At 41.3% G+C, this 144,179-nt stretch overlaps 1 protein-coding gene across 1 annotated transcript; it reads left to right on the top strand.

Annotated features, from left to right (window-relative positions):
- Positions 1-33,927: 33,927 nt before the first annotated feature.
- LOC136877695 (homeobox protein aristaless-like) lies at positions 33,928-123,192 on the top strand. Its single transcript, XM_067151907.2, has 4 exons — positions 33,928-34,051; positions 41,893-42,175; positions 61,424-61,469; positions 122,611-123,192. Exons 1-4 carry the CDS (start codon positions 33,928-33,930, stop codon positions 123,190-123,192), a joined length of 1,035 nt encoding a protein of 344 aa, XP_067008008.2.
- Positions 123,193-144,179: the final 20,987 nt, after the last annotated feature.

The following is a 144,179-nucleotide window of genomic DNA, read 5'->3' as shown; positions in this document are numbered from 1 at the left end:
TTATACTGAATACATTATTTTTAACAGTACGCCCTACTTAAAAATATACAAACTATTTTTTACGGCATCACTTTAATTATGAAGGGGCTGCCTGGCCGAGGCGGTAAATGCGTGCTCGGTTCGCCCGGAAGGACGTGGGTTCGAATCCCCGTCAGGAAGTCGTAATATTTAAGAAACGAGATTTCCACTTCCGGAGGTGCACATGGCCCTGAGGTTCACTCAGCCTACACCAAGAATGAGTACCAGGTTAATTCCTGGGGGCAAAGGCGGCCGGGCGTAGAGCTAACCACTCTACCCCATCACGTGCCGAGGTTACCAATGGTGGAAGCCTTTACCTTCCACTCCTCCAAGGGCCTTCATGGTCTGTACGGAGGTGACTTTGCTTTGCTTTACTTTAATTATAACCTTAATTATAGTAACTTTTTAGAAGACAGGATACAGTACATACAGTAGTGAAACATGAAACAAACCTCCGTTAACAACTTTAGAAAAAAATCCGTTTCCTCCCTTCTCGTCAATACCCCGAAGCCGAGATTCGTAAATGGAGCTTGTCACCCGCGACTTTGGAGGTTGCTTTCGTACGTGACCGGTAAATACTTCACACCTGAGAAACAGCGAGGCTTCGTCGATTTTCCGATATCTAGAAGTTTTCGTTTTTCGGTTCCTGTCATATAAGTTCCCCGCATCACTGTAACCCTTTCTTTACTTGTTAACTGTTCCTCACAAACCACAAATGCTGTATTGTATACTTAATGTTGCATAAAATTCGAGTTACAGAGTATTTTGTTGCTTCACGGGAGGAAACGTTTACTTCAAGAAATCGAGAAATTCATAGCTGAATGTCGAGTAATAGAGAAATAAATACACGTGAAGAAAAGGAGAAATGGACGGGAAATTTAACTTACTTCGAGATACTGAAAATTCGAGTAATGAAGGTTCGAGATATCGATGTTTGACTGTACACTTCCTAACATGTTGTAGTTTTTCATATTATTCAGTCGACTGTTAAAAAAAATCGAGTCTCTCTTACAAAATATGATACTACAAGGAAGTGAATGAACAGGAGATGAGTACATTAAAATGGCTGGGGACCTGTATTAACAAAATTACTTTAGACATTTGTTCGTCACTTTTTCACCTTCTTTTCGTGGAACTGCCTGTGAAGACAACACAGAATGCTGAAGGTGCCCAACTTTACTTTTAATATACCGTATAATAATTAATTTGCGTTGCCAACATGTAATCACTGGTTACAACTACAGGTAGCTCCTCTTTCCGGAAACTCGCACATAATTATGTAAATTATTTAACAGACATATCCATAATTCAGTGAGGCAAGTGTGAAGTTTCAACAGTCAGGAGCTTCATCGCTTCTATAAGCACCTACAACCGGCGTTCTTGAGATGACTAAAGAAATTCCTCCCATTCTCTCTCCTATCTTCCAACTTTTTCTGCTTGCAAAAAGTTATGGATACTAAAAAAGAAAAACTGCGACTTTTATTAAAAAAGAGTTATGCAAGGTGAATCTAAAATCTACCGATAAGCAACTTGGATAAAATTATCTTGAGCGTGACGTTAAGGGGTAAAAACTTCCAGTTTGCCGTCCCTGGAATTATACATAATAATATAGCTTCAAGTCCGCCTCTGTGGTGTAGTGGTTAGTGTGATTAGCTGCCACCCCCGGAGGCCCGGGTTCGATTCCCGGCACTGCCACGAAATTTGAAAAGTGGTATGAGGGCTGGAACGGGGTCCACTCAGCCTCGGGAGGTCAACTGAGTAGAGGTGGGTTCGATTCCCACCTCAGCCATCCTGGAAGTGGTTTTCCGTGGTTTCCCACTTCTCCTCCAGGCGAATGCCGGGATGGTACCTAACTTAAGGCCACGGCCGCTTCCTTCCCTCTTCCTTGCCTATCCCTTCCAATCTTCCCATCCCCCCACAAGGCCCCTGTTCAGCATAGCAGGTGAGGCCGCCTGGGCGAGGTACTGGTCATACTCCCCAGTTGTATCCCCCGACCAAGAGTCTGAAGCTCCAGGACACTGCCCTTGAGGCGGTAGAGGTGGGATCCCTCGCCGAGTCCGAGGGAAAAGCCGAACCTGGAGGGTAAACAGATGATGATGATGATGAATATAGCTTCAGAGAAACTCCTCAGTTGAGTGGCCAGCGTTGAGACATTAGGTTCAGAGGGTCCCGAGTTCGATTCCCCGCCGCATCGGGGAATTTAATCGTGTCTGATTTATTCTTCTGACTCGAGGACTGGGTATCTGTGTTTGTTCCGACGCCCTCCTCTTCATATTCAGACAACACACCATGCTACTCACTACCACAGAAACACGCAATAGTGATTACATCCCTCCACATAGGATTGGCGTCAAGAAGGATATCCGGCCGTAAAACAGGGCCAAATCCACATATGAGACACAGCGGAAGAAGTACCTACATACCTTCGGAGGAAATGTTAATACTCTCGTAAGCGGCAAGGTTCCAGGTAATCTACGTTCACATTTGCATGTGAACAATGCGAGTTGGCCGTACGGTTAGGGTTACGCGGCTGTGAGCTTGCATTCGGGAAATGGTGGGCTCGAATCCCACCTTCGGCAGCCCTGCAGGTGGTTTCCCATGTTCACTCCAAGCATCCGCTAACTTCCCAGTTCTACTTCTTTCCCAACCTTGCGTCGCCAAAAACCTTCAGTGTGTTAGTGGGGTGTTAACATTTGGCTAAATACACAACCCTTTTGTATTCAGATAGGAATCGATTTCAGGACTGAAATATTTGAAAGTTTCTTGTACAAGTCAGAAGTACTAGTAAAAATGAAATGTCGTATGGCTTCTCGTGCCGGGATATCCCAGGACGGGTTCGGCTCGCCAGGTGCAGGTCTTTCTATTTGACACCCATAGGTGACCTGCGCGTCGTGATGAGGATGAAATGATGATGAAGACAGCACATACACCCAGCCCCCGTGCCATTGGAATTAACCAATTAAGGTTAAAACCCCCGACCCGGCCGGGAATCGAACCCGGGACCCTCTGAACCGAAGGCCAGTACGCTGACCGTTCAGCCAACGAGTCGGACAGAAGTACTAGTGAAGTACGTATACTTGATACTTCTTTGTTTTTTGCTTACAAGCAGTCAGGTTTTAACACTTCTTAAATGCATTCTCAATATTAGGTTTACCTCAACATCAATCGATTGTTCTACCCTCTGAAAATGTAAGGTCTGCAGATATAATTGAAGCAAGCCGTTCATATCGTGAATCCAACTTTTCATTCAACTCCTTTAACAAAAAACGAAGGTTTGTTTGTTTCTTAAGAAGGAAAGCCAAACCTTCCAATGTGAACTCAGTTAAGTGTAACTTAAGGGTTTTCAGTCCGTCGAACGCACAAGTTCAATATAATATTGCATTATAATATACCTATTAAACAAAGCAAAGCAAAGTCACCTTCGTACAGGCCATGAAGGTAAAGGCTTCCACCATTGTTAACCCTGGCACGTGATGGGGTAGAGTGGTTAACTCTACGCCCGGCCGCCTTTGCCCCCAGGAATTAACCTGGTACTCATTTTTGGTGTAGGCTGAGTGAACCTCAGGGCCATATGCACCTCTGCAAGTGGAAATCTCGTTTCTTAAATTTTAAGACTCTCTGACGGGTATTCGAACCCACGTCCTTCCGGGCGAACCGAGCACGCCTTTACCGCCTCGGCCAGGCAGCCCCTACACTATTAAACATCATTTTCAATTTGCTTTACGTCGCAACGACGCTGATAGGTCTTATTGCGACGATGGGATAGGAAAGGACTAGGAGTGGGAAGAAAGTGGCCGTGGCCTTAAGGCACAGCGCTAGCATTTACCTGGTGTGAAAATGGGAAACTACGGAAAAAATAATATTCAGGGCTGCCAACAGTGGGGTTCGAACCCACTATCTCCCGAGTGCAAGGTCACAGCTGCGTGACCCTAACCGCACGGACACTTGCTCGGTCTAAGACAAAGAATGACTAATTTCGTTCCTAAAACAACATCATGAGATTCTATCAAGCCACACTCAATAGTTGAAAATACGTTTATTTTTTTCCAGACACCTAGGAACTTGAAATTTGGAACTTATATTAATGAAGTCCTGCTTTGTCTCCACTCGAGCATACAGCGTCCCGTATATCGCGATGGCTTTTTTTTTTTTTTTTTACGTCGCACCGGGACAAATAGGTCTTTTCACGACGATGCGATCGAAATAATCTGAGAGTGGAATGGAAGCGGCCAAGGCCTTAATTAAAGTACAGCCCCGGTGTTTGTGTAAAAATGAGAAACGACGGAAAACCATCTTCAGGGTGGCCGACAGTGGGCTTCGAACCCGCTATCTCCCGGATGCAAGCTCACAGCTGCGCGCCTCTAACCGCACGGCCAACTCGCCCGGTACAACGAAAGTTATTCTCATGGACTGCATATAAATATGTGACTGGGAGGTATGACCATTCTTAAGGAATATAACGGGTAGGAAGATCATTGGGTCGTACGATGTTTTAAAAGAAAGCCAACGGGGCACTTTAGAGATATAAGGGACAATTCCGTAAAGTAAGGTACGGCTGGTCACCCTAGCCTTTGACATGTGTTCACGTGATGTCCATGGTCTGAAACCGGCCTCTACAACATAGCTGATAATGTAAATGGCAAGGCGCTGTGAGCAGCATTCTACAAATTTATTGCTCATAATGTGAGGAACGTAACTAATATCCTGTTGACCCGAGCTTCATTCTATCTGGTATAGGAACATTAACAGTCATGAAGAAACGTACCATAACGGATATGATCTCTGTCCTGGAACCAGGTTATTACAGGTTATTTCCTGTCGCGAATATAAAACTCCATTAATTTGCCGGTAAATTACCTTCTTTATTCTCGCAAATTAATTATGTATACATGCACTCGTTGTGAGTTTTCTTTGTGCTAAATTTGTGTCGCAAATTAATTGCACCAATTTAGCTTTATTTACATAATTTATGTTGATTGGCTTCTCGAGCCAGAATAATTACAAAATATCTCAGCTGGACGTAGAGTTAACACAATCCTGCCGAATATTTTCCTCGTCTCGATACACGACAAGCCTAGGGTAAACATTGGCTACGATTTCACTGATTTAGTTGTTTGATGATGGCTTTGCTGAGCTGCCGAGTTAACGACAGGCTACAAACCTCAGTTCCTGCCTCACCTGTCAGCGCCATGCGCAAAGTGCCTAACAATTCCTTTGAGTTACAATCTTTTCATTAGGTATTCTTCTGTCAGCATTTCAATGTCATAATATAATTTGTAATATTTTGAACATCATACGATATAAAACGAGCATGTGTGTTTTACATACGGATAGGTTATCAATCATTCAATCAATCAATCAATCAATCAATCAATCAATCAATCAATCAATCAATCAATCAATCAATCAATCAATCAATCAATCAATCAATCAATCAATCAATCAATCAATCAATCTGCATTTAGGACTGTTGGCCAGGTGGCAGATTTCCTATCAATTGTTTATCTAGCCTTTTTTAAATATTTTCTAGCAACTTGGAAATTTAACGAGCATTCCATTGAAAAAAATATTCGAACCCCTTATTCCTCCACCTATGATTGAATATTTGCCCCAATTTCTTCTCTTGAATTCCAGATGTATCTTCACATTATGAACTTTCTTACTTTTAAAAATCCCCTCAAGCTTCTCCACTGACAGCTTGGAACATATCGCTTAGTCGAGTATCTCGTCTTCTTACTCTAAGTCCTCACAGCCGAAATTTTGAAACATTTTCGTAACTACTCTTTTGTGCACAATCACCAAGAACAAATCAGGCTGCTTTCCTATAGATCATTTCTATTTCTCATATCAAGTAACCCTGGTGTGGGTCCCATACACTAGAACCATACTCTAAATGGAGTCTTACCATAGACATATACGCCCTCTCATTTACATCCTTCGTACAACCCCTAAATACCCTCATAACCATGTGCAGAGATCTGTACACTTTATTTACAAGCTCGTTAATGTGATTACCCCATTGATGATCTTTTCTTATGTTAACACCTAGCTAGTAATCCCATTGACTTACTATCACCCCCATCAACACAGTAATTAAGTAGGTATCTAGAGACTAATTTCCTTTCGTTCCTATATTGTATGACTTTTATATTTGAACATTTAGTCAATCTATCTGTACGGAAGAAGCCGAAATATGTTACAGTAGATACATGTTTTCAAAATAATAAGAAATATTTAAAATATTTCAATAAAGAACGAGCCTACGTAGAGTTGAGAAGCATACGAGTATCTTTTTCCTGCATTCATATACGAGTTTTAATACCATTTATATTTCTCTAATTATCATACAGACATTGTTACGTAAACACGGAATGAGTTAGCTGTATGCTATGTGCGGCATAACTGCCAGATGCATTTTAGAGATAGGGGTTACAACACCATCGACAGACTTGAAAACGCTTTTCATTGTTTTCCATTTTCACACAAATCAACTAAGGTCGCTTTCTTACGAAATGCACGTGACGTGTGTTAGTGCGACGTTAGAAATCACTAGCAAAAATAGTTACATAAACAAATAATCTAGTTTCATAACGTCATGAGCGCCCTCTTCCATAAGATATGTTCTGTTTTCTAAGTACGTTGTACTTATTTTTATTGTGTTTCTGACAGGTATAAGCCCACATACATATACATGTGGTGTAAAGTGCTTAATTAATATGCTAATGATACTTAAGCTTCATAATTACATGCATTGTACTTACAGCTATACGGGTAATTTACATTATTGGTAGTGAAATCAAATATAGTTTAATATACACAGTTCTAAAGACTTCACAGTAACGTGCATGCTAGTGCTGTAGATGAATAGCGGAACACATAAAACTTACATATACACGTTGAAGCGAAGTATTATTTGTACAGCTATCATACGGGATAACAGATGATGATATTTACAAGGCATACGAGAAAAATATTTTTATTTTTCGGACATACTATACAGTGTACAGCACGGTGTAAAACACAACACTTTTATGTAAAATAATACAATAGGCATGAGTCTCCGTCATCTTTCATGCCAGCAACACTCTCCAATATCACTTCATTTCATCTGTGAGTCACTAATCATTGCCCCAGGTGAGTGCGACAGGCACAATTCCCATCCTCGCCGCTACATTGGCCTTCATTCATTCCATTCCTGACCCGGTCAAATGGTTGGAAACAGGCTGTGGATTTTTATTTTTAATACAATACGCGTAGATAATCGAGTAGGCCGTACAGCCAGCGTCTCAACGCCGAATTTTGAGCGGCGGGAAATAACCCACCCCGCTGAGGGGACCAACGACTTCGAGCAGAGGAGTCTTCTAAGTAGGGGGATGAAATGCCACCGCACGCGTCTTAACCACAGTGAGCCGCTTGTAGGCAGCGTCTGCTCTCCAGGTTAGGGGCGGCTCTTAACCTAATGTGCAGAAGGCAACGGGAAACCACTGCACAAGCAATTTCCCAAGAGGAGCAGTCATGGATAGCAGCTTGAAATGGTCACATTCTGCAGAATGATGAGTTCCTTTCTAACATCACTAAAGGAAGAGTTGCCGTGAAAATTGGAAGAGGATGACCCAGAGTGTCTCATTCCAACAACCTGCTTCTGAGGATGAATTGCAAGACCTAGTTGAAAAGACTGGCTAAGATAGATATCTATGGCTGCGGCGACAAGGCTTAGCCTTTAGAGTATGATGATGATTATGATGATGACGATAATGGTGCCTAGTTAAGAATACCAGCCGCAGTACAGTGGTTTGCTTCTGTATGCTGTGACTCACACCGCGCGCAAGGGCAAGCGACCTGTTGTGACAAACAACTCACATGGACGAAGATCTGAGTTGTATGTAACTTGATGCTTACAAATACTCTCTACTGTATAAGTCGTGGACAGACACCAGCGCGATGTTATCTGTCTATGGTCACCCATATGCCGACAGTACATACGTGTTTGCAAACAGTCACACCGAGCGAGTTGGCTTTGAGGTTAGAGCCGCATTCGGGAGACAGTGGTGTCGAATCCCACCGTGGGCAAATCTGAATATTATTTTCCGTGGTTTCGCATTTTCACACTAGGCAAATGCTGAGGATGCACCTTAATTAAGGCCACGGCCGCTACCTTCCCAGTCGTAGCCCTTTCTCATCCTTCCGTCGCCAAATTTGTTCGATGCGTTTGTGCGATGTCAAACAAGTAACAAACAGTCGCTACACATGCGACGTAAAGCAAAATAGAAAACATCGATTTCGGTTCGTCTAGACAAGGACAGGAAGTACACAACTGCATCATATTGTAGCAAATACACTTGCTGTTCACACCTCACGTTACGGTATAACTTCCCCTTACACTCTGTACAGTTATGTAAACAGTTTTATTACATCTATATACAATACTTAGGCCTAATTTACAAGCTTTCAAGACAATTTAATGTATAGGAATATGTCGATATCATAGGCAATGCAATAGTCATTATGTATTTTAATATATTTAATATACATACCGATTATTCGTTTCAGCGTTCAGTTCTCAAGCCTCCTTGAATTAATCATACACCTCCACAATTCTCTATTTCCAACTATCTCATTCGCCTCGTACAGTTCCACATTTCTTATCATTAAATATATAACATTCGAGACTAACCATCGCCGCCTTGGTCTCCCGCCACTTCTCCTACCCTCCACGAGCAAGACCATTATTCTCCCAGGTAACCTACCTTCCTCCATTCTCTTCACATGACCCTACCACCGAAGCCGGTTTATATATACAGCTTTTATTTTTACACATTTTAAAGAATTTTACAAAGGTGGGATTTTATTTTGTTGTCCGCCTCCGTAGCGTAACGGTTAGCACTATTACGAGTAGATGCCTTCCTCGGGGGCCCGGGTTCGATTCCCCATACTGCCAGAAATTTAAAAATGTCAGGAAGGCCGGTGTGTAGTTGAAATGGTACATGCAGCTCACCTCCATTGGGGGTGTGCCTGAAAACAGCTGCACCACCCCGGGATGAGGACACGAGTTTACTTTTGTTATAGTTGGTTTCGAATCACACCAAGCGAAATCATTTTAATTTCGGTCTCGGAGAAGAGTGAGAATCTTGTAAATGACAGTATGAGCTGGCCTGAGTGGCTCAGACGGTAAAGCTCTGTCCTTCTGAGCCCCACTTGGCAGGTTCGATCCTGGCTCAGTCCGGTGGTATTTGAAGGTGGTCAATTACGTCAGCCTCGTGTTGGTAGATTTACTGGCAAGTTAAAGAACTCCCACCGAACAAAATTCCGGTAACTCGGCGTCTCCGAAAACCATAAAAATATTAAAATCAATAACATTATTATTAAATTAGATTTTGAACTTAAATATGAACCATCAACAAGGTCGTTAAACAAGTTATATATTATCAGAAAGTTGTAACCTACAGCCTACTGGGTAGAGTCTGCCAGCATATTGAATTAGTTGCATATTTCGCCTAAATTCCTATTTTTTTTTTACTATCATTTGATATGCTTAAATATACAGATTATCATGGTTGCTGACTCATCGATCAGGTGTTGAAATAAAATAATTGTAAGCACGGATTTGATTGAGAATATAGTTAGTTACTTCAGAATTAGTGGAGTTATTGATGAACCTAGGTGCAGTTCTTACCTATTTAGTCGTTTTCAGAAGGCTAGGTAAGGCCTGAAGCAGACGTACCAGTACGCAGCTTTTATGTACACGCCCCGTGAGAGAAATAATTATTATCATGCTCTATCAAAATTCGAGAGATCCATTCTGCTGAACTCTTGCGCCCATACTACGGGCATTTCGATTTTTATTAATTTAATTTATTTCAAGTGTTTTATTACGTTTTTGAGTAATTTTATTTAGTCAGTTATTTATGATTATTAATACTAACAGTAAAGTTATATAACGTTTCTCTCAAATACTTACAGCTCTTAACTCGTCGCTGTTCGGGCAAAAGGTCATATCTCACAATGCTTTTCCTATCCATTTTTTCCCTTTAGATTGGTCAAGCCTCCCAGCCACATAGGCATATTTAGTCCATCAGAACAATATTCGTTGTGTTCATTTTCCTATGGTTATGTGTAAGGAAAATGAACCTTACCGTACCGCACTCTAGGAATGTATGTTTGCACGACTTATTTACGCACTGCAACAGTATAATGTACTTAAGGTTTATTCTCCTTTACACGTTACCATACTAAAATGAACATAACGAACATTGTTCTGATGGACTGTATATCCATATGTGGCTGGGAGGCGTGAGAAGTCTTAAGGGTAATAATGGCTAGGAGGAGCATTGGGAGATATAACATTTCGCCCGAACAGCGACGAACTCTCCTTATTTTTTCGTCTCCTAACTTCAACAGCTGAGGAGCTTCTTTGATGTAGGTCATGAGCGCAGTCTTCTCAAAAAATAATTAAAGCCCGGTCTTCTTTGCTGTCTTCTGGAGTTCTTCAATCCTTTTCTTAGCTGTATCTATTATTATTATTATTATTATTATTATTATTATTATTATTATTATTATTATTATTATTATTATTATTCAACTTCGCTAATCGACCAACTAGGGACCACGATAAGCCTCACTTTACATTCTGGCATTTGTTCATTTTTCGCTTCATCCACATCGTATTCATTAGCTCATTGTGTTTAGCACGACGGTCTACAGTACTGTCCATTTCTCACCAGTTGCCCGTTTTTCGTCCCGGAAAGTCCCAAAAGTCTTGATGGCTGCTCTGAAAAGATTTCGGTCTTGTGCATCTTCTGCCTGTATACCCAGTTCTTTAAGATCTTTCTTGACATTAACGTACCAAGGCATTGCTGTTTTTGGTTTTGAGTCAAACATACTGAAGATACGTTTCGTCCATCGAGAATCGATCATCCGTCGTACATGACCATAGAAGCGAACTCTGCCTTTACTCATTGTGTCTGTGATCTTCTCTATCCTAGAGTATACTTCTTGCCTGGATTTTCTAATGTAGACGCCATTTTTGTAGTTGGGACAAGTATGGTGTGTAGGATCTTTCTGGTTTGATGACGGTGTTGTAGTGACGAATTTTTGTGTTCAGAGAAAAGCACTTGTTGTTTATGTTGCGGGTGGTTTGGAAAGTGACTTCCTTTTTCTTGATTCTTGCTGCTATGGCCTCTTTGTCAAGCCCATTTTTCTGGATCCATTACCCAAGGTATTATTATTATTATTATTATTATTATTATTATTCTCTTCTTCTTTCGAATGGGCCACCAGAGGACCACGTGCCAGTTTCAATTCCTTCTTCTTTGTTCTTTCCTTTTCTTCCAGTACGCTTTCATCTGTTCACTATGTTTCTTCTTTCTGTCTTCAGACCACTTTGAACCAGTCTTTTTTACTTTCCTACCTTGGAATCCTTCTATTTTCAATACTTTTTCCCGAAAGCCTTCTCTATTATTTATTTCTTCTGTTGTTATATTGTTTTTTTCTAAATCCTTTCTTACTTCATTGACCCAGCTTGTCGTTGATTTCTTACTCCACAAATATCTGAAAATCTTACTGGTTAATCTACTATCTTGCATTCGATATAAATGTCCAAAAAACATAAGTCTCCTTTTCCTCATTACATCTGATATATTTTCTATTTTTTGATATATTTCAGCATTACTTCGTAATTTCCAACCTTCTGCTGTGTTTTGTGGGCCTAATATTATTATTATTATTATTATTATTATTATTATTATTATTATTATTATTATTATTATTATTATTAATTATGACATCATCATAGAGAGAGGTCTGATAAAACATATTAAATTGAGGAATCTGGCACAAGGAAGTGGAAACTCTGCCAAAATCAGCTAGGGGACCAGTGGACGCACCCTCAAGTTACGAGGCCCCTCAGTTTACACACTTTAGTCACCTCTTACGACAGGCAGGGGCTCCACCTTCATTCGCAGGGTAGATCATGATGGTGATAATAATATAGCTCTAGCCGAGTTGTTAACGACTCGACCCCCATCGCAGCTCTGTTCAGTGAAGCACATCAGCCGGTCGGTTCACTCACTCTTATTGACAGGTTTTTCAGTTATAAGTTGAGCAGAGCATGACAAATCGAAAATAAGCTGAATGGAAAAGTCCACGGTTTTTACTCTTGAGCTGTTATAAGTGTGGTAAAACCTTTCCCTCCTCAAGACTATAAATTCCGTTATAGAACAATGGGATGATCGATAATTACATGTAGGTAAAAACACCTGTGGAAGTCTGCCCATTGACTAGGCAGGCCAACTCGTGCGTTCAGGCTGCGGCCAAGTCCGGAAACGAACGGCGACCGGAGAAGCGGAACGAGTAGAGTTAAGGTTGGTAAACATGGTCAAGTGCTGTAAGAAGCGTTTCTTTCAGATGAACAACAGCCCTGTCTGTAGATTGACGCTGTACGGTAGGAATGTGGGGAAAAACTTAATGAATTTCTATAATAATAATAATAATAATAATAATAATAATAATAATAATAATAATAATAAGGAAAATCTACAGCCTGTTTGTAGTCATTCGACCGGGTCAGGAATGGAATGAATGAAGCCTCCATCTAGCGGCGAGGAAGCCTGTCGCACTCCTCTGGGGCAATGATTAATGACTGACAGATGAAATTAAATGATATTGGAGAATGTTTCTGAAATGAAAGCTAACAGGAAAAACCTGTCCCGCGTCCGCCTTTGCTTTCTCCAGCACAAATCTCACATGGGGTGACCGGGATTTGAAATACGGAACCCTGCGGTAAGAGGCCGTCGCACTATCCCCTGAGCCATGGAGGCCTATAGCAATAATAATAATAATAATAATAATAATAATAATAATAATAATAATAATAATAATAATAATCATTAGCTGAAACTCGTCAAGACATGAAAGTCAATGAGGTTAGAATTTATTGTAGGATATCTTGTACATTTTTTTTTCAATTTTCTCTACGTCGCTTCGTCATAGATAGGTCTTATGGCGACGATGGGATAGAAAAGGGCTAAGAGTTGGCAGGAAGTGATAGTGGTCTTAATTAAGGTACAGCCCCGGCACTTGGTTGATGTGAAAATGGGAAACCAAGGAAAACCATCTTCAGGGCTGCCAACTGAGGGGTTCGTACCCGCTTCTCCCGAATGCAAGCTGACTCAAACCGCATACACACTTGCTCAGTCCAGTAGAGCGGTAAAGAAATGTTTGGTGCAGCCAGAAGGAATTCAAGAAATTTACAAACGAGATTATTATTACTGGATGTCACGTGGCTCAGGGATTCACAGTCCCCCTCCAGAGGAAATGAGGGGAAAAGAAATAATAATATTTGAAGACAGAGGTGGCAGAGCAGTATACTTACCGTGGTTATAAATTATTGGACATCTCCAGGGATTTTCCTGGCCAGTACTGGGAGGATGTTGTTTTGTTGTACTACGCATTCATAGATAATTGCGCTGTGGCAAGGACGCAACACCTGGAGGCGATTCCGGCCTGAGACATTCTTCCACTTAAGGAGGTATTAGCTGACCTACACATCAGATTACTCTTGTTCCGATATTATGCCCCTACCAACACAACCACTGATTCAGTCGCATTGACAATTTTACACGAAGCTAATTGAGCTCATGTTACGAGATACAATGGTTAAAGTTGCTTGTTGTTTACAGGGCCTAACATCTACGTCATCGGGCCTTGGTTAAAGTACTGAAAGAAAATTTTTCTTTTTACTCGAAGGTATTCGGTGATATAAGGACGGGAAGGACAAGTATTGATGGTCTAAATTAACTTGAAGCCCCAGCATTTGTCTTATGTGAAAATGGGAAATCACCGAAAGCCATCTTCAGGGCTGCAGACGATGGGATTCGAACCCAACATCTCCTGAATGCAATCTCAGAGGTACTTGACCCAAATCGCGCGGCGAACTCGCTCGGTTTAGAAAAAATCTCTGACTGTTAACAAAGTTATAAATGAACGAGTTCCTAACCCTCAAACATTTAACACAATGTTCATTTACGAGCTGACTGTTAAAGTGGGATATTGCAAACAACAGTACTGTAGGTAAACTCAGAAAAGAACTCACCGGCTAAACCTCGTATCCCACTATGTCCCTCCTATATATCATTTTCCTTAAGACTGGTCACGCCTCTCAGCCACATATGTATGTGCAGTCCATCAGAACCATTTTTGTTGGGTTCTTTTCCCTATGCTGATGCGTAAAGGAAAACGCACACATTATAACCCGGCAAAATATTCTGGGTTGATTCAAGTTTTGAAATCTCTCTTCTAAAAGTGCAATATAAAGAAAAAATTTATCAATTTTCTCAAACCAATGAAACTATCATTATTCATCAGATTAATATACAAAAGGCTTAGAAATATTAATTTAATAAGTTGATTGATGCAGTATCTTATGAGTTGCTCTTCATCCTGGCCTTATTCCAAATTTTGAATTCCTCATTATGTGTGGAATAGGCCTAGTTTCACCGTCGTATGCTCTTCCTGATGCCAACCCTATTCACTATTGCTTGTTCTTGTGAGGATTGATATATTGCATGTGAAGGCTGATGTGTAAGTGAACAACCATCGAGCTTGAGGAAGTGTAACCAAACGGAGCTAAAATCCCCGGCCCAGAATAGTGCTCGGAACCCTCAGTTCCAGACTCAGTAGTGTTTGAAATAATTTACTTTATTCTTATAAAAGAAATAAACCATTTTTCCTTTGCGAAAATCAAATGATCTTAATTATGTCTCCTGGCCATTGACATCCATCAACGGCTGCTAATTTCAGATGGCAACCAGCCTTAAGACATAGCCTGCACTGTTGCTAGGTAACATTGTCCATACCTTACATCACTGTCTGCACGGTTGCTATGGTTACATTTCCGTCACACATTTTGTCCCGTCACGTTACACGAATTTTCGCATGAAACACCCCCCGCACCCAGCCATAAGACATATTTATTTGAAATATCTCTTCTAAAACTGTAAGATAAAGAAAAATGTAAGTGATTAATTTTCTAAAATATTATCACCAATGAAACTATTATTACTCATCATATCAATATACAAAAGTTTTAAAAATATTAACTTAATAAGTTGATTGATGCAGTATTTTATGAGTTGCTCTTCTTCCTGGCCTTGTTCCAAATTTTTATTTCCTCATTATGTGTGGAATAGGCCTACTTTCACAGTGAAAAATGACCATCGAAAATTGTATGCAAAATTTTAACAAAGAGTTATATATTTTTGATGGTTTTCTAGGATTTTTTTTTTAAAAACTGAGTTAACCCTTGGTGTGAATTCATGGCATGCAGTGAATTGTGATATTTTTCATCCAAAGTTAAGTTAATACCACCTAAGGCTTGTATCTGTCTGCTCCCTTGGAGAGAGTCGTAATGAAATTTTACTGTAATTACGAGGGTTGATTCAGAAGTCGCGGCAACTGTATTTTTTCCCTCGAAAAATCTCCAACATGGGAAATTCAATAAGTACATTTCAAAGTGTGTGACAATATCTTTTAAAGGTGACACCACGTGGGGCAGGGATGCAGGAATCTCTGGTGAAGTAACGGACAAATATGGCATTTTGAGATCATTGTTTTATTTGTTTAATTCTCGTTCAACCTGTATACAATTATATGTTCGTATCGCATAACCTGTTTAAAAACCTTCAAAGTAGTCTCCTAGGTCGTCTATGGTTCGTTTCCATCGATGAAGAATACGGAATAACCGTCGACTGCACGAGATTCGTCGGTGTGCATTACCTCACGTCGAAATGCTCGCCGTCATGTTCATTTCATCTTCATCATCATCATCATCATATGCAGTTTCCAGCTGTTGGACAGGTCTACTTGGAATAGAAGCCTCTCCATCTCCTCTTGTCCTCCCAACTCTTCTCCCTCTTCACACTTGCCCAGTCCTCTCCTCTTCTCTGTACACACTCTTCCACGTGCCCATACCATCTATGTTAGATGCCTCTATCCTGTTCTCTGGTGGCTCTTCTTTTACTATATCGTCACTACACCGACAAAACCTTGTACCCCACAATGCTCTACCTATCCATTATATTCCTTAAGACTGGTCACGCCTCCCAGCCACAAATGATTATGCAGTTCATCAGAACAATTTTCGTTGTGTTCGTTTTTCTATGCATGCAGTGAATTGTGATATTTTTCATCCAAAGTTAAGTTAGTACCACCTAAGGCTTGTTTCTGTCTGCTCCCTTGGAGAGAGTCGTAATGAAATTTTACTGTAATTACGAGGGTTGATTCAGAAGTCGCGGCAACTGTATTTTTTCCCTCGAAAAATCTCCAACATAATACTGAAGAAGTGCATAAATACGTCATGCAAACATACCTTCCTACAGCGCGGCACAGTGGGGTTCAATTTCCTTAAATCATTGGCATACGAAAATGAACACAACGAAAATTGTTCTGATTGACTGCGTATCCATTTGTGGCTGAGAGACGTGAGCAGTTTTAAGAAAAATGATGGATAGGAACGACATTATGGGATACGAGTTTTGCCGGTGCAGCTGCAGCGTCGATATCTCTAACCTTCTCAGTTCACATCATATACATTCTTGTCGCTCCTATCCTGCTTGTCGGAAATTTCATTTCACTTGCCTGTGTCCTACTCACAGTTCTCTGCCTCATTACCCAAGTTTATGCTGCATACATCAAAGTAGGTACATAGTGCGTCCTGTATATTACTCGTTTGCTTCTCTGAGGGACATCCTTGCTCCAAACCAGGCTTATGACACTTTTCAGGAACGCCCGTGCTTGTCTTCTACGCTCGATTATTTCCTTGTCATATCTTCCACTTTCCTTCATGATACTTGTAGGGCCTACTTGAAACTTTCTGCCTTCCTATGCTGTTCCTCTCGAAGCATTATCGCCGGGCTGAGTGGCTCAGACGGTTAAGGCGCTGGCCTTCTGACCCCAACTTGGCAGGTTCGATCCTGGCTCAGTCCGGTGGTATTTGAAGGTGCTCAAATACGTCAGCCTCGTGTCGGTAGATTTACTGGCACGTAAAAGAACTCCTGTGGGACTAAATTCCGGCACCTCGGCGTCTCCGAAAACCGTAAAAGAGTAGTTAGTGGGACGTAAAACAAATAACATTATTATTATTATTATTATTATTCGAAGCATTATCCCTCGTCCTCTTTCTAGTTGTGATTACGATCTCGCTCTTTCTGGCATTAAATTTCATTCCATGCTCGTACGATTTTTATTTGTTTGTAAAGCGTTTCCCACATAATGGCTACTTTACCTTGGGAATAAGATTGAAGTCACACGGGCTAAGATGTACGAAACGCTGCTCGACTTTGTTACTTCCATTACGTACCGTTGTCATCTGTCAAATGACATAGGGAGCGTGGTCATGCCTAGAATGATGTGCCCATATCCCCACCTGCCAGCAACATTACGAAGTTCAAGTAACGTACTTTCAAATGTTCGAGTATATATTACCCTATATGTTTGATATTGAACATTTTCGTGAAATCAAAAATCGTTGCCGTGATTTCTGAAACATCCCTCGTAAAAACAGACATACCGGCCGCATTAGACTTTGCGGTTTGGGTTACGTGGCTTTGAGCTTGCATCCGTACGTTATCCCGTCGATTAGATTAGCAGTTTGTGATTTTCTACCACTACGAGCGCTAATGTGAGTCAATACATTGTTTCACTTAAGCACCACTACGAGCGCTAATGTGAGTCAATACATTGTTGAGCACCACTACGAGCGCTAATGTGAGTCAATACATTGTTTCACTTAAGCACCACTACGAGCGCTAATGTGAGTCAATACATTGTTGAGCACCACTACGAGCGCTAATGTGAGTCAATACATTGTTTCACTTGAGCACCACTACGAGCGCTAATGTGAGTCAATACATTGTTGAGCACCACTACGAGCGCTAATGTGAGTCAATACATTGTTTCACTTAAGCACCACTACGAGCGCTAATGTGAGTCAATACATTGTTGAGCACCACTACGAGCGTTAATGTGAGTCAATACATTGTTTCACTTGAGCACCACTACGAGCGCTAATGTGAGTAAGTGTATAGTTTCACTTAGCCGTTATAACAACATTCGGTGTGGACATTTAAAGAAAAAACGCCTCAGGGTATTGAGCCAAGGAGCACACTACAGAAAGAATTATGTAAATAAGTTAATTTGGCTAGGAAATTAATAAAAAATGAAACGACTAAAGAAACAAGCAATTTTAGGCCGTTTTTCCGGAAGTGCATTTAGGCCTGAAGTAATTTTCGAAATTTGTATTTTTAGTTTGATAGAATCAAAATTTGAATCCTTTAAACTTTGTCTGCTAAGAATATTTCCAACATTAACATTAGACCTAAGACGTACTTGGTATATGAGACTATTAATCACGGAAGCTTAGGTCTTACAGTGTTGTTAGACCCTGGATTTAGACAAGGGCAATTCCTATCCTCAATCGCACGTCAGAAAGCAGAAGGGAGTTCCGAGAAGAGATTTCCTCTCTCGCTTGCAGTGTGTCGGTACCGGAACCAGGGGGCCACAGGAAACACTAATTTCCTGTCTGTTGATTGGCGTCTGCTGCGCGGGAATCCGCCCGCTAATTGCTGTACAATAAATTACATTTTAACGATTTTTTTAGAATGGAGCAGAGTGAACAATTCAACGAATGAGCCTATAAATCATAATATTTAATCATCCTAAAATACATTTCCGACTTTCTCCCAGATGTAAACAAAATGATTATACCTTGAGATATGCCATAAAGCATTCCTTGTAAATGTGATATGTCATTAACTTCCACTGAAATTTGATGATCTACAAGAATTATACGAGAATATCCGTCACGGATGACGACCAACCCTTAACATTCAAGAAAACTAAACAGATGTTTCTGTCCGGTGAATGGATGCGGGAGTGGAGTGATGTGTGGAGTCAGTAAAATTGTCCACTGGGCAACATAGTTTAAATAATTAAGGACTGTTGTCAGAATTGAGTTGTGATTGATCTGTTCAGACACTGAGAGTACCAGACCTGCACTATTGTGGAGACTGTACTCGTCTGTGCAAGCTAACTTCAGCAAATCGTCATTGCGCCTAGGAAAAAGCTGTGTAATGTATTTCAGTTTAGAACTCTGACCAGAAAGGTTCTGTCGGTTAAGGTTCAGTATTGCATGAGCTACATCAACGAACTTCCTTTCTAAGTGATACAGGTCAGTATTTCTCCCCTCAACATTGTCATATAACGGTGTTTCGAGGCCCGACGGTGATATCCGGAAATGAATTAGGATAAGATTTTGTTCGGTCTTGTTATAAGGTATTACGCGTTTAAAATAAAATTACACTCGTCCACATGAGGAACTACTGTTTGTGTAAGCCCGGCTCTGTCGCCAGGTAGAGTAGCGCGCTAAATCTATTATTGCTGCTTTCGTTGGTCGAGCAGTCCTTGGTGATACAGTGGTGCTTTTCACTCTAACGTTCCGTGGATTCATATCATTGTTTACTGGCTTAACCATTTTTGAGGGAAATAACGGATAGGAAGAGCATGTTCACGTTCACGATTTTGGGACAGCATTGACGAAGCATTATCACAGTTACCAATCTTCACATGTGCCGTCTTTCGTCGTCATGCCATTCTTATCACGACGCGCAGGTCGCCCATGGCAGTCAAATCAAAAGAACTGCACCAGGTCTCTCCGGAGGCCACACACATATTTGTCTGGAGGTTTTTACTAAACACCTTCGGGGAAGAGTTTTATACGACAGCATTTTTTACATTATTGATGATAAAAGCTTGTATAAAATAACGATAACGATCGTAATTTCCGTAGAAAAAAGAACTGTTATATTCAACATAAACCGTGTTTCCGAATTTAAAACCCATGAAATGACATTGTTGTATCATCTAAAAATGAAAATGAAAATCTACAGCCTGTTTGCAGTCATTCGATCGGGTCAGGAATGGAATGAATGAAGCCCCATCTAGCGACGAGGACAGGAACTGTGCCGGCTGCCGAAGCCTGTCGCACTTCTCTGGGGCAATGATTAAAGACTGACAGATGAAATGATATTGTAGATTGTAACCGGAGGAAAACCTGTCGCGCCTCTGTTTCGTCCAGCACAAATCTTATATGGAGTGACCGGGATTTGAACCACGGAATCCAGAGGTGAGAGGCCGGCGTGCTGCCATCTGAGCCACGGAGGCTTCCGTGTATCACATACTATGACCAATTTTCTTTTATTAAATCGTTGAAATGGCGTATGTGGCCTTCAGTGCCGGGAGTGTCCGAGGACATGTTCGGCTTGCCAGGTGCAGGTCTTTTGATTTGACGCCCGTAGGCAACCTGCGCGTGGTGGTGGTGGTGGTGGTGGTGGTGGTGGTGGCGGTGATGATGAAATGATGATGAAGACGACACATACACCCAGCCCCGGTGTCAGCGAAATTAACCAATGATGGTTAAAATTCCCGACCCTGTCGGGAATCGAACCCGGGACCGCTGTAACCAAAGGCTAGCACGCTAACCATTTAGCCATGGAGCCGGACATTAAATCGTTGACGACATAACTACGAGTAATTGAGAGGCAGGCAGCCTAAATGGCGTAAAACAGAAATGCCTCTACCCAGTAGATAAAGACCCGTTCTAATACCTTATGAACCTTGGTGGAAATATTGGTGCTGATGCATCCAGGCATGTAGATGTGTGTAACGAACATCCACACTTACTTTTGATGTCCGCCTCTGTAGCGTAACGGTTAGTGTGATTAGCTGCCGTCCTCGGGGGCCCGGGTTCGATTCCCGGTACTGCCAGAAATTTAAGAATCGCAGGAGGGCTGGTATGTGATTGAAATGGTACATGCAGCTCACCTCCAATGGGGGTGTGCCTGAAAAGAGCTGCACGACCTCGGGATGAGGACACGAGTTTACTTACTTACTTTTGATTTTATGGATAAGTTATAGATTGAAGATGCTCCTAGATATCTTAACACGAAACACAGTCGAACCTCGATATCTCGAACCTCCATTACTTGAATTTTCAGTATCTCTAAGTAACTAAAATTTCCCGGCCATTTTCACTATTCTTCATGTAGGCCTATATTTATTTCTCTGTTACTCGAAATTTGGTAACACGAATTTCTCGATTTCTCGAAGCAAACATTTCCTCCATTGAAGTAAAAATACTCTATAACTCGAATTTTATCCGGCCCCGCGGTGTAGGGGGAAACGCGTCCGCCTGTCACCCGGCGACCCCAGGTTCGATTCCCGGCCGGCTCAGAGTTTTTCAATTGTAAATGATTAATATCCCTGACCTGGGGACAGGGTGTTTGTGTCGTCCTTAATGTTCCTTTACTCACATTCAACACTTTTCACTTCCGCAATTTCCAAATACACGCAGGTTCACAACATATGGTGCAAAGTAAGAGAAAAAGATCTTCTTAGGTCGACGCTCCGAATAAACAGCATTTTTGATTTAAACAAGAAACAAACTCGAATTTTGTGCAATATTAACTGTGCAATGCAGCATTTTTGGTTTGTGAGGAACAGTTAACAAAGAAACGTTTACAGTGACGCTGGATGTGACCGGAAACTGAAAAATAAAAATTTCTAATGATAGGAAAATCGGCTCAGCCTCGCTGTTTCTCGGATGTGAATTAAATTACCGATCACGTACGAAAGTAACCCCCGAAGTCGTGGATGACAAGCTCCATTTACGAATCTCGTCTACGTGGTATTGACGAGAAGTTTCAGCGTGAAGGGAGGAAAGATTAACAATAACAAACAGAAGAGAGTAACAGATATTTTACAAACGTGTTAACTGAGGTACATTTTTTTGTTTCGTTATTGCATGTACTGTACCCTGTCTCCTAGAAAGTTACTACGAAAATCCACAGCCTGTTTCCAGTCATTCGATAGGGTCAGGGATGAAATGAATGAAGCCCCCATCTAGCGGTGAGGATGGGAATCGTTCCGGCTGCTGAAGCCTGTCGCACTCCTCTGGGGCAATGACTAATGACTGACAGATGAAGTGATATTGGAGAGTGTTGCTGGAATGAAATGATGACAGGGAAAATCGGAGTGCCCGGAGAAAAACCTGTTCCGCCTCCGCTTTGTCCACCACAAATCTCACATGGAGTGACCGGGATTTGTGCCATGGAACCAAGCGATGAGTGGCCGGCGCGCTGTCGGCTAAGCCACGGAGGTTCTTAGAAAGTTAATATAATAAGGTTATAATTAAAGTGATGCCGTAAAGTATAGTTTGTTGTTATATTTTTAAATACCGTTAAAAACAGTGTATTCAATATAATTCAATTATATGCTATACATGCGAAAAAACGGTATTCTTTATATATTGAAATTTCGATAAATCGAAATAAAATTTAGCTCCCGAGGTGATTCGAGGTATCGATGTTCCACTGTGTTAAACAAAAGTTAATTATGTATCTCGGAGAAATAATTAAACGTAATGTTCTTGATAAAGAAACAAACAAACCAAGATGACAAAAAGTGGCACTAACTCATCGATTAACAAAAAAATCAATGTAAATAAAAGCAGAAGTTCTTAATTACAGCACCGTCATAGGAGTGCCTTTATGCAGATGAATGTTAGATCATAGGAGAAATTGATGAATTAGGTAAAAGGAAAATAAAAAGAAACATTCTTGGTGCAATGAGAAATAAAAGTGAACGGAGGAAAAGACGCATTCAATAACTTTATCTGAAGAAAATGAAAATCTCTCAGACATTATCAGAAAAAGGAGAATTAAATTTATGGCCTCTTGGTCCGCATGAATCCAGAGAAGCCAACGTAGATAATACTTGATGATTTCAATAAAAATGACAAAACAATGGTTCGTCGATGTGGTTAAGCTGAATATCACAATAAAAGAGATATTAGACAACGCCGTTTTTATAAAAGAACTGAGGGGTTCAGGAGTTTTCAGAAGAACGAGAAGAAGCAAAGGAAATCTTCCTGGACGGAGGAAAGAATTAAGAAATATGGAAAGACAGGGAGGCAAGGACAGGAAGAAAATCGTTATGTTACTTCACGTGCTCCAAAGCTGTCCAAAATCGAAGAAAGAAGAAAGAATACTACTACTACTACTATTACTATTACTACTACTGCTACTACTACTACTAATAATAATCGCTACTTACCACAACAGAAGTTCGGTTGAAATAATAGATTCCACTATTCGATTTGAAGACTCTGTTTCGCTACCTACCTGGGGAGGTCGACAGAGAAAAAATATATATGTATATGAGCCATTAATTCCTTTCTTTTAAAGATTATACGTATAAAGTCGGCTGAATCACCGTAAAATGCCACTTCTTTGGACGCAGAGGAACGATTATGAAAGGATTTGTAGAGTGCAGTGGAACACATGAATTGGAAAAATAAGTTGAAGATCAGATGGTAACAACCATTATTCAATTTTCTGTAACAATCGTCTGAAATTATCTCTACGGATATCACAACACTTGAAATTTCGCTTTAATACAAATGCACGTAAGTCACTTGTGTATTATTCAGTGTCCCATGGCAAGCAAATTTTAGTATCAGATTCTTTGTCTTATTAATATTATTAATATATTTATATTACATCGATACAGCCAGCGGGGATGAGATTATCATTTTTCCTGTAAGGTGAGCAATTTGTGTGCGAATCTCTCCGGGTTCATTCTCTTCCGGTGACCAGAAAAGGTTAACCTTAGTTTCTTCATAACGGTGGTGATAATAATAATTTCTGGAAAATAACTGAAATTAAATATATTGTAACAGAATAGTGAACAACCTACAACCTGTTTTCCGGTCAGTGACCGGGTCAGGGATGGAATGCCGAAGCCTGTAGCACTCCTCTGGGGCAATAATTAATGACTGACAGGTGAAATGAAATGATATTGGAGAATGTTGCTGGAATGAAAGATGATAGGGAAAACCGGAGTACCCGGAGTAGCTACTGCCCGCACACTTTATCTTGGTGCATTTACACCCTAGTGCTGAATCGGTCGACCTCGGTGATCATAGAGATGCGTACTGGCAACCTTTGCAACACAAACTATGAATCGCTTAAGCATCGCCGTGCGACATCTGGCGTACATATTCCGTACTGTTGTTGTTGACATAACAAAGCCATGCGACATCTGGCGTACACGTTAAGTACTGTTGTTGTGTATATAACACAGCCCCCCCCCCCATATATTATAGGTTAGTAGGGAACATGAGTTCGGAACATCCGTCGACATCCAAGGAAGCACCTGGAACTCCTCCAAGGAAAAGACTAAAGCCGGTTATACACAGCGAGGCACGAAAAATAATAGCAAACGTTGCAAAATGCTGTGCCTTGGAGAAAAAACAGAAACAGCTCCTCGTCCCCCTCAACAAGGCTATTCAACGCGCTGCCGCGTATACAGGAAAATCTGTTTCGACTATTAATAGGATTAAGGCATATTCTGCCTCTCACCCCGGCGAATCTCCACGCTCCCCTGGTAAAAAGAGGTAGGTCCCTCTGACCAGTCTATCTAAGCAGTTCTAACCAATATCATGATGGATACTATTAGGTTGTCATGTGCAAGTGTTATATGCTGTTCTCCTCTTGCTCGTAGGGTGAGAACGCAAGGGAAGATAGAACTGAGTGATCGCGACAAACGAGTGATCAGGGACACCATCGAAAACTTCTATACCGTCCAAAAAGTGGTGCCTACCGTGAAGAAACTTATCCCTGTGCTGCAGAAAGAAATTAAGTGGTCGTGGAGCCCAACGTCCCTCCGAAAAGTTTTGAAAGGTATGGGTTTTGTGTGGAAGAAAGTCCAAAACAAACGTGTTTTATTGCTGGAGAGGGCAGACATCGTTGATTGGCGGGCACGCTTCCTCGTCCAAATTAAACATGCTAGGGAGGAAGGCAAGGAAGTATTTTACGTGGACGAGTCCTGGATTGATAATAATACAACAACTGGAAAATGTTGGCAGAGAGTAAACGATGTTGTGGGTGTTACAGCCTGGGGAAGCTCTACGGAAAGGCTAATAATTGCAAGTGTTGGATCTGAGAAAGGGTTCATTAGAGAAGCACAATTAATATTTGACGCCAGAAGTACCCAAGGTGATTACCATGGCCAAATGAATGCCCATAATTTTGAGAAATGGCTCAAAACATCTGTGCTCCCAAATTTGCCTCCTGCATCTGTGATAGTGATGGATAATGCACCATATCATTCTCGACAGGTGGATAAAATACCATCGAGGTATGACACACGCGTGACAATGGTCCAGTGGCTACAGGGGAAAGGCATTGTCTGCGACGCAAGTCAAAGGAAAGAGGCTCTATATAGATTAGTTCAGGAACACAGGCCCCCTGATACAATTTATGCTGTTGACGTCATGGCGGCTGAAAAAGGAACGTCGTCCTTCGTCTCCCTCCATACAACTGTGATCTGAACGCCACTGAATTGGCATGGGCAAAAATCAAACGAGAATTCAAAGGACGGAACATTACGGGAGACATGTCAGCCGTTAACCTTCGACGACTAACCATCGAGGCATTCCGTTCCGTATCGGCCGAAGATTGGAAAGGGTACTGCCGGAAAGTAAAAGAACTGGAGGGGACTACTGGAGACACGACGGTGTAATGGAAATAGCCATGGACGACATTATAATGCATAGTACAGGAGAATGCAGTGACGATTGTGACAGTGATCTGTCTGAGATGTAATGTAAATAAAGATGTAACATATAGATGTACAAATAAATTGTGACAGGGATTTGTCTGTAACTTAATGTAAATAAAGGTGTAGCACATACATATACACATTCATTGTGACAGGGATTGGTCTGTAAATTAATGTAAATAAAGGTGTAGCACATAAATATACACATTCAATGTGACAGGGATTTGTCTGTACATGAATGTAAATAAAGGTGTAGTATCGATCGCTCATACTATCGATTCAATTCAGATTTCATTTTCATTCAGTTGGCAGCACCAGGCAGCACTATCGATACCGGGACAGCTCCCCCCTTACTCCTCACCCCGTACACAAATGCGCCAACATAAAGTGTGCGGATAGTACCTGTCCCGCCTTCGCTTTGTCCAGCACAAAACTCACATGGAGTGACCGGGATTTGAATCACGGAATCCAGCGGTGAGAGGCCGACGCGCAGTCGCCCGAGCACCGGAGGCTCTTGTTACAGAATAGAATGCCCTTCTGTTGCAAGGGCTGTACGCAGAAATACTGTGGGCGATATATAAGGAGTTGCATTATACCTCAGAGAATGGAAGCAATTGAAAAGCTGATATAACGGCTGACAGAATACATAGAAAATGAACTCTGGACCCAGCAATAAGGATAGACATTCAACAGGATGACGATTTCAATGAATAAATAGGGAACATTTACCGCCCATGAATACTTTACTTTGAGTGAGATATATAACCTAGCTGGCAATGCATGGGAAGTGAATGGTCTCCTTTTGGGGGCTCGAGGTATATAGTACTGTTTACATTTAAGAACATGTTATTAAAACCATTAGGTATATGCAGTTGTTCGTTACAATATATTTACATCAATATCTTTAAAGATTCCTTAATAATTCTTCATAACCATTTATATAATTGCTGTTCCTAAATTCTTGTTACAAGTAATGCACAAGAATATAAATTTATCGTGTCCGCCTCTGTGGTGTAGTGGTTAGCGTGATTAGCTGCCACCCCCGGAGGCCCGGGTTCCATTCCCGGCTCTGCCACGAAATTTGAAAAGTGGTATGAGGGCTGGAACGGGGTCCACTCAGCCTCGGGAGGTCAACTGAGTAGAGGTGGGTTCGATTCCCACCTCAGCCATTCTGAAAGTGGTTTTCCGTGGTTTCCCACTTCTCCTCCAGGCGAATGTCGGGATGGTACCTAACATAAGGCCACGGCCGCTTCCTTCCCTCTTCCTTGCCTATCCCTTCCAATCTTCCCATCCCTCCACAAGGCCCCTGTTCAGCATAGCAGGTGAGGCCGCCTGGGCGAGGTACTGGTCATTCTCCCCAGTTGTATCCCCGACCAAGAGTCTGAAGCTCCAGGACACTGCCCTTGAGGCGGTAGAGGTAGGATCCCTCGCTGTGTCCGAGGGAAAAGCCGACCCTGGAGGGTAAACAGATGATGATGATGATGATGATGATGATAAATTTATCGTACTGATGTTCAGTATATGCACAGAATATAAATTCATGCATTCAAGGCAAGTGCAAATAATGTAATTTATCACTTTTCATGTACTATATTATATTTTTGAGGATTTTTATCGTCACGCACACTGCCGGACAAATGTTCTGATTTTCACATTAATACAAATATAGAAACAATGATTAGTACGGATAACAAAGACTAATATATAGCAGTATCCGCTAAAAATCATGACCTTTTTTGCTTACAAAAAGTCTATATTACTTTGTCGATCTAGCTCGTAGAAGTTACCTCTCATTTATCAAAATTGTACTTAAATATTTCATGCATAATCAGACTTGCTTTTACAATTAGGATTTTGTGTTCGACATGGCTACTTCAACTATTTAGGAAGAGTGGTAAAGACATGAACGGCCATTACATTGTTCCCAGTCGCCGTGTTAAATATTGAAAAGGGTGAGCCTAATGATAGACTTGCATTAGAGCTCACCATTAAAAACTTCTAAAACCAAAGTCTGCTAGTAATTAAAACTCAAAGTAATTAAAATCTAGAACAACTTCATTACACTCTACACTTTATAGTTTTTACAATATTGTTTCGTGTGCAATTTTTCTAAATCTAAATGGACGAAGGTGAAAGGCCCCTTCCTCAGCCAGTTTGGTAGTTATATCTTCAGTGACAGTTGAACATGTCGGGTGGTAAGTACTGCTTATTGCAATTGCTAAATCTTCTACAATTAAACATTTATGAGAAAAATCTTAAAAATTAGGCAGTTGTTCCTTTAACAAATGAGGAGAATTAATAGAATTATTACAAGATAATACGTTTGCATCATACATAGACACAGTGCCTTTTTTCTGAAAATGGAGGTCCCGGGTCTCTGTGGAAGTAAACAAGACAAATTTCCCAGAATTTTTGGAAACAAATACGTAATTTACATGTTGTGTTACTAAATTTAAAGCAGTTTACTAAAGACTTTGTTCATATCACTATTCTCCTCGGCTTGTTTGCGGGTCTTGCTTTTGGTAACTATTGCAGAATGATGATCTTGAAACAGTCATATTTTCACATGGTTGGATCAAACAAAGTTAGAGGGTGTCGGACATCTTTTATGAAAACAGTTAGGTTAATGTTTGCACTGAACTGGACGACATTTCTGCAGTCTTGATGAGGTTCATCTAGGAAAAATCACCTTACGCACCTTTTTGAAGAAATAGCTACTGTATTCAGAGTGCGCCTAATCGTACATATCTCCTTGGGAATTTCTTCTCTGAATTTCAGAAGATGTCGAATGTGTCCCAGTAATTAGCCTGAAGATTCCCTATCAGTTGTTTACCTAGTCTTGTCTTAAATGATTTGAAAGAAGTTGGAAATTTACCGAACATCGCCCTTGATAATGAGCCATTCGCGGTTTCACCTTAATTTGGCTTGCACGTCTTAATCTTTGAGACAAGCATATGATCTAAGGAACCGTGACTGATTTAATGAGCCAATGATAATGTCCGGCTCCATGGCTAAATGGCGTGCTGGCCTTTGGTCACAGGGGTCCCGAGTTCGATTCCCGGCAGGGTTGGAAATTTTAACCATATTTGGTTAATTTGGCTGGCACGGGGGCTGGGTTTATGTGTCGTCTTCATCATCGTTTCATCCTCATCTCGACACGCAGGCCGTCTACGGGCGTTAAATCGAAAGACTTGCATCTGGCGAGCCCAACTTGTCCTCGGACACGCCATGTACTATCAGCCATACGCCATTTCATTTTACACTTGTTAATTATTCCAAACCCTAATTTGTCTTTCTATAAACAGATGTTTGTCGCAGTTTATCCTCTTGAATTCCAACTTTAACTTCATAGATCTTTGCTACTTTAAGAAACTCGATTCAGGCTTATTGAGCTACAAATGCTATTCCAAGCCATCTCTCCGCTGACATCTCGGAACATACCACTTAGTCGACCAGTTCGTCTCCTTCCTTCACCTTTGAAGAAGCTCGTGTTCCTGGGATTCACTCAGCATACACTGCTGGGTTAATGGTTTAATAGATCAGGACAAAAGTAACATTCCCACTCATAGCGGAGATTGCTCCCATTCCCCCAGGGACCTTCATGATATAATCAGAGATATATTCTTGGCTCACTATTTTCTCCACTTAGTTCTACAAATTGCTCGTATTTCAAGTACTGGACAACATTTCCTTGGACGCTACGATGAGAGACTACGGGGGCTACGTTACTTTACCGCAGTTTTCAGAATTTCAGTTTCAAGCTATTTTTGCTGAGTAATAGACGGATTATTACTTTTCTTTGGAGATTTGGATGTTTATAGATATGAATGCGTACACATTTACACACGGACACAGGACACAGATTCAGGGCAGTTTTCGCATGACGACCAGCAGAGATTCGTACTCCCTCCGATCTTTGACATTGTTTGTCCAACCCTTGTCCCGTTTCCCTACGGGGTCGGGTATGAGGTGAGATGAATCTGTCGTGGCGGGTTTTTATGACCGGATGCCCTTTCTGACGTCAACCTCATCAGAGGAGTTAATGAGGTGAAGTGGATGACGTGATATATGATATGAGGGTGAAACCCGGTGCCGGCATATAGACTACTCCTGTCAAATAGCACCAAGGGCTCTGTTCAAGGCTTAACGTCTCCATCCGACGGACGAATCACCATCAACAACGTCATATGCTCTCACTCCATATGAGCACTGCGGAGAGGTTTGGAATTTAACCCAGGTTTTTGGCACGCAATCTAGTGATTAGGAATTGTATACCATCACCTCCCCTACCCGGCCGATAAACATTCTGATGGTGAATTTTTTTTCGACTAACTGGACTCGAACCGGTTAACCACGGTGTAAGACCGTTTAGACTTCAACGCCTTAGCGATCATGGCCACCAGGCGGGCTTCTCTCCAATGTTTGACATTCTGGTCACTTATACCTTTAACATCATTTACTCACTGTTTCCTGGTGTATGTTCAGTCCTCAGCCCTAAGGCTGGTTGGATCCTCAACGGCTCTGCCATCAGCTGTCATAAATGGCCTAGACGTCACTGAAGAGTCATACTGGGGAAAAGAGAAGTGAGGTAGTTTCCCGTTGCTTTCCTCACCGAGCCAGAAGTTGCTATTACATATCAGTCTGGCAAGCCCACTGAAATGCATGCATCAACCGGCCATATGAGCAAAATGTTCACACTATTTATAACAGGGACTGGCTGCATAAGGAATGCCATTACTAGCACCGCTCATACCTTAGTTACTTTCATATTGTCAAAGCCAAGGATAAGACTGAGTCAGGTCAATGAAAGTAACAGAATTGCTCTAGCTCATACCAGAAGACAAAGTGCACTGTCAGCACTAGGTCCCGCTGGCAAAGGCATTGTTTCCTGATACAAGGGACAACTACCTGTCATCTGATTGGTTGTGCTCCAAAAAATGATCTCACGGATTCCATCAATATGGAGGCGTTATCTGAGGAGAGCAATATCTGATACTGTTATCGACGATGTATAGAGCCCTGCAGGTATCCGCCAAGTTGTGTCTTGGCGGATAAAAACTGTATGGCAGTGCGGATAAGTTTGCTGATAATTTCTAAATAATGACGTTTATTGATGTTCACTCAGGTATACTCTTGTTTTTGCTTGTGGTTAGGCGACCCTTGACATTGGTATAGGGGAACAGTGATATATAAAGAGCCTTGAGACCTTAAAGCCGTAAATCTTACCTAAGCCTAACTGGCTCCTGCCCGCAATTAATGGAAGGATGGAACAAAGGTCAATACGTCGGTTGTTGTCGCAAGAGAAAATCCCTCATAAACCTGTGACTGTAGGGGTTCTGGTGCCAGGTATCAGATCTATTGTATTATCTTGACAGATCTATACGCTTCAATATCGCACCTTGGGTGTAATATAGGCTACTGTATGTAAATATTTAAATTATCCGCGGATAACCATTTGCGGATGCGGATGCACAGGGCTCTAACGATGACGAGGCCGTTAGTTATCCAACGGAACTTTTAAATTCATTGGAAATAACTTGTGTTCCATCCCACAAACTCCATCTTAAAGTGGGCGCAATTCGAATGCATCTAGCCTGTGCAACGACACCAGACAGGTTGTCAACGCCATCGGGATCGATACTGTCGAGGGCATTATTTTGACCGGCTATGCCAAAGGTCACCCTGTTTCCACCCCACGCATCCCACTAATACCATCAGACTTGCCATTCAACTTCAACAGATTACAGTTCCCTGTCAGATTTGCCTTTGCAGTGTTAATAAACATGTCGCAATGTTACACTTAAGGCAGTAGGTCTGCATCTAGAGAACCAGTGCTTCACTCACGGCTAGCTTTATGTGGCATACTCTTGAGCATTTGAATCAATCAATCAATACTGATCTGCATTTAGGGCAGTCGCCCAGGTGGCAGATTCCCTATCTGTTGCTTTCCTAGCCTTTTCCGAAATGATTTCAAAGAAATTGGAAATTCATTGAACATCTCCGTTGGTAAGTTATTCCAATCCCTAACTCCCCTTCCTATAAATGAATATTTGCCCCAGTTTGTCCTCTTGAATTCCAACTTTATCTTCATATTGTGATCTTTCCTACTTTTATAAACGCCATTCAAACCTATTCGTCTACTAATGTCATTCCACGCCATCTCTCCGCTGACAGCTCGGAACATACCACTTAGTCGAGCAGCTCTTCTTCTTTCTCTCAATTCTTCCCAACCCAAACATTGCAACATTTTTGTAACGCTACTCTTTTGTCGGAAATCGCCCAGAACAAATCGAGCTGCTTTTCTTTGGATTTTTTCCAGTTCTTGAATCAGGTAATCCTGGTGAGGGTCCCATACACTGGAACCATACTCTAGTTGGGGTCTTACCAGAGACTTATATGCACTCTCCTTTACATCCTTACTACAACCCCTAAACACCCTAATAACCATGTGTAGAGATCGGTACCCTTTCTTTACAATCCCATTTATGTGATTACCCCAGTGAAGATCTTTCCTTATATTAACACCTAGATACTTACAATGATCCCCAAAAGGAACTTTGACCCCATCAACGTAGTAATTAAAACTGAGAGGACTTTTCCTATTTGTGAAACTCACAACCTGACTTTTAGCCCCGTTTATCAACATACCATTGCCTGCTGTCCATCTCACAACATTTTCGAGGTCACGTTGCAGTTGCTCACAATCTTGTAACTTATTTATCACTCTATAGAGAATAACATCATCCGCAAAAAGCCTTACCTCCGATTCCACTCCTTTACTCATATCATTTATATATATAAGAAAACATAAAGGTCCGATTTGAGTACCTAATGAGAAGGTTGTAAATATAGTCTACAAAAGCGTGTTGTAAGACACGAATATACTTGTGGGCCACATTCATTTTACCACTTTATCATAAATCTGTACGAAGAACGGAACTATGGCTGTCCTCAGCGGAAACTCAAGGGACCAGAATTTTTTTCGCTGTATACGGGATTCTGGTTCATAAATTACATAAAAATCATAAGTGCATACCTCTGTTCGATAATCCAGCAGTATAGTTACATGATATCGTGCGGTAGTAGATACAATAATGACTCTTAATCACACACTTATGTGCACTAGTTCATCAGCTCTAACACAAATCTGTTTTTACGTAGAACTTCTCCACTGTGCACAGTAGAACACTTGAAATCTTTAGTATCTCGTGACCAGAAATATTCATTTCAGGCAAGAAATCAGTACAGCCCTCCGAACCATCCAGCGCCTGCTTACAAACTCTCTCTCTCTCACTGGTCACAACCATTACGCATTAACACATGCACACATCTAAAGTGTGAGGGGAGGTGGAGAAAACGGAAGTACGAGGATATCTAGCATGAACGAAACACACGTGGAGGGGAAGCTACTTGTTTCCCTGCCTGCCCACATGTCCCACTGGCTCGACAATGAAGGGAGAGGGGAATGAAGGGAGGAACGACACGCCTTCTTCAAGGCAACAGACGTAGTGTGTATGTCAACTCATTGAGGGTCAAATTCTCCTGTTTCTTTGTAATTCTTATGTGCGAGGTCTGGCTGAAATGTTAGCGGTCTCGCAGTGACTTCATTATCAAATGGCATCGCGCTCAACCACTGAAAGAAAGAATGACCCTTATTTTCGTCAATATAGGCCATGTTAAATACTGCTACTACTGCTAATAATAATACTAATTGTTATCCTCAAAAACCAAAGTAAAAATAATCTGGCATAAAATAATTATGATTATCAGGGACGCAAGGGTGTTTGAAAAGCCGTTCCGATGAAGATGTTGTCAGCGCTGATCAAACAATTAAATGCCATATATTGGGGTGGGATTACATCGTGCACACTTCATCGCAATTAAATTACAATTAATTGTTTTCCTTGATTAGGAAAAGCTAGTATAGCCAGAGTGTTTAACCACAGAAACATCTTAATTAGGTCCCGAAAAATGGTGCTGGGAGTGACCTCTGAGTGCGCAACGTCGCAAGCCACACCTCCTGGAAGACGAACACGTGACATTATCTTAGTTACTTCCTCTTCATCCTCAGTGCTGGCCAAAATCTTCGCTCAAACGTTACCTGTTTCCTTTTCCAATCAGAGTTCTTGTGACCGCGTTTGTACAATATAAAGGTTAGTCGGAAATAACGCGAACAGGGTATATGAGAGTTAGAGGGTTGGACGTACTGATAAATAATTGAAAAACGATACGAACACAATGCTGTGGCTAGAAGCAGACGAAGATGATCCATCGTATCACATTTTAACAGAGGAGGATGTCGTTGAAAGTGTAAGCGCTTCTGCAATCTATGAAATGCATCAGTATGACCAGGATGAAGCAGGTGATATTATTAACCCTAAGTCAAAACTTTGTGAAATTAAAGACCATTTAAACATTTCAGGCATCTGCGTCAGTTAATTATTAAAGAAATTAATGTCAAAGGAAGACAACAAAAGGTTATCAGTTTTTTTTCAAACCAGTAAGCGTGTGAAGTGTGGCTAATGAAGGTGTGCCTTAATTGCAATGTTCTAATTCTTTACTAATGAAATGGAGTATGGTTTTTAGTGCCGGCATGTGTCCGAGGACTTCAGCTCGCCAGGTGCAGGTCTTTTGATTTGACTCCCGTAGTCGACCTGCGCGTCGTGATGAGGATGGAATGCTAATGAAGACGACACATACACCCAGTCCCCGTGCCAGGGGAATTAACCAATCATGGTTAAAATTCACGACCCTGCCGGTAATTGAACCCGGGACGCCTGTGACCAAACGCCAGCACGCTAACCATTGAACTATGGAGCCGGACCTAATTCTGTACTGCACTAATTATTCTGTATTTCGTAGTGCCTCATACTGTATTAGGGACTGCCTGGCTGAGGCGGTAAAGGCGTGCTCGGTTCGTCCGGAAGGACGTGGATTCGAATCCCCGTCAGGAAGTCGTAAAATTTAAGAAACGAGATTTCCACTTCCGGAGGTGCATATGTCCCTGAGGTTCACTCAGCCTGCACAAAAAATGAGTATCAGGTTAATTCTTGGGGGCAAAGGCAGCCGGGCGTAAAGCTAACCACTCTACCCCATCACGTGCCGTGGTTAACAAGGGTGGAAGCCTTTACCTTCCACTCCTCCAAGGGCCTTCATGGCCTGTACGGAGGTGACTTTGCGTTTTTAATACTGTATTGAATTATATCTTACATTTAAAATACTGTACACGTTCTTTTTACTGAACAGAATGTTTAAATATGTACCTTGGCTCATTTCATATGTTATTTTGTTTAATCCGGACTTCCATTAATTCGGACAACTTAGAACCTCAGTTAGTCAGGATTAATGAGGTTCTACTGTATCATTAACAGATTAGAAGTGAACATTTAAGTCGACAAACTCAACGTGCAGTAGGGCCTAGATATTCTTCGGATTGGATCCCATCAGGAAGTTTTGCAATTTAGAAACAGCATCTCTACTGCAAGAGAGACAGAAGACCATGAGGTTCCATCAGCCTACAAGAAAAATTAGTATCTTGATGATGCTTGTTCTTGAAAGGGGCCTAACATCGAGGTCATCGGCCCACAAAATTAGTATCAGTTCGCGGGGTCGGTCCCGGGTGAGGTACGTAGCAAATTTTTGAAGGGTGGTCAAAACTTTTGGAAATCCATGTCATTGTTGAAGGTAGCGCACTCAGTGTCGTCCGATTGAATTAAATACACCCTTTTACAAGAACGGCCCGCTAGAATTCCGCTTTCGTTGTTAAATAGCAGCAGAATCAGAATGTCGAGATTAGGCGGGCCGCCTATATCACCCTACCTCCGAAGGTCTGCAATTCCTTAGCTCGGCATACGATTATTATTATTATTATTATTATTATTATTATTATTATTATTATTATTATTATTATTATTAGTATTTTTCCAGTGGTTTAATGTCGCACTGACACATCAGAAGGTTTTCAGTGACGTAAGGTCCGGCTCCATTGCTAATTGGTTAGCGTGCTGGCTTTTGGTCCAGAAGCTCCCGGGTTTGATTCCCGGCCGGGTCGGATATTCTAACCATCAATGGTAATTCCATTGGATCGGGGACTGGGTGTTTATGCTGTCCCCAACATCCCTGCAACTCACACACCACGCATGACACTATACTCCACCACAATAAGACGCAGTTACCTACACATGACAGATGCCGCCCACCCTCATCGGAGGGTCTGCCTTACAAGTGCTGCACTCGGCTAGAAATAGCCACACGAAAGTATTATTATTGTTATAGTGACGTAAGGAGGGAAAGGTCTAAGACAGGAATGGTAGTGGCCTTGGCATTAATTAAGTTACAGCCCTAGCATTTTTCTGGTCTGAAAATGGGAAACCATGAAAAGCCTTCTCCGCAACTGCCGACGGTAGGATTCGAACCCACCATCTCCTGAATGCAAGTTCACAGTTACGCGACCGTAACGATGCGGCCAACTCACGCGGTACTTTACATTATTATTATTATTATTATTATTATTATTATTATTATTATTATTATTATTATTATTATTATTATTATTATTATTATTACTTCTCCGTTAGTGTCTTCTTGGAACCATGTGCTAATTTCAATGTTTCATCGCTTGTTGTTACTTCTTCTTCCTACAATACTCTTCATCTTCACCCTGTCTCATTTTCCTGCCGTCGGACCATTTCGAGCCTGTCTTCTTTCTTTCTTTCTGACCTTGGAGTCCTTCCGTTATTGACAGTTAGAGTACTTTCTAAAACTCTCTTTCTCTCTATGTGCTGCTGCTTCTTCTTCTTCTCCTACATTGTTTGTTTCTTGACTTTGTGAATCCACTTTGTTGTTGACTTCTTGTTCCGAAGATATTTCAAGATGTGTTTGGATAACCTGTTGCCATCCATTCTGTATCAATGTCCAAAGAATATCAATCTCCTCTCCTTATTGTTTCCGTTATGTTTTCTATGTTCCTATATTATTATTGTTGTTATTATTCCTGGATATAAATAGTACCAGACATAGGACTAACTTTGTGCCGCGGTTACGGATCGTGGAAGCCTCCACATTCCATTCCTGAATGGGATTCCATGACCTTCATAGATGTGGAAGAAAAGTGTCCATGTAATTATGCATGTGTTGTAGTCAGCCTCGTTTTGTAGGGATTGCGAGCCTGTTTCTTGCTCGGAGGTCCCAAGTTTGGTTCCGGGCTAGGTCAGAGAATTTTTTTCCTGTATCTGAGGACAGGTTCGAGATCCACACAGTTTACGTAAGAACAATTTAACGGCGAGATAGCGACTGTGTCCTTGAAAGCAAAGATTAACGGCCGAGAGGATTTGTCGTGCTGATCACGCGCACCTGCAGGCCTTGGGGCTAAGCACTTGCCGCTTGTTAGGCCAAAGCTCATCTGGTATCGGTGCCATGGCTCTTGTTTATTTTTGTGAATGCATTGTAATTTCATTGCTAATGTAACCGTATTTCTTTCCGTGAATTCCGGTCGCAGTTTCTTACTTTTAAGTCCACTGTAATTCTCGGACAGTCTGGCGATGGATCCTGCTGTTGATTAGTCTGTCTGCACATTCCTGGAGTCGTCTGTTAAAGAGATGTCTAGGATAGTATTTCACCCAGAATACTTCCAGGGAGAAAGCAAGCCAGGAGTTAGCTTTGCCATTGGCCGGCGTCGTGTCCTCGCAGATAACCCGTCCATTAGCGCATCAAGAAGCCAGACAACGCAAGAATGACAAAAATTAAGATCTGACCTGACTAAAAGCCTTTCATTGTTTGATGGGAGCTGCACCATTGTTCTGACACTCTAATTTATGAAAATTATTTTAATTTCAACAACTGCACACTTAATGATAAGAACACTGAAAGGCAATTTATTGCAGCGATATGGGCTTTTTGCATCGCACGAAATGTCGTTGATGCAATTGCTGTAATCTACCTGCTGAGTGGAACTCAGTGTCTCCACCGATGTCAAGCGACATTTACGAGCAATTTGTAGCAATAAATACTGTAAAACGTACGAGATACTTCAATATAAAACAAAATGAGTTAATTCCCAATGAGAAATTAAAGTGTAAGATCATTGAAGTATCAATTAGGATACTGAAAAATCTAGCCTGTTCCTGTTTCTTGATTAGTGAAGTAATTTTGCAGCTGTCACATCGCAAACCAGTTTCAGTTTCATTTACAGTATGACTGTGATATGCCTTTGCTGGCGAGATGTAGTGTTTACAGTATGGGCCAGAATAAATTTGTTCCTTTCATTGACCTGTTCTAGTGTCATTATTGACTTTGACAATATGAAAGTGACCAGGTATGAGCGATGCTAGTAATAATGCCATTCCTCATGCAGCCAGTCCCTGTTATGAATGGTATAAAAACATCGCTATTAGGGTCGGTTGGTGCATGCATTTGAGTGGGGTTGGCATACTGTTAAGTACAGTAATAGCAACTTCTGGCTTGGTGAGGAAAGCAACGGAAACTACCTCATTCCTCATTTCCCTAGTATGCCTAGACGATCTATGACACCTATTGGCGGAGCTGTGGATGATCAAACCAGCCTTCGGGCTGAATACGCAACATACTGGGGGACCCAAAAGTCGGTTAACAGTTGACGAGATAATAGTTCACGCGATATTGGCGGTAGAGAGGTAATAATTGACACACATGATTGGCATGACATGGAGTTTTATTGACACCAACAGGATAACAGATGGCGCTGGACAGCAAACACGTCAGTGATGCCTCATGAGACCCGTGTACAGTATAAAACGAGCTGTCTTGAGAGAGGGCATCAGATGCGCCTACAATCACGGCATGTCATGACTGGCCTCCCCGATCCCCTGACCCCAATCCCTGTGATTATTGGTTGTGTGGTTACCTGAAGTCGCAAGTCTACCGCGATCGTCCGACCTCATTAGAGATGCTGAAAGACAACATCCAAAGGCAATTTCTCACCATACCTACGGTATACTGTACAGTGCTGTTCACAACATTGTCCCCCGAATACAGGTACTGTATTGTTGGTGAATGACGATCGAGATGTTGAGCACTTGTTATAAAGTATATCATCTTTGCTAAACCTCGATTATTATGCTAATTATTGCTTGTGTATCTTATGCAGCACCATCTGTTGGTCATTTTGTGTACTTTATTTTGGTGTCTAAAGCCTCATGTCATGCCAATCATGTGTGCCGGTTATTACCTGTCTACCTCCAATATCCTGTGAAATATTGCCTCGTCAAATGTTAACGGACTTGAGGATCATCCTGTACATACATGACTGTGATAGTATGACAGCTCCTGAGGTATGGTCTTGCTGAGTAATGACATTCGGAGCATGGCTAGTGCATCCGAATGCTATGAAAGTTGCTACTACTGAGAGAGTTAGCCGTGCAGCTGTGAGATTGCATTCGGGAGATAATGGGTTCAAACCCCACTGTCGGCAGTCCTGAACTTGATTTTCCATGGTTTCCTATTTCCATACCAGGCAAATGCTGCGGCTGTACCTTAATTAAGGCCATCGTCGCTTCCTTCCCAATCCTAGCCCTTTTCTATCCCATCGTCACCATAATTCTAATAGTGGTGGTGGTCATTACTGTATTAAGAGGAAGCTAGTGGCTTTACGTCGCACCAACACAGGTAGGTCTTATGGCGACGATGGGATAGGAAAGGTCTAGGAGTTGGAAGGAAGTGGCCGTGGTCTTAATTAAGGTACAGCCCCAGCATTTGCCTGGTGTGAAAATGGAAAACAACGGAAAACCATCTTCAGGGCTGCCGAAAGTTGGATTCGAACCCACTATCTCCCGGATGCAAGCTCACAGCCGCGCGCCCCTAACCGCATGGCCAACTCGCCCGGAATTAAGAGGAAGTACAACTAGGCAACCATTCCGTATATAACACTAATCAGAGAAAAAATATGGAAGGGATCCGACATTTCGAAAATTGATGGTATCGGCCAAAGAAAGACAAGGGCCACGAAAGGCGTGAAAATCAAAGACTCCGTAGCCCTCGGAAGCCTAACAGCGTCGGGGTCGGAAAAGAACAAGAGTTGACCAAGGAAGGTCGGATAAGATAGATGAAAGTGAGGAGCCTGGGACATGTAGGCCTAAGTGGAAGCAATGCAAGGACTCAGCTGAGGGCCCCGTGGTCGCCAACCCCACGCTCCCAAGTAAAGAGACCCCAGGGCCCCTTTTATTAACCTCTTACGACAGGCAAGAGATACAGTGGGTGTTATTCTACCGCCCTCACGCACAGGGAGAATAAGTCGTATAGTCGCGGCGATCAAATTAGGTGGGGCAGAGAAATTACGCTCTTACGAGGTAATGTAGCAACTAAATATTGGACTGTGTAATATAGAAAAGAGAACTACTTTATAGAGTAGCCTACGTGCACCTGGAGTGGACAAGTTTCTACTAGACAGGGCTGCACGATCAGTGTTGCCAATCCGTGCTCAGAGGTGAGCGACTCTCGACCATTTCCCATATCTGTCAACAGCGCAGTTTTCCTCACCCACCTAATTCAGTGGCCGCAGCTTTACCTGTGTCGGTGCAACGTAAAGCCAATTGTAAAAAATAAAAAAGGTGTTACTCTTACGGTTGATTGCGCTGCAACAGCACTTTCTTACCCATTGAGGAAAGCAATGGCAAACCATTTCACTTATATTCAAGACTTTCGAGTCCTTATAGTTTTTGCAGTTTCTTCAGCATTCGAGCTTGAGACTCAACAGACATTAGCACATTAGCTCCCTCTAAGGATCAGTGCTAGAGTTCCGGTCTCCGAGGTACAAGTTCGCGGCTTCAAACCTGGCAGATGTAGTCGGATTTTTGAAGGTTGGAAAAAAGTCCATTCGATACTCCATATCGCACGATGGCGGCACGTCAAAAGATCTCTGGTGCCACGGTTGGTTTACACCCGACAAAATTCATTTAAAAAAGCAGGAATAGCGCGCTTTCGATGCGATGTTACCAGATCCTCAAACTGAACAGTCAATACTAACGAACTGAAACACTTGGCAACATTTTAACCGAGATAAAAGAAATGTACCTACTTAGAATATTCCACGAATTTACGTACTAGTCTTCTTATACTGTCATAAAAGCGTAGTAAAATAGTAGTATAAATAAATGAACTAACTTGAATAATTATAACATGAGTATTGCAATCTAAGAAGAGTCTAAGTCCAAGTCCAAGACTTGACCTAATCCAGTTTAAAAATCGACTTCAAATTTGGGCTTTTGCACTTGACAAACGGGAGCGTATTTCTGTTAGAATATGACCATGTTTTGAGATCAATAATGTCCTCTTTTGTGTGTGTAATACAAAGACCTTACATTGCGAAGCACATTGCTTTTTATTTATTTTTTGCTATTTGCTTTACGTCCCACCTACACAGATAGGTCTTATGGCGACGATGGGAAAGGAAAGGCCTAGGAATGGGAAGGAAGCGGCCGTGAATCAAAAACTCAAAGAACTATTATTACTGCACTAAAGTTAGTATACTATAAACCTTTACCTCTCTGTCGAAATCGCGGTCTAGAAAGCCAAGAATAACGGCCGAGAGTATCTTTCGTGCTGACCACACGACACCTCATAATCTGCAGGTCTTTGGGCAGAGCAGCGGTCGTTTGGTAGGCCATGGCCCTTCGCGGTTGGGTCTAAAACTTCCCATATTATAGCTATATTTGTCTGTTTTGATGTACCCCCTCCCTTTCCATCCCATTTTCATTTTTTGTGCCCCTCCCCACACCTCTTATTCCCAATCGCCGCTGCTGGCTTAAGGGAGACAATCCCAACGGGAAACAGCATGCCTGGAGACTTCAGGAGGCAGCCCCTCCGCCAAGCTGTGGGCCAATAATTTGCAAATCTAAAATTAAAGTATAAAAAAAAGCCAGCAGACTTTGTTGATCCCCTATGTCCCACGAGGGGCAACTAAAATTAAGTCAAGAGTGAATCTTAGAGCCATGTGCACCTTCATAAGTGGAAATCTCGTTTTTAAAATATTTTTCGACTTCCTGACTGGGAATCAAACCCACGTCCTTCCAAGTGAACCGAACACATCTTTGCACCTCGGATAGGCAATCTCTGAAATTAAAGAGGATAATGAAGTTTATTTTTGGCAAATCTCCTTAAATACCACATTGATTATTCTTGTTAAGAATGTGATGTCAGTATGTTGATGGTTGTCATTTGTTATTGTTTCAGACTACTCCAGTGTGCCGCCTAGCGAGTCCCCCGTGGCCGCCGCCGAGATTCCGACGCCCGCCCCCGAGCCGATGGGCGTGTCGGAGGAGGGGAAGCCAGGGGCTGGCGGGGAGGAGCCCGTCGCCCCCGCTGACTTGGGCGCCGACAACAACAGTGAAGGGGAGCTGGACGAGTTCGCCCCCAAACGTAAACAGCGCCGCTACCGAACAACCTTCACCAGCTTCCAGCTCGAGGAGCTGGAGAAAGCCTTCGCGCGTACTCACTACCCGGACGTGTTCACCAGGTACTGTACTTGTTGCCTTACAAGTAAAATAAACCATAGGTCAGAGGCGTCCAACTTCAAAAGGCCAGTAGATCACAACTGTGTCCAGAAATTGAGAGATAGGCTACAGTGTTTGAATTTTTTAAATGAGACAAAACATATATATTCATTATATAGCTTACTGTTATGGTTTTCGGCGTTCGGTCTGCAAGTCTCTGTGAATTTACTAAACGCCTCCACAATCATATATTTGTAAGTAGCTATTTGGTCTCGTTTAGGTTTCTACCTCTTATCTTTAAACTGATAGAAATTGAGTATACCCGTCGCCGTCTGGTCTCCCTCTACTTCTCTTATCCTTCGTGACCGAATCTAATATTCTCCTAGGTAACCTCTTCTCTATTAGCCGCACATGGCCCAACTACCGAAGTTGGTTTATGATTACCAATTTATACATTGAGTTCATTCCTAACTTGGCCCTATCTCCTCATTCCGAATATCCTTCTGCCATAGTTCCCACCTGTTTGTACCAGTGCAGCGACCAATCTTGCTACTTCTAAAGTATGAAGAAGACACCCTGAGTCCACCCAGTTTTCACTCCCGTAAAGAAAAGGTTGGTCTTGAAACAGACCGGTGTAAGGATAGTTTCGTCTGGGAGCTGACTTTCTTCTTACAGAATAATGTTGATTGCAACAGCTGTGAACTCCCTGCATTACCTTTGCTCCACTTCGATTCAACCTCATTTGGTATATTTCCATCCTGGGAGAATACACATCGTAAGTACTGGAAATATCTACCTGTTCCAGTTTTGTACTCCCGACCTGACATTCATTTCTCTTGAGTTTCTTCCCTGCTGACATTATTCTAGTCTTGAAAATGCTTTCATGTCAAGCTCACTGCCCCTGTTTTCATGTTCCAAGATATTAGATTGCAGGCTTTCAGCATAATCTGCCATTAAGACCAACTCTTTAGCATAGGCCAAATTGGTTACTACATTTCCTTTTAACTGAATCTCTTCCTGCCACCTTATACCTTTCGGTAGTTGATCCACGTACGGTATACTATGAACAACGAAGGTGAAAGATTACAGCCTTGTGGAACCCCTCTAATTACTGTACCTTGAACGAAAAACTCATTTCATCATCAATTCTCACTGCATGTCAATTGTCAACAGAGATGAGAAAATTACTATCAACAGAAATTAAATTTAAAATTTTGTAGATGCATTTCACAAGAAAAGAATTTTAAAAATAAGTTTGAAAGTCTCTTATTTTACTTTCTTCATGTACAGTCACTACCAGTAATTCGGTAATCTATCGTCTTCATATTTCCTTAAGAAAGAAGCCATACGTTCCAGTGTCGAATGTTGAATGTAACTTATCGCTTTTGCGTCTGCCGAACACACAAGTTCATTATAAATATTACACTATAACGTACCTGTAAAAAGCATTATTATTATTATTATTATTATTAATTATTATTATTATTATTATTATTATTATTATTACAGGTATCTTATAGTGTAATATATTTTATATTTATTTATTTATTTTGAACTTGTGTGTACAACAGACTGAAAAGCATATAAGTTACATCTTTCGTCTCCACACTCGGTCATGCAGAGTTCCAGATGCTATGGTATTCATAACCTTTCTTCAATCTTCTTTTTCTGATAAGGTCGCCGGCGCGAGCTGCGGTGCATTTACAGATCTAGCCCAGTTTTACGTCCCGATGTCCTTCCCCTCCGCAGCACTATATGGAATTGCGGACTGAACTCACTACTGCATGTTCTGTGGTGGTTGCTAAAGTGATGTGTCTTGAGCGTATAGAAAGGTGTTTCTTAGGACAAGCACAAACAACCGGTCCTCTAATTAGAGGAATTAACTAGACAATGACAAAATTCCGAGCCCAATCGGGAATCAAACCCGGGGTCCTCTGCACCACAGGCCACAATACTGACCTTTCAACCAAGGAGTCGGACATAACCTTTATTGAGTAAAAATGAAGTAATAACCAAGAAAGCGAGCATAATTACTGTAAAAACACAGCTCAACAAGTAGTTTGAGACCGTTAATAGAATGCCCGGCTTAGATTACTGGTGAGTCCTGCTGTTGAAAGGTAGGCCTCGCATGCACCAGAAAGAACCACGCGGAAGGAGCACCTGCTGTCGGTAAAACAGCTCTCTGCACTGGCCTTGGCGGTGAAAGGTAATTTTCAGCTGAACTCCGCTTAATTTGATGTTTCCGTTGCCTCTTTGTTTAAGGTCACGTTGGTAAGAGCCGCCGGCCATTTAAACAAATGACTGGAGACCTAATTTATGTCGCTGCTAATTGCGAATTGTATTGCATTGTTTGTGTTGGTAATTGGAGTAATAAGTTAGCCTTACTTCCTTCCAAGGCTGTACAACCGCTTTTAATTGAGTAATCACAATTATTGTGTCATATCTCCTCCACGACATGTCGATCACCACGCCCTACAGCTCAAGTAATCAAATTACAGTTAGTAACCGAGTCGTTAATTCAAAAAAACGATATATGTGTGTGTCGTTCAGTGTACGAGAAAGTAAGCTCGGCTGGAATATGGGTAGGTGACATTTTGAAATTAACACAGCTTTTGTAATATTTCAGAGAGACGAACTAAATTTCGGCACACACATTTACAACATGTGGGTGCTTTTCTGACCTTTCTGACTCTTTTTACTCATCATGTCTTAATTTGACTATAGGCCTACTAGTGGTATTGGTTAATGCATTAATCCGGAGAGCACAGTATTTGCGTTTGGCTACCCGAGGGTGATCACATCTACAGGTCTTCCGTCTCAGTAGAATAACGCCATTTTGAGAAAAAAACTGACTATTTTTAGCAACTTGCTTTACATCGCAAAGGCACAGATATAGGGCTACGATGGGATACGAAAGGCCTAGGAGTGGGACGAATGGGCAATGGTTTTATTTAAGGTACACCCCAGCATTTGCCTGGCGTAAAAATGGTAAACCAAGGAAAAGCATCTTCAGGGCTGCCGACAGTGGGGGCCGAACCCACTTCTCCCGAATGCAAGCTCACAGCTGCGCGCCTCTAACCGCAACTGTCTTTTAAGGCAAATTATAAATGGAAATAATACAGTATTAAAAAAATATATATATTTTTATAGAAATTATTATTATTATTATTATTATTATTATTATTATTATTATTATTATTATTATTATTATTATTTTTAATATTATGCTTCAGTTGGAAACCGAAGTTTCTCTCGTTAAGCTAATGAGGACGTTTATTAATTGACTGCCCCTGGAACCGCTGCTGCTCCGGCTTCCTTTTAGAGGAAACTCCATTTCAGTGTAAAGTATAATTACAGGTTGCCACAGCCTCGAGGATAATTACTTCTCCCATCTTTCACCGGCTACAATACTTTCACACTGAACACAGCCCTGAGCTTCGGATGCTACATCATTCACATGAGGGAGGAACAGAAGTTACGTATCCTCAGCCGTTGTGTAGGAGTTAGCCTACTCTACTTATACCTACATAATATGAAAGAAGTCCCCTTGGAAATGGATGCTGCTGTCTTCAAACATTTGAAGACTAGATTGCGACAGTACTTGTTGCCGTGGAAACCATGGCTTTGTTGCCCTATTAAGTCTGCAGGTACGTTCGGCAATCAATCAATCAATCAATCAATCAATCAATCAATCAATCAATCAATCAATCAATCAATCAATCAATCAATCAATCAATCAATCAATCAATCAATCAATCAATCAATCAATCAATCAATCAATCAATCAATCAATCAATCAATCAATCAATCAATCAATCAATCAATCAATCAATTAACACTGATTTGCATTTAGGGCTGTGGCCTTGGTGCTAGTTTCCCTAGAAATTCTTTACATTGTCTTTTCTTAAATGATTTTAAAGAATTTGAAAATTTATTGAACATTATTCCAATCCGTAATTCCTCTTCCTGTGGTGACAGGAACTAGGTCTAAATGCCAGTGCTGCTGGCTGTCGTACGCTGAGTGTGAGATTTTCGCTGATGTTTTTGTTGGAATATTTAATTTCATCCTATCAGGAATATATTTTCTCCGTATATTAACTAATGGCGGGTGCTAAAAATAAAGTTGTTCATAGTGAAGGGAGAGAGATAGCAACAGTGCATTCACTGTTTATTCTCTCACACACTTTCTGCTCTCTTAACACCAGATGACGTAATTAGCACTTCCCGGGTGATCGGCGGTTGCAGAGTGGACTTCGGCTGGTCCGACAGCTCTGCACTCCGACCGACCAACCGAGCAGAGGAGGGGTGGTCACGGCTGTGCCTTGGCTCTACGCCTCTGCATTCGGGAGACGGAGAAGGGCTGGTCCCCACCGTGGACTGTCCTGAGAATGGTTTTCCGTTGTTTTCCATTCTCATGCACTAAGGCGAATGCTGGAATAGTTACAACCCTCTCACCTTCTACGCACATCTCTTTCACCGTCACAAATCTCCTGGCCTGAGAGACAGCGTCGCCATCTAAGAGGCCCGCCTCCCCCTTCAGGGGAGAAATGAAGACATTTTAGTAGTAGTAGCTTTCCAGGTTCTTATTTCAGCTTCTTGTGCTTTCAATAATATGTGTGAAGCGATGTTACCTAGCAACCGTACAAGCTGTGATGTGAAGAATTGATGGATGGCCATGACTGAGGCCATTATTGCATTGGTGGTAGTTCCACAGGCCCTGAGGCAATTTCTCCCTTTCATTGTACTGAATCCTACAATTGTCGACTCCAAATTACATATCTACACCTCTCGAAAACGATTCATTAGATGCAAATAAATTAATCGTCATCAATACTCTATTTCCATTTAATTTTCGCAAAAGGCCGGGCTGAGTGGCTCAGACGGTTAAGGCGCTGGCCTTCTAACCCCAACTTGGCAGGTTCGATCCTGGCTCAGTCCGGTGGTATTTGAAGGTGCTCAAATACGACAGCCCCGTGTCGGTAGATTTACTGGCACGTAAAAGAACTCCTGCGGAACTAAAAGAAGAAGAGCTGCTCGACTAAGTGGTATGTTCCGAGCTGTCAGCGGAGAGATGGCGTGGAATGACATTAGTAGACGAATAAGTTTGAGTGGCGTATATAAAAGTAGGAAAGATCACAATATGAAGATAAAGTTGGAATTCAAGAGGACAAACTGGGGCAAATATTCATTTATAGGAAGGGGAGTTAGGGATTGGAATAACTTACCAAGGGAGACGTTCAATACATTTCCAATTTCTCTGAAATCATTTAGGAAAAGGCTAGGAAAACAACAGATAGGGAATCTGCCACCTGGGCGAATGCCCTAAATGCAGATCAGTATTGATTGATTGATTGATTGATTGATTGATTGATTCCGGCACTCGGCGTCTCCGAGGACCTTAAGAAGTAGTTAGTGGGACGTAAAGCAAATAACATTATTATTATTATTATTATTATTATTATTATTATTATTATTATTATTATTATTATTATTATTATTAGTAATTTTCGCAAAGGAAAATTTGACACCATTTTTTACCGAAATCGTTTTTTCACTTATGATGGCTATAAGATGAATTCTTATATATTAAATAGATAGTTAATTAGAAGTTAGCAATAAGACAGTAATGGCAACTTGACTTCAAGGATCGCCATAAAATACATTTTGCCCCGGGTGATGGGAAATCTACTCGAAGGAAATGTGCTGGCGACACAGCCTTCAGATAAATGTGAAAGTAAAACGTGTTTATTGCTATTTATTGCTATGAGAGACCTCTTAAGGAGTAAGAAGAACTGGTACAATTTATGTAACAATGAAGTGTTTCTTCATTGCTTTTAATAAAAAGCGTACAGGAAGCATTTATCGTGTTCATGATGAAAATGAAAGAACAGATGGGGAAAAAACCACAGTTTTAAGGGCACCACTTTGGAATAGTAATAAAATAGTTTATAGAACACTGCGCATAAGACAGTGGTGGTTCGTGGGGTTCACAAGAGATGGGACACTATGTTTTAGTTTTTACGCTAATCTTTGTCTTGTCTCTTACCAACAAAATACACGGAAAGCACAGTAGTGAGTTAGTTCAATGAGAACCAAACATCCATTTCCATTTCTCGTAGAATTTTTGTTGAAGTTCCTGTTACTTGTTCTATTTTTATCTTCAAACACATGGGTTATATAAAGTCCTGTTCGGGGTGGGCCTAATTCCTTGGCAAGTAATCATTCCTTATATTTCATAGTTTTAGTTTGTAAATACCGCTGCCTCACCTATAGCCTACTATACTAGGAACTGTGCCTTAGTGCAGGAGAATGGAAAACCACGGTAAACCATTCTCACGACAGCCGACGGTGTGGTGAGGTTCTGCCCTTTCCTGTCTGCCGAATACAGAGGTGTAGAGCCACGGTAGAGTCGTGGCCAGCTCTCCTGTGATCGGTTGGTCGGTCGGAGCGCAGAGCTATAGGACCACGGACCAGCCGTGGCCACTTATGGGCCAACCTGTTCACAAGAACTTTTTCTGGAACGTGGTAGGGGTGGTGATTTATCGAACTGCGGCATGCACCGTCACCGCACACTACCATGTTTACTTCCTGTTTATTACTTGTTTTTGGTCCAGCCTGGCCAAGAAAATTGCACAGAAAACCGACAAGCACGAAACGAAAATTCCGATAAATTCCTTTCTCATCAATGAAAATGAGTAGGTATTTCTGTGCCAATAGTGGAAGGTGAAATAACAACTAAATCCCTACGTGAATATTACATTTAAAAAAAAATCTCCCTGCTGGAATCATCTCGAATCCACTAGGTCTAGCAGGAACATTGGTACATTGGCGCCACTGGTTTGGTTCACAGACACAGAGAAAGCAAGTGGCAAATTTTCTCCTTTTGCTTCATATTTTTCTTCGCATTATTTGCATTTCATATTTCATACAGTTTAATACTTTGCGAAAGCATTTCTTCATTGGAGCAAGGGGGTTTGAAACTTTCTACAGAAAATAAAAAAAGGATACATTTTCTTCGACCTATCAGACTGGCTCTAAAGAATGTTAGCAAAACTATTCTTGTCACCATCTGGTGTACAGCATACCAACTATGTGGAGGATCTATTACAGCGCCAATGTGTCTGGTCTCAAAACGTTTGTGACTTTAGTAGATATCCCCGTAACCTCTCGCAGTAGTAGTGGGGTATGGTGCTTTCAAATAAGAGAGGAAGTTCACAAGTAGAATGTGGCCATTGCTATGTTGCCAAAATTCTTCCAGCATGCGGGAAAGGAGCTTAATACATAAAAGCTATAAGATGCATCCTTTAAATAAAACTGACGCTATAAATATCTGTTATTTTAAATGCTTCATGGACGGTGGGGCAGGTGACCGTGTGACCTAAGGGTAGAGCGCGCCTGGCATACGAGCATGTTCCTCCACATCCTCCAGCGATACGACCTGTTGAACGGGCGTTGCTATTAGTTTGCCTGTCTATTAGTATTTTCATTCCAGACTGTGAAGGGATGGGGCGGACCACTTAGAGAGTGGCCAAGAGATGCGGACGGCTGGGAAATGTGATATTAGTTTGTCCTCCACCTGGAATGGTGAGGATAACTCCCCACATGAGCCCTCTCTTCCTCCTTCCTTCCTTCCTTCCTTCAACTTCTTAAGACGGTGCCTTCTACCAAGTGTAATATTGCTGAACATCATTTGGAGGAGGACAATTTATTTACCTCGATTTCCTATGAATATGTCGAAACCGGTGGAAAATTTGCAGCGTTTCCAGAAATCATCTATATTTTCCCCCGCAGTGTCACGTTAAAAAATTGGTGGATTTTATTGATAAGTTTCAGAGATATAGGTACCTAAAAAGCTGTCTACACTCCCAAAAAGTAAATTACTTACGAGTGATAAAGTAGGCTAATTATTAAAATACTCGACTAACTAAATTGTCTTTGTTGTTTTATGGTTCTAAAAGGTTAATTCCACTTCTACAGTGAATTTCAGGTGTATATGAATCATACTACTGGTGATATCTTGTGTTTGATTTCTAGTTAAAATAATGGTCCTTCACAGACATGTACCCTTAAGACTGGACACGCCTCCCAGTCACATATTGATATGCAGTCCATCAGAACAATTTTCGTTGATAAGGATGTAACCAACAAATGAGTAATTTTTCAGCAGAGAGGAAAATTATTTTAGGGGACTATTTCATGGTATACACTACTTGAACCAATTGCATATCGTCGTTGCCGGGACAAAACCTCCTATGTGATAATATTTTTGGAGATATACTGACCCGCAGCACATACATTATGAAGAGCGAGAATGCCGAGACAAAATTCACACAATATTGCACCTTAGATGACAGAACCTTACCGGCCAAAGTTCTAAGCTAAAATATTTCACATAGGAGGTTTCGTCCCGGCAACGACGATATGCAAATGTACAAATGAGTTCATCTATTAAAATCAATATTTTTATTGTTATAATTTATAGTTTAAAAATAATGTATGAACTGGAAGTGATATGATGGAAAATAATCTATGTCTTACATTTGTATATAACACAAGATAAGTCTTGTACATTCAATTGCTACACAAATGATAGCAAATAGTGTAAGAACAAAAATAATAACAATAAAAATGTCTAGAATATATTTCAAAATATAGATGTGATTTTGCCTATGGCATTTTTAAGTCGTCTATTACACCTGCTGTTGAACCAACACAAGCACTGATGTTCCATCCTTACACCACAGAGGACGAAGTAGTTCTGTTGGCTGTAAACCAGTTTGAAGTTCAAATGTAAGACAAAAGCATAGACGAGTGATGGTACACCCTATTTCCACCGAAATCTCACTTTTCAAAAATGTGTTGGTTACATCCTTATTCCGGGGAGATCTTCATTTATAAATACTTTTACCGCAACGTTTCTTAGTGACATATCGATTATACAACAATCTAGTCCAAATCATCTGTCTGATGTTTCTAATCTCTAAATTAAAATCAAGACAACAATAGAAAATTACCTTACTTCCGTGACATATAATCAAGAAACACAAAGCCACTTAGAAGTAAGTTTCTCCTTGGTCGTGGATGCTGGATAACTTTCACAGTTAATCCAATCTCTGCTGTGACGAGGTGTTTCTGACCTGCCCACCACACATAATTAAGGGCATGATGAATGCGCTGTCAGCGGGACGCTAGTCACTGGTATTAATTACATTCTGCACCGGCAATTAGCGGCCCAGCCATGTGATAGCACGGCTTCGAAATAATTATGTTCAATCCAACGCCAAGTGGGCATCCCACTATGAGTATATCCCGAAAAGAAGCGTGTGTTCTCTACATTCATCTAATTAATAATAAAGTGCACGAAACCTGCCATAACTTGTCTGTATGTAATCGCTGACAATTGTTCTGACAGTCTACTTCTACATAAAATTATAAATTCTTTCAGATTTTGGTCTCATTTTGTGTTTATCTCAGATAAGGTACACTTAAGTCGAAAGTTGGTTCAATCAATCAATCAATCAATCAATCAATCAATCAATCAATCAATCAATCAATCAATCAATCAATCAATCAATCAATCAATCAATCAATCAATCAATCAATCAATCAATCAATCAATCAATCAATCAATCAATCAATCAATCAATCAATCAATCAATCAATCAATCAATCACTGATCTGCATTTAGGACTATCACCCACGTGGCAGATTCATTATCAATTGTTTACCCAGTCTCTTCTTACGAGATTTCAAAGAACTGGGTTATTTTTCGAACATCTCCCTTGATAAATTATTCTATTCCCTAATTTCTCTTCCTATAAATGAAAATGAAAATCCACAGCCTTTTACAGTACCAGTCATTCGACCGGGTCAGGAATGGAATGAATGAAGACTCCATCTAGCGGCGAGGATAGGAATTGCGCCAGTTTCCGAAGCCTGTCGCACTCCTCGGGACAATCATTAATGGCTGACAGACGAAAATGAAGTGATACTGGAGAGTGTTGCTGGAATGAAAGATGACAGCGAAAACCGGAGTACCCGGGGAAAAACCTGTACCACCTCCGTTTTGTCCATGGAGTGACCGGGATTTGAACCACGGAACCCAGTAGTCAGACGCCGACGCGGTGGCAGCTGAGCCACGGAGGCTTCTCTACAAATAAATATTTGCCTCAATTTTCCCTCTTGAATTTCAACTTTATTTTCATTTCATGAACTCTCCTACCTTTAAAGGCTCCACTCAAATTCATTCGTCTACTGATATCATTCCGCACCATCTCCCCGATGACAGTTCGAAACATTCCTCTTGGATGAGCAGCTCGTCTCCTTACTCGCAGGTCTTCCCAGACCAATGTTTGCAGCAACCAGAACAAATCGTGATGCCTTCCTTCGGATCTTTCTCAGTTCTCGTATCGGCTAATCCTGGTGAGGGTCTCATACACTGAAACTATACTTCGTGTCTTACCAGATACTTATACACCCTGTCATTTGCATCCTTACTGCAGTCACTAAATACTCTCGTAACCAGGTGAAGAGACCCGTAACCTTTATTTACAGCCTCCTTAATGTGATAAACCGAAAGAGGATATTCCTCATACTAATACCTAAATACTGTACTTACAGAGAGGTACTTTCACGCATTGAACACAGTAAATAAAACTGAGATGACCTCTCCTCTTCATGGAACTTACAACTTGACCCTTCATCCCGGCTAGCACCGTACCATTGTCTGCTAACCATCTCGCAGCGTTACTCAGGTCTTTTCGCAGTCGCTCACAATCCTGTAACTTATTTACTACTCTGTATAGTACAACATTACCTGCAAAAAGCCAGTTCTTTACTTATATCAGTTACGAGCATAAGAAAAAGTGAAGGTCCAATAATCCTTCCTTGAGGAACTCTCCTCTCACTGGTCACAGGATCAGTTCTATTTTATAGCAATGTAGTCATCCATTCTTTCACTCATTTGTCTAGTGCAGTAGCCCTTATTTTCGTCAGCACTCTCCCATGGCCTACCCTATCAAAAACCTTGGATGGGTCAATAGCAGTGCAGTCCATTTGACATCCTGAAACTTAACTATCTGCTATATCTGTTTGGAATCCTACAAGTTGAACCACTCTGGCATAACCTTTCCGAAACCCGAACTACCTTCTATCAAATCAGTTAGTAATTTCGCAAACGTGTCTAATAAAATCAGAATTTATGTTATGCAACACATGTCAAGTTGACTGGACTGTAATTATCCGTTAAGTTCAATTTGAAGAGGAATTATGGATTGGTATAATTAAGCAAGCGAGATTATCGAGATTTTTCCAACTTCATTGAAAGCATTTAAAACAGGCTACGTAAAAAAGTGATAGAGAAGCTGCCACCTGGTCGATAGTCCTACCTACATGCAGATCAATGATGATTGATTGATTTTATGTATTTATTTTATTTTTCTTCTTTCTTAATCCGTTTACCCGCCAGGGTTGATTTTTCCCTCGGACTCAGTGAGGGATCCCGCCTCGACCGCCTTAAGGGCAGTAGTTCAGGGATACAACTGGGAAGGAGGACCAATATCTCGCCCAGGTGGCCTCACCTGCTATGCTGAACATGGTCCTTGTGGGGGGAGGGGGGCTGGAAAAATTGGAAGGGATAGATAAGGAAGAGGGAAGGAATGGGCCGTGCCGTTAAGTTACGTACCATTTCAGCATTTGCCTGCAGGAGAAGTGGGAATGCACGGAAGGCCACTTAGAGAATGGCTGAGGTGGGAATCGAACCCACCTCTACTTAGTTGACCTCGCGAAGCTGAGTGGATCCCGCTTCAGCCCTCGTACCACTTTTCAAATTTCGAGTCTGACCCGGGAATCGAACCCGGGCCTCCGTGGGTGGCAGCTAATCACGCTAACCACTACACAACAGAGGAGGACTATTTATTTATTTATTTATGTATGTATGTATGTATGTATGTATGTATGTATGTATGTATTTATTTATTTATTTATTTATTTATTTATTTATTTATTTATTTATTTATTTATTTATTTATTTATTTATTTATTTATTGGGAGAGTGCAGTAAGTGACCTCATGTTTTGAAGGTACTTTAAGAAATCCTCATGTAAAGAGGGTCATTTCTGGTGTCAAGCGGGATTTCAAAGATATTCCGCTTGTATACATGCAGGTGTGTGCTTGAGCCAGTTGAGAATATAATTTACTAATAATGACTAACTAGAGAAACCCATAAACTAGTGAAAAGAAAGGAGTAAAAGATGAGGGTTTACACTATTAATAACCTCTGTTCTAAGGGAGATATTGTGGTTAACTCTACGGCTGCCCAACTTAAACCCTACGAAGTTAAGCCGCACTCATTTTTGGTAAAGTCTGAGTGAACCTCAGAGTAAAGTTCATCAGTAAATAAAAGGCAACGTTTCAAACCTTTGTCGTTCTTGAAGGGGAATTGGACACACGTCCTTCTTGGCCAAACATGCCAATAAAATACAATTAGTTTTCTACACAGTACTTTTTCCCTGATATTATACGTGTAGGAAACAAGAAATTGTGGGAGAAACAAGGAAGCTGCTTTCATAAATTCGTAGACAAGATAAACACAGATGTGAAGATGGGAAAATAAGAACTTCCTTCATTTGGAGAGAACAAGTCTCCCACCTAGGTCTGGCCCGCCTTGACGAAGATGTCGTTTCATTAAGGCGACACAGCCCATTACTCGCAGGAACAAGGAACACGCGCTCGCTTAATTGGGAAGACGGCATACTGATCGGACGTGGATGACAAACTTACAGAACTTTCTGAAGCTTCGCTCTACAGATTTGCATACTTGATGTACTGTATTCCTCAAAGTTTCAGAATAATATGAAGACCCACGAAGAGAGCTCCAAAAGTCTTGATCACCGGACAATAATAATAATAATACAAGTTTCTATGGGACCGAGAAGTCATAACCGATGTCACGCTCACATGCAATACACTAGATATTATTCTAATCGATAAATCAAAAAGATCCGCATCCCTCATTGAAATTGCTTTCCAGTCCGGCTCCATAGCTAAATGGTTAGCGTGCTGGCCTTTGGTAACAGGGGCCCCGGGTTCGATTGCCGGCAGGGTGGGGAATTTCAACCATCATTGGTTAATTTCGCTGGCATGGTTGCGGTTTATGTGTCGTCTTATCATCATTTCATTCTCATCACGATGCGCAGGTTCCCTGCGGGAATGAAATCAAAAGACCTGCACCAGGCAAGCCGAACATGTCCTCGGACACTCCCGGCACTAAAAGCCATATGACATTTCATTTTTCTTCATTGCTTTCCAAACACCTCCAGTCTGCCAGTCTGCAAACAACAATAGCCATAAAGATATCGAAATGCACAGAACTAGCAATAGAAACGCAACGCCTGTGGGAACTAGAATCAGTCATCACAGCTCCAATAGTAATATCATGTACTGGTGTTATTACGAAAGGCTTGCACAGCTCTCTGTCCGCATTCAACCTGCATTATCACACATACGTTGAACTGTAGAAAGCCACCCTCCTGAGCACCTGCCACATTGTGAGAAAGTTTCTAGGAACGTCTTTTCCTCTGAGTTACACAAACAGCATTAAGAAGAAGAAAATAATTCCAAAGCATTAATGTCCAATTTACGTTAAGTGTTTTAGATCTACCAGCACTTTTTAATTGAGGCTAATAGTTTAACACTCGTCTGTCATGTTGATTGCTATAATGGGATATATATACGATTTTTCACGACTTTATATTTCGAAAACAAATGTTTGTAAATGTAATCGGCCAAAGAGTCCCTTTGTTGGACTGATGGCCCGCTCACCTACCGGGGAGAATGAAATAATACCGCGTACTGGCCATGGGTACGTATTGCAAGGCGCAAGTATACTTGCACGACCGTAGGTAGCCAGAGGTATTCCTGAAGCCTGTGGTAATGTGATGGGGAGGGTTCACATAAAATAAACGGTGGTTGGTACGCGTGGATGTTGACGGGGTGGAAAGAGTACCTTCGGTTGTAGGGCTGTTTTGTCATTAGTAAAAAAAAAAAATTAAAAAAAAATCACTGGTATACTGTATGTGTTTAATTGTACAGTTGAAGGTGTGCCGTAAAACTACCTCTGTCCACAATCTGTATCCATTTATACAGGTGAAAATTTATATGTTCCTAACGGCAACAGCATGCAGTAAAGAGTTAACTTCGCTGTGCGGGAGTGAAATCTGGGTGGACTTGGCATAACTTATTCATCTTTTTCGTCCAGTTCTGCAAATCATTTAACCTCAGTCAGGCATTAATAAAAGAAATTGCAGTGACTGACTTGAAAGATTTCATCCAAATCCTGAAGAAAAATATCTCCCAAACTTTTTAATGCTAAAGCATATTGTGCTGACTAACTCACAATTACTTTTGATGTCCATCTTTCTACTTTGTCCTCAGGGGCAGTCTCCAGTTGGGGAAAGTCGGAATAAATAAAAAATATCAAGCGGTGCGAACAATGGTAGGAGGGTGCTCGGAATGAGGACATAAATTCCGGTTTCAAATTTGTTAGAGGATTGTGGAGGTGCTTAGTTAATTCACCGCTGAAATGTAGAACAATTTATATTAAAGATGTTTGATATTTGTATGTTGAAATATTTACAAAGCTATATTCTTTCTCACAACTCTTGAAGAAATTTCAAGGATGACTTTCGCATTTAAGTAGGATTACAGTTTTTATTATTATTAATTAAAATGTTTAATTTTTTGTTTGAATTTGTAGCTGGATATACAATTAGGCCTATGTGAACATAAAGTTGTTTGTTAATGGTTAAGTAAATGAAATAATAAGAATTGAATGTTCTTGTTTATCATTTTAAATATGTAAATAAGATATTAATTATGCAAATAGTAAATGTATTTATGTTTTATAGGTGTAACACGGCAATGAGCTCTATAATATTGTTGCCTTTGATATCGTCATGATTTATTGATTCGATCTTTCTTGGCAATAAATAAATAGCCCGCCTCTGTGGTGTAGTGGTTAGTGTGATTAGCTGGCACCCCCAGAGGCCCGAGTTCGATACCCGACTCTGCCATGAAATTTGAAAAATGGTATGAGGACTGGAACGAGGTCCACTCACTCTCTGGAGGTCAAATGAGTAGATGGGGTTCCGATTCCCGCTTCAGAATCCTCAGAGTGGTTTCAGCCTTCTTCTCCAGGTGAATGCCGGGATTGTACGTAACTCAACGCCACGGTCGCTTCCTTTACTTTTCCTGGTCTATCCCTTCCATTCTTCCCATCCCCCTCAAGGCCCCTGTACAGCATAGCAGTTGAGGCCTGCCTGCTGCTCCCCACCTCTAAGCGACCCAAAGTCTCACTGCCCTTGAGGCGGTAGAGGTGGAATCCCCCGCTGAGTCCGAGTGAGGAACCAACCGTAGAAGGTAAACGGAATAAATAAATAAAATAAATACAGTACATAAATAAATAAGTCCTCCTCTGTGGTGTAGTGGTTAGTGTGATTAGCTGCCACCCCCGGAGGCCCGGGTTCGATTCCCGGCTCTGCCACGAAATTTGAAAAGTGGTACGAGGGCTGGAACGGGGTCCACTCAGCCTCGGGAGGTCAACTGAGTAGAGGGGGGTTCGATTCCCACCTCAGACATCCTGGAAGTGGTTTTCCGTGGTTTCCCACTTCTCCTCCAGGCAAATGCCGGGATGGTACCTAACTTAAGGCCACGACCGCTTCCTTCCCACTTCCTTGTCTATCCCTTCCAATCCTCCCATCCCCCACAAGGCCCATGTTCAGCATAGTAGGTGAGGCCACCTGGGCGAGATACTGGTCATACTCCCCAGTTGTATACCCCGACCCAGAGTCTGAAGCTCCAGGACACTGCCCTTGAGGCGGTAGAGGTGGGATCCCTCGCTGAGTCCGAGGGAAAAACCGAACCTGGAGGGTAAACAGATTACGAACGAACTTAAATAAATAAATAAATAAATAAATAAATAAATAAATAAATAAATAAATAAATAAATAAATAAATAAATAAATATTTTGGTAATTGGAATTTAATTTTAATAAATAATATTATAATGATTACACGTGTAACTGAAAGAAACTAACATTTACAAATGAATTTTAAAATTAAAGATTCAACTCTTGTTCTTTTCCGACCCCGACTTCATTAGATTTGAGAGCCCTGAGGAGTCTTTCATTCTCACACTCTTCGTGGTCCATTTATTTCTTTTGCCGATACCTTCATTTTTCGAAGTATCGGACCTCTTCCACTTTCTTCTACCAAGTTCTTCTTCCTCTCAAAACAATAATCACCACCAACACTTTATTTTACGTAGCAAGGATGGGAGCTGGCAACCCTCTCGACGATTTGGCTTGTGGAGTTTTCAGTAGACATTTGTGTAATATGAAAATATCGTTTGTGTAAATGTTATTTTTTCATCTATCAAAATTGAAATGAAATTTTTGTTTATTATTAATACAGTGCATTGGATTTAGATATGTTTTCTTTCTTAAAACATAAATAACAGCAGAAAATATCCACAACAACTTGAAAACGGCAAGAAAAGAGGCGTTAAACTGCCAAATAGGCTGCGGAAGCTGAAATAGACAAACAAGTCAAAATAATACCTGGTCGTACCGTTCCCAAACGTACGGAAAGACGTTTGTCTCTATGTGATAAAAAGGGCCTTTTTCTATTCTGATCGTGACTGGTTTTCACAAGTGTCAGTCTTCTTCAAATTGAGTTTCCGCCGTGTAAATGAACGGTCGTTAATTTATTTCGAGCCCACATTGTTTGCCAGAGCTAATAATAATAATAATAATAATCGTATGGCCTCAGCTGCCGTGTGCAGACATTTCAATTTGACGCCATCTGGCTGTCTGCTCGTCAATTTCGACGTTCCGTTTTACTCTAGGCCCCCACTAGATGGCAGACCGAGTAAACCGAAACTCTCTTGGGCGTCTATGGCTGAGATTTAATGAATTTTGTCGGGTAAACACCAAATGTGTCACCAGAGATCTTTAACATGCCGACATCGTACGACATGGAGTGTCGAATGGACTTTTTTCCGCCCTTCAAAAATCCGACTACCTCTGCCGGGTTTGAACCCGCTATCTTGGAATCCGTAGGCCGACACTCTACCGCTGATCCACAGAGGCAGCTTTTTCCAGAGCTAATTTTTAGAGAGTGGTAGTAATTTCTTCTGAATCTTGATGTTTTCTACCCCTTCTGGAACCACATTCCGTGGTCTGTTTAGGAACAGGTGTATCAGTGACATTCACTTCTTTCTGGCAGCAGACATTTTATTTCAAAAGCTAGAGTTATGAATTCGGTGCCTGAAATTCACTGCATATCCTCTTAGCTCTTTTACTCCGTGTTTTGTGTGAACACTCGCTTAAAACGGCCTTCGCTGAGGATACATGGCTGTGGAAACTTTCTGTCCATGCAGTATTGAGGAGTTTTTCTACATTCCTAATATTTCATAGACGCTGAAGGAAGGTTTTCCTATAATCTCAAGCTGCATTCTTGAGGGCTTCCAGATTCTATATGTGTCCTGGGTTTTCGTTTTATACACTAAGAGCATTCCTATATACCTTACGGAAATAAAAATGCGTACTTAAAATTCATATTTGAAATTCACAGTGCGTCAATAATCTCTATTTATGTACATTGGCCGAGAACAAGACTCATTCGTGGGTAAACAGAAGTACAAAATTTTGGATTGTGCAGCAAAGTACAGGGTTGGTACAATCTTTGTGAATCGTAAAGTATTTTCTTTTTAAGTAAGCACCGACAATCATTTTCAGAGAAACACCACATTATTTTGAAACAAATGTTGTAATCTATACACATTGAACTAGTCTGTCTGTTAGGTCATCAGCCCAGAGGCTGGTTGGATCCTCAAATAGCACCACCAAAGGCTATGCAGTTATAAGGAAACCGCGAAAACCAATTTGCAGAGCCCAAATGAGGCATACTACGCAAGATGAGGAGTGAGGTAGTTTTCCATTCCTTTCCTCGCTGGACCACCATTATTAAGGCACTTGTTATAACGGGGTATCAATTCTTGCATGCCTTCGTCATAGCACGACGTCGTCTATGATGAAAACCATACCCTAGCTACTGTGCCAAAGCAACGAATGTGACATTGCTCTTCCTATCCATTATTTCCTTTAAGACCGGTCGCGCCTCCTAGCCGCATATTGATATACAGTCCATCAGAAAATTTTCGTTGAGTTCATTTTCCTGTGCGCGTGTGTAAAGGAAAATGAACCTTAAACACATCATATTCTAGGAGTGGGTAAATATGTCTTTCAAGCATACATTCCTACAAAAAGGTACAATAAGCTTCATTTTCCTTGCGAGGTAAGAATTCAACGAGAAAAACTCCTTGTCTGTCCCAGAAAACCTTACAAATGATTTTCTGGGTGGAAAATGTCTGTTTGAATTTCTTCTTCGCTGGCGATGTAATATCTCCGTTCCAAGGACTGCTGCTTTGATTCAGGAACGATGCAGGGTACCCATGTGTCGTCTCCTGCAACAGTGTGGTTTGACCACCTTCCTCAGAACATCGTGTGAGAAAGGCATATGAACTGACCATTAGTTTAGGCCCCTTAAAACACCAAGCAAGCAGTTTGGTCTTGTGTTCTTCAGTGAGGTGTTTTGGCACCCATCGTGCACACAGTTTCTGAAATCCGATGCGATCTGCCAGAATAACATAGACAAAGAACTTTGAAATTTGTGGGTAAAGCGGAATGAGCGACGAAATTGTGTTCCGTTTGTCCTCACGAACCTTTGCTTCAACCTCACACACCAAATCGTTTTATGTGACAAACAGTCGGCCTCTCTAGGGGACGTCATGCACATGTGGACGGCATTCATTGAGCATTAGAACCCAATTTCTCACAATTCCGTCCGTGATCACACTTTCTCCATACACCTCACACTCTTGCTGATGAATGTGAGCTGCTTTCATGTTTCATGCATTCAGAATACGAACTCGCACCGTATATCACAGTCGGCGAGTTTATCTATTATCTTGAACACTTCAAACATTCACAACAAGATGATCACCCCATGATAATGTCTCCAAAGTTACATTTTGCATGTCAATAGATGAAGGAAGACATTGCGTATGCTTAACATCACGGTGCTTACAAAAAGGAAAAAAGAGGCGCTTCTTATTTAAATTAAAAGGGTAAAACCTTGGATATTAATCACTCATTCTCTTCACAAGTACACTCGATATGATTGTGACTAAATCCTCATGATGATTGTTTCAGGGAGGAGTTGGCGATGAAGATCGGGCTGACGGAGGCAAGGATACAGGTGAGTTCACTGATACTTCCCTTATAGGGTTTTATATTTTAATTTTGTACGAGCACACAACTCACAAGGACTAAAATATGTTGTATTTAAACAAATCGATTGAAACTCTACGTATTGATACGGACTACTTTTAATGACACAGTAAAATAACGAAAACAATAAGTACTAGCTTATTTATTTCTTTGAACAATGTCCTAAAAGTTAAGAGCAATTGTTTTGAGGAATGTGGCTTTGAAATATTGCACAAATAATTATGAATATTCTCTCAAGAAAAGAATATTCCTGCCGGGCTGAGTGGCTCAGATGGTTGAGGCACTGGACTTTTGACCCCAACTTAGCAGGTTCGATCCTGGCTCAGTCCGGTGGTAATTGAAGGTGCTCAAATACGTCAGCCTCGTGTCGATAGATTTAATGTCACGTAAAAGAACTCCTGCGGGAATAAATTCCGGCACCTCAGCGTCTCCGAAAATCCATAAAAGTAGTTAGTGGGACGTAAAGCAAATAACATTATTAAGAATGTTCCTCGCACCAAATTTTTTTATGAGACTTAATTTTAATTATTTTTAAAATACAATCGATCTTCTGTAGCTCGAACGTCAAGTCGAATTTTCGATATCTCGAAGGAATTTTCATTTCCCAGGGGAGTTTTTTAATATTTTATGTGTTATATCATTGCTGATCGGGAAAAAGGTCATATCTCACAATGCTCTTCCTGTCCATTATTTTCCTTAAGACTGGTCACGTCTCCCAGCCACATATGGATATGCAGTCCATCAGAAGAATTTTTATTTGTGTTCATTTTCCTATGCTGGCGTATAAAGGAAAATGAACCTTACTTACCGCACTCTAGGAATGTATGTTTGCATGACTTATTTACGCACTCCTACAGTGCAATGTACGTAAGGTTCATTTTCCTTTACATGGCAGCATGCGAAAATGAACACGACGAAAATTGTTCTGATGGACTGCATATCCATATGTGTCTGGGAGGCGTGACCAGTCTTAAGGAAAATAATGGACAGGAAGAGCATTGTGAGATATGACATGTTGCCCGAACAGCGGCGATATTTTCTGTAACTCCAAGTTCTGTTACTCGAATTTTTCCATATCCCGGAGGAACTTCATGCCCAGATCTAAAATATTTTTCTGTCACTCGAACTTACGGTGATCATTGTGCTAATGCATAATACATTGATATTAAACGCACCCCTGTAAGAGGAGCCTGAACTGAAGTCATCTCCTTGTACAAGGAACAAGAATAAGCATTATCTAACTTATATTTTAGCCAGAATGTACTGTTTGATTAGCCCCATAACATACTATCTTAGCTGCAATGTTCTTCGAAACCTTGATTAGAGGCTTAAAACCCTACTTTAGGCTAGTCGCAACCCTCAGCAAACTGTTTACAGTACAAGATGATATGTAAGTGGGAGTTCCTGATCCATTGGGTTGGTCAAGCCTTGGTAAGGACAATAATGTAACCGTCATGACGAAGAAACGTGTGCTGAAAAGTGCAAGTGAAAAATAGAAGTTTGTTAAAGAAGTGGGAAGAGGAGACAAAGAGAAAAAAAACATTGTAATGGAACTTGTCATGTCCGCTAATATGCTTTCTTTCGGGTCACGGAAAATTTAAATTTTATTTACATAAATTCAAAATTAGTAGTAATAACAGTTGTGTTTGTGGAGATGAAGAAACTGCAACTCATCTTATTTTTGATTGTCCATTCTTCAGCAAAGCTAGATATATTTTGGAACAACACTTAAATTGTACAGTAATGTTAGTCAAACCTGTTTTTAGGATATTTCGCAAGATCTGTTGTTTGAGGGAATTTTTTAAGTTTATGCAGTTTATCTTAGAAAAAAATTAAGGATAGTTTTCCTTTTCTCCCAGTTTAATTAATTGTGTGTGTAATCACTCACTTCAAAAATTTTGTATTATATGTTTGTAGTATTTAAGGTAATTAGTTATAACCTACAGCCCTAATATGCTAGACAAAGTAGGGCTTTTTCATGGATAATAAATAAATAAATAAATAAATAAATAAACAAATAAATAAATAAATAAATAAATAAATAAATAAATAAATAAATAAATAAATAAATAAATAAATAAATAAATAAATGTGCTGTCAAAACATGAAAATGAAAACAAGAATTCTACCTCTATGTAAGAGTTCCGTTTGTGTTCGGAAAGGGAGCGGTACGGGTGAATTTTAATGTGCTCCCGAAGCAGAATGCAGGTTTTTCTATTCATTTTCTATTTTCTATACCTCCACGAAGCAAGTGGGAAACGATGTGTTCACACATCAGGCAGTAAAAAGTAAGATCTAATCGTTGGTATAAATACATCATGTTCTAATCTTTTCGTAGGAATATGCTTTTTTGCTATCTGACAAAAAGGATTTATTAATATTAAATAGATACCGGTGGCAATTTCGTTTCTTACAACTACACAACAAGAAATACTATGGAGTATACACACATAGAGAATATAAATAGTAATTCTGCAAGTCATGATAAATCAATTTGTTTAGATGGAATGTGTTTTTTGTCTTTCCTGAAAACAAATATTCTCTTAGAGATAGCCGGTTTTGAATCTAGACAACTCATTTCATGTTGCAGCTTCCCAAGCACTGAGTCAATAAACTCACTCACTTCACAAGGATGAGGAGTAAGTCTTAACACCAAAGTCTCGTGAACGTGCTGAGACAAATTACTTGTTCCAACACTAGAGACTATAATGACCCACCAAGCATAATTCTTGGAATCTCGGTAGCCTTGGTCATTTGCTCGGCTGTTGTCATGGGATTGTTCCCTGCATGCGACAAAGGTGACAAGCGTTTAATTCAATTTATTATGCGACTTGTTTCTGTGAATTGGCAAATTACGGCATGCAGCAACTATTGTGCTGTGGCCTTGGGGCTAATCGGGTTAAGCCAAGATACAGTATCTTGAAGGGGGAAAAAAAGGAGAAAACTTCCGTTTTATTAAATATGTCCTCAGTTATTGTGATAAAACCTGTTCTCTTACCTGAGTGAAAGCACTAATTACTGTCCATGTAGCCTTGTTTTGTAGTCATGGGCCTTCGGTATTTATCGTTCCTGTCCTTGTTGTAAATGGCACTGACGCGCGCAGCCAACAGGGAAATTTACGTGCTTGATGCGCTGGCTAGGGGACGAAGAGAATGGATCGGTGGAAAACGAAATACTGTTCGTGTGGCCTGGAGCAGGTCTTTAGAGCTGACACCGTCTAGAGGACCTGCGCGTCTATGAGAATGGGGCCCTACCTACGATGAGGTCTAATACTGTAGACGTCACACATACCCAGCCATCGTGCCATGGGAATTAAACAATGAATGTTAACATCCCCAACCTGGCCTAGAATCGAACCCGGGGCCGTCTGGGCCAAAGTACAGCATGCTAACTATTTAGCCATGGAGACGGACAAAAAACGAAGTGAAATGGTGTATCACTTTTAGTGCCAGGAGGTGTCCGAGGACATCGGCTCACCAGGTGCAGGTCTTTTGATTTGACTCCCGAGGTGACTTGCGCGTCGTGATGAGGATGAAATGATGATGACACATATACCCAGTCCACATGCCAGGGGAATTAACCAATTATGGTTAAAATTTCCAACCCTGCCGGGAATCGAACCGGGGATCCTAGTGACCAAAGGTGAGCACTCTAACCGTTCATCCATGGAGCCGGACAGTGAAAAACGGTGAAAGGTCTATCAACTCTTCCACCGTAGCGCGAAACTACCTGCGTTTTAGTGGCTGTACAATGTTCTAACCCTCATGAGAAGAACATTAGCATAAATTATGTAACTACTGTCCTTATCTTCCTTTATTCGTCTCGAGCAAGCGTGTAGCTCTACGTGACTGTTGATATCGTGATCATAGCCACGGTTGCTCGACTTTTACCTGAAATTCGAACTATCAGGACGTGATTGTTCTTTTCTTTAAAAAAGCATCCTTCGTATATTGACAGGGATTCAAACAGCAGCACAGCCAGAATCGGTCGATGGGTTGGTGGTGGGGGGGTGGAGGGTTATACTTCCAGAACAAAATGAAGTTACACACCGAGCTCGATAGCTGCAGTCGCTTAAGTGCGGCCAGTATCCAGTATTCGGCAGATAGTGGGTTCGAACCCCACTGTCGGCAGCCCTAAAGATGGTTTTCCGTGGTTTCCCATTTTCACACCAGGCAAATGCTGGGGCTGCTATCTGTGTCGGTGCGACGTAAAGCAAATAGCAATGAAGTTACACGTGCGTGTTTGGTGCGCGCATGCAAGACTTGTCATAAGGACACTGAAACAGGTGTCAGACTCGTTGGCTGAATGGTCAGCGTACTGGCCTACGGTTCAGAGTGTCCCGGGTTAGATTCCTGGCCTGGTCGGGGATTTTAACCTTCATTGGTTAATTCCAGTGGCTCGGGGGCTGGGTGTTTGTGCTGTCCCAAACATCCCTGCAACTCACACACCACACACAACACTATCCTCCACCACAATAACACGCAGTTACCTGCATATGGCAGATGCCGCCCACCCTCATCAGAGGGTCTGCCTTACAAGGGATGCACTCGGCTAGAAATAGCCACACGAAATTATTATTATTATTATTATTATTATTATTATTATTATTATTATTATTACTACTGAAACAAGTGAATACTATGTTGATGTTCAGATTGCAGCACACTACAAAACCTTACATTAAAATACGGTACAAGAACAATAAGATCAACTGTGAATGGTATGTTTAGTGTACGATCTATAATCCAACTTTCGAGACTTCTAAGAAAATATAAGTTATTCAACAGATCAGTTGTTTCTATAATTATGTCTCAGAATATCAATTTAGTTTATTGTTTATTTTCTGTTTCTGTTTATTTCTCCAAAATTTACATTCGGGAGTTCCTAATTTCCACTACTCCCTCACCTCCTTGGCTACGCCCCTGGATTCAAAATTTTCAAATTTTGTTCGTTGCGCACCGTTAATATACTTCCATAATTTAAAATACAATATAGCCTGCATTTATTAAACTTCGACGTAACTAATAAAGGGAAGGAGGGAAGTTAAGATAAATTTACGTCTGGAGAAAAGGTGACTGAAGTGGCGCGCTCCGTCAAGTATTTAGACCTCTCCAGCCCAAATTTATTTGACAAATGGAAAAGAAAATTCTTGAAAATCCCTCTCAAGTAGGAATTCATCAAGTTTCTGTGTAAAAAATCCGTACAATTTTAGGAAAATGGAACAGTGCTTGCAAACTGAATCATTGGGGGATGTGAAAGAGTTACTTGGTAACTCACAGAAAACATGAAAGTTAGGAATTCCAATAGGAATTATCAGGCTGGAGGGGATTAGTTGTCACTATACAGAATACTGTACGAGAAGATCATTCAAGGGGCACTTTATTTTTTATATTTCTTACAACTTGCTTATTTGTCTTATGCCACACCGACACAGACAGTTTTCATGGCGACTTGTCGGAGCTGTTAGGGCAAGGTATTCTAAGAAAATCCGCTGCCTGACAAAATTCTCCTCCCATCGTTTAGAATGCGCTCTTAACATGTGCCTAGAACGGCTCCCTGGCTGAATGGTCAGCGTAGTGGTCTTCGGTTCGGACGGCCTTGGGTTCAATTCCCAGTCGGGTCGGAGATTTTAAGTTTCATTCGATAGAATTCATCTTGGACAGGGCCCTATTTTCACAGCCGTGTAAGCCACCTATAGGGCCTCAGATAGAAAGACCTCCACAAGGCCTCTTCGGAGGCCACATAAAATTAGATTAATTATATTTGCAGTTCATGCGTTTCATTTTGAGATATGTCAGACGAAGGACTGCTACACAATAACAGATGCCTACAGTTCAATGCACACTATACCTTTCAGAGGATTTGTTGCGGCGAGTACAAGCAATGAATGAAATCTATTTGAAAATTAGTTGTAAAAGTATACATTGTTGAATAATAATAATACAAATAATGATAATAGACATAGAAAACATAACAGAAACCATAAGAAAAAGGAGATTGCAATTTTTACGAAATATTTACAGAATGGATGATTCCAGATTAACAAAAAGGTTTTTCTTGGGACAAAAAGGCAACAACTAGCTGGATTCAAGAAGTAAAGAAATATTTAGAAAGAAATAATATAAGAAAAGAAGAAACTATGGATAGAGAAATTTTTAGAAAAAGTGTAGTAAGTATGGGAGGATTCCAAGGAAGATTGAACAAGAAGCCTGGTGCGAAGTGGTCCGAGGACAGAAGGAAACAGCATAGTGAAAGGATGAAAGAATATTTGAAGGAGCGGAAGAGAAAACAACAAAGTATGAAAAACTAAACTGAAACTGGCACGTGGTCCTTAGCAGGCCTCATCGGAAGGAAGAAGAAGAAGATAATAGACCAATAATATAACTGCAAAATTAAGTAACAACTGGGCGAAATTTACGAGAAAAGGAAATATAATAAGCTTTTGATTTTCTAAATATCCATTACTGGAGGCAGAATAGTCGGAAACTCCTCCCTATTCGCAGTCTCAAGAGGATTGTTAGCTCACACGTTTTATTTGTCACCAGAAATAATCGGCAGATATTGATTTTCTGTAAAATACAATGCAAAAATAATTTCTGTGCCAGTTGACCGAGTTCTTTTCAAATAGCTTTACCATTCTCCATCCACGTCTGACTATTTCCTTAAAAAAAATCCTTCTCATGGTTTGACATTCGATTATTTCGCTCGGAAATGCGTCAGGAAATGTAATTCTTTATTTACTAGTTATTAAATAATAATAATGTTATTTCTTTTACGTCCCACTAACTACTCTTTTACGGTTTTCGGAGACGCCGAGGTGCCGGAATTTTGTCCTTGAGCACCTTCAAATACTACCGGACTGATTCAGGATCGAACCTGCCAAGTTGGGGTCAGAAGGCCAGCGCCTTAACCGTCTGAGCCACTCAGCCCGGCATTTATTTACTAGTTATTAATTTGGGAAGTAACAGCATTTAAGTTACATATAACGATTCTTGCTTTATGAACATTTTTCGTCCGCTGTCTAGATGAGGGGATTTCTTGTTCTAATTCTAACAACAATAATAAGAATAATGTGTGTGTTGTTTGGAACTACTACATCCTACGTCTACTTTCATCTGAGGAGGAGAATTCATATTCGAATTCTGAGTAAGACTTCAGCTTTGATTCTATCGTTTTATGCAGATATATAATCGTCACCATTGTTCAACTCGTTATTACCTGTTACTCGGTTCGCATCTTCTCTTCTATGCATTAAATAATGGAAAATTCTTTCTCGAGATATTAAGACATTATTCTTCATATTATTATTTACGATGAGGCCTGCCAGGACCACATCTCAATTCAATTAATTCCTCCTTGTTTCCTTTTCCGTTCTTTCCAGCATTCCTTCATCATTCATCATTGCACTATGCCTTATCCTTCTCTCCTCAGAGCACCTAAGACAGAAATTTCCTTACATTTCTCCTTGGAATCGTTCCATTCTTTAAAAATTCCTTTCAAAAACCTCTATTTCTATAATTTCTACTTATTTTATATCTTACTAAATCATTCTTAATATCTTGTATTATTATTATTATTATTATTATTATTATTATTATTATTTTGCTAGGGGCTTTACGTCGCGCCGACACAGATAGGTCTTATGGCGACGATGGGATAGGAAAGGCCTAGGAGTTGGAAGGAAGCGGCCGTGGCCTTAATTGAGGTACAGCCCCAGCATTTGCCTGGTGTGAAAATGGGAAACCACGGAAAACCATTTTCAGGGCTGCCGATAGTGGGATTCGAACCTACTATCTCCCGGATGCAAGCTCACAGCCGCGCGCCTCTACGCGCACGGCCAACTCGCCCGGTTTTATTATTATTATTATTATTATTATTATTTCGAGAAATCGTATTAACATTTTTAAGTATAGAAATCTCTTTTTGGGTCAATACGATGGCCTAGTTCATAAAGGTTACCGTAAGCCGTATATATGGGAGAAACAGCTTTCTTATAATAACGTTCATAAATTCATGAATATACTAGCCCTATCTTCTTCTTACCCTTCTCCTTGCTGAACATTCCTCAATTATTTGGTGTTGGCACGAGATGTGGAATGTCTCAGTCCTATCGGTAGGTTTACTGGCAGATATGAGAACTTCTGCGGGATGAAATTCCGATAAATCACCATACCCGGCAACCGTAAAAGTAACTTGTAGGTAGAAAAATCAACGACATTTGACTGCTTCTTTTACCCGGCAAAAACCTAAAATATTACCATGTTTAATAATAGGGGCTGTGAAAGCATCAATCTAAATACAGTATAATCGTTGCTCATGCGCCTGCGAAAATCGCTATGTGATAACACTGTGCGAAAAAGACTGACCCGCAGCACATAGACCTATATCACTAGAAATTACTTACACAGTACTGAGCCTTAGATGACAGAACCTTAGCGACCAAAGTTCTAAGATGAAACATTTGACATAGGCTAGAGGTTTTGGCAGGCGCAACGACAATATTATTATGTTTCTTTGTGGGGGTTGGTAGTGTGTTATGTTCTGTTGATGAATATATGAGTGTTAAATGAGCACAATTCACAGTCCCCGAGCCATAGGAATTAACTAGACATGGGTAAAATCCCTGGCTTGATCGGGACTCGAACTCGGAACCTTCCGAAATAGAGGCTGCTGTATTGATCATTCAGTCATGGAGCCGGATACATACATCGGCTCTAGATCACAATTAACAATTCCCCCTTTCCAGCTGATCGGGTAGGGGAAAATGGGGTTTCTCTCCACCATGCTTCATCAACACTGTGTTCCAGTCAAGGTTCCGTTGTCCTATGCTGTTCTTTACAGAGTCAATCCATCGTAATCTTCGCCTCCCTCGCCCTCTGTTCCCTGTCTTCTGTCTTTCCAGGGCTTTTTCGTCAGTCTTTCTTCTTTCATTCGCTTGACATATCCAAACCACGTCAATCTGTTCTGTTCCACTTTTTTTTTTTTTTTTTTTTTTTTTTTTTTTTTTTTTTGCAAATTTAGCTCATTTCGTGTGTCTTTGTTTACCACTCTCTCCCTCCTTGTCTTCTATACCAGACTCCTCAGGAATTTCATATCTGCTGCCTGCACTCAATTCTCAGTTCTCTGAGTCACTGCCCATATTTGTGCTGCATATACCATTACAGGTAAATAATATCACTCGCATTGTACATTATTTCTTTAGCCTTCATTGGTAAGTCTTTATTCCATATAAATCTCCGTACTTGGCGGTAAACAGAGCTCGATAGCTGCAGTCGCTTAAGTGAGGCTAGTATCCAGTAATCGGGAGATAGTGGGTTCGAACCCCACTGTCGGCAGCCCTGAAGATGGTTTTCCGTGGTTTCCCATTTTCACACCAGGCAAATGCTGGGGTTGTACCTCAATTAAGGCCATGGCCGCTTCCTTCCCATTCCTAGGCCTTTCCCATCCCATCGTCACCATAAGACATATCTGTGTCGGTGCGACGTAAAGCAAAAAAAAAAAAAAAAAAAAAAAATTGGCGGTAAAAGACAGTCCCCAGTTGTATCCGTCTACTAATTTCCACATCACCGGGCGAGTTGGCCGTACGGTTAGGGGCACGCAGCTGTAACCTTGCATCCAGGAGATAGTAGGTTAGAACCCCACTGTCGGCAGCGCTGAATATGGATTTCTGTGGTTCCCCATTTTCACACCAGGCAAATTCTGGGGCTGTCTGTACCTTAATTAAGGCTACGGATGCTTCCTTTCCACACCTAAGCCTTTCCTATCCCATCGTCGACATAAAACCTATCTGTGTAGGTGCGACGTAAAAGCAAAGTTAAGAAAAATATCCATACCTAATCCTCCATTTTCTGTCAGTTCATGTTCCAAATATTTGAAATGTTCTGTTATTTTCGGTTCCTTATCTCCAATTTCGGTGCGAACGTTGTATTCATTTTCGCACTCTAGGAATATAATTTTACACGACTTATTTACCCACTTCTACAGTATAATCTACTTAAGGTTCATTTTCATTTAGGCTACACGTAAGCATAGGAAAATGAACACTGTGAACATTGATCTGATGGACTAAATATCCATATGTGGCTGGGAGGCGTGACCAGTCTTTAGGAAGTTAATGGATAGGAAGAGCATTGGGAGATATGAACTTTTGCCCGATCAGTGACGATATATTGTCTTATTTATCGGATGATGTCTAATATTATGGGTTGAATATTTTTTATGTAGTTAAACTTTGTCCTCATGGCAATCCAGAATGTCTGGAAAGTCGTTGCATTTCTCAATATTATTATTATAATAATAATAATAATAATAATAATAATAATAATAATAATAATAATAATAATAATAATAATAATAATAATAATAATAATAATAATAATAATAATATAGGGAAATGTATTAAAATACTGTAGCAGTGATGGCCGGTATTAAATGAATCATGGACAAGTCCAGATTTTATCCAAAAGGTGGCACAAGCACCTTGCCTGTGTTTCTAAGCTGTCCGGTTCCTACAACGCATGTAGTAATTGATCTCCCGCTTCTTCGTGCATCTGACTTCCTCCCCGTGCCCTTCCGAGCGTGTCTGTGAAGAAAACAATTATGTCATTAACAAACAGTCCCTACAGCAGCGTTAAACTAAACAATTTTATCGTGTTTTCCTTCACTTACGTACAACAACAAAATTGGATACAATCTGCAATTCAAATCGTCTTAATGTTGTCAGAGTTAATCAGTTCAGTTGCTCCTCAGCCGTCCAGCGAGCTGCCCACATCACCTGGAGCCTTGAACTTCCTAGACCATCGCCATTCGTCTCCTCCACGTCACCGCAGTAACGCTTCGTCATCGACCATTGAACACTTCTCTGTCCCTTCTTTCTAGCGTTAACACTCAATGTTTCATTTACCGATACATTGATCAAGAATAGCTCAACATCAACACTTCAATAAGGAAGGAAAGCGAGTCTGTTAGGTTTACTCGACTATTAATATCGCGAACATGACGTCTAGTTTAACAAGGAGTCTAAATTATGACATTTCATTTCAATTCATGCAAATTATATTGGCGTGATTTGAAACGCATCAGTCTCGGTGAGATGCTGGTAACTATGCCACTCGAGCATCATAGCCTTTAAAAAGAGGAAGGAAGATAGAAATAAAGAACGAAAGGAAGAAATAACGAAATATAAATAAATAAATAAATAAATAAATAAATAAATAAATAAATAAATAAATAAATAAATAAATAAATAAATAAATAAATAAATAAATAAATAAATAAATAACAGTATTGCTTTAAGTCGCACTGACAGATAGGTCTTATGGCGATGATGGGATAGGAGTGGGAAGTAAACGACCGTGACCTTAATTAAGGTACATCCCCAGCGTTTTCATGGTATGAAAATGGGGAACCACGGAAAAACATCTTCAGGGCTGTCAACAGAGGGGTTCGAACCCACTATCTCCCGAATGCAAGCTGATAGGTATGTTACTCATACCACGTGTCCACCTGCTCTTTAATAAATAAATAAATAAATAAATAATTAAATAAAGTAAAGGAAATAAGGGAGGACAGGAAGAAGGAAGGAAGAAATTAGGGAAGAAAGAAAGAAAATGGGAAAGGAGAGAAAATGAGGAATGGAGGAAGGCATGAAGGGAGAATAGAATAAAAGAAACTGAGGTACAAACGAAGAAAGGGACGAAAGGTAAAATAATAAAGAAAGGATGAAGAAAATAAGGAAGAAACACAGGGAGGGCAGAAGAAAAAGGAGGAAAAAAGAAAATAAGGGAAGAGGTAAAAAGAATTGAAGGAAAATAAGTCAGGAAGGAATTGGGAAAGGAAATGGGGAAAGAAGATAATAAGGGAGGAAAGGAAGAAAGAAAATTAGAAAATAAGGAATATAAATGGGAAAGGAAGGGAATATTTGAAGGAAGAAATAAAATAAAATGAGGATGGATGAGGGAAGGAAAGGAGGAAGAAAGAGAAGAAATATAAGGGCGAAAGAATGAAAGAAAGAGAGAAACTAAAGGAAGAAGTGAAGGAAGGAATGCGGAAAGACAGAAAAATAAGGAATGAAAGAAAGAAAGAAAGAAAGAAAGAAAGAAAGAAAGGAGAGGGGAAGAACGAGAAACGAAGGAAGCAATGAAAGAAGAATTTAAGCCAGACCGCACGAGTAATGCAATGAGTTGGAATGTTCTGTCCGGAAGATGAATAGCCACGAAAGTGCAGGAACTTGTCGGAGTTAAAAAAAAAAAAAAAAAAAAAAAAAAACAGCCTTTGGAAACCACAGCAATATAGTGCATAGTGTCAAAGACATGTACGGAATACTCAGAAACTTGTATAATGTGTCAGGCGCATGGAAATTGATTTTTCAGAATGCATTTTATGCATTTTGTTAACATTGGTTACATTTTCCTTGAAAACGAATGAAAACATACAACCTGTTTTCCAATCAATGACCGGGTCAGGGATGTAATGAATGAAGCAGATATAGGCTATTAGTACGATGGGATCGCCACTCCCAAAGTGATTTTTATTAAGGAGTGATAAATGCTATGAAATGAGAATGGAGAGTGTTGCTGGAATGAAAGATGACAGGGAAAACCGGAGTACCCGGAGAAAAACCTGTCCCGCCTCCCCTTTGTCCAGCACAAATCTCACATGGAGTGATCGGGATTTGAACCACATTTTCCTTATTTCATGATATTAAACATTATTTCACAAGAACTGATTTAATTGTACAATAATATAATTTTACCATAAACTGTTCTAAATACATAAGTCATTTAAAAATGTTCTCTTTCCTTCCTTAAAATTATTTAATGTTGCGGGTTCGATGAAACACCTCTTCGGATATCACGATAGAGAAAAGTAACTTTTGCAGGTAACGCAAATACCGAGTGGATCAGTTGCACCAACTTTTAGTTGGAAATCAACCTGATAGAAATTAAATGTCTCTTAGTCTTATCTTACTCGACATCTCATAGTAATTTTATGTACATATTGCCTGATATAGGTTGCACCGTACAATGCAAAAACCGTACAAGAAGCAGTGAGGCCTGTCTTAAAAACACTGTGTCCTTATATGTAGAGTCCGCTTTTTGTACCTCCTACAGCTGTCGCTGGAGAATTGTGTATAAGATTTCCCAAATGGGCATTTTTAAAGAGAAAATTGCAGACTTGTATCAAAGAAGACGTGATAGGCTCCGACCGACTTCAGACATGCCTATTCTCCACCATATTGGACAGTTTCGACAATTTATGGTATAAACTAAGTAAATGACATGCAGCAGATGTACTAGCTTACAACATCTAGCCTAATTGCTACTCTTGGAGGCTTTAAACCTCCATCAGTTTGTTTATAAGCAACTTTTTATTTATTACCTAGATATTGATAGTTTTTCATCAATGAATAGGCCCTACATGCATTTTCAAGCCATGTGTCTACACAGGAACTTATTGTTGGACGCCAGGGAAGAATTTTTCATGTTAGATTATAAACTGTGGGTTGCATAAATCCGAAGAAATACTGGTGGCTGATCACCAGCTATAGTAGAGCCTATTTTCATTGCGTAAAATTGCGAAAGAGGATGAGAAGTGTATATACATTATCCGGGAGTTATTATCCAACAAAATCCGTCAAAGCTACTGTACGTTGCACCCAGCGACACTCGTGGAAACGTACCTAATTAGATTGTGCTGGTCACAGATGGGTATCGCGACACGCAGCTGTAATTTCCGAGAAATGGAACTCGGGTGTCGAACCCTCGCGTGCTAGTTTTCTGACTGTCGGAAGGCTATTCAGTGAATGGTGGTGAGGTTATTGAAGGAGCCCCTGTTTTCAGAAGAATGGGTGGTACGCGCTAAATTCAACAATATGATATCTTAACCATTTCAGATCTTATTATTATTATTCTCAGTGAGGAAAAGGGCATTGTCTTAGTAAATACTACCTGTTGAAATCCGGCGTTAAAAGGTAAATTTCTGTACAACTACAGGAGTAATACTATATAGCGAAGATGAAGGTCAGCGTAAGAACAAATCGATGGTCTAGTTCTAATACCATGTATCTGACAATGATCTTCCTATCTATTATTATGCTTAAGACTGGTCACGGCTCCCAGTCACACATGGATTTGCAGTCGATCAAAACAATTTTCGTTGTGTTCATTTTCCTGTGCACCGTACCGTAGACTACTGTTTGCGTGACGTAGGGTATTTACGCACTCCTACAGTTTATTGTATTTAAGGTTAATTTTCCTTTACACTTATTCAGAGGAAAATGAACGCAAATAACATTGTTCTGATGGACTGCATATCCATATGTGGCTAGAAGGCTTAAAGAAAATAAAGGGTAGGAAGAGCATTGCGACATAAGATGTATTGTTTATTCACGACGATAATCCGCAAAAAAAGAGGATAATCTGTGATTTCATTTCTCTGCTCTTATTATTTAGGTATATAAGAAAATATAAATGTCCAGTTATATTCTCTTGCGGAATCCCTTTTATTCATTACGAATATCTCCGTTATTATTCCTCGTGTGGTAAAACATATGACACGTAGAATATCAGAAATTATAAATTACACAACCTTTTTTATCTACATGTTTCCGATACAAGTAATACTGACGGAGAAATTTGACAGTCTGGCTGGAGAATTGAGTTGGTTCTTATGACTCATTCAGGACTTGACTACCGTGAGGGTCAGTCAGCTGTCATATTAAGGATCACGCCCTCTGCCACACAGATTGAACTTGTGAGCGCTATGTTAAACCATGTATTATGTTGTCTTCTGCTTTCTTGAAAATTGTGCGACTTGTATTATCTAACATATGGATACAATGTGATAACATTCCGACTAGTTGGCTGAATGGTCAGTGTATCGGCCTTCGGTTCAGGAGGTCCCGGTTTCAATTCCCGGCCGGGTCGGGGATTTTAACCTTAATTGGTTAATTCCAGTGGCTCGGGGGCTGGGTGTTTGTGTCGTACTCAGCATTAGAAATCATCCTAGGAAGAGCCCCCATCTTCACAGACATGAACGTCGCCTAATAGGCCGTCTACGAGAAAAAGACCCGCATCAGGACTCTCCGGAGACCATACGCCATTATTATAATATGTTAACAGACAGTCCTGTAATCATATTGAGAACGCGCTTCTCCCTCAGTAACAATCAGTCAGTGCACCATATGTCATCTAATAAGCAGAAGGACCTAAGTGAAGGAGGGAAGTTCAGCCCGGTCACAGAAAGATTTTCTTCTCTGTTCTTGACCTGGCTTACGGTATATTATCCACAAGCACCAAATCGCATACGTCCATGAACATCCTGATCATTCGGAAATATAATATTACGCTTTATTCCGAGTCTCGGTACTTTTATACGAACCTCACATCCAAATTATTAGTGTTAAACTCACAGTTATCAGACGGTGTCTACACACATAAGTAGGACTATGCGGATTTAATGATCAAAGGTGCACTAAGCTTCTAAAACAAATGAACGGCGTAACGTTGTGACAGCAATGACCCAAAGAGAACGAGGTCCCACAATAATAATAATAATAATAATAATAATAATAATAATAATAATAATAATAATAATAATAATAATAATAATAATAATATCACGGAGACAATGCGCAAAAGCAGGGCTCGCTTCTACGGTAACCTACGGCACATTGATGACTCGATGGATAAAACGCAGTTTTAACCATTTTGACTCAAAACCAACAACAGTACGTTAACATCAAGAAAGATGTCAAAGAAATGGGTCTACAACCAGAAGACGCACACAAACGAGACCTTTTCGTAAAATGTGGGTCTTTCTGAGATCGGAAATGGACAACTGAGATCGGATAAACGCCGTGTTCGACATAAGCGATCTAACGAAAACCTACTGGATAAAAGGAAATTTGAATAAACGACAGGATGTATAATGAAACTAAATGTTGTCCCTAGTTGGCCGATTAGCGAATACTATAATAATAATAATAATAATAATAATAATAATAATAATAATAATAATAATAATAATAATAATAATAATAATAATAATAATAATAATACAATGATTTTGGTTTTCACTCTGCTAAATGCTTTTACGCTTCTAAGACATGTCTAAGCGCAGGAGTTATTTTACTTGCCGGTGAATCTATCAGTACGAGACTGGCGTATTTCAACACCTGTAAATACCAATGGACCAAGTCGGGTGTGGAGCTCACCACCTTGGGCTCGGAAGGCCTCTATCGTCTGCGCCACTCAGCTCGAAGGTCCCGCAATACTAGACATGCGCACGCGGGTCCCATTACCTGCTATGAGACAATGTTTCTCGGCTTGCATGTCTCATTACCACCGAAGACAATTAAAAGAAAAGCCCAAATGCGCTCATTATCCTACTATGTACTTAGAGTTTCATGTCGTAAAAACATCGTCACGTCACCGACTGTTTGACAAGTATTTCTAAAGTCGAGGGACGGACGCTAACTACCAATCTAACACCCGACGACACACACAAAGCCGGGCTACTCCTGCCATACATCTTCCCTCCTGGAGAGTATTATACTAATCTAAGGAAGTTTCCTTGTAATTTAGTTAATACTGGGTTGAATTGTCTGAAACAGTGTGTTATAAGGATTTCTTTTTATCTCTTTCTTCACTTTATCAATACATTCACTTCGATTTTTGTGGAAATTAATCGGTGCTTGGTCTCTTGGTACAGGCCATACCAAAATGTTCTTTTTACAATTTGCTTTACGTCGCACCGACACAGGCATGTCTTATGGCGACGATGGGATAGGAAAGGGCTAAGAGTAGGCAGGGAGTGAACATGGCTTTAATTACGGTACAATCCTAGCATTTGCCTGGTGTGAAAATGGGGAACAGACAGTGGGGTTCAAACCCACTATCTGTCGAATGCATGCTCATAGCTGTGCGACTCTAACCGCATAGCCAAGTCACTCAGTAAAGCAAACTATACAGTAGCTTCCACTGTAATCTCAGTGTCACCGATGGCTGTAATGGTATGGAAGCTGTCGAGGTTTAGGTGCTGAGGAATGATATCCAGAATATGACTTGGCATTTAAGTTTTATGAATGGTATTAGTCATAGGGTCAGTCATGTTGCAACAACATTTTCTGGCTCAGTGAAGAAAGCAACGGCAAACTTTTTCAGTCCTCGTACTGCCTAGTACGGCTCATTTTGTTGTCGTCAGTAGATTGTACAGTTTCTCTATAATATCAATTTTCGAGGTGCTCTTTGAGGATCCAACCAGCCACAGAGTTTCACGTACACACACTCGTGCCTACCCATCCCACGCACGCCCTCTAAAGCGCGCACGACAATCTCACCTCACTCACACAGGCACCAAGATATCTGTTATAATAGTAAAACAAATCAAAACAAAAGCCATCTCCATACAGTCCATACAGACTCATAAACTCTGCACTTACTGGGATAGACTGGTTAGCTCTATACCGAGTTCCCTTTGCCCTCAGGAATTAACCTATACCCGTACTATTAAAAGAAGCGTTTTGACATATAGGGCAGGAGGGAGGAGCAACTGTAGTGCAAATGCGCGGCGTTGACACATTCCTGGATTCCATTCTCCTTCTCTTCGCTTCCGGCTCACTTGTTCGTTCGTTCAGACCTCTGTGTTCTGTTGTACGTAACTCAGAAGTGAAAGGAGAGAGCAACACGGGGTTTATCTCCATGGCAACCGCAGTGGGTCTCCCCACGTGTCCATGGCAACCGCAGTGGGTCTCCCTACGTGTCCATGGCAACCACAGTGGGTCTCCCCACGTGTCCATGGCAACCGCAGTGGGTCTCCCCACGTGTCCATGGCAACCGCAGTGGGTCTCCCCACGTGTCCATGGCAACCACAGTGGGTCTCCCCACCTCTTTTTACAAACGGAAGGATTTCCTTGAAGTATTTCAATGGTTGCCATTTAAACACATAATCGGGGAACAATTGTTATTGGATGTTAAATATATTAATTCAAATAGGATTTGCGAGGTTGTGTTGCCAACCTTGTACGTGGCTTGATACCGGCTGGAGAGAACCAATCGAAGTAGTCTTACGTTGTATTGTGAGTCTGAATGCACTGTGCACATGCGTCATGGTTGCTAAAGGATATTTCTTTAAATGACCGATGGTCTGTCCGGCTCCATGATTAAATGGTTAGCGTGCTGGCGTTTGGCACAGGAGTCCTGGGTTCGATTCCCGGTAGGGTCGGGAATTTTAACCATAGTTGGTTAATTCCCCTGCCACGGGGACTGGGTGTATGTGTCGACTTCATCATCATTTCATCCTCATCACGACACGCAGGTCGCCTACGGGTTTCAAGTAAAAAGACCTGCACCTGGCGTGCCAAAGTCCTCTAACACATCCCGGCACTAAAAGCCATACGCCATTTCATTTCATTTACCGATGGCCTATCAGCTCCCGATTCCGAGAAATCACCATCAAGCACTAAACTCACCGTAGGTTTCAGCTGATGTCAGCGTAGCATACTTGTTATGTTCCGATCCTGTCAGCTGGGAGGTCCGTTTTCAAATTTCAAATTTCTGGTAATTATTCAGTCCAAAAAGGCCTATCAAAATCAGATTCAAAAAATATTTTCGACGTCAGTGTAGTGTTTGTTATTCCTGTTGAGTTTCGAAGGATAACGGTATCTAGTCTGTTTATCAAGCACCCTTGGTCTTGTTTCTGTTAGGTTTGTGCACAGAATATCGTCGTTATATCGCAACAGCCGTCATTCAGCACATGCCATTGTACTGTGGCAGAGATAATGGAGAATCTTGAGACTCTAGATTCGCCAGATGTTCTTGGTGTCGATGTCTGTATTGGACCTCCTGAAGGTAGGTAGTTCGTATGAAGATTCGGGCGACACTTCTCCAGAAGTATGATACCTCTCGTAAGGAACCTATTACAGTGTAATAGGGCCTAAGACACAAGGGCCAATGCGATATTCCAGCAGGATAAGCAAACCTGCTCTTGAGACTCATGAAAGTCATCTCATCATATAAAGGCAAGCTAACAGATGTGCCCTTTGTCGCAAAGTGAAGACGGTAATGGCTTGTGGGAGATGTCAAGTTCTACTTTACAGATATTGATTTGCTGAATATCACAAAGGGAAAACTTTTATGTTCTATACTCTAAATCAATATGGTGAAAATATTCAGATGTGTTAGCTTTGATACTATATTTAAACATTAGTCGAAATTGGTTATTTAGCAAAATATTTGTAAATTAGTGTCTGTAGTGAAATAAAATAGTTATTTAACTGCAATGAAATGTACGAGTGATTTATCATTATCAACTACGTTTATAATCAAAGTATTCTTTCGTGGCATTCTTGTAGGACTCATGGGCAACGGGCATTTTCATACACACTTCCGTATTGCGTAAAAAACTATATTTGCGAAAATTACTCTAAATAGTCAATATATCTCGTTCCGCCAACGGCCGTATCCGTGTTGGAACACCGACTCCCGCGAGATCTCGGAAGTTAAGCAACATTGGGCGTGGTCAAGATTTGGATGGGTTGCCACGCGCTGTTGGTGGGGGTAAGGGAATGGAGGAGAGGAAAGGCACTGGCTAACCTACCCCACGTAAACTCCGGCTTAGGCACACCTCTGCCGAGGTTCCGACCTGTTTTCGTGCAGAATACACCCTTACCTTACCATATCTCATTTTGACTTAATATAATGATTTTCGTTTTAAAAACCGAAATAAAAGTCCCGGGCATAAATGGGTTAACGTTGCACTAACACGTAGAAGGATTTCCGCGACGCAAGGATCTGACAGGGCTAGGATTGGGAAGATAGTATCCGTGGCTTAAATTAAGGTTTAGACCCAGCATTTGACTGGTTTGAAAATTGGGGACTACAAAAAATGGTGGGGCCCGAACACACTCTCTCATCAATGCAAGCTCACAGCTACGTGACACGAACCGTGAAGCCAATTCGCTTGGTAGGGAAACTGAAACCAAACCAAACCAAACCCCATGCCGCAACAGTCAGCCCAAAGGCCTGCAGATTATGAGGTGTCGTATGGTCAGCACGACGAATCCTCTCGGCCGTTATTCCTGGCTATTCCGGGGCCGCTATTTCACCGTCAGTTAGTTCCTCAATTGTAATTACGTAGGCGGAGTGGACCTCGAACCAGCCCTCAGATCCAGGTAAAAAAAATCACTGACGTGGCCGAGAATCGAACCCGGGGCCTCCAGGTAGAGACAGGAACCCTATCCTTACATCGTGGGTCCCGTCTATGATAATAGAAATAATACCACAAAATGGAGATAAACCCAGGACTTGGGTGATGTGAGGGAAGACGCGCTGACGTGCTCGCTTGGAGAATGCCGCACTGTGTCGGTCTCAGGAAAGGAAGAGATGTTCTGTGAGATAAGTGAAGCAATCTGCGTGCCCGCGGGGGGTTTGCGGTGGCGAGGACACTCTTGGGAGATGGCCGACCTTGCTGAGACTTCGCTTATTTAAACCGCACTCTAGGCTCGCCAAGAGAGCGAGTCGTGTGAGTGATCGGAAGTGAATGAAATGAACATTCTTCGTTAGACCCATGATCGAATGGTCAACGTAGAACTCATTTCATAGGTCCCTGCTTTGAGTCCCGGTGAGACTGAGGATTTTAGAGACACCAAGTTAATCCCTCCACCTCGAGAACTGTTCTTTTGCGTTGTATTAATTCAAAACATTTCATCTGTATGATCGTCAAGTCCTTGTGGTCTGACATTGTGGTTAGCCGGTTTGAGTTCCGGTGGTGGTGGAAGAAACCTTCAGCATCAGAATTTTGGGCCGCAAGGCAGGCGAGGTGGTGGTGTACAATTTCTAATCACTAGATTGCGTGCCAAAAGTCTGGATTGAATCCCACACCTCTCTGCAGTGCTCATATGGAGTGAGGGCATATGTCGCTCTTGATGGTGATTCGTCCGTTGGATGGGGACGTCAAGGCTTGAGCAGACCCCTTGCTGTTATTCGACAGGAGTAGATTATGTAGTGATATCAGGTTTGGCCCTCTCCTTATCTCGTGTATCAGCATATCTCACCCATACACGCAAGTCTCCCATGGTTGTCAAATATAGAAAGAACTGCATTAGGCGAGTCAATCATGTTCGGAGACACTACCAGCACTAAAACACATATGATAAATACATCACTACAAAGGACGGAGGAAAAACATACACTACCTGGGATAAGTAAAGCGTTTCAGATAATCCCAACTCTAGGAAATATTAAATTTAAATTCCAGTTACCTTAAGATAATGTAGTTACACTCTAGGTACGAACTCTAAATTCTAGACTCAATTAATGTATTTAGGCTATGTGTGAAAGTCACTTCCATCCTAGGGTGAGGTGTTACGTTATAATGTAGTTAAGGTGTGTCCTCGTATTCCTCCAAGTGGTGCAGCTTTTATGAGGTATGTGTACATTTCTAAGCAATATACCAACCCTACTGCCATTATCAAAAGGTTGGCAGCGCAAAGAATCGAACCCAGGCTTTCGGGGACGGCAGGTCATAGTGTTAACCATTACGCTACGGATACAATGTTAACAATGCACGAAGACATGTAATGATGCGAGTAGAGGAGTGCTGACTGTTGTTTTAGGAGCAAACGCCGCAGGACAACCACCTTCTTAACACTAATTAGAGGAAAAGTTTTGACACTTTGAAAAATGAATTGGCGTATGGCTTTTAGTGCCGGGAGTTTGTAAGGTGCAGGTCTTTTCATTTGACACCCGTAGCCGACCTGCGCGTCGTGATGAGGATGAAATGATGATGAAGACGGCACATACACCCAGCCTCCGTGTCAACGAAATTAACCAATTATGGTTAAAATTCCAGACCCTGTCGGGAATCGAACCCGGGACCCCAGTGACCAAAGGCTAGCATGCTAACAATTTGACACTTTGAATAATGAGGTTATCAGTAAAAGAAAAGGGAGGGCCACTTTCCCAGTCCCTGAATTTCTGATACCACCGGGGAATGAAGAGAACCATAGTTGACCAAGCAAGGTCGGATAGCAAATGTGAAAATGAGAAGCTGGCGCAAGCAATGCCACACTGTGCTAGGATCCCCGTGGTCGCCAACCCATATCCGATAGTTTACCCCTTTTATTGTTTAGACTGATACTTTCACAGTCCTTAACTGTAGACATGATAGCAAGCTTTTGAGCTTAAGCTGTGCCAAGAAAACAAGGTGAAATTCTTAATGTTTCACAGAGAAATTTATCTGCGTCTTTAGAAGAAAATCTCATCTGTTCAGGAGGAAGACTTCTCCAGTAATAAAGGTTGAATTCGGGAATGCTTTACTGTTGGTCTATACACGGCCGACTGGATCCATCGCTGCGCTCCTAGCTGGCTAGAGCAACGCATCAAGTCGGCCGTGGTCTATAGTAAGTGGTACTCTTATTTGTCACCAGATGGCTCTGTGCCCCTGGCCTTCAAAAGGAGCTGGCGATGTCATCTAAGCTGCAATTAAAATGTTTCTTGTCACACAGAATGTGCATTACGTAGTAACAACAAGGACATCAGAAGAATCAGGGAAAAATGTGGTGGAAGAAATAAACAGACATGAAAAAAATTAAAAAACATAATGTCATATTATTTATAACGGCCGTAGCCGTGTTGAAACACCGGATTCCGTGAGATCTGCGAAGTTAAGCAACACTGGGCGTGGCCAAGATTTGGATGGGATGCCACGCGCTGAGGGGTGGGGGGGTAAGGGAATGGAGGAGCGGAAAGGAACTGGCCACACTACCGTACGCAAACTCCGGCTAAGGCACACCTCTGCGGAGGTTCGGACCTGACTTCGGGCATAATACACCCTTACCTTACCTTGATTATTTATTGTCTATTCTGTAGAGAAGTTGATACGACTGATGCATTCTAAACACTGTAGCCCGTGGCTACTTTACCACGAACATACCGACGGTCAGGAGAATTGTCTAGAAAACAAGGAAAACGGAAGAATTTTTTTCTGCCTGGACAAGCTTATAATCAAAATTTTAATTGGTCCGTCATTTGTCGGTACTAACTATTTAATTAATTGTACTTGTTACGCAATCAGAAGGTGCGGCGAGCGCTTGCCCGGGGGTGTCTTCGCGTGACCCAAGGAACATGCAGCTAATTGGCAGTGGTGCCAACCGAACTGAGTTAAGACTTCATTATAAGGAGGACAACGGCTGGTTGGTGTTTTCCCGCACATAAAGCAACTAACTACTACTGAGAATTCACAGCTATCATTATCTCTCATTAGAAACTTTCCTATCACTCATTATACGCTTTAAAACGTTTTAATTTCTAAATATTTTTTTCTGATAATTACACAGTACTTGAACATAAAGTGCATGCGCTTATGTTGCCTCATTGTCATTGCATTTTACTACCTCGCTCCTCAAGGATTTGTTAGCATTCCAGCTTACTCTTCTGCTCTTAATTTATACAATGTAGTCATATGAATGCGCTGAGTAAAAAAAGCGTAAATTCGAGTACTTTTTCCACAGCATCTTGCTAAACTCGTTTAGCAGCAACCAGCAACCGTGAAATACTTCAGATGGTAAACGATGTCTCTCGGCTTTAGTTTCTGACAGGAAGTTACATTCTCACGTGTTCATACATACAACATGGCGGAGGTCGAAAGCTTGTAATAGGCTATTTTCGTCAGTAGGATCATAACGGCGGTGATGAACATACTAAGAATTGACTGACAGAATATTTATGTATTTCGTTAAGTTATTAACAGGTAATGTGTAAACAATTACAATATTTAATTATTGAGTAATTGTATTTGTATGTCTATAATTGAACTTTCTTCTTCATCGCGAATGGCTCACCTAGAACCATGCGGAATCAACATTTTTCGGACTTCTTTCCTGCCCAGTAGTTCTTCAATGATTGTGCACGTCTGTGGTCCTCTGACCATGCATATCGTGTGAGTTTCCTTTCTTGTTCCTCAAATCCCCGTGTTTGAATGATGTTTTGTATTTCCCTTCGATCTTGTAGATTTGGAGATCCTAATTCAGTGAGGTATTTCTCTAATTTGTATGCCGATGACCTTGGAATTTCGGCCCCTTTAAACAGCAAGCATTGTAAATTTGATGTGAAAATCTGTTAGGGTTCATTCGTACTAAATGCCCTGCAAATTGGGTTCGTCGCATTCGCACTGCATCTGTAATTTTGGAAATGTGATTGTATATTTCACTATTAGGTTTAGGGCAATGAGTTCCGTTTATGATTCTTGGCCCTAAGATTTTCCTCATGATTTTTCGTTCTTTAATTTCTAATTGTTCCTTTAATCCCTTTTGTTGTAAGTTGAGAGTTTCCACAGCGTAAAGTGCTTCTGGTTTAACTATTGTATTGTAATGCCGCCATCTTGTAGCCACCATATTGCGCAAGCATCCCAAGGGCGTCTCATAATAGCCTATGTATAGCAGCCAACTTGCAGCCACCATCTTGCGTAAGCACCCTTAAGGCGTCTCATAAGGAGTCATGTATAGCCGCCATCTTGTGCAATTGGCGTCGAGAAGAGCATCTGGCCGTAAAACTGAGGTTAGGTCAGTCTATAAGGTTAGGCTTGCTGTCTTGCATGTCAAAAGTTCTTGCGCAATCACCCTTAAGGCGTCTCATAAGGAGTCATGTATAGCCGCCATCTTATGCAATTGACGTCGGGAAGGGCATCCAGCCGTAAAACTGAGGTTACGCCCCTCCGTGAGGTTAGGCTAGCTCTCTTTGTCAGGTTAAGCCCCTCCAGGATAGTGCGTGTGAGGTTAGGGTCGCGCTCTTAGGCGTCAGGAAGGGTATCCGGCTGTAAAACTGAGGTTAGGCCCTTCCGCGAGGTTAGGCTAGCTCTCTTACGCATAAAAAGTTAGGTTAAGCACCTCCAAGATGGCGGATGTGAGGTTAGGGTCGCGCTCTTAGCCAGCGTGAAGAGGAGGCCGCTCCCGCGAGCGTGTGGCGGTGGTGGAGGAGGAGGGCTCTCCCGAGAGTGTGAGGAGGAGGTGGCGGAGGAGGCCTCTGCGGAGAGCCGGTGGCGGTGGTGGGTTCAGAACTCTCACTGCTCCCCTACTATGTAGGTATTTGAATTCATTCAGTCTTGAGATTTTGTTAGTTATTGTGGCGCATTATTCATGTCAGTCATATATTTAGTTTTTTCGTGAGATATTTGAAGTCCGATTTTTGCTGCTTGTTCTTGTAGAATATCAAGTTGCTTTTGTGCATCTGGTACGTTTATGGCTATAAGTGCCATATCATCAGCAAAGGCTCGACAGTCAATTTTTATACCTTGATTCTTAGGTCCTAAATCTTGGGATGGTGCACCTGCTTTCCTCCATTCTCTGAAAACCTTTTCAAGAGCACAATTGAAAAGAAATGGAGACACCCCATCCCCCTGTTGCAATGCTGTGTTTATTTGAAATTCCTGGCTACATTCAACCGAAAACTTTACTTTAGCTGTAGTTTCGGTAAGCCTTTCCTTGATAACATTTCTTGTTATTTGTTCTAGTATATATTCTGATAAGTCCGCCTCTGTGGTGTAGTGGTTAGCGTGATTAGCTGCCACCCCCGGAGATCCGGGTTCGATTCCCGGCTCTGCCACGAAAATTTGAAAAGTGGTACGAGGGCTGGAACGGGGTCCACTCAGCCTCGGGAGGTCAACTGAGTAGAGGTGGGTTCGATTCCCACCTCAGCCATTCTCGAAGTGGTTTTCCGTGGTTTCCCACTTCTCCTCCAGGCGAATGCCGGGATGGTACCTAACTTAAGGCCACGGCCGCTTCCTTCCCTCTTCCTTGTCTATCCCTTCCAATCTTCCCATCCCTTCACCAGGCCCCTGTTCAGCATAACAGGTGAGGCCGCCTGGGCGAGGTACTGGTCATTCTCCCCAGTTGTATCCCCCGACCAAGAGTCTGAAGCTCCAGGACACTGCCCTTGAGGCGGTAGAGGTGGGATCCCTCGCTGAGTCCGAGGGAAAAGCCGAACCTGGAGGGTAAACAGATGATGATGATGATGATATATTCTGATAAAACATTAAGGAGTGATTCTCGATCTATACTGTCGTATGGTTTTTTGAAATCAGCGAATGTGATCACATAGTTTTTGTTTACTGTGGTACGAAAGTATGTTATTGTACTATTATTTATAAACAGTTTCTCTAAAGACGTGTCCGTGTGTTTAACAATAATGTAATTATTATTATTGTAAAAGACTTCCTCGTGAACAGTCGATATTTTCTTCTGAAGACACTGAGCAAAGTTCTCTGTGAAACGTAGAGTTTCACCTTGTTTTATTGACACAGCATAAGCTCAAAAATGCAGTTATGTCTACAAGTATAGTTGTAGTTATATAGCTAATTTTTAACTTTTGTGCCTATCCATTATTTCCCTCAAGACTGGTCTCACCTGCCAGCAGTAAATCAGAACAATTTTCGTAGAGTTCATTTTCCTATGCGCGTATGTAATGGAAAAACCGTACCATACTGTAGGAATGCATGTTTACATGACATATTTACTCACTTTTAGAGTGCGATGTATTTAAGGTTCATTTTCCTTTACACATGCGCATAGGAAAATTAACTCTACGAAAATTGTTTTGATGGACTGCTGGGAGGCGAGACCAATCTCAAGAGAAATAACGTATTGGATGAGTATTGTCACATTCGTGGTTTTGGCTGTCGTAACTACAAAAACGCACACACGAGATGCTGTCAATTGTGTACACTCTTGTATTTACAAATTATATGCACGTTACACACACACACACACACACACACACACACACACACACACACACACACACGTACGCACTAATGAACTGCTATCTTGAACAAAACACTGCTAAGAAGAAGAAGAAGAAGAAGAAGAAGGAGAAGAAGAAGAAGAAGAAGAAGAAGACTGCCACATTGGCATGTCAACCAATTACCAACACAACAAAATCACAACTTGAGTTCATACACTTGACTAACAAATTTCACTAGCGACTCTCGCTAACAACTCTACACCATCTCTTTATACACCTTGCCTGTCTAGGTTTCTAGAAAAGTATGACACATATTTTCTCGAAATTTCTCGAGTCTCCAGTAACCTATTTACAAATGAATAGAATGTTCTAAACTACTCTAGTGATAAAGATGCCTTATTCTGGACTATACCCTATGTTGCACAACATTACATTGCATTTATACATCATATTTACAGGTAATAATAAATTATTTACCATTAATTACGTGTTATTATATTAAGCAAAATCTTATTAATAAACATACAGCAGAAGTATCGTGACATAACCTCACATGTCTTGTTACACAAGACAGATCATACAAAACGCAAATAATAAATGATACGACCACGGTTTATAACAAATAAAGTCCGTACATAACTACGTAAATAATAATAATAATAATAATAATAATAATAATAATAATAATAATAATAATAATAATAACCCGTGTGGGGATTTACCGGTTACCTCCATCGGGCGCGTCCCATTGGAATTGGGGAAGCTCGCTGGCTCTGCCGCCAGCAGATTCAGAGGGTAGTAGGGAAATAAAATACCACCGTGAAAAAAGACTGGTCCCTTGCCAGGGTTACGGCGTAGACTGGTAAATGACCAGAAGCCAGAAAACATCTTGAGACAACCTCTAGGGCTAACAACCCTAGTTGTAAAAGGATGGGTACCCGTCCAAAGCAAAGTCAAGTCAAAAAGCATGATGGCACAACATTTCAAGAAACATACCCCAGGGGGTAAATCTTCGGATAAATCCCTCGTCGTGAACGCCACGGCGCACGAGTCTCGTTCGGATTCTGGGGGAGACTCGACATCATGCAAGAGACGAGTCGGAGCGTCTCGGTGTACCCCGAAGAGTCAAAAACCCAGGCCAAAATCTAAAACCTTTCTAGCAACTTTCAACATAAATTCACTTACACAAACTGGCAAGCTGAAAACCCTCACCAAAGCTCTTCACATAAATCAGATATCCATAATGGCCCTACAGGAAACAAGGTACCCAGATGAAGAGATTTTTGAATCCGTAGGCTACCGATTTTTCAAGAGCAAAGCGCAAAGAGGAATCCTCAATGGAGCTGTGATGCTTGGAACCGCGTTTGCTGTTAGAACCAAGATCCTTAAATCGGTTGCAAATTTCGAACCTGTGAATGACAGATTGTCTATACTCACAATTAAATGCGCGAACAAAACCTACGCCCTAGTTGACGCACATGCTCCTACAAACGATAAGAACAAGTCTGATCCAGACGAAGTTGATAATTTGTGGGACCTCCTGGATGAAAAATTAAACAAAATCCCTAAACACCATGTCAAGCTTCTTTTGGGTGACTTCAATGCCCAACTAGGTCGTGAACAGAAGTACAAGAAAGTTATAGGAAATTACCCCGCTCACAAAAGAACCAATCTCAACGGCAAAAGATTGGTGTCCATTTGCGAAAATCACAACCTGCAGGTCATGTCGACCCACTTTCGTCATCTACCCAGAAAGCAAATGACTTGGCGTTCTCCCGTCCAAGCTCTCGGAGAGTTCCAAATTGATCATGTTGCAATCTCCAGGAGAAACAGCCCTGAGATTACGAATGTCAAGGTAAAGAAAGGCATCAATGTGGCCTCAGATCATTATATGTCTCTTATCAAATTCAAACCAATTCCCGCAAACACAAGGAAGACAACCAAACAGATCATACGCTTCGACAATGATAAACTTCGGCAAAGGATCGAGGAGTTCCAGGAGAAGGCTAGACCAAATGACTGTGACTTTAACAACGTCAAAAGTCTCCTTGTTGAGGCCGCCAAAGACGTTGCAGAAATCAAAAGAAGCAAAAAGCATGCCTGGTGGAATGGTACCTGCGAATCAGTCCTCCAAGAAAGACTCAATGCGTGGAAACAGTACTACTCTACGAAATCAGAAAATGATTGGGAAACCTACAAAACCCAACGTGCCCAAGCAGCTAGGGTGTTCAGAACTGAGAAACGTAAATACGCAAAATCTCTCATTGAAAAGATAGAACAAAACTTTAGGAAGAATGAAAGCAGAGAGTACTACAGAGCCTTCAAACGCAAACTCACTGGCTATAAACCACCATCTCTATGCTTTGAGCGAAAGGACGGCTCACTGGCGACGTCAAATGAAGAAAATTGCAGCATTCTGGCAGACTACTTCAAGAATTTACTTAATTGCTCTAAACCGCAAAGCCCCATTGAAACCAAGGAACCCTTACTCAGGTACCCAGTTTCCAGACCACCCGACAGAGATGAAATCAAGCGCCACATTGCCCGTCTCAAAAATAACAAAGCGCCTGGGGAAGACTCAGTAGTAGCAGAACTATGGAAATATGCCCCAGAGGAATCACTTGATATCTTGCAAAAGCAAATAGAAGAAATTTGGAACAAGGAGACCCTACCCGAAGATTGGAAAATAGCTTTGATCCATCCATTACACAAAAAAGGCAGCATGAAGAACATCAACAACTACAGAGGAATATCTTTGCTACCCGTGACTTACAAAATTCTATCACTTGCCATCCTGGAGCGTTTGGAAGCACAAGTCGAACATCAAATAGGTGAATACCAAGGAGGGTTCAGAAAAGGTCGCTCAACTGCTGAACAGATACAAAATCTCAAAACGATCATCAGATATTGTACACTAAGGTCCAAGCAGTATGTGTCTGTTTTTGTGGACTTTAAGAAAGCGTACGACTCCATTGACCGGGAAGTCCTGCTAAACATCTTAAATGAATTTGGAGTTGATTTGAAACTGCTGGCATTAATTAGAGCCACCCTGACCGATACAAAATCCAAGGTGAAGTTCCACGGATGTCTCTCGCATTCCTTTGACATCAAAGCAGGAGTCCGACAAGGTGATGGGCTATCCCCGATACTCTTCAACTGTGTTCTTGAAAAGATCATCAGAACCTGGCGGGTGAGATTACAGGAAACCAACTACAGTCCATTGAGAATAGGAACCAACTCTAAGGGGATCGCAACAGACTGCTTAGCATTTGCCGATGATATTGCTGTTCTCTCAACCGACATAGAAACCGCTAGAGCTCAAGTTGAAATTTTAAAGGAAATTGCCGAACAAACTGGTTTGCAGATATCGCTTGAGAAAACAGAAGTAATGACTAACATCAAAGAGGCTCCACCAAAACTCCATACAAAATACGGGGACATCACCCGAGTAGACAAATTCAAATACCTGGGTGAGATCTCATGAAAAATGGACTGGACAAAGAAGCACTTCAGGAGAGAGTACGCAAACTGGAAATAGCCTACCAAACATCCCGTACAATCTACAACAAAAAATGCCTTTCCCAGAACACCAAGATACGTCACTATCAAACAGTGCTGAAGCCAGTAGTTCTATATGCAGCCGAAACCCTGTCTCTAAATGCCAACAAAGGACTCCTTGAAGAACTGGAGAAAAGAGAACGCAAAATTGTGAGAGGAATCTTGGGATCAAAGTACAGAAATGGAGTCCATCAAAAGAGATCCAACAAGGAAGTTTACAGCAAAATAGAGAAAATTACTGACACAATCAGAAAAAGACGGGCACGATTTTACGGTCATCTGAAAAGAATGGACGGAAGAAAGTTAAGTAAAGAAATCTTTCACTTTTTTTATTCAAACCCCAAAACCACAATTCCCTGGTTTAGAAATACCAAAGAAGACCTTCAAATGCTACATATCTCAGCTGAAGACGCCCTTAACAGAGATCTCTTCCGCAAGAAAATATTGACGAACGGGCTAAACCGAGACGAGCAACCGAAGAGAAGACACGGTGCCCCTTGGACAGAGGAGCGTAAGCAGGCCCACTCACAAAGAATGAGGGAAATTTGGGCTCGAAAGAAGGCCAAGTTCAGTGTCAAATGCAACAAGACTTAACGTGATCCTTGATGGCCCCAGCGAATTATGTATATATATAATAATAATACTAATAATAATAATAATAATAATAATAATAATAATAATAACAATAATAACAATAAGATTATTATTATTATTATTATTATTATTATTATTATTATTATTATTATTATTATTATTATTATTAACTAACCGAGCTCGATAATTTTCACTAATTACCCATGGGTTTAGAGAATTTTTTCAAGATTATTCTAGTCCATCACACTTTCATCATGGCGTAGGAGCGACGATTTAGCATTATTATTGTACAAGGGGAAGCTTCCGTACGGGAATTATAATTATTTATTGAAACTGACAAATAATTGCTTTGCTGCAAATGCCAATCTTAATTGTGCATCACATATGTTTATTTTTATATTTTACTTTGAATATTTGCTTGAATTCATTATGATGCATCCATAACGTACGTACTGACTTCACCGCCAAGATGCCTTCGTTGAGTAATACGATGTAGCAACACGGAACATCTCGCTCTCTTAAACATCAATCCCATTCTAGCTCTGCGTGGACTATAGGTTAACGAGGCCTAGAGAGCCTTTCATTTCATGTCCTTCACGGCCTTTAACAGTTTTTACCTATACCTTCATTCTTCGAATGCTAAAACCTCTTTCGTTTTTCCCTCTGATTAGTAAGTATGGTTACCCAGTTTTTTGCCCGAGAAGACAACAATCATCACCACCATAAAGACCTCAACCGCTACCGAAACTTGTGATAGCGAATAAATTCCTCCACATACGATTGGTGCCAGGAAGGGCATCCGGATATAAAACTGGGTTTATCCACATGTAATACCGATTCCCAATTTTTCCCATAAAGGGACAAACTCGAGACGTTATTTGTTATGGTACTGTATTTTGAATCAGAGAAAGGTAGTAACAGTAAACGGTCTGGAAAGAATAAGAACAATCTGAAAGAGAACGTAATTTTCCCTCTCATTTTCCAGACTGGCCACGGTGTACTATGGAATGAAGTTAATGTGTCGATTAGATTCTGTTACCAATGGAGTAAAGGGCGAGAGACTTCGAACTGCGGATAAAGTTCGACTGTATAATTTGATTACAGAGTGTACGAAGCTAGCTAATTACGGCTGTGGCGTGCACTAGATAGCATCTACACTTAATTAACCGACACCTTGATCGTAAGAACTTGACTAATCGAATTTAACTTCCACCAGCAATAGTGCTGGAGTGGCGCACAGCTTGCACGAAACGTCTAATGAGGAAACACTCTGTTTTCAATTTTAAAGTAAGTAGTTGAATGGTTAACCCCTTAGCTGAGTGTTACAACTGTTTGGCAAAGCCACGATAAATCTGAAATCACTAGGATGATAGCCAAGGTTCTAGATGAAGAAAGAAGCTACGTGTACTGTTCAGTTCTGTGTATAACCTGGATAAGGCCAGGGCGCTGGCCACACGAGGGAGTTGGGGCAAGTATAGCAGTCACGGCAAACGGTTGAATTACTGTCAGTTGCTGTATTCTGTGGCCGTGCTAGAGGGGTCATTCCATATCTCACGGAGAGGGAGGGGTGGTCTACCTAGTTGTGTTAGCGTGACTGCCTGCTGTTCGCAAGACATCGAGTTGGAAAGTGGTCGGTGTACGATAATTATAAAAAAAACCAACTTCAGATGCAAGCAGCTAAGACAGGCCTCCAGATTTCGTTTGAGAAAACACAGTTCATAACAAACATCAACGGGGCCGATGACCTAGATATTAGGTCCTTTAAACAACAAGCATCATCATCATCATCATCATACAGCACCAGCATCACGAACATTGAGACAGCTCCCAGAAATATACGGGTCAATTAGAGCAAAATAAAACGTGCAGAACAATTCAAATATCTAGGCGAGTGAATAGAACCTGATATTTCCGAGAAAGGGGCATTCAAATAATAAATAAACAAGATGGAAATGGCCTACCACCTGGCTAAAGATATCTATAACAAACAGTCAATATCCCTAAAGTCCAAGCTTAGTTATTACTGTTCAGTAATTCGATCTGAACCTCTATATACAGAAGAATGGCTCCCAATGAATAAGAAAGGTCTGGCAGAAGAACTAGAAGCCAAAGATGGGAAGATTCTAAGGAGGTTAGACAAAATCGTGTACTGTATCTAATTCCCTTTATTTACATGTGAGCTGGATCTGGGCTCGTCGATCACATATTATGGCCTGTAATGAGATGTATTTTTAAAATTTTGCTTTTATTATTAGTCTTTTATTATTATTATTATTATTATTATTATTATTATTATTATTATTATTATTATTATTATTATTATTATTATTTTTTTGCTAGGGGCTTTACGTCGCGCCGACACAGATAGGTCTTATGGCGACGATGGGATAGGAAAGGCCTAGGAGTTGGAAGGAAGCGTCCGTGGCCTTAATTAAGGTACAGCCCCAGCATTTGCCTGGTGTGAAAATGGGAAACCACGGAAAACCATTTTCAGGGCTGCCGATAGTGGGATTCGAACCTACTATCTCCCGGATGCAAGCTCACAGCCGCGCGCCTCTACGCGCACGGCTAACTCGCCCGGTATTATTATTATTATTATTATTATTATTATTATTATTATTATTAACAGCCAATAATTATTTGGGTAAACATTACAAGAGAATGGGTCCGGAAAAATTTCATTAAAGGGTGGGCGAGAAAAATGGCATTTTAATTGACGAGGAGTACTTACTACAAAAAGGTTCTATAATATGTGGCTAAACTAAGGCATTTAAACGCTGTTGTTAAACCTTATTGCCTGTATGCGGCAGAAACATTGGATACATTGAGAAAGTTGGGGCATCAAGGTACTAGGAAGAAAGGAAGGAAACTTCTCTAAAAAATTCTACGTGCAAATGTTTTCTTACAAGTTGTTTTACGTCGCACCGACACAGATGATTCTTATGACGACGATGGGACAGGAAAGGCCTAGGAGTGCGAAGGAAGTGGCCATGGCCTTAATTATGGTACAGCCCCAGCATTTGCCTGGTGTGAAAATGGGAAACCACGGAAAACCATCTTCAGGGCTGTCGACAGTGGGGTTCGAACCCTCTATCTCCCGAATACTGGACACTAGCTGCACTTAAGCGACTGCAGCTATCGAGCTCGGTACGCGCAAATGTTAAAAATGGGGAGAGGAGACTCAAATCTAACAAAGAATTGTATCAAAGAACAGAAGGAAAGGTTGAATTGACAAGGAAGAAAATATTACAGTTCTCTGGACACTTGTTATGAGTGGACAATAACAAAGTGACAAGAGAATCCTTGAATTCTTCAGAAAGAGGCAGACAGCTAAAATAGTTTCGAGAAGTGATGTTGAACTTGACTGAGAGAAGGCTTATTATTATTATTTAGCGTATGATGTTACAGATGACAATCAACTCTATGTACACGTTCTTGACACACACAAGATAGATATTCAAAGTCCACATTAACACCTTGAGGGCTTTCAGCCTCTTACAGATAAATGTTCAGCTCATGGAACCAAGAAAGTGCCTCAGAAGTCACACGATGTATGTTCTCGATGGAACCAGCGAAAGCTCGCTGATGGGTGTCCTTCAGAATGCGCACGATGGTTTGCACTTCAGTACCACAGTTACAAGCTGGAGAGTCTTTTCAGCCCCACTGATGCAGAGCAGAAACACTTCTTCAGCCTATGCTGTTCCAGATGGAGCGAGGAAGGCTGTACCCAGGCAAATTTGTAGTAGGATCCCTGATGTTGACAATGTCGTGGGGGTATGATTGAGACCATTCATGTTTCCATATTTTATCAGGTTCGAAAATGTGAATTGACTAATTTCTTTGTCGCCTTCCAGCCAGGTCTCCGTGATTTCAGTCTCGTTACGGTATTTTCAGCTGTATACTGATGTATTGGGTGGTAACTGTTACCGAAGAAGATGATATAATGGATAGAAATGGATTTAGAAAACTCGTCAAAAAGTCCCGCGGTTTCTAGGAGACTTGAGAGACACCGGTGAGAAAAAGGAGCTCTTAAACAAGATGAAGTAGGAGATAGGATGAAAAGATACTGGCAGAGAATAAAGGCAGACAAGGCTAAGAATAATGTGAATATTATCAAACGTCGCCCGAAGATGGTCGAGATGAAATAAAAAATAACCAAATCAATACATTGTTTGTTATTACGAGGTTAAGCGACTTTGAAATTTGCTTCGCGCACATTCAAAACAACTCAATGGGGGTAAATACAAAAAATAACATGAAAAACACGACAGCCTTGAGTTCTATCACGGAAAGGTAACTCTGAAGTTATGTCTGTCAGAGACAGTATGAGGTCGTGTAAGAAGCAGATAACATACCTGTGTTATTTACTACATACCCTACATTGTACCCTCCTTTGGACATTAATCAGCAACGGCATTTCTTTGTCATGTCATTCTTGAGATTTATTATTTAGGTTATTTGGAATGTAATTATTTTATTTAGGAATGCTGTATCATTGATCTCAGCTGATTGATCAGCATTTTATCCTTCATGCATCTGGGCCTTTAGTTCGATTCGCTGCTGGATCGTAGAAGATACGTCGGACTCCGAGTGTTGGTGTAGTCCCCCACATTACTATATCTTTGACAACATACAGGACAACTCTCCTCAACATATAGACGCAGTTTCCAACGCATAGCACAGGTACCCTAGTCGCAGGGCTGCACCAGGCCATAGCCACACGAAAAAGTACTTTATCCAAACCTGAACGTAAGCGCTCAAGTCAGAGACGTAAGTTAGATCAGTAGACAAGATATGAGGCCCTCTCAGTATCTAGAAAGACCCACAGGTGGACTGCAGCAGTAATACACTTGATTTTCTTTTATTTGGTATCAAATGAAGCTCTAGGCATATTACACAGACAGGTATTATTGTTATTTTTCAACCACCATTAGCATTATTATTATTATCATCATCGTATGGCATTTACAAGCATAATGTGCAAAAATATACAATGATCATGTAAGTTAATATAGAGAAATAATTGAACTAGAATGTCCAGCTTCGACAATCAGTCCACTGCACTTGGTGTCAGTTCAGGCAGTGCGCGTATACCGTCTTTAAATTATGACAGTGGACAGTTCTCATCAACATGAAGCAATATCTGCTTCTCAGCACCACACTCACACGCAGCACTTTCACAATATCCCCACTTTTTCATCATATATCGGTACCTGCCGTGGCCTGTTCTAAAAGGGTTGAGTTTTGACCATTCATGTCGCAGAAGATCGAAATCTGGCACTTCCTTCGTTGGGTCTTTAATCAGAAAAACGTTGAAGGGTGGACATTGTTCCCATCGCTTCCTCCATTCTGCTGTTACACTGAATTTTTCATGGGAGTGTAGATCAGTCCAGAGTGGATCCCGGGATTTTAACCTCATCACAGGTGGATCTCGTAAGGAGTTGAACAAGAGTGAGTTCCTGTGTGCTAAGGTCTTCGTGAGCTACTGTACTTTCGCTGCTTTTCTCCTCATATTTGGAGGAGCAATGTTTGCTAAAACACTGAGTAGGAGTGGACCTCAACTGTACCAATAACAACTCTCATGCTTTTATTGAGCTGTACGTCATTGCTCTGTTTTCCTGCACAGTAGCGCATTGATACCTGTATCAATGTTTTAGGTGCTGTGTTGATGGAATGAAAGTACCTCATGAAGGCCACAGGCCAAGGTGTTAATATAAGAAACGTTCTTCACCGGGATAGTCACATTTATTGTATTGTGAATAAAGGTTACAGATCTCTTCACGTGGTTATGAGGGCATTAAGGGGTTTTAGTAAGGATGTAAAGGAGGGGCCATGTATGCCACTGGCAGGGTCCAAATTAGGGTATGATTACGGTGTATGGGACCGTCACTAGGATTACTAAAATGAACTTGTCCTCGGACACTCCCGGCACTAAATGTCATACGCCATTTCATTACTACTGTAGTATTATTTGAATTTAGAACCGTAAAAGGAATGCAGCACGGTTTGTTCTGGATGATATACGAAAAAATAGTAATATTACGAAAATATTGCAAACTTTGGGCTGGTAAGATTTCGGAATAAGGAGACGAACTGCTCGACTAAGCGGTATGTTTCAAGTTGTCAGCGGAGAAATGTCGTGGAATGACATAACCTAGTATACCAATAAGGATGAATGGGGTTTTTAAAAGTAGAAAACATAATAAATTTGGAATTCTAGAGGACGAAGTTGGGGCAAATATTGGTTTATGGAAAGACGAATTAGAAATTGAAATAATTTACCAAGGGAGGTGTTCGGTAGATCTTCAACTTTAAAAAAATAATTTAACTAGGTAAACAATTGAGAGAAAATCTACCACATCAGTGACAGCCCTAAATGCAGATCATTAATGAAATGAAATGTCGTATGGCTTTTAGGGCCGGGATATCCCAGGACGGGTTCGGCTCGCCAGGTGCAGGTCTTCCTATTTGACTCCCGTAGGCGACCTGCGCGTCGTGGTGAGGATGAAATGAGGATGAAGACAACACATACACCCAGCCCCCGTGCCGGAGGAATTAACCAATTAAGGTTAAAATCCCCGGCCCGGCCGGGAATCGAACCCGGGACCTTCTGAACCGAAGGCCAGTACGCTGACCGTTCAGCCAACGAGTCGGACAATGATGATTATTAATGGGCATCGGATATGAAAGAGTTAAGATTTGAGAATATCTTGTAACGAAAGTGCCTACCTCCCAGCTGGGAATTATTACCGTGAAATTAAAGCATGGTTGGCCATTTTTTCACAAATACTCCCCTTTTAATCACAATATTGTCAAATTCGTTTTTTGTATTGTTTGAGTTGGATGTGCTTGATTAGGTGCTAAGAAGTAAACTAATCAGCCCTCCTTGGCCAAGGAGAATCAAAGTTTGTGGGAGTGAAGTAAGTTATGTAAATAAGAAGAGAGAGCGGTGCTGGCGCACAGGACCGAGTTAATTACGTGGCGATGATTGGCGAGTTTGTCGTGCGGCGACCCCCCTCGGTGGCGGCTGGGACTAAACGATTAGCTTATCTTGTGTTTTTCTACCGCGGCCTCGTGCGCACCTTCCACTAAAAATACTATGGATCTCTCAATAGCAACGGCGAAGTGTCCGAATCTTCAAACTTCGAATTCAAACTCAGTGGGAAAAGGGGTGAAATTGTTAGAGTTACCGATATCAGTGTTACAGTAGGCTGATCGTTTTCGAAGTCAGAAGAGAGTAGGTATTACATTTCGGGTCGTGTAGCTGTTAGTTTGCATTCGGGAGATGGTGGGTTCATCGAGCCCCACCACCACCAACAGCAGCCCTGAGGGTGGTTTTATGTGGTTTTCCGTATTCACGCCAACCAATATCTAGGGCTGTGCCTTAAAGGGACTGGACGTAAACATACTGAAATTAATGTAGAAACCCTTGGGTATGCAACATTTCTTCGTTGCGCCTAGAAAAACCGATATTGTAAGGAAAGTATTTTAAGCACTAATTAGCTAGAATGAAACAAGGCGCAAATGTTCTCTACCCGTTCTACAGTTATGTAGATGAGCTGCATAAATTTTAGGGGTTATGATAGTCCATATCACTATTAGTTACGTAGGGGAGGGAAATACTGAATTACCGAGCTCGATAGCTGCCACTATCCAGTATTCGGGAGATAGTGGGTTCGAACCCCACTGTCGGCAGCCCTGAAGATGGTTTTCCGTGGTTTCCCATTTTCATACGAGGCAAATGCTGGGGTTGTACCTTAATTAAGGCCACGGCCGCTTCCTTCCTACTCCTAGCCTCTTCCTGACCAATCGTCGCCATAAGACCTATGTGTGTCGGTGCGACGTAAAGCAACTTGTAAAAAAAAGTAGAAATACTGAATTTAGCACGAACAGATGGAATACTTAAAGGATGATTACTGGCTAACGAAAGTAAACAGGATACTCGACAGAATAGGAAAGGGAAGCTACTGGGGTAAAGAGATTCAGTATAAATATAAGGATTTCAGTAAGAAAGTAATGGTCAGAGTGAAGGCTATTGAGAATCAGACGATTAAGGCAGAATGTGGAACTAAAAAGACACTGCTGGAATTTTGTAAAATCATACGAAATATGGCAATAAGGAGATAAAGGCTACCTAAGGAACTGAGAGGAATTGTGTGCTGGATTATGTAAATTTATAATAATAAGGGTCAGAGAGAGGCAGAGAAATAATGAAAATCAATGTCTACTCTCTGGAAAAGAAATGGAAGAAGCGCGTCTGTTAACAGTTTGTAGGGCAACCAAAGGACTGAGAGTAAAATATTTGGGAAGTGAATTTAAAACGCAAATAGAGGAGGTAGAGAGAGAGAGAGAGAGAGAGAATTCTATACAATTGCTAAAATATAAAATAAAGAGAGGATTACACCGGGATGGATAGCAATTTCTTTCTGTATTTTAAAATAAATGTGGAAAAAGGACATCGAAAACGCCAAAACAAACACAAACGAGAGTAATGAAGGATAAGGATAAGATGGTTCGCCTCCGTAGCGTAACGGTTAGCACTATTAGCTGCCGTCCTCGGAGGTCCGCGTTCGATTCCCGGTACTGCCAGAAATTTAAGAATGGCAGGAGGGCTGGTGTGTGGTTAAAATGGTACATGCGGCTCACCTCCATCGGGGGTGTACCTGAAAAGAGCTGCACACCTCTGGATGAGAACACGAGTTTACTTTATGTCCGGCTCCATAGCTAAATTGTTAGCGTGCTGGCCTTTAGTCACAGGGGTCCCGGGTTCGATCTCCGGCAGGGTCGGGAATTTTAACCATCAGTGGTTGATTTCGCTTGCGCGGGGGCTGGGTGTATGTGTCGTCTTCATCATCATTTCATCCCCCATCACGACGCGCAGGTCGCCTACGGGTGTCGAATCAAAAGACCTGCACGTGGCGAGCCGAACTTTTCCTCGGACACTCCCGGCACTAAAAGCCATACGCCATTTCATTTCATTTCAGGATAATATGGATAAGAATCATGCATATCCTACAATAATGAATGTAACTACTAGTAGGTTAAAAATTAATGTCAAATATAGTAATACATAAATGGTTTCATGGTCGTGTCATTATCTTATATCCATAAATTAGCCGTTAACTAAGGCGTGTTTTTAATGCTAGGATATTCCAAAACAGACTTATGACGCAAAATTAAGCATTAAATGAGCTAAGGAAAGATACATGTTGTCCTAGACAATATAGCATTGTTAAAGTCTAGGACAAAATAAATTATGTTTAGTGTAGCAATAATCAAATAGTCCGCCTCTGTGGTGTAGTGGTTAGCGTGATTAGCTGCCACCCCCGGAGGCCCGGGTTCGATTCCCGGCTCTGCTACGAAATTTGAAAAGTGGTATGAGGGCTGGAACGGGGTCCACTCAGCCTCGGGAGGTCAACTGAGTAGAGGTGGGTTCGATTCCCACCTCAGCCATCCTGGAAGTGGTTTTCCGTGGTTTCCCACTTCTCCTCCAGGCGAATGCCGGGATGGTACCTAACATAAGGCCACGGCCGCTTCCTTCCCTCTTCCTTGCCTATCCCTTCCAATCTTCCCATTCCTCCACAAGGCCCCTGTTCAGCATAGCAGGTGAGGCCGCCTGGGCGAGGTACTGGTCATTCTCCCCAGTTGTATCCCCGACCAAGAGTCTGAAGCTCCAGGACGCTGCCCTTGAGGCGGTAGAGGTGGGATCCCTCGCTGTGTCCGAGGGAAAAGCCGACCCTGGAGGGTAAACAGATGATGTTGATGATGATGATGATGAATAATCAAATAATTATAACAGGAAAATGTAATGCACGTATCAAACTTTAATGAATAACAATAAAAGAGTGCTCCCTACTTTCAAGCGACTCGGAATTAGCGGATGGGGGTACTCACTATTCTATTCTATTCTATTCTATTCTAATAGTTATGCATATTTCATTGAAGAACTGTTGTGTGGGTTAAATACGTTTGCATTCTAAACTAGTCTACGCCATTTTCTAACACAGTTACGAAATGCAGGCGCGAATTTTTCAACTTTAGTGAGTCGTAATTGTTACAATATGGGCAGCAGTTTTAAGCTCACTAACTGCCCGAAATATCCTTTCCTTAGAATATTTCAGCTTAGAACTCTGGCCCGAAAGGTTCTGTCATGTAAGGTTCAGTATTGTACGAACTACTGTATTTTATCTAATTTTCGTTCTAAGTGATGTATAGTATGTGCTGCGGGTCAGTATTTCTCACCTCAACACTGTCATATTGCGGTACTTCGAGGCGAAACGAACGACAATTAGTTCCGCACCACACAGTGAGTTTAAAATTGCTGCACATATTGAAATAATTACTATTCACTAATTTTGAAAAAAAATCATTCATCATTTCGTTACTGTAGTTGAATATGGCTTAGAAAATAGGCTACTGAAATGCCTGCACATAATGTTGCTTAGGTACAGTTTTTTCATAATTTCTTGAAAATTATTATGTTAAACTATGTGAATTTACTTAATAAATCTGTATCAACACCCTCTAGTAAATTAGTTTATTTCAGTAAAATTTTAACGTAAAATATACAAGTTGAGCGTTTCTTGTAATTTTCTTTTCCAGAAAATAACATTATAATATGCCATGTTAATAGAGTAATTATCTTATTGTTGTCATGCATTTAGGTTTTGTAGCAACTAGCTAATAACATGATAAGTGTGTGCACCGAATTTAAATATTTTAGGAGTGGAAGTTTTGTGCGACTCATTGGCTGAATGGTCAGGATACTGCCCTTCGGTTCAGAAGGACCCGGGTTCGATTGCCGGCCTGGTTGGATATTTTAATCAATTCTGATTCATTCTTCTAGCTCTGCGAGTGGTTATTTGTGTCTGTCCCAACACTCTTCTCTTCATATTCAGGCAACACAACACACTACCAACCTCCACAGAAAAACGCAGTTGTGATAACATCCCTCTATATAGTGTTGGAGTCAGGAAGAGCATCCGGCCGTAAGAAAGGAACGAATCTCCATGCAAGACGCAGTTAACAGGCGTGAGAAAATGTGTTTATTTGCTGTACCAGAATTATTCGTTTTCGGTAAATTGAGGAAGAAAATTAATCTATTTATATCAAGTTCAGAAGAGTGCTGCTCCATTTGCCTTTCAATCTGCTCATAATTCTTCTCCTTTGTATGGCATCTTCTAGTTCTTGTCTCCCCAGTCATATTCAGGGTATAGTTCTCCGAGGGTCGCTGAAGGTTGTAGTTTATACCAATATCCATGTATTATAAAGGTTGCATGGTATTTACACGGACAATTTTAAATGTCACAGAAAGAGCTTTAATTAGTCGAAAACAATACAAAAGATATACATTATGTTTCAGTGAGATCTTCTCTTTCAGTTACAAAACAAAATAAAAATACATTTTTGATACATATGTATGTCCAGGTACACTTAAATAAAAGCCACAGTTGCCTCCTTTCCAGTCCTAGCCCCTTGGTATCACATCATGACGAAAGCAAAAGCCTGTCTGAGTTGGTGCAACTTTAGATCAGTAACATAAAGAAAATACTGGTTAAAGCAGGCAACATAGGAAGGTTGAACAGAAGAGTCTCTCACAAGTGGAAACAATGGGAGATCATAGAGACCCTGTGGTTCTTCCTAACTCACACTCCCAAGCTGACAGCCCTTGCGGAACCCCTTAAAATCACCTTTTACAACAGGCAGGGAATACCGTGGATATGGTAACGTCTCAAAGCTCACGAGTCTCAAAACTCATGATGTAAAATTGGTAGAACACACTTTTAAAACACACGAATAGAGACCAGCCCCTAAATAAACATTTTGATGGGTTGTAAAACATGCGATAAAAAGCAGGTACCTACTTGAGGACAGTGTCCCCGGGAGGGTCCAAATACTTGTTCATTTGACATATGAGCTAAAATCTCAAACCGAACAAAGTTTAGGTCAATGATCAACAAATTTCAGGGATTCCATGACAAACCAAATCTTAACCGTGGGTGGACGGAAGAAAGAAGACAGGCTGCCAGAGGAAGGATGCTGAAGTTGTGGGCTGTGAATAAGGCTTCCAGAAACATGTAACTGTTACCTAACGTGGTCTCTAATGGCCGTAAACGAATATATATATATAGAGAGACCATGTGCATCTTCCTAACTCACACTTCCAAATATATATATATATATATTATTCTGTCCGTCTCCTTGGTTGAATAGTTAGCTTACCAGTCTTCAGATCAGAGGGCCCGCGTTCAATTCTCGGTCAGGTTAGGGATTTCAAGCTTAAAACGATGAGTTCCCTAAGCTCATGGACTAGGTATTTTTGCTCTCCAAATCTGTTCTCCACCCTAATAAGAAGCAGTTTCCCATACACAGCAGATGCTGGCCACTCTCGCTGGAGAGGGTGCGTTACAAGGCTAGCAATAGCCATAGGAAATCACACTACAGTACTTGTTACTAGACAAATGGCCTGACACAAAACAGCGCCACTGCTCTGCTGCATCTACAGTTTCAACCATATACCAGCCCTACTGCTTTTCTTAAATTTCTGACACTGGGCGAGTTGGTCGTGCGGTTAGGGGTGCGCAGCAATGAGCTCGCATCCGGTAGATAGTGGGTTCGAATCCCACTGTCGGCAGCCCTGAAGATCGTTTTCCGTAGTTTCCCATTTGCACACCAGGCAAATGCTGGGGCTGTACCTTAATTAAGGCCACGGCCGCTTCTTTCCCATTCCTAGGCCTTTCCTATCCCATCGTCGCCATAAGACCTATCTGTGTCGGTGCGACGTAAAGCAAAGTAGCAAAAAAAGTCTGACAGTACCGGGAATCGCACCTGGGCCCCGAGGACGGCAGTTAATAGTGCTAACCCTTACGGTACGGAGGCGGACAGGGCTGATAATATTAAAGCACTAAAATGCTACAGCCCTCCCCATGGTCTATATTGCAGGAATGGTTACTATCGAGATTATAAAACCCGTTATTATCCTGAAAGGTGCTTGTTATACACTAACTGAGTAATATATCCTTCCTTCAGACATGGTTCGTTTTAATCATAACCTTGGACTTCAGTGCGTCTTTCTGAATCCATTTACCGTTCGAGGTTGGTGGTTCCGTCGGACTCAGCGAGGGATCCCACCTCTACCACCTCGATAGTAGTGTCCTGGATCGTGAGAGATTTGGTCGGGGATACAACTGTCGAGCAGGACCAGTACTTCTTCAAAGTGGCTTCACCTACTATGCTGAACAGGAGCCATGTGGGGGTGAGAAGAATGGAAGGGTTACGCAAGGAAGAAGGGAAGGAAGCGGACATGGCCTTAAGTTGGGTACCATCCCCTCATTTGTTTGGAGAAGAAATAAGAAACCACGGAAAACCACTTCGAGGATTGCTGAGGCGGGAATTGAACCCCTTTCACTCAGTTGACTCCCTGAAGCTGAGTGGACCCCGTTACAGTCCTTGTACCACTTTTCATATTTTCGTGGCAGAGCCGGGAATCGAACTCCCGCCTCCGAGGTCGCCAGCTAATTACACTAACCGCTACACCACACAGACGGGCAAAATTATTTTAGTTAATTAATATGTAACACCTTAAGTCCATATTTTAAATCATGTAGATCGGGATCAATATCTTTCATCATAAATTCTCATTTTAAATCATGTAGACAAGATGAGGACAGACCTGGCTCATATGTATTGAGATTGGTGCAGGTAAATTGTGCATCCTTTACTGGACCTCCTCTTGGAAATCGTATGTTTGAGAAACCATAGTGAATATATACTACGCCCCCACCTACAACGGTACGAACGAAGAAGTGTAGTAGCATAGAATGAGGGCTGATAATGTTAAAAGGACTAACACGCTTGCAGCTCTCCGCGTGGCCTATATTGAAGGAGTAGTTACTAGCGAGCTTATAAGACCGGTTATTATTCTGGAAGGTGCTTGTTATGGACGTCCGGCTCTATGGATAAATAGTTAGCGTGCTGGCCTTTGTTCACAGAGGACCCGGGTTCGATTCCCTACAGGGTCGGGAATTTTAACCTTAATTGGTTAATTTCGCTGGCATGGGGGCTGGGTGTATGTGTCGTCTTCATCATCATTTCATCCTTATCATGACCCGCAGGTCGCTTACGGGAGTCAAATCAAAAGACCTGCATCTGGTGAGCCGAACTTGTCCTCGGACACTCCCGGCACTAAAAGCCATACGCCATTTCATTTTATTGTTATGGACTAGATGAGCAATATATCTTCTTTCGCACATCGGTTCGTTTTGATCATAACCTTCGGTTTCTTTATTTACTATCAGTAAGTAACGTTATTTAGCCATATTTTAAATGCAGGAAAAGGCATACTTCGACAGAACAGCAAATTTCATAGCCTGAGTCCCACCATTTAAAACAAGACATTGAATTAAATTATCATCATTATTACCGTTTATGGGCAGTTAGGACCCATGGCAGGAGAAGATGATTTCAAATATTTAGAAGCCTACAAGTCAGGAAGCTCAATAGTCACAATTTCACGTATTGATCACAGACGGTGATCCATATTCTGTCCTTCACATCCTGCACAGAATATGTTTGCTATATCGCTTACAATATTGCCATCAATAGTTCCTTTCACCTCATTCTTGGACATCTGGGTCGCTTTAGGAGAATTCCTTCTGCTCTCCAGAAATGCTATATTCACTGCATTATTTTACTCCTGTACCTATCATCCTGCTGATGTTGGGTTTACCTAAACGATAAGGATCTTATTTTCTCTTCTTTCGCACCTTCCAGGCTCTGCATTGCATTTCGGACCGTGGAGATTCCTCAGCACTTTCCTCCCTAATTCATCAATTCACTCTTCAATTGTTTCTGAAGTTATCAATGACTCACACCCATACATCAATACTACCATACTAGAGCCATATAAGTATGGACCTTGCTTCTCAGAGACGAGAACAGGTGAAACACACGCAGGTGGCGTTCGTTATCCTTTTCCAATCCTCCTCTTCCTTCTCACTGTTTTGTTCGTTGGGGGTCGAAGAATAGAGTGTATAAGATTTATAGATGATATGGTTGTGATGGAAGAAAGCACACGAGGAATGGTATAGGCTACATGTCGGATGATCTCAACGCGAAACTTGAATAATATTGAATGAGAATTAATAAGACAAAAATTATGACACTCAGAAAACCGTCAAAGTAGTCAGTGCAACGTAAAAAACAATAACATTATTGTTATAAAAAGGATGGCAAGTGGAAAGAAATGTAGAGAAATGTAGTACTAATATAGTGGGTGAAGAAATAGAGCAAGTCAATAACTTTAAATATTTGGAAAGTATAATCATGGAAGAAATGTACTGCACAACAGAAATTAAGAAAGGAATTACCATGGCAAAAGAAGTTTTCAAGAGAAAATTGAAATTACTTTGTGTGCCACTAAACAAATATTTGAGGAGAAGACTTGCCAAGTGTTATATCTGTATGGTGGAGAGACTTGGACAGTACGGAAGAAATCCGAAAGAAGATTGGAAGCACTGGAGATGTGGATATGAAGGAGAATAGAACAAGTGAAATGGGAAGATCGGGTAAGGAATGAGAGTTGGAGAAGAACGAACAATGTTGAAAATCATTAACAGAAAAACGAACTGCATCAGACATTGTTTGAGGAGGGACTGTTTACTGAAAGAAGGAATAGAAAGAATGGTGAAAAGAAAAAGAAGAAGACAAAAGGAAAATATATCAAAAATGTATCAAATGATGGACATCAAAGGAAAGAAATATTCGGACATGAAAATCTTGGCTGTGGACAGGAAAAAGTGAAAGAGGTTTATCCCCTGACAAGGCCTGCCATAAGGCGGAATACTTGAATAAAATTAAGTATGGAGCCTAGTTATTTGTAAATTTCTACTCTGAATTGTGTCCATCTATTCTTATAGTCCCTTGATCATTCTGTCGACTTGAAACAATCGTGTAATAGGTCTCTTTGCCGTTCGCTAAATAAATAAATAAATAAATAAATAATATTGACCGGAGTCCTGGATGCTAGGCAGCCAGCAGACACGAGCAAGCCCTGGGTTCCTATGATTAGCGCACGCGACTGTCCCGCTGTGGCCGCAGCCTATTAAGATGCCATCACGACCCGGCTAATAGCTTATGGAAGCTTGTATCTACATAATATTGAAGATCTAGCTGGCAAGTAATAGCATCTGATACGCGCACAATAATACCCGCGCTAATAGACAGTAGCAATTTCCGACAATGATATGCACGGCTAGAGCACCCTTTGTCTCGCCGGTAATTACAAAACCGTCCTGATAACAACCCAGAGATAAATGTCTTCATCCTATTTGTCTTCAGTCGTGCCACATTCCTTTTACCCTCCCCGTCGTTTTCCAGTCGGGCTGATGACCCTCCAGTTGGTCTCTTTATTCCGAAAATTAAATTTCTCAATTCAGTTTTTGGTACGAGGATTTCACAGTAAGTCACAATAGGTCGTACTCGAATATCATCCAATCCTGTTTTTTTACCAGTGGCTACTAGATTGCTTTGCCTAGCTCCACCACTTTGTTGATGGGGGCGGTAGAATACATTGACGGTATCTCAATCAATCAATCAATCAATCAATCAATCAATCAATCAATCAATCAATCAATCAATCAATCAATCAATCAATCAATCAATCAATCAATCAATCAATCAATCAATCAATCAATCAATCAATCAATCAATCAATCAATCAATCAATCAATCAATCACCACTGATTTGAATTTAGCGGTGGCGCCTATTTGGCAGATTTCCTATGAGTTGTTTAAATAACCTTTTCTTTCATGATTTCAAAGAGGTTGGAAATGTATGAAATATCCTCTTCTTCTCCTTCTTCTTCTTTATCTGTTTACCCTCCAGGGTCGGTTTTCCCTCGGACTCAGCGAGGGATCCCACCTCTACCGCCGCAAGGGCAGTGTCCTGGATCTTCAGACTCTGGGTCGGGGGATACAACTGGGGAGGATGACCAGTACCACGCCCAGGTGGCCTTACCTGCTATGCTGAAGAGGGGTCTTGTGGGTTTGGAAGGGACAGACAAGGAAGAGGGAAGGAATCAGGCGTAGCCTTAAGTTAGGTACCATCCCAGCATTTGCCTGGAGGAGATGTGGGAAACCACGGAAAACCACTTCCAGGATGGCTGAAGAGGGAATCGAACACCCCTCTACTCAGTTGACCTCCCGAGGCTAAGTGAACCCCGTTCCAGCCCTCGTACCAATTTTCAGATTTCGTGGCAGAGCCGGGAATCGAACTCGGGCCTCCGAGGGTGGCAGCTAATCACACTAACCATTACACCACAGAGGCGGACGTATGAAATATCTCCCTTGGTAAATTATTCCAGTCCCTAATTCGTCTTTCTACAAACGAGTATTTACCCGAATTTATCATCTTGAATTCCAACTTTATCGTCATATTATGATTTATGATTCTTTTTTTAGAATTTATTTTACTTTGCTTTACGTCGCATCGACACAAATAGTCGACGATGGGATAGGAAAGGCCTAGGAGTGGGAAGGAAGTGACCATGACCTTAATTAAGGTACATCCGCAGAATTTTCCAGGTGAGAAACTAGGAAACCATGGAAAACCATTTTCAGGGCTGCCGACAGTGGGGTTCGAATCACTATCTTAATTTTAATAACTTCACTCAAGTTTATTCGTCAGCAATGTCATTCCTCGCCATCTCTCCACTTACGGCTCGAAATATTCCATAGTCGAGCTGTTCGTCTCCCTACTCCCAAGTCTTTCCTGCCATCAGGTTGCAACGTTTTCGCAACAGTAGACTACTCTTCCGTCGGAATTATTCAGAACAAATCGTGATTCCTTCCTGTGGATCTTTTCCAGTTTTTGAACCAAGTAATCCTGGTGTAGGACCCATACACTGAAACCATACTCTAAGTCTTCTCAGTAGACCGCGGAATTTTAACCAGTAACAGGTTAGAATGTGAAGTATCTTGGTTATTATAATCTGTCGTCTAGACCGTTCTTTCGTAATGTAGTGAGAGTAACATATTCTGGGGGTTTTAATGGGCCGAACCCCCCAATGTTATACAAAACTCATAGCATAACCATTGTGCAGGTTAGACTATTCTTGTTGCTTGTTTCATTAAGTTTTCATTTTAACTTATTGCTGCCTAAAACTCCGGGCTCTACCAGTGACTTGCCTGTCGTAAGAGGTAACTAAAAGGGGTAACCCTCAGGAGCTCTCAACTTGGGAGCGTGAGTTGTTGACCATGCGGCCCCTAGTTGAGACTGTCCTTGTTTTCACTTACTTGTGCCGTGCTCCTCACATTCACTTTTCCTATCCGATTCTAACTCCGACAAAATTCTGTTTGCGAGGCATAGGTAGCCGGGCTAGGTGGTTCAGACGGTTGAGGCACTGGCCTTTTGACCTCAACTTGGCAGGTTCGATCCTGGCTCAGTCCGGTGGTATTTGAAGGTGCTCAAATACGTCAGCATCGTGTCAGTAGATTTACTGGCAAATAAAAGAAGTCCTGCGGGACAAAATTCTGGCACCTCGGCGTCTCCAAAAACTGTTAAAAATGTAGTTAGTGGTACGTAAAACAATATTATTACAAACATTGAAGTTCTTTGATTTTTTTCAATCGTGAAATTATCAGCGTTTCGCCCCAGTGCAGCAGAGGGCTCGTCAGTTGGATTGCTACACCTTGTTATTACAATTCTTGTTTTATTTTCCACCTAATTCAATACATAAAAATGTTTATTGTGTCTAGAAGGACATTTTATTACAATACAACACTAAAAGGGACATGTTTTGCTCGTTATATCGAGCATCTTCAGCCTCATCTTAGTTTTATTTGCTTGGAAATCTCAACTTATTAGCGTAATAATTAAGGGGACATGTCCTATGGAAAAGGGACTTTACTGCCACAAGTGTTGTGAGCGTTTGTTGTTGTTGTAGTTGATTTTGATTTGTTGAGCGACAGATGTGCTGGGTATTTATTAATGTGGAAACCTTGGTCATCAACTACTGTAACTTAATTTCGTTCAGCCTTCAGCTTAGAAATTTGGATGTTCATAGGGTCATCAACCTCAGTGACTTAGATTAGGGCCACCTGCCACTATAGAATAATTTTCCTTGCGGTCATCATCCACAATGACTTTAACGTAGGCCTAAATTACAATGTTAGATGTCGGTCCATGACGTAGTTGCAGGTCACATCGATTCAATTAAGGGTCCATGCCGTACAACCACTGTGTGGCACATACCGATTGGACTGCCTTAATTATACCAAGGGTCCAGTGATCGTGCGACGGGGGCTGGATAATCACGAATCATTATGATGGTATATGCAGTCTCACATGGAAGCCGATCTTAGGGATCTTCATACGTTCTTTATTTCACTCTTAACATAAGACAGTGGTTTCTAGTAAGGATTCCCCTCAGGCAGTTGAGTTAAATTCTCCAAAGCCAGTATCTCTCATCATCGTTATTATTATGTTTTTAACGGACAAGACTGACTTCGTTGTTTAGAGATGGTAAAATGTCACAGGTTTTTATTTATTTCATCGTCAATGGTCAATAAAACATCCATTTATTTGACTCGATTCCTCTCATTTAGTAGAGAGTTTACATTACTGAAACTCGCCTCTTACCTAAGTAAGTGACGAAGAATCCGTAGACGACCCAAAAGAAAGATCTCATGCCGATTTGATAATAAGTAAGGAAGGTAGGTATCCTACGAAGGACCTAAAGGGTTCAATATTCCACATACTACTCCTCGTAGTGGAAGTGACTGGGTCGTTGTTTAATTCGAGGGCGAAGGTATACTTCAGATGGATGTTCAAATCACCACTAAATGCGATAGCTAGTAAATGGCACGCGTTCCAATAGCTTCGCACAAATGGCACTACTGACCTAGTATGCATAGCTGGAGCTGTACATTAATTAAGGTCACGCGACCGGTTCCTTCTCACTCCTAGCCCTTTCCTCTCCCACACTGAAAAAGAACAAGTACACATGGATGACCCATCCCTATGGAATAGTGTCTAGTGTGATTAGTTGCCACCGGCAGAGGCCCGGGTTCGATTCCCGGCTCTACCACGAAATTTGAAAAGTCATACGAGGGCTGGAACTGGGTCCACTCAGCCTCGATGGTCAAATGAGAAAAGGTGGGTTCGATTCCCACCTCAGCCATCCTGGAAGTGGTTTTCCGTGGTTTCCCACTTCTCTTCCAGGCAAATGCCGGGATGGTACCTAACTTAAGGCCACGGCCGTTTCATTCCCCCTTCGTTGTCTAACCCTTCCTATCCTCCCATTCCCCCACAGGGTCCCTGTTCAGCATAGCAGGTGAGGGCGGCTGGGTGAGGTACTGGTCATCCTCCCCAGTTGTACCCCCTACCCAGAGTTGAAGCTCCGGGACATTTCCCTTGAGGCGGTATAGTTGGGATCCCTCGCTGAGTCCGAGGGTAAAACCAACCCTGGAGGGTAAGCAGATTAAGAAAGAAAGAAAGAATACATAGATGACGAAAACTGGCTGTCATGGTTCTGTAGCATTTGGCTGGTGTGAAAATGGGAAACCACGGAAAACCATCCTTAAGTTTGCTGACAGTTCGGCTTGAACCCACTATCTCCAGGATGCAATGTCGGGAAATTGATTATGCTAATTTCAGAAAGACCTTCACCCCAAAATAATTTCCTTGTTAAAATAGGGAAGGCTTTCATTCAACAGGTTAATTTTTATTTTTCTACAATTCGCTTCACGTCGCACCGACACACATAGGTCTTATGGCGACGATGGGGCAGGAAAGGCCTAGGAGTTGGAAAGAAGTGGCCGTAGCCTTAATTAAGGTACAGCCAGGTGTGAAAATGGGAAACCACGGAAAATATCATCTTCAGTGGGGTTCGAACAAACAATCTCCTAGATGCAAGCTCACAGCTGCGCGCCCCTAACCGCATGGCCAACTCGCCTGGTACAGGTTAATATAAACTTACGACAGTGTGTATTCACAACAGCGGGTGAACAAACTTACTCTACGGAGCTATGTGACGAAATGCGACTGACTGGTGACTTAGAGCCACTTTTGAGACCTTGCATTCTGCATTACCATAATGTTTTCTTCTTTTCATTTGCTGTCCGGATAATGCAAAGTCTGGCTTATTCTAAGTCGACATTAACGAGGTAAGATTGTGTTTGTAAATTGGATGATCATCTGTGTTGTTGGCTTGCCTTAAAACACGAAGGACATGTAAATACTCAACACATTCTTGAATCTGATCCGATAACTCGCCTTGCGTGCGAACACAAGGGTTTAGTTTCATGGACTTTCTTGGCTGGTATCAAATCAGCAGACTATCATTAGGAGAGTTCGGAGTCGAAGGGTTGGAGTTACGTGACGACCGGATGCGGTCACAGATAAATAAATAAATAAATAAATAATACAATATTGTTTGGTAAGTGGCGCCGTGCGGTACCGGGCCTGGCGTGTGGGCGGGGAAGGGAAGGTAATGACACTTCTTGCGAGAGCTCGCAGGGTTTTCCAAGCACTGGGCTGGCCAGGCCGGCTCAGGTCAGGTTCTAAGAAAAATGTGTTCTACGCTCTCGTTGTAAGACGTGTTGAAGTCTTGGCGTACTTTCCCCAGTCTACGTTCCTCAACGCTGAATTCAAAATTCAAGAGAAAACGAAAATTCCGTGATAAATCGATCAAGGTCACAAGGGAAGATGAAAATCCACAGCTTGTTCCCACTTCCCAGTCATATGACCGGGTCATGGATGGAATGAATGAAGCCGACATCTAGCGGCGAGGACAGGAATTGTGCCGGCTGCCGAAACCTGTGGCACTCCTCTGGGGCAATCATTAATGACTGACAGATGAAATGAAATGATATTGGAGAGTGTTGCTGCAATGAAAGATGACAGGCAAAACCGGAGTACCCGGAGAAAAACCTGTCCCGCCTCCGCTTTTTCCAGCACAAATGTCACATGGAGTGACCGGGATTTGAACCACGGAACTGAGCGGTGAGAGGCCGGTGCGCTGCCTTCTAACCCAAGGAGGCTTCTACAAGGGAAGATGATTCGTGGTTACAGTATTCTGGATTTATTTCAAGGGGAGTTGGAACTCAAAAAAAAAAAAAAAAAAAAAAAAAAGGAAAGCTTTCGTATTTTATGTTCATCCCTCAAATAAATTTGCAGTATTCATATATACTATTTTAAATACAGCCGTGGAGATTTCAGAAATTCAGGGACATGGTGGTGCTGATGATTGTTTTTTTTAAAGTGGAAATATAACTGGGCAACCATCCTCTGTTAACAATTATCAGAAAGGAAAAATGGAAGTGGTCCGACACTTCGAGAACTGAAGATATCGGCCAAAGAAAGACAAGGGCAACAAAGGGAATGAAAAAAACATACCCTAGGTCTCGATACCTAATACGGTCGGGGTCCGAAAAGAACACGAGATGACCAAGAGAGGTCCCAAAAGATAGATGAATGTGATGAGACTGACATAAGTAATTTAAGGCATGTCAGGGTTCACAAAGGGCCCCGTGATAACCAACCTACGCTTCCAATTGAAGAACTCCTTGATCCCTTACAACAGGCTCTTACAAGGCTCCTACAACAGGCAGAAGATACCGCGGATGTTATTCTACCAACACTAACCCACAGGGGGATTCAGGGACATGCGTTCAGAAATTTTAACATACTCTTGCCCCACTCTCTGGAATTAGCGTCATTAGTTTATGGCACACAGTTTTGCGTGGACAGAAAACCGACACCAGGTAACCAGCAATGTTCATCATCTACCTACAGAGGTAGAGAGAAAATACACAAGGCACAGCTGCCCTAAAACAAGGGGTACCGTACGGTAACAGTAACAAATAGATAGTAATGTTCACACTATTTGTCTTAGGATAAAATTACCTTACATATTTTTTAAAATTCTGAAATTCCTGCATTGTACAGCTATCCCCGACGAGGAATACTTCATTTTCTTTGCACATACCGTATAAATAGTGATTTACTATTGCCAATTAATTAAGTAAAACATCTAAACAAATATGTTTTAAAAACGAAAGAGGAGTACCAAAACGAGGGAAGGAATTAACTAAAAATTTTGTCACAGATTCTCGCGCACAGAAGAGCAACCCAGTCACCTTCGAGGAACTAGCGGATATGTGGTACATTTCTTCAAAGTTGGCCTGCTTTTAACAGGGTTCGTAGTGTCTCTTCTTTTCAGAATCAACTTATTTGGCCTGTGAACTGTTACTCTCAAACCTTATTGCTGGATCAATAATAATGTTATTTGCTTTACGTCCCACTAACTACTTTTTTTAAGGTCTTCGGAGACGCCGAGGTGCCGGAATTTAGTCCCGCAGGAGTTCTTTTACGTGCCAGTAAATCTACTGACACGGGGCTGTCGTATTTGAGCACCTTCAAATACCACCGGACTGAGCCAGGATCGAACCTGCAAAGTTGGGGTTAGAAGGCCAGCGCCTTAACCGTCTGAGCCACTCAGCCCGGCTATTGCTGGATCGATAACAACGGCGATGTTTCTCTTCCTGTCTGCATAATTACTGGATCCATTGGTAGAGATACAGTGCACTTCTTCAGAGACTGCAATACAGATCCTGACCTGATGGTGCCTGTTATTTATCAGAATTTGCGCTTTTCTCATCATCTTCCTCACTTTTTACTGTGTGTCAGATCTCTGCCTTCTATAAATACAGTAAGTAAAAGTGTTTTAAACGAGTTTCCACTGTCTTTGACTGGCGTTTCGTCTAGGTCACAGCAAGGCCCCTTACATACGGTGACATCACAGAAGGCACACACTTCTGGTCATAATACGTAGGTTGCGAATATTTAGGGCCATAAAATTGTGTGCTGCCGCCTCTGTGGTGTAGTGGTTAGCGTGATTAGCTGCCACCCCCGGAGGTCCGGGTTCGATTCCCGGCTCTGCCACGAAATTTGAAAAGTGGTACGAGGGCTGGAACGGGGTCCACTCAGCCTCGGGAGGTCAACTGAGTAGAGGCGGGTTCGATTCCCACCTCAGCCATCCTCGAAGTGGTTTTCTGTGGTTTCCCACTTCACCTCCAGGCAAATGCCGGGATGGTACCTATCTTAAGGCCACGGCCGCTTCCTTCCCTCATCCTTGCCTATCCCTTCCAATCTTCCCATCCCCCTACTAGGCCCCTGTTCACTATAGCAGGTGAGGCCGCCTGGGCGAGGTAGTGGTCATACTCCCCAGTTGTATCCCCCGACCAAGAGTCTGAAGCTCCAGGACACTGCCCTTGAGGCGGTAGAGGTGGGATCCCTCGCTCAGTCCGAGGGAAAAGCCGAACCTGGAGGGTAAACAGATGATGATGATGATGAAAATTGTGTGCTAAATTTGTGACCATTTTGTTCGACGTAGATATTGATATGTGGGGCTGCCTGGCCTCGGCACTTGATGGGGTAGAGGGGTTAGCTCTACGGCCGGCCACCTTTGCACCCATGAATTAACCTGGTACTCATATTTGGTGTAGGCTGAGTGAACCTCACTGCCTCGAGCGAGCATGGCATTCCATCGACAACTTTGCACCAGTTGTCTACATCTTACCTCGGGAAGTCCCAAAAGTCACGAAGTTTGCTATGAAACGGTCTCGTATGTGCGCGTCTTGTGGTTGTATGGCCTGTTTTCTTCTTCTTCTTCTTCTTCTTCTTCTTCTTCTTCTTCTTCTTCTTCTTCTTCTTCTTCTTCTTCTAATTCACGATGTTAACGTTCCAGGGAAAGTTTTGATTTTGAGTCAAAATGGTTAAAACAACATTTGATCCATCGAAAGTGGTCCATCCTTCACAGCTGACCGTAGAAGCGAGCTTTGCGGTTGCCAATTGTGTCCATGATCTTCTCTAGATTTCTTGTCTGGATTTTCTTGTGAAGATCCCGTTTTTTTGTGGTTTGGCCAGGTATGTTGCCGAGAATCTTTTTCTCCTTATTTTTATTCTTCTTATCATTATTATGGTCCTCCTCTGTGGTGTAGTGATTAGTGTGATTAGCTACCGCCTCCGAAGGCCCGGGTTCGATTCCCGGCTTTGCAACGAAATTTGAAAAGTGGTACGAGGGCTGGAACGCGGTCCACTCAACCTCGAGAGATCAGTTGAGTAGAGGGGGGTTCAATTCCCTCATCGGCCGTCCTCGAAGTGATTTTCCATGGTTTTTCACTTCTCCTGCAGGCAAACGCCGGGATGGTGCCTAACTTAAGACCACGACCGCTTACTTCCCTTTTCCTTGTCTATCCCTTCAAATATTCCCATCCCTTCGCAAGGACCTTCACAAGCAGATGAGGCCAAGTGGGCAAAGTATTGGTCCTCCTTCCCAGTTGTTTCCCCCGACCAAGGTCTAACGCTCCAGGACACTGCCCTTGTGGCGGTAAAGGTGGGATCCCTCACTGAGTCTGAGGTAAAAACCAACTCTGTAGGGTAAATGGGTTAAGAAAGAAAGAAGATAGAATGGCTAAAACAGCATTTGATAAATGGAAAGTCGTCCATCCTTCGTAGCTGCCCTTAGAAGCGAGCTTTGCGTTTGCCCATTGTGTCCATGATCTTCCCTATCTTCACTAGATTTCTTGTCTGGATTTTCTTGTGTAGATGCCGTTCTTTGTAGTTTGCCAAGTATGTTGTGGAAAATACTTTTCTAGTTATTATTATTATTATTATTATTATTATTATTATTATTATTATTATTATTATTATTATTATTATTACCGGTATAGTAAGCCAAGAATAAAGGCCGAGAGGATTCGTCGTGCTGACCACACGACACCTCGTAATCTGCATGCCTTCGCGTTGAGGAGCGGTCGCTTGGTAGGCCAAGGCCCTTCAAGGGCTGTAGTGCCATGAGGTTTGGTTTTATTTATTATTATTATTATCATCATCATCATCATCATCATCATCATCATCATCATCTAGAAAGTATTGTCGTAAAGCTCCGAAAGTTTGTATATTACTGTTTTAATAAAATGCTCTCCTCGCTCTCTGCTTGGCTTGTGCTACCCCTGAACGTGTGGGGTCAGGAAGTTGCACGTTTCCACCGGCTGCCAGGAAACAGACGGCTAATTCACTTTCATTACTGCAATGATACGGTTCGATCATGGGAACACTGGGCTAATGTGGTGCAGAGCTTGGCGGCATTCAGCCAACGACAGTCTGATGTGAACCTTTCTGGCAAAGGTAGGGCTAAGTGATTGTGGTTTTCCAGAACAAAACAATGAGATTAATGGCCGCTCGTAACATTAACTGAAGATTCTGCCCCCACCCGTATTGAGGTTATCGGTTCAACAAGTCGAACGACAATGAAACGTAAGAAAGTGAACGTCTCCTACACCTGTCAAGCTAAATTTCGGTGAGGTTGAACGGAATGAAACAGAATCAGAATTACAAATACGTCTCAAAAATCCAGACACCGAGATTCGGAGATATATCACCAGCTAGCTGTTTAAACCAGTCGTTGATTAACCATTTTAGTACAATTGTAGCGGCGCTGTTATCTAGTGGCGATAAGTAGCAAGCACACTTGTTATTTAGTCATTTCATTATGCGTTAGCTGCCTCTGTGGATCAGTGGTAGAGTGTCGGCCTCCGGATCCCAAGATAGCGGGTTCAAACCCGGCAGAGGTAGTCGGATTTTTGAAGGGCGGAAAAAAGTCCATTCGACACTCCATGTCGTACGATGTCGGCATGTAAAAGATCTCTGGTGACACATTTGGTGTTTACCCGACAAAATTCATTAAATCTCAGCCATAGACGCCCAAGAGAGTTTCGGTTTACTCGGTCTGCCATCTAGTGGGCCTAGAGTAAAACGGAACGTCGAAATTGACGAGCAGACAGCCAGATGGCGTCAAATTGAAATGTCTGCACACGGTAGCTGAAGCCATACGATTATTATTATTATTATTATTATTATTATTATTATTATTATTATTATGCGTTTACCCTCCAGGGTTGGTTTTACCCTCGGACTCAGTGAGGGACCTCGCCTTTACCACCTCAAAGGGTGTGTCCTGGAGCGCGAGTCTTTGGGGCGAGGATACAACTGGGGAGCAAGATCAGTACGTCGCCCAGGCGGCCTCACCTGTTGTGATGAACAGAGGCCACGCACGTGGTGGTTGGGAAAGAAGGAAGGAAGCGGTCGGGGCGATACGTTAGGTACCATCCCAACATTTGCCTGGAGAAGTGGGAAACCATGGAAAACCACTTCGAGGTTCAACAAATCGAATGACAGCGAAACGTGAAAAGATGAACGACTCGTACACCTGTCCAGCTTAATTTCGGTGGGGTTGAACGGAACGAAACAGAATCAGAATAGGTGGCAGAGATGGGAATCGAACCTTCACCTCTACTCAGTTGACCTCCCGAGGTCGAGTGGACCCCGTTCCAGTAGTCGTACCACTTTTCAAATTTCGTGCTAGAACCGGGAATCGAACAAGGGCCTCTTGGGGTGAAAGCTAATGACACTAACCACTACACCACACAGGTGGCCAACTGTTATTTATATTTATAATAATAATAATAATAATAATAATAATAATAATAATAATAATAATTAACAACAATATGTAGAGGCATGATCCTTCGCATGAAAGATAAACGCGACAAAAATAATTTGAAGTGATTCTGAGATATCTTAGCCAATCGTATGATTCTGGTTAAGGAAAAAGTGATTTTGCTTTTGCGAATTATAGCGATAAGGCCAGTTTAAATTTTTGAAACTGAAATTTACTTATCTCTACTAATATTATAAAGAAAAAAGATTTGCATATTTGTAGGCTATATTTGTTTGTAATGGATAAACTCAGAAACGACTGAATCGATCTTAAAAATTATTTCAGCTATAGAAAGCTACATTAGCAGTAACTAACATGAGCTGTATTTTATTTTCAAAATAATTAGAGAAACCTACTAAAATTGAAATAATGTAACCCAGAGTAGGCTATAACAATTGCATATAAAAGTAAATATAGGGCAATAAGGACGAAATATCGAATTTGTCACAAAACGAAGAGACAAAGCTCATTTTAAGCCTCACGACTCGATGAGTAAAACTGGTGAAATCGGACATAAATTGGTGCGAAAATGCCATGCCTCTGACAATGTGCAAACAAAACCTTCTTGAAAACCTAAGACATAAAGCAAGGTACATAAAAGTAATAGACTACTTTCCCAAATTCTTGGCCAATGCACTGTGTGGCTGCGTTCTGTTGACACAGTTACAAATAAGTGGTATCGTGAGCAGGCAATACCACACAGTCTGCAGGTACAGTCCCCACCCTTGCGTGTGGAATCCGCTGGTTAGACGTATCTTCCCGACCAACCTGTGGACGCGGAAACGTATGCATATGGGGCGTAACCTGTATGGTTTTACATCTCATTAAATACGTTTTTTGGAGATGCCGACATGCCAACATTTGTCCCATACGATTCTTTTGCGTGCCAGTAAATCTACCGATACGAGGCTGACGTATTTGAACACCTTCAAATACCACCTGACTTAGCCAGGATCGAACCTGCTAAATTGAGCTCAGAAGGCCATCGCTTTACAGCCTGAGCTACTGAGCATGGCGCGTAACTTGTAGTTAGGCCACCTCTACAAACTGCCCTTCACTACTTCTGTGTTCGAGTTGGCCGTGCGGTTAGGGTAGCGCAGTTGTGAGCTTGCTTTCGGGAGATAGCGGGTTCGAACCCCACTGTCGGCATCCTTAAAAATGTTTTTCCGTGGTCTCCAATTTTCCTACCTGGTCAGTTGTACTTTCATTAAGACAACGGCCGCTCCTTCCAACACCTAGCCCTTTCCTACTTCATCGTCGCCATAAGACTTATCTGTGTCGGTGCGACGTAAAGCAACCTGTATTGACAAGAAAAGCAAAAATCATCTTCTGGAATTTGCTGAGATTTACGTCGTCTTTCCCTTAGTAAAACAATCTATGCGGCAATATTAAGGAGTCCGAATGTGAACTTCTGTCCTCCAAGGAGGATGACTCATTGGTTATTTTATATATATTTCGGTTTTCCGTATATTTTGAAACTTGGAGGACTCATTTCAGGTATATGGGCTTAATGTTTTCCAGTCCTCTCAGGTTTGCTACAGTCAGTTTATGCCACATCAACAGGAGATGTTCTGGAGCTTAGGGATCTCCCACATGGTTTTGGTTGCTGCTTCCGGTTTCTTATTGTGCGTGCAATGTAAAAGTTGAGACTGTAGTTCGAACCCTATTGTAGGCAGCCCTGAAAGTGATTTTGCATGGTTTCCCGTTTTCATACCAGGAAAATGTTGGGGATGAAGTTTACTTAATACCATTGTTGCTTCCTTCTAAGTCCTAGCCCTTTCCTATCCCAGTGTCACCGTAAGACCAGTCTGTATTGGTGCGACGTAAAAAAAGTAGCCTATTCCTAAACGTAGACCTATTAATTTGTTAATTGTTGTGGAGATAATTATTTCTCTATGGGGAAGTACAGACAGATAACCATCGTCCTAAATATAATCATAAGGAAAGTAGTTCAACGCGTCGAAGAATGGAGGGATCCACATAAGAAAAGGAAAAGCCATAAAGGGCGTGAAAATGAAAGATTCCCTAGGGCTCAAAAATCGAATACCGGAAGAGAACAAAAGTTGACTGAGGAAGGTTGGGTAGGAAAGATAGAAGTAAAGAGCTTGACAGAAATAGAAGCAATAATAGGCTCAGCGAAGATTCCCGTGGCCGTAAACCTACCGAAGTCGAAAACTGCTGAGGTTGCGCAACTTTTTCGGTCGTTTCATTTGACTGGTACGATAGGAGAATTTCTTCTTCTGCTTCGACTTCTTTATCTTCTTCTGCTGCTTCTTTTTCAAGGGAACTGCTCCCCCAGACGTTGGCGATCACCCTAGAGAAAGCACCCCTTTATTCAGCTAACTTGAAGGATTTATCGGTTTTGTTGAGGCAAGTTCAGACTTTGATATTTTGGCGCCATGACATCGTTGGTTTACCAACTCCTCGCCTGCTCTCTATCTTTCCTTGTAATATGATGTGTAGGAGCCCGTACTTTCTACTTCGTAGAAAATGGCCTAAATAAGTTTTGATGATGTTTACCAGCTCACGCTGAGCTCTAGCCCAATTAACATATTTTAGTAAAATATGGCCATGTCTGTGGAATTGATCTATTAAAAATTCTGATAATAATAACTTGATGTAGAGCAGATTGTAATTTGTCATTTTGGTGTTGCAGGTGTGGTTCCAGAACAGGCGGGCGAAGTGGAGGAAGCAGGAGAAGGTGGGTCCTCAAGGTCACCCGTACAACCCGTACCTGAGTTCAGGAGGACCTGCACCACCCTCAACTGTCGTGGCGCCGTCGCTACCCAATCCCTTCACACCTCTGGGCTTCAGCTTGCGCAAGCCGTTCGACAGCAGTGGTAGCGCGGGACTGTTCCGGTACCCACCTCTACCTCCGGGACACGTGCTGCCTGCCACCTACCTGGGTCACCATCCTCCTCCGCCGCACTTCCAGCGACCACCACTTCTACCACCCACCATCAGCTACAGTTCTGCGGCAGCTACCTCCTTCCATAGCTTGTTGGCTAACATCTCCGCTGCCCAGAGGCCCAAGGATGAGTACCAGCACGCCGCGGCGCTCTTGGCAGCAGCTACCGCTATGGCTCCGCCACCCTCCAACCCAGCAACAACCATCGCCCCAGGGGGCGCACCTGACCTGGATCGACGCAGCTCTAGCATCGCGGCACTGCGACTCAAGGCACGCGAACATGAGCTGCGCCTAGAACTTCTGCGCAAGAATGGTGATCTCATTAGCTGAGGAACTGCTGCGCAAGAACGATGATCTCATCAGCTGAAGAACTGATCATCACGAACGTTTTCTTCTTCCGCTGAGACACTTCTGCGCAAGTATGATGACCTATGAGCCTTCCAATTTAGGAACTGTTCACCAAGAACGTTATCGTCATTTTCCGAGACATTCCACGAAAGAACGGTGACCCCTCATCAGCTGAGGAATTCCTCCAAAAGAAGGATGGCCTTAGCAGTTGAGAAACTGCTTTACTGGACCAGTAACTTCATCAACCGAGGAGCTGCCCCAATAGAACTCAGCACTAGAACTATAATACGGGAAATTGTTTCACACGAACTTCATCAGACAAGGATCTGCGCCACAAGAACAGTCACGTCCACAGTAGGGAAAGTGATTCACCAGCCCAGTGACTTCATCAGGCAAGGAACTATATGAGAAGAACGGAGACCTCAGTATTCATAAACTTATGAGCCGATTATAGCTTAAAAATTGGTTCACAATTAAGGTAACCTGAGCAGTTGAGAAGACCAATACCTCATCACTCGAGGAATTGCTGCAAAAGAATCATAACTTCATAAGCTAAACAACACCTGCTACGGAATGGTAGGTTTTCCAGTCCCACGAACTGCATGAGCTAGGTTTTGTGGAAGAACAGAGCCCTCATTAGCTGAAGATAGATTAGTTAGCATGTGCGTTGTGGCAAGGTGTCCTCGATTGCTGTTGATGTAACTTCTTCGCGGAATTTATCTGCTGAAAAGTGAGTGTCTGTTCTGAACCAGTGGTAATGACAATTAATGGCTTAAATTTCATCAGTGACCGAAGTGGGATCATAGTGTAATAAGATATTAGGATTTTGAAGTGATAAAGAAAATTTGTTGGTGTTATAAATTATTAAAGAGTTTCTTTGGACGATGAGGCATCTGTTTTCCCTTGTTATACAAGTGCAAGCAGTTTACTCGTTGACTAGAACCGCAGTGTAGATAAAACTCTTTAACGATGTTACATTCCGTCCTCGCTCCAAGAGCTTCGGGACACCTCATTATAAACTAATAATGTTTTTTAGTATCAGCGTATTTTATTGTTACATGTGATGAAAGGAAGATGCATGTAGATGGCTGCTAGAGTGCACATTTCTTTGTGCACGAGCCCTTAAGAGAACTTCTTTACAATTAATGTGAGCTGATTTTGAACACTCTACCATCCTTTTGGACCCGACTTGAGAGCTGTAATGAGGAATTTAATTTATATTGTACATAGGATTAAGATAAAATATATCAGTTTATTTGAAGTTCCAGAGCATTGTCGTTGTGGCTCAAAATACCGTTGTGACTGTTGAGGGGAGAAATACTGACCCGCAGCACATGTATCACAGAATGAAAATTGTTTGATATAGTTCATGCAATACTGAACCTTAGATGACAGAACCTTTCTGGTCATAATTCTAAGCTGGAATATTACCACATAGCGGTTTTTCTAGGCACAATGACGTTATTTCATGTTCATAATTTATCAGAGGACGTGATAAGCGCAGTGAATTTGATGCTTCCTTTCCACCTAGATGGCCAAATTTTCAATCCTATGGGACCTTGGGTTGGGAAAAACCACCTGTTGTAAGGAAGCGCATCCAGCTTTCAGCCTCCGGCCAAAAGCCAAAATTAGTCAACATAGTTCCAGTGACCCCAGAAATACCAGGGGTTAGATTAAGAAAAGTTTTATAATAAAACAAATCTCATAATTTGAAGTTTGCAGTTGATCCAAAGTTAAACTGGCAAAATGAGAATATCTCTACAGAGAGCGACAGGAATAGTACAGACTTGGTCATTACTAGACCTGTCGTTAAGTTTGACGTACGCACATAAAGAATTGTATAGTACGAAAAATTAAAAATGAAATGTTTCCATTCGGGGATAGCTGCTTCTTTAGGGATGTTAAAAGAATAAACAGTAGACAAGTTAATTCAAAATATTATTGAAATATTGTTAGAAAAAACTAATTATGAGGCTGTAGTTTTACGCCAACCCTTATTCAAGGGCTGGTATCCTTTCCGAATTTTCTCTCCCTTACCCACAACAATGTTCATTCAATCTTAAAGGAGAGGAGTTCAATATTTCAAAATATCTTATAGAACGTCCTGAGTAAGGTCTTTGTTAAATCCATTTTTTTTACTGAAAGAGGTGATATGATTGTTATTTTTTATATCAAATAGGGCCTGTATGTAATCAGCTCGATATATATATTTTGCTATTTGCTTTACGTCGCACCGACACAGATAGGTCTTATGGCGACGATGGGACAAGGAAGGGCTAGGAGTGGGAAGGAAGCGGCCGTGGCCTTAATTAAGGTACAGCCCCAGCATTTGCCTGGTGTGAAAATGGGAAACCATGGAAAACCGTTTTCAGGGCTGCCGACAGTGGGGTTCGAACCTACTATCTCCCGAATACTGGGTACTGGCTGCACTTAAGCGACTGCAGCTATCGAGCTCGGTGCTAGAGAGATAAATACCGTACATCCTGTAGAGCTGTTCCCAAACATGGAATGTCAATCACCCACCTTGCGTATGTCAGTCGGTACTTTTAGAAATGATATTCTACTTTTAAATGGGAAAAATAGTTATTTTGATTACTGTGAGGTGACACATTTTGATTTTTAATTATTTTTTGAGAGTTTCGTCATTGTGACGGAGGATTTTCATATGATTTGCGATCGTTGACAGATTTGAGTGCTGAGAGGGTTGTGAGTACTTTTAAGAGATTTTAGATTTTGGGTTGTTGGAGAGGGTGTGTGCATTTAAGCGTTTTAAGATTAAATATGTTATGGTTATTATTGGGTCACTCAACAACTTTACGTGTCTCTTATACATCTGAATGTGATACAAATTTTATCAATGTGTCTGCAATAACGAAGTTTCCACTGAAAGGGAAAGTCCTTTACTGGAACATATGGGCAGTTTGCGGGGATTTTCTATATTACTGTTGGTTAATTGTTCCTACTATGGTATCAAAATAATATAAATATCCATACTACTATTATACAGAACCGCCTTTGCAGTAAGCAGTTTGCCCGCAGCTCTCGAGTTCATTCAGAAACTTTTTCTGAATCAGATAACTCTTGTCCTATGGCAATCACGCTCTACATTACTGTACTAAACGTTCAATTAGTTTGGGAATTGGTAAATAATATTTCTTTCTTTCTTTCGTAGAATATATTTTTAAATTTTCAGGTGCATTACCCGTTGAGGTCTTCCACTTGTTAGTTGTTTAAGCCCTTTGATTCAAGAGCAATAAAGGGAGTATCGGATAAGAAAAGAGAAGAGTTGTGATATGAAATTCTCTAAGCTTTGCAAATCAATACCGAGCGGAATGCAGGAGAGTAAGTGTTTGACTGTGGGAGATCGAGTAGAAGATAAAAGTGAAACTATGCCACATACATAACTGAGATATATCTTGATCGTCACACAAGCCTCATGAACTCTAAAGGCCCACGCATGATTATTTCTACTCAAGTACAGAAAGCAGCAAAGCAATCTTCTTACAGGCCACGGAGGGTCCCGCAAGACTGAAATTCACGGACAAAGCTTCCATTTTCCCTAACCTCGGCACTTACAAAGGGCAAGTAGACAGTGTGGTGAAGATAGATTTTGTCGGGATTTCGAAGGGTTAATCTACATAGGTACAAGAACAAGTCCTGTTTGCTAATTCCATCGAATAAGCGTAAATTTTCGAGAGTTTATCGTTTCAGTCTTCACGCAACAGTTATGGGTCATCAAATAAACCCGCACCCGAATAAATGTTCCCATAACATAGTGGTCAAGGTGCTAACTTCAAAATGTAAGGTGTATGGGTTCGAGTCGTCATCACTTTTCCTTTCTTTCACCTGTCTGCACATTTTCGAACTTGCTTATAAGAAAATGATTGTTGTACATACTACCTATAGAAAAGCCTACGTGGCTTAGGTGGCAGCGCGCCGGCCTCTAACCGCTGGATTTCGTGGTTCAAATCCCGGTCACTCCAAGTGAGATTTGCGTTGGACAAGGCGGAGGCGAGACAGGTCTTTCTCCGGGTACTCCGGTTTCCCTGTCATCTTCCACTCCAGCAACACTCCGATATCATTTAATCTGCCAGTCATTAATCATTGCCCCAGAGGAGTGCTACAGGCTTCAGCAGCACGCACAATTCCTATCCTCGCCGCTAGATGGGGCTTCATTAATTCCATTCCGGACCCGATCAAATGACTGGAAACAGACTGTAAATTTTCATTTTCACTACTCATAGAAAGTGGTATTATGATTAAATATTAGAATGGAATAAATTCTCAGTAAGACGATGCACGTAAAAGACCTACCGTTTAAGTCACAAGCAGGGAGTAGACAATTAGATGTTAAATTTATAAATGACTCTTGTCCCTGCAGGAAATGAAGTCTAGTTTCCGAACTTCTAGTCTCCTTGACAGGGAATCGAACTCAAGACCTTCAAGGTGAACTTTATCGTCTCCAGAGAAAGTAAAAAAAAATATATATAATGACATCGAATAGCTTCTAAATCTTAACGTTAATAATATAATGATTAAAATATGTTCACTAATGAGGAGGTAAAATACAGGCCACTTATCCCCAACAAAAATTTCACGACAGTTGACTAATGGCAGTCGGAGATCCAGAGTGATACTACTGCTTTCTATTGCTAATACGGGTGATAGTTAACAGGTTGACCGTCACCGTAAAAGATAGCATGTCAAACTCATTTGTCCTGTAACTTGAGGCGCACCGATTATCAGTAAATGTGAGGGAAAACAAGTCGATTTTCTGATCTACGGCCCACGAGGTGTCAGCTCATGCAGGCTTACGCACTGTTCAGAGATGTTTGTGCCACTTGCTGCCACTGTCAGTACACCGTAATTGATTGATAATTGACTTTATGGGTCACAGTTAATAGGTATTATTTTTAATAATATGCGGGTATAATAATAATAATAATAATAATAATAATAATAATAATAATAATAATAATAATAATAATAATAATTAGCTAACAGATCGGAATAAGTCGAAACACGGATGACCAGGAAGACGTCTGACTGCGCATGCGTGCCTACCACCTTCTACCTCCTCTATCGTGCCACATGAATCGGTTGTCTCACAGTTCAGGCGGCCTTGAAGAACTGGAGAGCGCTTTGGCCAGTCCGAATGCTACATTTTTCTTTAATAATTTAAAAACGTACGGCAAGAATTGTTTGTTTTTAAAGACACACTACAAATCTACTGGCCAAGAGCTTTCGTCAGAATGCTTTACGGTGTCAGTCGGTTCAGCCGTTCTCTCAAACTCACTGTAACAAAAATCAGCTTAGTGTTTTAAATATATAGATGATAATGATGATGATGATAATAATAATTGTACGTTTCAAAATATTTTAATTTGACGACATTTAGGTTCCATGCATGTCAGTTTAGATGTTCCGTTTTGTTGTTCAAGAAACCGGAACTCTTTTGGGCAATCTATGACAGAACTTCAAATTATTGTTTTTCGAATATACACCAGAAGTGTCACCAGAGATTATTTACAAGCCGACATCGCACAACATGGAGTGCCGAAGTATATTATTTACACCATTCAAAAATCCGACTACCTGAGCCGGGTTTGAACACGCGATCTTAAAATTAGGAAGCCGACACTCCGCCATTAACCTAATGAAGGAGTTATAGATCATACCATGTTAAGGAAATAATATTGCTCTTATGACAACAGGGTTGCCATATCAAACGGCTTTGCTTAACATCATCACTGGAAAACGGTGGCAAATAAATTTGTTAAATTCGGTATGTAAGTTCAAGAAATAAAGCGGAAGAAACTAAGCGGCAAATTACGTCTATGAACTAAAAATTACGAGGGTTTACAGGGGCTATTTATTGTTTTTACATTTGTTTGTTCACAATGTTTCAACATTGAATTTTTTATTTTGTTACGTCGTTCGAACATAGATAAATCTTATGGCCACGATGGAATAGAAAAGGGTTAAGACTGGCAAGTAAGTGGCAGTGGTCTTTTCAAAGCCATTTGGAAATGGGAAACCACGGCAAATCATCTTCAGGGCTGTCGGCAGGGGGGTATCTCCCAAATGCAAGCTGACAGCTACGTGATTCAAACCAAGAAGCCGATTTGCTTGGTGACCTTTAAAAAATCTTTGGCGTAGAGGTAACGTGCCTGCGTCTCACCCATATTGTATTCTTGGCCAGTTCAGGCATTTTAATTATGGACTGAAGGCTGGAGAAAGCTTCAGTCAGCCTCGTGATACCAACTGAAAATATACCTCATACGAGAAGGAGTCGCCAGATCACGAAGTTAAGCTAACGGCTGATGGACTCGTTACGTTGACCATGCGACACCTCAGCAATCTCCCTGGGCAGTAGCTGTCTTAGCAGGCCAAGTATTCAAAGGGCAGTTGTGCCACGTATTTTTCTTTTATCTGCTAAAGCATTACTTGAAAATGACTGGGAAATTTTGGACGAAATTGGGTATTTTCAGTGTGGGTACAGTGGGGTGGTTATGGACGGTTATAGAGCCGAATGATTCACAGCGTGTCGTTTTTGTATGTATTGAGCGGGAAGTAAGTTAATTCCAGCCAACCACGAATTTCCCCCTCATAAAGCTGCATGAATAGTTCTTGAACAGTGAAACCTACTGTGTATTTACAAATGTCTCGCTTCTTCCTCGTACTAGGAAATATTTCAAAGAATAGAATTGACATCTAATTTTATTTACAACAGTGTATGACCTCGTGTGTGCAGAAAATCTATAAGCGTGATGTGCGGAGCGGGGAAATACCTGTCGTTGACAAATATTACCGTTATTCTAGAAAAAATAGTGGAACTAGCTATCCAGATAACTGGGTCAGAATTCTAATACAGGGAAATTGTATATTCTTCGAGTCTTTTTTGTATGTATTGAGCGAGAAAGTAAGTTCATTCCAGTCAACTACGAATTTTCCCCTCATAAAGCTGCACAACCGTTATACAGCCGAATGAAAAGTTGCTTTGTTCCCTTGATTGTGGTGAGCTCGATAACTCCTCTGTCTCGACTGTATGGCGGGTGTGCAGCTGCATTAGGCGAGTGTTCGTGGTCGAGTGGAATGAACTTATTTCCCCACTCAATAGAATGTAAAACACATAAATGCTGTTTTGTCTGCTAACTGGCGCAGTCTTTGAAGACCTGTCTGTCAGTCTTGCGCTGCCGATATTCTCAAGATCTCATTCGGGATTAACAAATTTGATTTTTTGTGTTTCTTAGAGCCACGAGCAGTCACTTGTTAATTGGTATAATCAGCTCTCAAGTCAACGTCAAAAATATATCCCATTCTACATTTAATGTTCACAGGGATATTTCTGCATGGATACATTCAAATAATATTTTTATTTGAAACTACTAAGGGCTTTTTGAATCAAATACACATCTTGAACCAATATAATTATTTGTATTATTAAAAACTCTGAAATAATTCCACCTTTTATTTTGAAGTGAAATGTTAAAATGATACAGCAGTCAGTGCCCTTGTTGTGTAGAGACTTTGTTTCGTTGTTCAGTATACTGTATTTTATCCTTGGCTCTTGGCGTTTATAATATTTTTTTGTAGAAATAATATGTGTGATGTTACTGGAAGAAAGTGGTTGTTTCATTGTATCTCCTGCTCTATTCCTATGTTCACTGTATGTGAAGATATTGTTTAACCAGTTTCTTACTAAATTCCTTGGAAACTACTTGATAAAACTTATGGTAAATGAATAGAGAAACGAACTTTCACAGGAAGAGTTAGTATTTCTCCACGAGGTAAGTATTTAGTCTTTTAATATTACAGGACTTTCACAACTACGAATGTGACAATGCTCTTCCTATCAATTATTTCCCTTAAGATTGGTCACACCTCTCAGCCACATTTTGATATACAGTCCATCAGAAGTCCAGATCCATGGCTAAATGGTTAGCGTGGGAGTCTTTGGTCACAGGGGTCCCGGGTTCGATTCCAGGCCGAGTCGGAGATATTAACCTTAAATGGTTAATTCCCTTTGCTCGGGGACTGGGTGTTTGTGCTGTCCCCAACATCCCTGCAACTCACACACCACACATGACACTATCCTCCACCATAGTAACACATGGCAGGTGCCGCACCCTCATCGGAGGGTCTGCCTTACAAGGGCTGGACCCGGCTAGAAATAGTCACACAAAATTATTGTTATTATAGTCAAATACAGTAGAGACCATACGCGACACTTACGTATTTAGCCTTGTTAAAATGGGAGACAAGTTGCAAGTGGCGCTCCTAGTGACCTGAGCTGAAAAGTCGCGCTAAATTCAAATATCAATGGAAATGCATATACGAAAATGTATAAATAAGTTACGTCTAAAAAGAAAGTATTATTGAGATATTAACTTCCAAGTTGCTAAAGCAATTCTGGATAAATGAATGAGGAATTATTTAAAAGGTTATTATTTAAAGACTGAAATTAGACATATAAACCAGATGTGAAATGGACTGCTGTGAAATGGCTTGATCTTTCATTTATGCATTACTTTTTTTGCTTTAGCATTCCTGCCTGAATTTTTACGGTTAGATTTGTCTTTTTTCTCATTTAAAAAACATTGTATCATGTTTTTGTTAATAAAAATATCGGCACATTCCTTACACACATGATGCAATGAATTAACATATAAAAAGCTGGACAATTTTCCTCTTAACACGAAGCCTACTAACAGAAAGAAAATCTATAAAATCCCGGCTTTAATCTGAGAAGGGGATAAAAGAAAGAAAAGTATGAAAATGTTGTCGATAGTGATGCTTTGAGGAATATTTACGTACAATTAGGGTAAAAATGTAACATACCCTTGGCTGTATAGTTGAGGCTTTTTCTAAAGTCGCTGGCCTGGAAATGATCTGAACAGATCTTATAATTCTTATATAAGCGTACCATCCCTTCTTTCTTGTAGGCCTACACCTTATCCAAATCACTTCTGTGACATTTCAAAGCCCACAGATCACACCTGCAAAATCATCTCGGTATTGAAGGTTAACTGCTGCACTATACAATAAAAGATGAGTATTATATCTTAAGCCAGTTAAAATATGGATCGAGCAGGTCAGAAGATTATGAAATACTATAAAAATATCTTTGTCACTGGAATAATATATATGCAAACACAATATTACTTACATTTTCTTGTCACGAGAGAAGCGAAAGAAAGACCGCGCATTCTTCTCTACTTCATAGTTACAGCAGCCAAACACAGGGCATACCTTTCCCCTCATGTTGAGACGAGATATCAAAGAATGACACACGCTACTATTTAATTATGTCAACTTACTGAAAACGCATAAATGACGCCAAAAACTTCACACACAAATACACGTGCTCTTATGACAGAATCAGTAGTTCTCAGGTCTACCCGCTAGAGAGAGCTCTAATAGCTGTCCCTCGATATCTCGCTGAGTGTCGCGTATTGTCTCTACTGTATTTGTTATAGTCCATCAGAAAAAAAATTCGTTGAGTTCATTTTCCTATGCTGGTGTGTAAAGGAAAATGAACCTTGCCGTATCGTACTGTAGGAATGTATGTTTGGCGATGCATTTATGCACTCGTACAGTATAATTTATTTTTTGGTACATATTAGCATAGGAAAATGAACTCAACGAAAATTGTTCTTATGTACTGAATATCCATATGTGGCTGGGAGTCGTGACCTGTCTTAAGGCAAATAATGGACAGGAAGGGTATTGTGAGATACGAGGATTTCTTAGTAACCCAACTATATAAGGACATACATAGTCTAATGTGTTCAACACGGCGTTGTTTAAAATGCGCGAAATGTCATGATTCGTAATCACCGTTTACTAGGGAAAAATACTACTTTAAAGGTTGTCACAAGATGGTTTTCCGTCGTTTCCCATTTCCACACCAGGCAAATGCTGTGGTTGTACTTAAATTAAGGCCACGGTCGCTTGCTTCCCAGTCCAAGCCCTTCCCTATACCATCGTCGCCATAAGACCTATCTGTGTCTTAGCGACGTAAAGCAACTAGCAAAAAAAAAAAAAAATAATAAATAAATAAACAGGAAAAGAAATCTCCGAGTAGCTGTTTTGGCATTTAGATTCTTAAACTGATAGTTCTCATATATCCTAAAAAATTAATTACCTTTCATTCTTTCACCATTATAATAATTTTAGTTCCGTTACCATTCTAGTGATTCCCTTAAATGGGCTAATTTCGTACATAATCAATCAATTATCGCGACTGGAACCAGATTATGGGACTCTGTTACGTATCTTCGCTGCACCGGCAAAACCTCGTATCTCACAATGCTCTTTCTATCCATTATTCTCTGCAATCATTATTTGCAATCTCGTTAATGTGATTTCCCCAATAAAGATCTTTCCTTAAATCAACTCCTAGGTACCTACAGTGATCCCTATGAGGTAGACTACTATCACTCTATCCACACAATCATTAAAACTGACAGATTTTTCTCTATTGGTTCAACTTGTTTTCTTGCCTTCATGAAATACCTGTTCAGGATTCTGTTATCCTTAATGGCCTCAGTGTCCATCTCCCTTCTTATACACACTCCCTATCTTAACAAATTACTCGCATTCCTTATGACAATGTCCGCCCTTAATGTAGATAATAATTTCACTGTAATGTGCCTCCTTCCCTTAACTTTCCCGACCTGATACACATCGTCTATATCAACTTCACTAAAGTTAATCTTCATTCCATTCTGCACCACTTCCACCACTTTGTACACTAGTTCCACTTTACTCTCTTTTCCCCCTTCTTGCTCACCATAACTGGAAATATTCTTCCTCATAATTTCTTGATCACCCCTCACTACTAATCGCTTCGTCTCCCTCAGACCTTGCTCTAAACTTCTTACCTTCTGCTTCAATATTTCCAGCTCATCTTTATTTCACCCTTCTTCCTCCTTTATTTTCCTCACATCCTCCTTAATACTCAACTTTATGTCCTTAAACTCCTTAGATAACTCTCGAAACATTTCCCTTATTTGCTCCGTCTGACATGCCTCTCTTATCATCTCTTTCATGTCTTCAAATTCCTCCCATCCAATGGGACCCACTGAACCAGAACCACGCTTAACTTCAACTCCCCCTATTATCAATAGCACAACTACGTGCTGCCCCTGGAAGCAGTTTCATGTCATTGTTTTGTTCTGTCTAGTCAGTGCGATTCAAAGAAGTGTCGCGAACAGTCATATCACACTATTGTTGCCGCATGGCTTGCCGAATTGCTGATATATGGCAAGGCTACATTGTTGGCCTTTCCGATTCTAATTTCTCATTATCGAGGATTGTACAACAGTGTAAAATGAAAGATCTCAACACTAGTAAGTCCTCTGTAGGCAACGTGATACAATTGATAGAATGGTTTCCCGCCAGAAACAACAATTTTGTAAAAACTGCCGCGGATGAGAGTTAGACCCTCCAGGACACCGGACGTCGTTAAGAAGGTAAAGGTTGCTGTCCTGAAGGAAAATCTACCAACTCAAAGACATCTTGCCAGCGTTACAAGTACATCTAAAAGTACAGTCTACCATATAATTAAAGACAATCCAAACCTGGTAATGCGGCATAAGCCACAAGGACATGCTTTGAAAGCAAGGTTCGTTAAAGAACGATTCGCTAATGCCAGAAAATTATAATAAAAAACTACTTAGCAGGGGATAAATGGTAGTCGGTTGTTACCCTGGATGAAGCTTTGGTATATTTGGATGACACTAACAAGCCGCGCGCAATTTACTGTCGCTGAAAGGCCAAAAGGGGCACTCAAACTTCGCCAGGGAAAACAAAGAAAAGTTTGCCAGGGAATTCGTGGTTAAGGCAGGATATTGTGCCAGGGATAAACCCAGAATCCTCCGAGTGCCGAACAATGTGAAGATTAATGCTACCTACTTCCAGAAGAAAGTCATGGCCCCCTTTGACGGAAGATATCCCTCGGTTGTACGGCGAGGATGCATCAAATGTCTGGATCCACATGGATAAAGCATCCAGGCATACTGCCAGCTCATCCGTCACCTACTACGAGAGAAAACAAGCATACCATTTAGTGACATCCCTATAAAATTCCCTATGTTTCGCCGATGGATTTCTGTGCCTTTGCTCTCCAGAAAAGAGAGCTTTCTTCTAGACGTCCCGCCACTATTGAGGGTCTTTGGAAAGTGTGCAAGGAGGTATGGGACAATATTTCTCTTCTGTCGAAGTCTTCTACAGTGAAAATTGAGATGTAGGGCAATAGTACGTGCCCGTGGCTATCACATCGAGCACAACCGGATCTGGAGAAAAGGAATCGCATAGGACAAAAGTACGTCAAAATCGTCTAAACTGGGGCATCCCTCCGTACCTCCTTACCCAGTTTCACTCAGGGCATCCGGCTCTAGAAACATGCTATAAATATAATCTCACCTCCTCCCCGACCCCACGTCAAGAATCGGGTAGACATATATTAGAGTTTATATATGAAATTATGCTAGCTTTTCCGGTGAGCGTGTAATAATTTTAAGTAGAAATCGGAAAAATTGTACCTTTGGGACTCTCAAAAGTGAATACGCTTTCTTAACGTTTAGACATATTAAAAAGTAAAGCTTTACAAAGTGTATATAACATTACCAAAAAAACCGACGCTCATGGTGCAACAGCCTCGAAGGGCCATGGCCTACTAAGCGACCACTGCTCATCCCCAAGGCCTTCAGATTATGAGGTGTCGTGTGGTCAGCACGACGAATCCTCTTGGCCGTTATTCTTGGCTTTCCAGACAGGGACCGCCATCTCACTATTAGGTAGCTCCTAAATTGAAATCACGTAGGCTGAGTGGAACACGGACCATCCCTCAAACCCAGGTAAAAATCCCTGACCTGGCCGGGAATAGAACCCGGAGTCTCTAGGTAAGAGCAGGCACGCTACCACTAAACCAAGGGGTCGTTATATCTATATAAATAAATTGTAGAGGTCTGAGGAGATAAGAAAGATGAAATTACTGATGGTGAGTGAAACTGGGTAAGGAGGTACGGGGGGATTCCCCAGTTAAATTTAAACGATTTTGACGTACATTTGTCTCTAATTTCGTTTGTTTTGTCAATTTCTCAGATTTGTACCCGTTTCAGGCCAACATAATACCGTATCAGGGTTTTTATTTTTCGTGTCTCTGGATAGATCTCGGCCATACTTCATATTTAGAATATATTCATCCCGGGGAAGGTTTTGGTATGCATACGATTTAAAAATATCTGAACAGCCGGGGGTTTATGGGGAAACCGGAACAATTTTCTTCCATTTTCTCTTATATTACTGATTCTCTGTAAAATTCGTGGACTATGTGTGAAACGTCTCTTCATTATAAACAAGTAGCAGGTGATCTCAATTTACCAAATGTCAATTGGGAAGGTAATGCGAACGAAAGGAAGCAAGACCAACAAATGGCAAATAAGTTAATATGGGAAGGACACCTGATTCAGAAAGTGATGAACCAACTAGAGGGAAGAATATTTTGGATGTGGTGCTGATAAAATCAGATGAGCTCTATAGAGAAACCGAAGTAATAGATGGTATTAGTGATCATGAAGCTGTTTTTGTCGTACTTAAAAATAAATGTGAAAGAAAGGAAGGTATTAAAATTAGGACTATTAGGCAGTATCATATGGCTGATAAAACTGGCATGAGGGAGATTTTAAAAAGTAGCTATGATCGGTGGAAAATGGTTAATAAAAATGTAAACAGACTCTGGGATGGGTTTAAAGCAATTGTTGAGGAATGTGAAAATACGTTTGTTCCTTTAAGGGTGGTAAGGAATGGTAAGGATTCACTATATTATAACAGAGAAGTAAAGAGACTAAGAAGGAGGTGCAGACTGGAAAGAAACAGAGTTAGAAATGGTTATGGAAGTAAGGAGAAATTGAAGAAACTTACAAGGAAATTGAATCTAGCAAAGAACATGATGGCAAGCATAATTGGTGGTCATACACATTTTAGTGAAAAATGGAAAAGTATGTATAGGTACTTTGAGGAAGAAACAGGTTCAAAGAATGACATTCCAGGAATCATTAATGAACAAGGGGAGTGTGTATGCGAGGATCTTCAAAAGGCAGAAGTATTCAGTCAGCAGTATGTAAAGATTGTTGGTTACAAGGATAATGTCCAGATAGGGGATGTGAGTAACACTAAACAAGAATTAAAATTTACCTATGATAACAAAAAAATTTACAGTGAAAACTTTTTTTTGTTAGGGGCTTTACGTCGCACCGACACAGATAGGTCTTATGGCGACGATGGGATAGGAAAGGCTTAGGAGTTGGACGGAAGCGGCCGTGGCCTTAATTAAGGTACAGCCCCAGCATTTGCCTAGTGTGAAAATGGGAAACCACGGAAAACCATTTTCAGTGCTTCCGATAGTGGGATTCGAACCTACTATCTCCCGGATTTAAGTTCACAGCCACGCGCCTCTACACGCACGGCCAACTCGCCCGGTGAAGTTGAAAACTAGAAAAGCAGCTGGAAATGAGAAGATTTCTGGGGATATACTAAAGGCAATGGTTTGGGATATAGTGCCATATCTGAAATACTTATTTGATTATTGTTTGTTTGAAGGAGCTATATCAAATGAACGGAGAGTTGCTATAGTAGCCCCTGTGTATAAAGGAAAGGGTGATAGACATAAAGCTGACAATTACAGGCCAATCAGTTTGACATGCATTGTATGTAAGCTTTGGGAAAGCATTCTTTCTGATCATATTAGACATGTTTGCGTAATTAATAACTTGTTTGACAGAAGGCAGTTTGGGTTTAGGAAAGGTTATTCGACTGAAGCTCAGCTTGTAGGATTTCAGCAAGATATAGCAGATATTCTGGATTCAGGAGGCCAAATGGACTGTATTGCGATTGACTTATCTAAGGCATTTGATAGGGTAGATCATGGAAGACTACTGGCAAAAATGAATGCAATTGGACTAGAAAAAAGAGTGACTGAATGGGTGGCTATATTTCTAGAAAATAGAACTCAGAGATTTAGAGTAGGCGAAGCTTTATCTTAACCTGTAATAATTAAGAGGGGAATTCCTCAAGTCAGTATTATTGGAACTTTATGTTTTCTTATATATCAATGATATGTGTAAAGAAGTGGAATCAGAGATAAGGCTGTTGGCAGATGATGTTATTCTGTACGGTAATAAATAAGTTACAAGATTGTAAGCGGCTGCAGGGTGACCTCGATAGTGTTGTGAGATGGACGGTGGACGATGGTATGATGATAAACGGGGTTAAAAGTCAGGTTGTGAGTTTCACAAATAGGAAAAGTCCTCTCAGTTCTAATTACTGCGTTGATGGGGTGAAAGTTCCGTTTTGGGGATCAGTGTAAATACCTAGGTGTTAATATAAGGAAAGACCTTCATTGGGGTAATCACATAAATATGATTGTTAATAAAGGGTGCAGATCTCTGCACATGGTTATGAGGGTATTTAGGGGTTAGTAAGGATGTAAAGGAGAGGGCATATAAGTCTCTGGTAAGACCCCAACTAGAGTATGGTTCCAGTGTATGGGACCCTCACCAGGATTACTTGATTCAAGAACTGGAAAAATCCAAAGAAAAGCAGCTCGATTTGTTCTGGGTGATTTCCGACAAAAGAGTAGCGTTACAAAAATGTTGCAAAGTTTGGGCTGGGAAGATTTGGGAGAAAGGAGACGAGCTGTTCGATTAAATGGTATGTTCCGAGCTGTCAGAGGAGAGATGGCGTGGGAGGACATCAGTAGACGAATAAGTTTGAGTAGTGTCTTTAAAAGTAGGAAAGATCACAATAAGAAGATAAAGTTGGAATTCAAGAGGACAAATTGGGGCAAATATTCGTTTATAGGAAGGGGAGTTACGGATTGGAATAACTTACCAAGGGAAATGTTCAATATATTTCCAATTTCTTTGCGACCATTTAAGAAAAGGCTAGGAAAACAACAGATAGGGAATCTGCCACCTGGGCGACTGCCCTAAATGCAGATCAGTATTGATTGATTGATTGATTGATTGATTGATTGATTGATTTAACTTATGTTATGTACATAATTTTGCTTACTCTTCAAATAACGGAAAAAATTCAATTTTCTGCGGGTCTCTTGCTCTGCATTGAGTGACCGACAGACCGGCAACAACCCTACAGATTACCATGGCAAAGTCTATGACTGCTTGCCAGCAGGGAAGTAACGTATTGCCATTTTCGTCATCATTCCTGTAATTTCGTGGTTGTTCCTTGGGTAGAAAGCTGGAGAGGCGTCAATCAGCCATTCTGTGGGATAATAATAATACTAATAATTTCGTGTGGCTATGTGTAGCCGGGTGCAGCCCTTGTTAGGAAAGACCTTTCGGTGAGGGTGGGCGGCATCTGCCATATGGAGGAAACTGCATGTTATTATGGTGGAGGATAGTGTTATGTGTGGTGTGTGATTGTGGGGATGTTGGGGACATAACAAGCACTCAGCACCAGAGCAACTGGAATTAACCAATGCAGGTTAAACATCCCGATACGGGTGAGAATCGAACCCGCGACCCTCTGAACCGAAGGCCAGTACGCTAACCATTCAGCCAACGAGTTGGACATAATGCAGGATATCGACGGAATACCGTTGGAGGTTACAATCGTCCTCGAATAGCACTAAGGGGCGCTGTTAATATTTGAACAGAACCGTTGTGTGAGCCCATTTCACGCCGTAAAGTTTTTTTTCCCTGGCATTTGCTATAATTTTTACTGTATTTCTATTCTACTTCTGTTTTTCACTTTAATTTTTTGCCTCTGCCTTGCCTCTTTAGACTTAAGTAATAACACCATAAGTCACCTTCTTATCTGATTACCTGAGAATACCGGCACCTAAATTTCTATGTTACCGCCTTCTTATATCCGTAACTCCTACCATCACAATTTATTGAGGGAAATCTCATTTTCCAATACATCCCCTTGGTATTAACATATTTGTCCTATCCGGCTGTCCTCAGTTATAATCCTGTTTTCTATTAATTTCAACATTCTTTAACTGTATTACTTTCTTCCTTAATTACTCCGTATGTATGCGAGTACTAATCCCGAAACCTGGGCACTCTTTTCTTTCAGGAAAAATTCTAAGCTTTTCAAATGTATAACTTTTGGCCCCGGAAAATATAGAAATATGGATGCATTTTAGTGGCGGTGCAGACCTCCATTTCGGGGTAGTTGGTGGCTAAACGGTAAGTCGTATTACTAAAAGGATAGCACAATCGCGGTTCAATTTGGAGAGATCAACAACTTTGTCGTGTCTCGATTTTTGATACGTTAAATAGCGGTGCATTTATCGACTATTATCAAATCTCTCCAGTTCGAGTGTGACTGGCATTAGGAAAAAGGGCCTCTCTTTATAATGAAAACTCTCCATCTCTGCTGTGAATGGCAGTTGTCAAGTGAGCCTGCCGTCATAGTAGAAACCCCGGAACTCGATTGTGATTGGCAGTAGGAAATGTGGCCTGCTATTATCAACAAAACTTTCTCAATGTCTACCTTATATCGGAAGCAACGTATGGTGTCCTCCTTGTTTTGTTTCTCGAACAGCGCTAAGAGACATGCAATTTAATACAATCTTACTCACTGCATTTACAGTAATTTACGGAGATATCCGTATACCGTGTAGAATGCCGTGATGAAGCACTGGTACATTTCCTAGTATAGAATACAATTTCTACAAAACGAAAACATATCTACTGTCTTCTTAATTCTAATGGGTCTTTTTCTTCAGAAAATTGTAGTTTTACAGTGTTAAAATTAGAATCTGGAACATGCGTCTCAGAATGCTTTCACGTCGAGCGTGGTACAGATGGTCGGTTGAGGGTGAATACCATTATTTATATCCATTAGTTGTGTAAGTCACCAATCGTTACACTTTTTCACTCTGTGAAGGAAAGGTTCAGGCGGAAGGCAGTGGAATCAAATTTTTTTTGTTTGCTATTTTGTTTTACGTCGCACCGACACAGATATGTCTTATGGCGACGATAGTGGAATCAAAGAAAAGCGTCCAAATGAAAGAAACGTAAGTATGGGACCATTGAAGGAGAAACCGCTGTGTAGTCTGACAAAATCAGGCCCGGACCCAGGTACCGACGAAGCCCGCATGGGGATTGAGGAGGAGACACACAGGGGACCCAAATGCGTAGGGTTTTCGTTAGCTCCGATTTTTTCTTTGCTAATTTGCAGTGCCTGTTTCTTTATAGACGTCAGGTGGTAGACTGGTCTTTCTCAAGTTCATATTGATTGTATAGCAATAGTTTCCATTTCTTACTAGATGTCAGGCTATATGCTGGCCATTTTTATTGTGAAGGAAACTTTCCTATCTTGAGAGTAATATGCTTTTCTATTCCTGTTCTATGAAATTTCAGCATATGTTATAGAGAGGGATATATCTGTGTAAGGCAGCATAAGTGAAACAAATGAAGCAGCTAAAAGAGGATTAACAGAGTCAGAGTCTGCGTCTGTGGTGTAGTGGTTAGTGTAATTAGCTGCCACCCCCGGAGGCTCTGCCACGAAAATTTGAAAAGTGGAATGAGCACTGGAAAGGGATCCACCCAGCCCCAGAATTTCAATTGAATAGAAGTTGTTCGATTCTAACCTCAGCCATCCTCGAAGTGGGTGTCTGGGGTTTCCTATTTCTTTTCCAGTCAAATTTCGGAATGGTACCTAATTTAAGACCACGGCCGTTTCCTTGTTTATCCCCTCCGACCTTCCCATCCCCCACAAAGCCCCTGTTCAGCTTGGCAGGTGAAGCCGCCTGGCTGAGGTACTGGTCCTGCTTCCCAGTTGTATCGCCGACCAAGTATCTCACGCTCCAGGCCACTGCCCTTGAGGTGGTAGAAGTGAGAACCCTCACTGAGTCCGGGGGTAAAACCAACCCTGGGGGTGGTGGGGTAAACGGATTAAGATATAATAATAAAATATTGTTTTAACTGCTGTAGAGAGGTATCTATTAATGTTACCTGATTTCTAGAGGAATACAGAGTTGAGTTTAATACAGGGTGACCAAAAGGTCCGTTAACATTTGACAAGGCAATACTTCACGGAATATTGGAGGAAGAGAGGTAATAATTGACACACATGATTGGCATGGCATGTGGTTCTATTGACACCAAAATAAAGTACACAAAATGACCAACAGATGGCACTTCATACGATACACAAGAAATGATTCGCATAAAAATCGAGGTTTAACGAAGACGATGTTCTTTTAAAAACATGCTCAACATGTCGGCCGCCATTCATAAACAATACCTGTGTTCGAGGGACAATGTTGTGAACAGCACTGTACAGTATATCCACAGGTATTGCACCCGCTCACTTCCTGAGTCCCAGACTAGCATTAATCTCAGGGGTGACCAGTTCGAAAAAGATAAAAAATTAAATTTAATAAAGAAAATCTAATTATATATCGGCGCATCATATGAACACAGGGATGAACGGGGCATGCAAATTAAGGTAACGGGGGACGACTCATTCATGGATACAAATTTTTGACTCCACAATAGGACTGGGAAGTGACAACTTAAATTCCATGGACATAATTGACTAACTACAATAAAAATATATGGAAACTGTTCCCTATTGAAATTGTAATGAGGAGCAATTTATTCACTTATTTTGCAAACTACACATGATTACAATTATTACATTGCGAGACTTCCATCCTGAAAAATAAATGACATACTACTTGGATTTACCTCACTACTCTGGTAGTGTAAAACATTTGGTGAATTCGCCCCAATTGGCTACTGGGGGTCGAATTCACATCCGTATGAGTGGACGTTTCATCGCTGGAGATCTTCTTTCGGAGACGAAGGCATGACAGTAACTATTTACGGTCATCTCCTCGTTCCGTTTGGACATGAGACACTTCCGGTATGTACATTCTGGTGAGCCGGACACCCACCGTGGGAATGTCATCGCCTCGAAAAAACGGGAATTTATAGTACGAACAAACTCTAGCCTATTATTTCCAGATTCACAAACACGCCAGGTAGAGTTCATTAACTCAAAGCCTATTTCAATATTTACACTTGTCAATACGGCAAGACGTACGGAAAGGTTCATTACTATCCTCTGACAATGAAGACATGTGCCGTCCGTGGGTTATCTTCGCATCTACCGCTAACAATCTCCCCAGTGAAAACCCAGCATCTGGTTCTGAGCAGTTCGACACATGACGACTGTCCCTATCATATCCTCCTATGATTATTAAATGATATCATTATCATTCTTTATCTGATCATTATTATGTTCTTTGATTACCATCAATTAATTTATTATCATAATTTTCAATTATAATCCTATATTTGATTATTATCATTTGTCATCTGGGATGATTATATGCCAACCCTTGCCGACGTTTCAAACGAAGGGTCGTTCTTCCTCGTAATTTTTCCGCATAAATTTATGACCAGTTTCCTAATAAAATATTATTATTATTATTATTATTATTATTATTATTATTATTATTATTATTATTATTATTATTATTATTATTGTTACCGTGTTTTTGTGGTAGTTATGCGTGAAAGAAGGTGCGGGTGTGAACGGGTCTCAAGCTACGAAATTAGAGTTCATGTAAAATTAACAAGGTTATATTTTCTTTTTAAAATAAGAAAATAACAAGCATGGCAGGTACAGAGTAGCAAGTCAACAAAATGTAGTTACACAATTTACTGGATTTGGGCTTCGCGCCCCGACTTGACAATGCTTGGGCAATCAGCCCAACCTTACTTCAAAATAAGTTTTAACAGAGGGGCAGAAAACCCCATTCATGCTCAGGAGCACTTGCTCCAAATTACACAGAAAAGCCTCCTCGAGGCATACAACACTCAATTTTCAAGAAAGAGCTACTCGCTCTCAAACTTTAAGCCTCTGAAAGGCCACACCAAACTCCACCTTCAAGTTGTCCTCTCAGGACATAGACACAG

This window comes from Anabrus simplex, chromosome 7 (assembly GCF_040414725.1).
Source record: "Anabrus simplex isolate iqAnaSimp1 chromosome 7, ASM4041472v1, whole genome shotgun sequence".
Classification (NCBI taxonomy): Eukaryota; Metazoa; Arthropoda; class Insecta; order Orthoptera; family Tettigoniidae; genus Anabrus; species Anabrus simplex.
This window is presented reverse-complemented; position numbering and strand designations above follow the sequence as displayed.

Bases quoted from the DNA above. Each gene is read 5' to 3' on its own strand.
- LOC136877695 (XM_067151907.2), top strand. From the start codon at position 33,928: ATGCTGTGGCTAGAAGCAGACGAAGATGATCCATCGTATCACATTTTA. The intron at 34,052-41,892 runs GTGATATTATTA...TTATTGTTTCAG, and splicing joins GTATGACCAGGATGAAGCAG to ACTACTCCAGTGTGCCGCCT. The intron at 61,470-122,610 runs GTGAGTTCACTG...TTGGTGTTGCAG, and splicing joins TGACGGAGGCAAGGATACAG to GTGTGGTTCCAGAACAGGCG.